Source organism: Schistocerca americana, chromosome 8 (assembly GCF_021461395.2).
Source record: "Schistocerca americana isolate TAMUIC-IGC-003095 chromosome 8, iqSchAmer2.1, whole genome shotgun sequence".
NCBI lineage: Eukaryota > Metazoa > Arthropoda > Insecta > Orthoptera > Acrididae > Schistocerca > Schistocerca americana.
Genome location: NC_060126.1, coordinates 324,604,915 through 324,749,093, shown reverse-complemented (window position 1 = coordinate 324,749,093; position 144,179 = coordinate 324,604,915). Strand labels below are relative to the sequence as shown.

Below are 144,179 nucleotides of genomic sequence, written 5' to 3'. Positions count from 1 at the left end.
TCGTGGCATACTATCCCCAAGTTCACTGTTGGTCCAGATTGTCCCACTTCTCAACGGCGATTCGGCTTAGATCCCTCAGAGTGGTTGGTGGCCCACGTCATCCATAAACAGCCGTTTTCAATCTATCCCAGGCATGTTCGATAGGAGTCATGTCTGGAGAACATGCTGGCCATTCTAGTCGAGCGATGTCGTTATCCTGAAGGAAGTCATTCACAAGACGTGCACGATGGAGGGACGAATTGTCGTCCATGAAGACGAATGGGTCGCCAATATGCTGCCAATATGGTTGCACTGTCGGTCGGAGGATGACATTCACGTATCGTTCAGCCGTTACGGCGCCTTCCACGATCACTAGAAGCGTACGTCGGCCCAGAAAATGCCACCCCAAAACAGCAGGGAACCTCCACCTTGCTGCAATCCCTGTACAGTGTGCCTAAGGCGTTCAGCCTGACCGGGTTGCCTCCAAACACGACTCCGACGATAGTGTGGTTGAAGGTATATGCGACACTGATCGGTGAAGAGAACGTGTTGCCAATCCTGAGCGGTCCATTCGTCATGTCGTTGGGTCCACCTGTACCGCGCTGCACGGCGTCGTGGTTGCAAAGATGGACCTCACCATGGACGTCGGGAGCGAAGTCGCACATCATGCAGCCTATTGCGCACACTTTTGAGTCGTAACACGGGGGTGGTGAATATTGTCCCGGGCTATGTTATGCCATACTTGCTCTACTTGTTAGTGTAGTGCTGTTAGAGTTGTTAACTAATGAGTTGAACGAGTCACTTCTTGTCCCATCATAACCTACACATGCTCAGCTGGAGACGGGTCCAGAGACTTTACTGGCCAGAGAGGTTTCTATAAGTCTTGCACAGCACGCTGAGTTTCACAGGCAGTGTGTGAGCGAGCATTATCCTGTTGGAATAACATCACCTCTCTGTCGCATGAACAGAAAAGAACAGGTCTAACAACAGTCTGCAAGTACCGAGAGAAGGTTAGCGTTATCTCCATAAACACTGAAGGTGTGTGAGGTCTGTAGCTTAACGCACCCCAGACCGTATGGCCTGTGGAAAGGCCAGTGTATGTTGGACGAATGCAATTTACAAGGCAGCAATCATCAGGCCTATGTTGTACAGGCAGATGACCAGTTGGGTGCAGCCAGAATCCGCTTTCGATACAAAAGCCCACGCTGCGCCATTATATCTTACAAGTGATCCTTTGACGGCACCAGTCTAGATGTGCGCTTTGATACTATGGCGTCAGTGGAACATCAGCAAGAGGTGTGTGTGCACATAGTCCCGCTACTACTAACACGTTTGCAGCAGTCTGTGTTGACACGTCTGGGTTCACAAGCTCTCTTATCTGTGTTGTGATACATGTACGATCTGCCACTGCTACCCTTACTATATGACGACCCTGGCAGGTGTCTGTGGGGTCTGGACACCCAGAACCTCGTCTACAGGAGTGAGAATGTTCACGTGACTGCCGGTACCAACATTGTTACAGAATGAACGCACAACATCAAGCATGTGTGGCAATTTTCCGAAAGGACCATCCCATCACTTGGAAGGTCACAGTCTGATTCCTTTCAAATTCGCGCAGTTTGCTGTACGAAGCATGAGCGCATCTCTGTAGCATGGGTGCCTGCTTGCTTCACACTTCTGCACCACACTTAGCCTTTTTGCTGTAAGCATTCCGTATTCAAGGATAGACGCAGATAGCGCACTGGTAGCTATGCCACTACGCTATCTGGTGGTGGACGAAGTTGAAACCATTATAAGTACATCTATAGTCCCCACGTGGCATATTCCGTCACTGAATAACATTCGATGTCCTCTTTCCAGGTTTATTAACATTTTTCTGGCAGTATGTATATGGACGTCCGACCAGAAGCTATAAATACATGGTGTCTGTTCTACAGGGTATTTGTTAATTCGTCACCTTGTATATAACTGTGCACAACATACAGTGACGATACCACCGTTGAAAAAGTATTCCGAGTGACCCCCATGGGCCTCGAGGCATAAAATGGCGGATGCACATTTTCAGATGTACCACCTTTGTAATTGAATTGTTAGTTCCAATGTCAGCAGATCCAAAATGGCCTGTGCATATACGGCTTGTTTGAAGTGACCCAGCTGGTAGATATCTAAAGAGTATGGCCTGGCAACTAGGCAGACCATGTGAGTGGACGTGTTCATCCAGTCCATTTGTCAGGATAGATGTCGTTGAGAGGCCCCTGTGCATAAATCCAGACGTGAGCTGTAGCACCATCATGTAGATGCTACTTCATTTTTCTTGCCACCTAAGTCTCATTGACCACCTTCATGAAGTGCAGATATGCCTTGCTGTAGGCGTTGTGGAAGTAAGTCTGCATATGCAAGGCATCTGTCTGTAATCCCCATGCACTTTCTGAGGCTGAACTGATACTGGTGATTTACAACCATGATACCAGAGTGATCTGCCACAGCCCACAAGTGGGTGCTATGAAGGGTGATGACACCAACCCTTGTAAAGGTAGCCTCATCTGTGAATAGGAGAGACGACAGATATCCCATTAATATGAAGGGCTGTTCGATGAACATTGTACTGCGCAATGTTCTCCACAGCTATGGGTCTTACCTCATGCTGGTGGGCCACATGTTGCTGAAACTTCGATTGTATACTACACTGTTCAATGCCTGTTTCTCCAAGGCCTGTTCACGTACTGGACACATATAGCTTTCATGGTTACTCATTCCTGTAGACCGGCCTGTCTCACACAAACGACGGATCACTGTTGAAAACAGTTTGTGGTGTGGTTGCTGTAGGTTTGAATACTTTCTGGAGTAGAGTGGCGCAGCCAGCTGCGCAGTGCCATTTGCCTGTCCATCGACAATGACCATGTCAGCCTGTTCCTGGGGCCACTGTCTCTCTGTACTGCAGTACACACACATGGCAAATTGTCAGAGATCTTTTATCTTCACCTTTGAGTGGGTATACCTCCTTTGGAATGTATTTCAAGCTACACGTTGGTTCATCTATTTTTCCTCGTTAACCTGTGAATTATACTCACTTTGCGAACTCTTGCACTGTATATGTTGTATAGTGATAATAGTAATTTCTTTCAGTTTTTTAATTGTAAAATTACTGATTCATGTATGTAAATTACCTGAACTGTAAGAAAATCATGTAAGTTTATTACTGACTTCCCTTGAACATTTTCTCATGTTTTGCCTCTTCTCTTGCAGTTGGTGAATGCCTCCTACACATATTATGCACTACTGGGTCAAATAAACAAGCGCTCTACAGACTGAAGAGCAGTAGGTTTTCATGTACAGTTTGCTATTGTTGTTCTGAGTCTTAAGGACCTTTTCTACAGATACAGAATTTTCAGAGAAAAATGCAGTGGCAAACTAATATGCTTATGTTACTATAATTAGTAAACGTGAACCATTGGTGTATGAAGTAACTTAAAAATAAGATATAAAGAAAGAACACAAAATAATTTGAACTAGTACAACATAACAAACGAGTTTTTTTCTGTATATGTAGTGTACACAACGTATTCTGAAACACTGAAGTAACTGTGACACTGCAGATGCATGCACTAAGTCTTATGTCGATGATAAGTATTGGTTATGATACTTTAACACTTCATTTTCAAATACATCTCTACTTACCAAACACGTTTCCTTAGGCTTCATCTGGAGAACTGAATGTCTTTAGAAATACACAAAAACATTTTATGAGGATAGTATACAGCAGAACTGAAAGTGGTGTTTTGCTACAGCTAGATAAAGCTAAATTTCATTTTCGTGAGATATGTTTCATATGTTTTACTCTTTTTAGCACTGGCTCTGTTATCATTACCTTACATTATTTTCAGATTGACACAATATCATGTGAGGTAGAAAATTTGAAACTTTTTTATATTGCCTACAATATCCTCAGTGTTACCCTTATATTTTATTGTTGAAAAAATTTAAACTTTTGAAAATGTAAGATGTTTATTTTGTAAAATGTAACATGGAATATTATTCATACAAAACCGATATTTAATATTTACAGATTACCATCACTTTGTTACAACAGAAGTTACTTGAATTATAAATTAAATGGTTTGCTAATAGAAAACTTTTTGTACATTCTCAAACAGTACAAACCTGTCTCTCTGTAGAAGATAAAGCACTTTATGGGAAATGGTAGTTCCTCAATTACACTTTAAATTTTTATTCATATTATTTTGTTTTCAAAAATATATGTATAAAAGAAAATGTAACCAGGGAACTGGTATTTCTAGAAAAACACTGTAAATCCATGTAAATAAAAAATAAAGGACAACCATGGAACTGGTTTTTCTAGAAAAATACTGTATTAACTATGGACTTACACCTAAAATTCTCTTCCTTTAAAGAAGGAGACTAATATGAATATGTGTCGTATTGGGATGGACTGAGATTAGAGCAGCAAGCTGAAAATAGTAGCAAATAAGCAGACATAATTAAAATATGGATAAAATATTACTGTGGAACTGATATTTCCAGAAAAATAGTTCTAAGATATTTGAAGACATTTAATAATTACCAGTCAAAAAAGTTACAAGTATCTGTATTTTTACCAGCCGTTGATCGCAACAGATTTTTAACATTTCAGTTTATAAACAGTTCTGATTTCTAATAATAAGTTAGAGTATTAAAAAAATTAAAATATCTGATAAAAGTGAACGACGAAAATTATGCAAGACACTTACAGTGGGGCCACCATATTCGTTCTTTACTTTCTGATTTGCTAATCCAGCACCAATTTTTTCATCCTTTTACATCATTACTAGTGGCAACTAATTATGAAATGAAGTAAAAAAATAAATAGCAGGTGGAACTTTTTGCTCTTGACAAGAACAAATGAGTCACAGGCATATTCTTACGTCCTGTAAATGCCTTTCACACTGTTGACTGTAAGATTCTACTTAATGAGCTATAATCATTAGGAATAAGAGTTGTAGCTATGGACTCATTTCATTCGCACCTATGCAATAGCAAAAAAATCGAACATAACACAGGCCTCAAATAAGTAAATTCTCATTGAAACACTTATCAAAACGAAACTACATTGATATGGACTGTAAAGATAACATCTTGAGACCAGTAATTCTTCGGATGAATCTCAGTGATTTCCTAATATGTAAGTAGAACAAATTCATGTGGAATAGATTCCCTTTGCTGGTGACAGAAATCTTAAAGTTATTGAGAAAACAAGAAATCTCATAGTGTACAGAGCAAATACAACCTTCCAGGAGATCTAAATTCATCAATATACAATAAAGTGACACTGAACACAAAGAAAACAAATGACATTAATTTCAGTTTGCGGAGAGAAAAATGGAATTGTAAAAAAATTGTAAATTTTACCTCTATAGACTTCATAACAAACAAAAATTTCTAACAGTGATTAGTGATTCTCATCTAAAGTAGTGTGAACACACAGAGGTACTTGGAAACAGTATGTCATAAGCATTTTACTATCACTAGATTCCTATCACCAGTGTGTAAAATCCATTGTGTTTCATTCACAATCTATTCATACACCTATGCATATAAAAAATAACATTGATAATTACAGCAAAAACAGCTCTGTTCATGAACAAAGTCCAAACTAAGCTGAAGTTACATTTACCACGAAAGAATAAACATAAAACTCGAAACAGTCGAAGTTAGCCAGCTTAATCGTTGCTCACATCATGTATGTTTCCTTGAAAGGTGCTTCTTTCGGTACTTTTGAACTAAGATCTCCCAGGATGTTGTCGTAGCGCTAATGTGATACAGTGTCCAACGCCGTCTCTAGTTCCTTGTAGAATATATGTTTCTTGATATCATCTCTTTCTTCGCGAGCGATCCTGACAATTTATGCGTACATTTAATTTGTGTTGGTGGATGTCTATTGTTACGAGTAATATTCTGGAGATGAGTAATTTAGACTCTACAGGGCTAAATCGTTTGCTTCTGAGGCTCCACGGAACACGAAATTTCTATAGACACGGTTTCTATCCACTTTCTCTCTTGAAAAAATGGTTCAAATGGCTCTGAGTACTATGGGACTTAACATCTGAGGTCATCAGTCACCTAGACTTTAAAACTACTTAAACCTAACTAACCTAAGAACATCAAACACATCCATGCCTGAGACAGGATTCATATTTTGCATCTCCTAAAGCGACTAGGTTCAGCAACTTTTCCGATCAGAATAATTGCCAACTTTGAGGATATAGAAATAAGTGAGCTAACATGCTTCACATTCTTTCACTCGCTGATGTCATTTGGAATAATATTTTGGGGTAACTCAATATTTAGGCAAAAAGTATTCACTGTTCGAAAGAAAGTGGTTAGAATAATGTGTGGGGTTCATAGTCGCACATCTTGTAGGCATCTTTTTAAAAGACTGGGAATTCTTACAACAGCCTCACAATACAGATACTCACTAATGAAATTTGTTCATAACAACATGGACCAGTTTAAAAACAACAGTGACATTCATGGTTATAAAACCACAAAAAAGGAAGACTTATACTATTCTTTGCTCAACCTATCTTTGGCACAGAAAGGGATAAAACGTGCTGCAATAAAAATTTTTGACAAATTACCATACGAAATAAGGTGTCTGACAGACAAAAGTAATAGCTTCAAAAATAAATTGAAATCGATACTCTTTAACAACTCCTTCTACACCATAGAAAAATTCTTGAATAGGAATAAATAAATATATAAATATAGTATACGAATTTTGTACCATTTAAGAGAATGGGGTAAATAATAGAAATATTAATCTTTAACTATATATATATATATATATATATATATATATATATATATATATATTAAAAAATTTTATTTCATATGAGCATTTCTTGTGTACTTGACACGTTCCACATCATAACGGTTACTGTACCGTGCGATTAATCAATGGAACACTAGTAACTAACTAACTAACTAACTAACTAACTAATCCTGTGACCGTAGCAGTCGCACGGTTCCGGACTGAAGCGCATAGAACCGCTCGGCCACAGCGGCCGGCTGTCTCTTGCAGATCCAGCAAGTCATTCCATGTTTGTGCAGATGTTCATACAACGCATTTTGCTGCCACAGGTGGATGTAGGCTCCTGATTTTCCAGTTGTATTTCATTTCGTACTTCATGTTCTCGCTTAAGTTGTTTTGTGGAGATCTTTCCTATAGAGGTCCTTGTGTGACATTTGTACTGATAAATGTTTCTCTAGGACAGGTTGGTAGCGCGTGGCGAACGCCCAGCCAGCGTAGAAAGACTGCCTTTCCTCTATACTTTGGGCTACTCCCAAACTGGCTAAGACAAAGGATCAGCATTGAGCATATGTGGTATTTACTGAGAGCGGCTCTGCTGTAAGCTACCTTGCCACGTTCCCTGATCTTAGTACTTCGTTCCGAGACTACTAATTCGGGTCACCCCTTACCTGTAGGTGACCCTGCATATGAAGGCCGTAAGCTATGCCCCACCTGCGACCTGTCTGGCCGCTGTGGCTGGTGCCTAACATTTTAATAATTTCACTTCCGGGTGCCAATAAAGTTTTACATTGATCTAGTACACTTTATAATTCACTTTATATGTGTACGTGTTATATCGTTTTATGTCATGTTATCCATATTTTAGGTCATTTAGGTGGAACATTTTCAAATGTTTCAGACGAAAAAATTCTAGCCTCGTAATTATAGGTCCATATTATCGGTGAGATGGCTTGTGGGACTACTTTAATCCTTAGAAATCAATGACGTTGACCAGTCTTAAGTGATTTTTTTTTTCTGCTGCTAATTTGAACTATCAACCAACAACGTTTAGTGCATCTACAAGATCGAAAATGACAAAGTTACTATTGCTGAAAAGTTATGTGTAACTGATTTTTTAAAATAATTTTATTAATTTACATGTTAGATCCACTGAACACAGTTTCGCCTGCTGTCTGAAATGAGTAAATATCAAAAAAGAGCCAAAATCGATTACCAGCAACAAATTCCAGTCGATGCAGCTACTCCCATCGGTTACGCCGCCAAGTTTCTTCTTTTAGTTTGCACGTTATTGTTCCTACACTTAAATGATGTACCAGGTAACAAAACAGAGCTCCTTTCACAAAAACTATTCTTTCACATCTACTTACCGGCCTTCAAGAAAAGATAAACAACGTTTTGTAGTCAAGTCGGAGGGCTCGATGAGATCAACCCCATTGCCTGTCCTAGCTTTCATCGGCTTACATAAATGGATACATAAACGTATTGTGCGTTGGCTGCATAAAATATAAAAAACAGTTGATTACGCTCTTTAAAATCAGTTGAAAACTTCTATAATAGTCTAATAAACAATTCACGGACTATTTATGAAAAGTGATAATAGTTAAAGCTTTCCTACAAAATGGAAAGTATCGCGTATGCTGTGACCTGTGTGTCACATAAAAGGTTATGTGGTAATGTTTCAGAAACATGTCTTTCCTTTCAAACCACTGAGCATTTGGCACAAAGGCCTTGCTGCAAGTGAAACAAGCACATCTACTGTGTATCAAGATCGAAGTTTCCGAAGACCAGTAGAACGACCTACCGAGTAGAACTAAATAGTCTGCCGACGCCGAGTTTGTAACCAACCATAGTGCATTCTTGGAAGCTATGGAGTGCTTGCCATACTACCATACCTCATTGTTGTCGTCCACATTATGAACATATCCAGAGTGAGGCAAAGGCTCGTCTCACACATTCCCCCTCCCAGTACCCCCTCCCCCCCCCCCCCCCTGCCCTAAAGCACTTGAAGACGCTGATGCCTAACACCTTGCATCACTTTTGTTTTACGTCTTAGTGGGTCTAAATCCAGAGATCTCCATAATGTGTGTTAAGCCCTAAAACGTTAGTCTACCACCAATTTTTCATATCTACGGCATCTTCATTCTTTTAAGCTGTCTTTTTACATGCTGACTTCTTCGGTTCTCCGTTCATTTATTATCCTTGCTTATTCGTTTATCCTTACTTCTTTCTTTATATAGCCACTTAATTTTTGTCATACTTTCGTAATAGAAATTTTAAAATGACTCCAATTTTTCCTTTTCTCAGTTGCCATTACGTCCACGATTGACTTTGGTGCAAACCTGTATTGGAGAAGCAAACTTTTCGAATTTTCATCCACAATTAATAGCAGGAAGTAATAAGTGTCAAAGTGCTTCACTATTCGAAGGAGTTTCATTAAAAGTCTTACATGTCTCCTTTATCTGTGTTGTCCTTCCTGTACTTTGTGGGATGATATGCTCACGTATCTATTTATGGCATGTTCTTGAGAGAAACGATAGTAATTACTGTGAAAATACCTATGTCCATAGCCGAGGTCGCTAACGCATGCCTGTGCGGTCCCCTTCGACTCAGAAGCAGTAGGTTCGAGTCTTGGAAGAAAAATTCATCGTCAGTTTGTGGCCACCGAAAGACTTTTCAACAATGTCCTGTGTTCAATTTCAAATTCCTTCGTTTTTTCTTATAAAACAAGAGCATATGAAACCTATCACAAAGAAGCTCAGGGAACCTCTATAGCAAATCCTGTAACTGAGAGGCCTGATGTGTGGAGAGATGCGCGAGATCGAATTCATCAGGCACAGCCTCAACAGCCAGGATGCCGGCATTAGAATGCATAGTACGTTTAGCACACTCACAGAAACCAAACTTCACCGCAGGAGCGAACTTAAAGAAGAAGGTGTGCCCGGAATAATCTAAGACTAACCCAGTTTTATTGATGAAATCACACTTCAAAATTAAATCCACCGGCTGCTTCTTGACCAAGGCTAATGAGAAGGGCCAGGAGAAATCCCCAACTGATATACTCCCTCGGACTCAACCATGCAGGGGCAACACCTGGCCACTAGCCCAACGACCAAACTTTCGTAAAATGACCAAATTCAAGAAACCATTCAAAGTTTTATAGTGAATCCAAAAGTGCAAAAATCGGTTCCCCACCTACTCGAGAACAAATATAAGGCCAGGGCGGTGATGAGGGAGCGACAACACGGGTACACCAAGGTTTAAAGGCTCGATCCTGAGATCGCTGAGCAGCATGGCGTCATTTATTGGCTCTGGGTGCATGAGGTTGAAGGCAAGAGCACACCAAATGAACTGTGCTACCACACCTGAAGCAACGCCGGGGTTCCCTATTAATGGCCTCAGCCAATGTAGGCAATTCGGAATTTCCCTTGACAACACCTGTGGCCTGGCCCTTAATGTCACGACATACATCGTTCACAAGCGGCAACGTAAATATCACTCACACAGCGACACGGAGCTCTTCCCAGGTTGAAGGATGATCACGCAAAACAAAGTGCGACTTATCCGCCGCCCGCATTCCCCTGAGAACAACAGACACCAACTCCCGTTCTGGGAAATTGATCAACAACGCCAAGCAGGTCGTCTGAACACTGTCGACATACTGATGTAACTCCTCTTTATCCTGCTCCATCTCCCAAATGAAATGACACTCAAGCTGTTTCCGAACTCAGGTGGTCAATCTCTGGTTAATGACAAGCTCCCTCAATTGCTGTAAAGAAAACCCTTCTGCCATGGCTTGGGATAGGATGTTCCGCAACTCACTTCTAGCTAACAGGTACAATAGTGACAAAACTACTTGATGCAGAATGCGAAAGGCAGCAGCATGTTGTTCAAGATGAACAACCAACTGAAATCTGGTTTCGAAGGATAAAGCAGAATAGGTTATGGTTGTGAAGGGGGCTGTAATCAGTTACTGTTAGTTGCACAAAACACACATACATTATTTTCCTAAGAACCACTTAATTACATATTGCCTTAAAGGATCAAATTAAAATAATACAACTGAAGGCCAAGATAAGGAAACTTGCAATACCTCCTGGGCTGAAGGCCCAAAACCACACCTAAAACAAGTTCGGGTGAAGGCCTGAACACAAGTTATGAAAATTACTTTAAAGAACACACGAGACAGAAGACTTTACAAAAAAAAAATTGACGTAAATACTCGGCTGAAGGCTACAAACGAGATATTGAACAACTCAGGGCCTGGATAGCAAGAATTTCAGATAGAAAAAATATTTTTTTTAAATTTGTTTTAAGCAAACCAATTTTCAAAATTTTAATTTAAGCCGGCTGAAGGCCTTATCTTAAAATTATTTCACGTAAAAGCTTGACTCAAGGCTACACATTGCACATTGGACAACTTAGGGCTTAAGATGTGGATAACAAGAATATAAGATAGAACAAACGTTCAAAATTTTGTTTTTAAACAAATCAGTCCTCAAATTTTAATTTTAATTGAATGAAGGCCTTATTTTAAAAATAAAAAAATGGATGGCTGAAGGCTTCACACAGTACGTCAGAATAAAAGGAAAATCACAATCTAAAACCAACAGAACTGTGGTACTCAGAAGTGTTCCAAGGGCTGGCCTGCGGAGGTAGCTCTAAGATAAGGTGAGGTGAGACAGGCAGCCAAGAGTAAGGTTAAATAATCAGATGGCAACCCTATCCAGGGACAGCTGAATGACCGACCAACAACCTAATCAGTTCGCTTTCGCCCGACCAACAGTACGACAATGGAAAATATCTGCCGAGTACGAAGATACCAGCTGCACTACGTATTCAAAATCGGCGTCAAAAAAGCAGTCAAGGCACAATAACCTGTCTTAAGAAAAAAATATGAACCAACAACTAAAAGGCTGTCGAACTATACGCTGTGATAGACAGCATCAACATGGCCAGGAAAAACACACTGCCGGAAAACTACGCTAACTATCAGGGCAGGTAACTGGGACGTTACTGGTCACAAGGCAGAAAATACCACTGGTGCTCTTCACTGATAAGTAACAATCAATTTAATAGTTAAAGACCACACAAGAAGACGGCTGCAAGATTTCACCAACTCCAACACACCTTACATGGCTGCTGGCCAGAACGGCCCAGGGAGCAACAACTGTCAATGAACGAAGAGATGTCAGAGCAGTTGAAGTTTCATAACAGGTTAACTAATCACTTAACTGCGGTGTCCAGGTTCGGTGGGCAACGAATTTTGTAGCTCTCGCAGCTAGCGCCTCACAATACGACCGTGCGTGCACGCCGCCTGCAGTCCCGGCCTGACCCCGCACCGCAGAGACTTCCTCGCTGCTCTGTCCCAACCGACCGAGTGACACACACCACCACACGGAAATATAGCAGTCACACAAAAGGTGGTACAGCAGTGGTAGTATCGATAAATTCTGCAGCTGCCACTGATGGAGGTAAATCAGCAACTAGTTAGGGTAGTAACTCAGGGAGATTTAAGATGCCACTCATTTGCAACAAAATGCCAAAGATCAAACGGCATGAATGCGAGATGGCCACGGCTCACTAGTATCATTTTCATGTCGAGATAACATGGAAAAAAGAGGTGATCCAGCATATGTAAAAGTTGGAGACTAAGTAAAATACACTCCTGAAAATTGAAATAAGAACACCGTGAATTCATTGTCCCAGGAAGGGGAAACTTTATTGACACATTCCTGGGGTCAGATACATCACATGATCACACTGACAGAACCACAGGCACATAGACACAGGCAACAGAGCATGCACAATGTCGGCACTAGTACAGTGTATATCCACCTTTCGCAGCAATGCAGGCTGCTATTCTCCCATGGAGACGATCGTAGAGATGCTGGATGTAGTCCTGTGGAACGGCTTGCCATGCCATTTCCACCTGGCGCCTCAGTTGGACCAGCGTTCGTGCTGGACGTGCAGACCGGGTGAGACGACGCTTCATCCAGTCCCAAACGTGCTCAATGGGGGACAGATCCGGAGATCTTGCTGGCCAGGGTAGTTGACTTACACCTTCTAGAGCACGTTGGGTGGCACGGGATACATGCGGACGTGCACTGTCCTGTTGGAACAGCAAGTTCCCTTGCCGGTCTAGGAATGGTAGAACGATGGGTTCGATGACGGTTTGGATGTACCGTGCACTATTCAGTGTCCCCTCGACGAGCACCAGTGGTGTACGGCCAGTGTAGGAGATCGCTCCCCACACCATGATGCCGGGTGTTGGCCCTGTGTGCCTCGGTCGTATGCAGTCCTGATTGTGGCGCTCACCTGCACGACGCTAAACACGCATACGACCATCATTGGCACCAAGGCAGAAGCGACTCTCATCGCTGAAGACGACACGTCTCCATTCGTCCCTCCATTCACGCCTGTCGCGACACCACTGGAGGCGGGCTGCACGATGTTGGGGCGTGAGCGGAAGACGGCCTAACGGTGTGCGGGACCGTAGCCCAGCTTCATGGAGACGGTTGCGAATGGTCCTCGCCGATACCCCAGGAGCAACTGTGTCCCTAATTTGCTGGGAAGTGGCGGTGCGGTCCCCTACAGCACTGCGTAGGATCCTACGGTCTTGGCGTGCATCCGTGCGTCGCTGCGGTCCGGTCCCAGGTCGACGGGCACGTGCACCTTACGCCGACCACTGGCGACAACATCGATGTACTGTGGAGACCTCACGCCCCACGTGTTGAGCAATTCGGCGGTACGTCCACCCGGCCTCCCGCATGCCCACTATATGCCCTCGCTCAAAGTCCGTCAACTGCACATACGGTTCACGTCCACGCTGTCGCGGCATGCTACCAGTGTTAAAGACTGCGATGGAGCTCCGTATGCCACGGCAAACTGGCTGACACTGACGGCGGCGGTGCACAAATGCTGCGCAGCTAGCGCCATTCGACGGCCAACACCGCGGTTCCTGGTGTGTCCGCTGTGCCGTGCGTGTGATCATTGCTTGTACAGCCCTCTCGCAGTGTCCGGAGCAAGTATGGTGGGTCTGACAAACCGGTGTCAATGTGTTCTTTTTTCCATTTCCAGGATTGTATAATGAAACAAATAGATTTTGTGTTGATGTGAACTTAGAAGCATGTGTTTCTGAGTTGTTATTGTAGATATCTTCTCTGATAATTGCAACATTCTACAGACACCCTCTAAGAAATTTTCAGCTATGTCTGAGAGACCTAGATGCATTATGGAGCTACCTGTCAGGGACGAAGCAAGGTTAATAGTTTGTGGAGATTTCGATGCGCATTTCTTAGAAGATACGAAGAGTAAAAATGAACTACAATAATTATTTTGATGTTTTAAACTAATACCAGAAGTCAGCTTCACAACTCATGTGCAGTAAAATAGTAGAACACAGATTGATAACATTTTTATAGACAGTGCTCAGGCTGCAACAATTACTGTACATCCAGTTGCTATCCAATAATGATGCCATGACACACAATTAATGGGTATACGCAGTATGGCACCTTAAAACTTTGAGGCAGGTTCACACAAGAAATAGTAACGCTTGTTAATGGGGACAGAATACAGCGTTTTAAGAGTAAGCTAAATGGGGTGATATAGGATGATGTATATATAGATACAGATGCTAATGTCAAATTTAATTTATTCCTTGGGTCAATATCTGTAAGCTGATTTCCTAAAAAATTATCCAGAAGATCAATTGAAGGGCTTATTTCATTAGTGGTACAAGTCCATTACATCCACTTTTCTGTGGATATAACTTGTGGAGGGGAAAAACTACAAGTGGTAGAGAACTTCAAGTACCTGGGAAGCGTGATTGAGAGTAAGGGGGGAAACGCAATGGAAATAAATGAAAGGTGCAGAAAAGCAGGGCAGTTCTACAAATGCATTAGGGGGCTTATTTGGAGCAAGGAGGTGCCACAGAAATCCAAGGGAATTATATACCGAACCTACTTTGTCCCCATATTGGAATACGGAAGTGAGACATGGGTAATGCACAAAAGCGACAAAAGTAGAATACAGGCTAGTGAAATGAAGTTCCAGAGGAGCAGGTTGGGTGTAACAAGACGAGACAGTTTGCGAAATGTGTATGTGAGGGAAAGACTAAAGGAGGAACCAGTACAGGACAGGATAGAAAAATCAAGACTGCAGTGGTATGGAAACATGAAGAGAATGGATGAGGGAAGAATTCCAAAGAGGATGTTTGATCTGCAACTGGAGGGGAAGAGGCCCAGAGGAAGACCAAGAGATAGATGGGTGAAGGGAGTGAAGGAATGTGTGACGAGAAGAGGAGAGAACTGGACGAAGGTGGAAGAGGGGGAATGGTGGAAAGACAGAACACGATGGAGAGGCTTGTGTTCCCGACAGACCCAGCCAGTGGCTGGAAACTGTCCAAGATGATGATGATGATTTCATTAGTGGTACAAGTCCATTACCTCCACTTTTCTGCCTATAATGCTTCTGAAATTAATGATCGAAACAAACAGAAAGAAAAGTTCATCTCTAGCAAGAATCCATATGCTTGAATATTTATGATATCTCAACTAGATTTTTCAGCGCTCATTTAACTTTAGGACTCTGTATCTCAAAATGAACAAAAATGAACTTGTATCAGTACTGAAGTAAGCCCTTCAATTACGAAACAAGTAATCTTTGGATAACTAAAGGAATTTAAATCTTACGTAAGAGGAGGAGGGAGATTCATTTTAAGGCCATAGTAAGTCCATATCTGACGTTACTTGCTTACTACAAAAAATACTGTAGTATTTTAAGGAAAATAATTAAAGTTCTCAGAAGTTTGCTTGTCCTGACAGTAAAAAATGACGCAAATACTGAGATTAAAACTATGCCGGACATTGTCAAATGGGAGAGTGCGCTAGATTCCATAACAATTCCACTAAATGATAATGTTGTGTCTGATAAATCACACATTGCAAGTACTTTTAACAATAACTTTTTGAACGTAGCCATGAAAACATCTGATAATATCATTCAGTTGGAGAAGCAAGAGAGTATATAAGAAATGTCATTACAGAAAAATTTGAGCAACCAGAAGTAGCACCATTATCTTTCACTAAAATTAACACAATTATTAAAAAAAAGTTCATATGGGGTTGATTGGTTGCTTGTTTTGAGGAGGGGACCAAACAGCGAGGTTATCAGTCGCTTCGGATTAGGGAAGGAAGTCGGCCGTGCTCTTTCAAAGGAACCATCCCGGTATTTGTCCGAAGCGATTTAGGAAAGTCACGGGAAACCTAAATCAGGTTGGCCGGATCCAGGCTTGATCCGTCGTCCTCACGTTTTCGAGTCTAGTGCACTAACCACTGCGCCACCACGCTCGGACATGTCGGGTTGACTGACTTTCAATCTGAGTTCTGAGAAGTTGTTAGAACTTAATAATGTCCTAAGTGATACGTGAAAATACATCGCTGCTACAGGGAATTTTTCCAGATAGGGTGGTTGGATGGATGGATGGAGATGTATGGACGGGCGTACGGCAGCAAGATATTCAGCCCCCGGGCGAAAACAGATTGAGACGAATGTCGGTAAAATACACGAATTAGGAAGATAAAACAGCATGTAAAACACAAGAAACAAAAGTTGGAAAATTATGTGCGTGCCAGCACAAAAGTATGGAGCGAAGTATTGCGTCAGTAGTAAGACAGTAACTGCACAGGAAGAAAGTGGTATAAGGAGCTAAAACAAAATAGCAGATCTATGTAGCTGGCTGGCCACAAGAAGAAAAGAATGAGGAGCCAGCGATTCCGCAACACAATAAAACCTCCAGCCTAAAAGCTTGGGCCAGAGTCCAGACACTTCACAAAACTTTAAAACCTTAGTTACACTCTCCCATTATCAGCTAAAATAGAGGGAAGATCCCCAACAGTATTTGCTTCTGCCCTTCCATCACGGAATAAAATGTACTATGTTAAAATACGACGGATAGAGACGTGCACGCCACAAGCATCACAAAAAGGGGTATCCTCACACCGTAGTAAAAGCTATGTATGAAAGGGCGGCAGTGCCCAGTTCCGAGACGCGTGAGGGTCACTTCATCCCTCCTGAGCAACTGGCAGGAGAACGCCATGACTGGGTTGTCGACTTCACCAACAGCAGCTTATTGACGGCCCACAACTGCATTCACTTCGTACGTAGTGGAGGAACGACAGCCTGCGAGAGAATAGGATACTGTGCCACATCCAGTCCTCTGCAGGCCTCCTTGGCAGCTCGATCAGCTTGTTCTTTTTCCCCATATCCCTACGTGACCAGGCACCCAGCACAATGACACCTGCTTACGTCGCCGTTGGAGCAAGTACAGTTGGTTATATATCAGCCGGACCAACTGCTCAGTGGGGTACAGGTACTGTAAAGGTTGTAAGGCAGAGAATAGGATACTGTGCCACATCCAGTCCTCTGCAGGCCTCCTTGGCAGCTCGATCAGCTTGTTCTTTTTCCCCATATCCCTACGTGACCAGGCACCCAGCACAATGACACCTGCTTACGTCGCCGTTGGAGCAAGTACAGTTGGTTATATATCAGCCGGACCAACTGCTCAGTGGGGTACAGGTACTGTAAAGGTTGTAAGGCACTAAGGGAATCGGAGCAGATGAGAAACCCTTTGTCCAGAACTCGGTGCACATGCTCCAGTGCCTTCAGCATTACGATTTCATTCACTCATTTCAGTCATTTAGGGTCATCCATTACGTATAGAACGCGCATCAGCAAGAGTTATACGTTAGCGACAGACAAACAAATCATAGAAATGTGACATATAAACTGCATTAACAATAAACCATGGCTTGCTCAATGCAAGTCGTGCTGCTGGCAGCTGCGTATTATCAAGTAAACAAGAAATAAAATTACTGCTTGATAAAGCTGCTTCTTGCTCAGTGATGATGAAAAACAGCTTTTAGTTCCTCTTGTCAACTTATTTTACTTACGTACATGGAATTCCTGAAAGAGAACCAGTTTGTAACACGGAATTATTTGTCAGGTACTGTTAAAACAAACACCGCTGCTTGACTTGCACCTAACAGACCATTCGAATACATTGACTGTAGAAATTCAGAAAATTTGAAGTAGGTCTTTACATGGCTAAAAAAGCATAAGATTATTTTTGCACCTTGTGACTGCGTATATCAAAATGTAGCTGACACTGATTTCTATTACAAGCACTTTAGGGAAAAAAATGTGTACCCTGTGTCCAAAGAAAGTGTCGAATAGTTGGTAGTACTGATCGAAACAAGAAATATAAGTCCAACAAATACGGGTCCGGAAATACATGCTGTGTGAGAGACGCCCAATAAACATGCATACTTTCTGCGATTAGTACGTATTTACATGAGGTGTTCAGCGTGGAGTCCATTAATGACGATGCACAGTTGTGCCCTCTGGCGTAAGGTATGACGCACTCTCGGTTATGAGAACACTTGATGAAGTCTACACCATGCCAGCCAACGATGTGTGGCTGGCATGGCAATACATTAAACAGTACATGGCAATAAATAAATCAGAAATCCAGATAACACGCCCCAGTTAAGTTTTGTGGTAGCACGTATTGCCCTATAAATCTATCGCCAAGTACGCCTGACCTTACATTGATTGAGAATCTATGTTGATGCCCTCTTTCCTGAACCACCTTTACATCTGCCCATTTACATCTGCCCATATATGCTGGGTATGGATATTCATAACACCATCTTTTGTGAACCCAGCCACATCGGTAAATTAAAATATTCGATCTGAATGTGGATCTGCGGTATACTTCTGAAACAACCATTGACAGAACCGCCGTCTTCCAGGATGATAATGTGGCTTAGGGCCTGAACATGCTCTAGATAATACGGGTACAGTAAAAGTGTTGATGAAGTACCCCTCAGGTACGGGAGGGTGACACGCCTTCTGTTGCTGCTAATAGTCGCACTCTGGTCCCTGGCGTTTCTTCCACCGAACGTAGCAAACGCTCCTCTATGTCAAGCGTCTGGACTGTGCGGGGTCCTCCACTGTTAGTCTTTCGAGATGCAGGGGTACCTGTGTCCCTCAGATGCTGGAAAAGACTGCCAAACAGCTTATCAGAGGACACTCTGCGCTGTGTATATTTTTCAGTGTAGAAGGCACGGAATCACAGGCAACGTCCATTTGCTAAAACACAGCAGAATACCTTATTCGTTATTTCACTTGTCGACCAGTGTGCTAGCATTGCTGACAAGTAGTGGAAGAGAGAAAATTAAAATGTACTACACCAACTGTACGTACAAGCAGCGCAATAACAGTAAATGCATAAACGAATCTGCGTTGGAAGAAGATAAAATACCGTGATACATACCCAGAGTTGACAGTACTGCACAATAAGGCATACAAACACAAAGAAATCTATCGTAGCCTACAACGCCACTCGAACGATACAACTGACTACAGACCACCGAATACGAGGTTTGCCCAGAAAGTAATGCACCTTTCCTTCAACAATTCTTTACTGAACATCATGAGAATTATACATACGAAAGAATGGTGTTTTACCTACACACCCTATTTTTCCACGTAATCTCCATCCAGTTCTATGCCCTGTCAATACCAATCCTCTTCCTGAGGGCGGAGCCAGTGCTTCATTGTGTGAATCGTCTCCTCATAGTCCTCAAATGTCTTCCACGAATGGTATCTTCTAAGGTTCTAAACAAGTGGAAGCTCGCTGCAACATGTCAGGTGACGTGCAGTCTTGGACGCCTTGCCACGGTTCACGCGGTTCTCCCCATCGGAGGTTCGAGTCCTCCATCTGGCACAGGTGTGGGTGTTGTCCTTAGCGTAAGTTGCTTTAAGTTAGATTAAGTGGTGTGTAAGCCTAGGGGCTGATGACCTCAACAGTTTGGTTCAATGATAACTTACCATTCATGTCAGATGCGACATACGTGGATCGCCTCCCCGACTGCTGCAAATCGTGGAGCTCCGCCAAACCGCCTTCTGATGACCTCGCTCAGACATGCCAAATAACGGCTTGTCGGGCTTAGGTCGAATTTGAAGAGTTTAGATTCACTCCGTGCAATTTTTACCTTATTTATTTTCAAAGGATGGGTCACTCTCCAGGAGTCATAAGAAGTTACCAGTTCGTTAGGAATGGCAGATTAATGTTGTTTGGTGCCCCCCAGGCAGCCACAGGAAGATTATGATCAGTGAAGTCTCTTTTGAATACTTGACATACACAACAGTAGAAAACTTAATGAAAAAGGTAACGAATATTTTGAAATTCAATGGAAAGTGCTGAAGTATAGAAAAGAGCTAAAAGAATACCAATTTGATGTACGTGTTCAGCTGAAACAAAACAATGTACTAAATGATAGCTTAGACTGTGGACTTCTTTCTTTATTATGTGATGGACGCCTCGGAAGAAGCCAATCAAGCAGTAATAGAAACAACCAAGATAATTAATAAAAAATTTCCCAAATACACTGAATCCCACCATCCGTCCAGTCAGAGAACAAGATATGGTAAATGAAAGCTGTAAAGTAGAATTTTTTCTGTACTGCTAAGAGGAGCCGAACTCACGAAGGACAAAAAAATGGAAATTTTTATGCTTAATAAAATTCTACGTTTCTTCATAATTCCAAAAATGTATACTCCGATGAGCCAAACGATCATGACTAAAGGCATGTTGGTCCACTTCTGGAACGCAGTTCAGCAGTGATTCAGCGTGCTGTGGATTCGACAAGTATTTGATGGGTTTCCAGTGATTTGGAGCACCAGATGCCTACGCACTTGCCACCATTTACAGGCAGTTGGTTTATGGGCGCAGAGCTGGCACCCAACAGTGTCCCAGTTGAATTTCATCGGATTCAAATAAGCCAAATTTGATGACCAAGACGTCAAGGTAAGTTCGCTATCACGCTCCTCAAACAACAGCAGCGCGATTCTGGCCTTTTGATACGGACAGTTATCCTACTGGAAGATGCCATCGCTGTTGAGAAAGACATCAAGCGTAAGGGATTACAGGTGGTCCCAATAATGTTCACGTAGTCGACAGCTGTCGAGTACTACCGCAGGTCCCATGGAAGCCCAGGTGAATGTTCCCCATAACATAAAACCGCTCCCACAGGCCTGCGCCTGTGGCGCGCTACGTGATTCGAGCAGTCGTTCGCCTGGATGATGATTTATCTGGACACAACGACCAACCTGGTTTAACAATAAACGGGATTCATCCGACCAAATGACACTATTCCACTGATCCGCTGTCCAATCTCGACGACCCCGTGCGCACTATAATCATAACTGATGATGTTGTTGAGTCAACATGAGGACACGTAGGGGTCCTCTACCACAGAACACCATATTCAAAACCGTGCACTGAACGGTGTGTTACAAAACACTTGTGCCTGCACTACCACTGTACTAGGGGCGTTTGAAAAGTCCATGCGAAGTCCGAGAGATGGCAGCACCGGCTCATATCGAGGTCATAATTAGTTAGTAGCATCTTTGGAAAGAAAGCACACCAAGCTTCAGAGACAATCCTCATCGACTATCTGGAAAAGGGTAAACTTATTGCAGGTGCATATTCTTCATAGTTACTGGCCCGTTTCAAAACCGACCTGCAAGAAAAACTCCGGCGATTGGACATCAAAAACGTCCTTTTCCATAACGACAATGCACCAGCACACATCTCAGCAGTTGTGGTCGCAAAATCAGTGGGAATAGGATTCCAACACGTTTCACAACCCCCGTATTCTCTAGACTTGGCTATCTCGGACTACTGTTTGTTCCCCAATTTGAAGAAATGGCTGGCGGTACAAAGATTTTATTCAAATGAGGAGATGATTGCAGCATCTAATAGCTATTTTGCAGACTTGGACATTTCATATTATTCGGAAGGGATCAACAAACTAGAGAACCGTTGGACGAAGTGTATAAGTTTAAAAAGAGACTATGTCGAAAAATAAAAAAGGCTTACCCCAAACACGTAAGTAGTCTTTATTTTTGCACGGACTTTTCAAACGCCCCTCGTACTCTGTCGTTAGGTCTGCCGCCTATCTTGCTTTAGAGAGCGTGCAGAGCTCCGATATTCATGTTCTGTCATGATGTATGGACGTCCAACTTCTTGTCGCCCACTCATGATTTCAGCGCTCTTCAACCACGACAACAACACGCGACCAGCTGACCAACTTCGACTTTTCCGAGATTCTCGCCCCGCAGACACTGGGCCACAACAACTGGGCTTCTGTCGAAGTCCCTTAGTCGGCGAATTTCCGTAGTTGCGCTACTTATCGTCTCTAGATTGATGCCCATTCCTCTCTGCTCCGCTCATACACTTCCCTTACCAAGTCACTTGCCCTCAGCGCCACTAGGCAGCACACAATCTCGCTGTGGTCAGTGGTCATAATGTTTTGGCTCATCAGTGTACTTTAACTATAGCACTTCATCATTTTTTTTTTATTTCTAAAGCTGACGCGGCACGTGGATGCCTAGCTGTCGCGCACTGTCGCACTAGGATGATACACGAAATCGTGTCTACAATGTCTCGTTACGTGCACACCACAGGCCAGAAACAGGTAAGGTGGAACAACAACCGATGTATGAGATATCTTTCAAATTTCAAACTACTGGAAAAATGTTTACACGGCAAAACGCGGAATCCGATTGAAAGCTTCAATAGCTGCAGTTGGGCACACTTGCTAAAAACGGTTTTTTTGTCATGTCAGCTTTTCAGATTAGTGTGATGGACGCAATATGTTTTAATGATGGAGTAACAAGCAAATTAAAAACCATGAGCAGACTAGGCATCACAACTGGGAACAACATGAACAGGGAGCTGCTACGAACGGACAGACAAAGCGTCGCTGAAGCTGGAAGAGCTGCTAAAAACAGAGCCCAGATTAACAAAGAAAAGAAACAAAACCAAAGATGAAAAGGACACTCAGAATCAACAAGATTACTTAGCTAGAATGTTTTCACATTCTATCATTGAGAAGAAAATGTCATGCAAATCTTTAGTTTCGATTTCCCGTAATCAATGCTCTTGCATACATCAATATCATTATCTCATCCCATTCGGGAGGACGACGGTTCAATCCCGTCTCCAGCCATCCTGATTTAGGTTCTCCGTGATTTCCCTAAATCGCATCAGGCAAATGCCGGGATGGTTCCTTTGAAAGGGCATGGCCGATTTCCCTCCCCATCCTTCCCTCACCCGAGCTTGCGCTGCGTCTCTAATGACCTCGTTGTCGACGGGACGTTAAACACTAATCTCCTCCCCCTCCATTATCTCATCGAATATTAAAGCGCTAAAAACAAAATTTTGCTTGAATAACAATATAGTTCTTCCCTACACAGTGAACCGCAGTATTCAACAATGTATTAAATGTTTTAAGTCGGAGTGTGTCGTATGTTCTTACATTGTTAGGTGAACAATGATATTTTTAAAAAATACACAAAACAACAAACTCATAAATATTTATGGTTTACTGTGTCTCCAAGTTAATAATTAATAACTAATTAATAATAATTAATAATTCAAAAAGTTAATAATTAATTGAACAAGTCTGTAGAAGAACAATGGAGCAAATCATAGCAATAAGTTTCATTACATCAAGACAAGTACAAATACCTAACTCTGATTTGAGAATTCTTGTAGTCCTTTATACATGATCATCCACAAGTGCAATTACACGTGTGTCGCAAGCCAAGGGCGACATACAAAATAATCAATCTTTTTCCGGATAGAGAAACACAAGTAACACTTCTGGTGTTAGAGACCACTACTCACTACTCACTACTCACTGAGTTGCGGTGAATGCTGATCTCTAACTGTGCTACAAAGAGATCGCTAATGAAGAGACTACGATGCGTCGGCTAACGAAGTGGCTAACGTTGAAGCTGCCATCAAAGTGGGCCGCCACGATTCGGGCGAGGCGCTTATGCCGTCTTCACCTAGGGGTCGCTGCGGTCGCTTTGTCGTCCTGGAGGGAGATCGGTCAGCGTGCGACTGGCTGACCTCTTCTCACAGCCTTCCCTTCTCTGTCGTTAACGACTGGCGTGCTGGCGCTGACTTTACGCCGGAACAATATCGTCATTTGCACAATGCGAGATAGAATGAGGCCTGGTGGCCTTCGCGTCATGTAATACAGTAAGGAAAGTGTATCACTAGAGCAGAGACGAATGGGCAAACATCACCACGACGATTAAAGTCCACTGAAAGCTACTGACACAAGAGATTTCGGCAAAAGGCAGTTTTTATGTCCAGGTGCCTGGGAACAAGCATGTCGGAAACGATCAAGTTAGTGTGCTATCGTTGAGAGCATATATGGAAATGTTCAAAGACTGGTGTAACTACGGGCAGACGGCAACATGTTGGACGTCCGCGCCCATCACAGAACCTGGAGGTTGTAGTCCTGACCGCTCTGTACAGAAGGCCAGCGTTCTGTCACAGATTTGACGGAAGAGTATAATACTGGTATTAGTATCTGTGTTTCCGAGCACGCACGTCGCTAAGATCACGTTGTTGAACATGAAGCTCCGCAACAGGCGATCCGTACATGCTACTGTGTTGACCCAACAGCATTGTTAGTTACTGCAGATAGCCGTGCGGTTCTAGGCGCTTCAGTCTGCAACTGCGTGACCGCTACGGTTGCAGGTTCGAATCCTGCCTCGGTCATGGATGTGTGTGATGTTCTTAGGTTAGTTAGGTTTACGTAGTTCTAAGCTCTAGGGGACTGATGACCTCAGATGTTGTCCCATAGTGCTCAGAGCCATTTGAAGCATTTTTTACTGCAGATAGCAAATGATCATCAAGGAAGGACCATTGAAGAAAGGAAACGTGCTGTCTAGAAAGAGGAATGTCATTTCTCGTTACACCAGGGCGATGGTCGTCATCCAGGAGAATGGTTTCTAAACCTGCGTGACCATTATTACTGTTCACCTGTCTCCCTTCCTCGTTGCCGTTTTCCACACTGCCGATGATATCTTCCTGTAGGATACCTCTCCGTATCACAAGGTCAGAATCGTGGTACAGTGGTTCGAACAAAATGATAGAGAAGTGACGTTGATGTCATTGTCTTCAAATTCTCCTAACCTGAAGTCGACAGAAAACATCCGGGAGTTACGTGACCTGTGCATAGTCATCTGGTGCCGTATATCTCCGAAAACTTACCAAAGACATATCGAATCTTTCCACAGAAGTAACACCTCTGTACTGCACTCCACACGTGGACCACCAAGCTATTAAAAATTAGTCATCAATTCTAAGACCGCTTTCACATGACATCGTCCTGATACGTTTACCGAATTTCTGGTTTTCTACATCTACATCTACATCGATACTCTGCAAATCACATTTAAGTGCCTGGCAAAGAGTTCATCGAACCGCCTTCAAAATTCTCTATTATTCCAGTCTCGTGTAGCGCGCATTCGGAGATGAAAGTTGGTGACTGGAATTTCGTGAGAAGATTCCGTCGCAACGAAAAACGTCTTTCTTTTAATGATGTCCAGCCCAAATCCTGTATAATTTCTGTGACACTCTCTCCCATATTTCGCGGTAATACAAAACGTGCTGCCTTTCTTTGAACTTTTTCGATGTAGTCCGTCAGTCCTATCTTGTAAGGATCCCACACCGCGCAGCAGTATTCTAAAAGAGGAAAGACAAGCGTAGGGTAAGCAGTCTCCTTAGCAGGTCTGTTACATTTTCTAAGAGTCCAGTAAAACGCAGTTTTGGTTAGCCTTCCCCACAACATTTTCCATCAGTTCCTTCCAATTTAACTTGTTCGTAATTGTAATGCCTACGTATTGAATTTACGGCTCTTAGATTAGACTGATTTATCGTGTTACCGAAGTTTAGCGAGTTCCTTTTAGCATTCATGTGGATGACTTCACACTTTCGTTATTTAGGGTCAACTGCCAATTTTCGCACGATTCAGATATCTTTTTCTAAATCGTTTTGCGGTTTGTTTTTATCTTCTGATGACTTTATTAGCCGATAAAATACAGTGGCATCTGCAAACAACCAAAGACAGCTGCTCAAATTGTCTCCCAAATCGTTTCTATAGATAAGCAACAGTAAAGGGCCTATAACGCTACCTTGGGGAACGCCAGAAATCGCTTCTGTTTTACTCGATGACTTCCAGTCAGTTAGTACGAACTGTAACCTCTCTGACAGGATATCACAAATCCATTCACATAACTGAAACGATATTCCATAAGCACGCAATTTCACTACGAGCCGCTTGTGTGGTACCGTGTCAACAGCCTTCTGGAAATCCAGAAATACGGAATCGATCTGAAATCCCTTGTTAAAAACACTCAACACTTCATGTGGACAAAGAGCTAGTTGTGTTTCACAGGAACGATATTTTCTGAATCCATGTTGACTGTATGTCCACAGACCGTTTTCTTCGAGGTAATTAAATGTTCGAACACAATATATGTTCCAAAATCCTGCTGCATATCGACGTTAACGATATGGGCCTGTAATTTAGTGGATTACACGTACTAACTTGCTTGAATGTTGGTGTGACGTGCAACTGTCCAGTCTTTGGGTACGGATCTTTCGTTGAGCGAACCGTTGTAAATGGTTGTTAAGTATAGAGCTACTGCTACAGCATACTCCGAAATGAACCTAATTGGTATACAGTCTAGACCAGAAGACGCTTTTATTAAGTGATTTGATTTGCTTCTTTACTCCGAGGATATTAACTTCTACGTTACGTTTTATATTCCGTGACAGGGATATAACATTTTATGAATGATCGGTCACAAGGAATAACTGCTGTAGATTAGGCCAATGTCATCGTACGTGGTGTTCATTATCGAAAATTCAAAGCGACAATACAGTGAACGGTGCAGGTCGCCAGTTGGACAAGTATTTTTGGGTAGCACTGAATGTTTAATTTATACTTAAATACGTGTTCACAAGTGTTAAGTCGATATCTGAGAAATGTGTAAAGTTTATTTTGATATCGAAATATCCAAATCTCGGGGCAGTACAACAGGAAGTATGTGAAAATTTAATTTTGGACGGAAACATGTGGGTCTTACGCTACTTGCCGCTACATCAAACAACTCGTATGAGAGAAAGCAGTCCGTTTTCAGTGAAGTCTACATATGCCATCTAGCGGCAAAATAAAATGACACAGTTTAAAATGTTCGCCCTGAATGCTGATAATTTTACCTTTAATCTTGCAGACAATCACTGATCACAACTGTTGTTATAATAACACAGCAAATGAACGCAAAAATTAACGGATCTGACTTTCTGATCAAACTGCTTGAAAATTCACAAGAAGGCGCTTTACTGAAATCTTCTACTGGTATTAAGCCATTAAACTGAGATGATATTATTTTCACGTACACACACTCTCTGACAACCACTGCACTTTACAGTGGACATGAACTTTGATGGTAATTAAATAGTTGGCCTGCTTGTAAGCACAGAACGCTCGTCTGCTATGCAACCTGTAGATATGAGGTATAATGATGTAAATATCAAACATCAAATTTCCTTTGCCGTACTTGCAATGTGCAGTCAAGATGGTATCTTACTAAGTTTCATAAAATGCTTCTCAATATACAACACAACCACAAAACAACTTTTCATAAATTTCTCACATCTAGGCAGATTACCAAAATATTTACTAATTACTTTCCTGGGTACAGCTGCCTTGAACTATAAGACAATTCCATGTACTTCATCATAAAATTTCTACAGCCATCTCGAACCATACACAGTATTTTAACAATAAGAAACAACACAGTTACAAATACATAAAAAATTGTATCGACTTAAAAGTTGGCATTTGTCATTCTTCCATTACTATAATGTCATCAATATGTTTCCTTAAAATATTTTATTACAAAATCTTTCTTTAAAAAAAGTGCAGTGCCCACTACACTGCAGGCCAGCTTCCATCCTTTTCAAACCAAGAACATTGCCAGACGGTCCAACAAACACTGACACTCCCACTCTCTTCAAATAAAGTAACCAAGCTGACCAACATCTCAGGTATTAAAAACAAAATGATTACATCAGCACTACAGAGGTATAGTACATTGTCTGGCTGCTTAGCTGAATGGTAACGTTCTTGCCTCCCATGCAAGCGGGCCCAAGTTCGATTACCGGCCGGGTTGGTGATTTTCTCCGCTATTGGACTGTGTATTGTGTTATCATCATCACCTGCACGTGAGTCGCCCAGTGTGGCGTCGACTTTTACACAATAGCACACCTTATCACAGGGTATATGTATACATGTTGTGTAAAAGTGTGTGATGTGGTACCTACCACTATCACAGTGGAAGCAGATGTATACTAACAACAAAAGCCGCCCATACTATCGCAGTAAGTGCAAAACTAAACTTTGGATCCTAATGGACAGGTAAACAATACTCATGGTGATACATTAAAGCGTGTTCGATCATGTTGTCACAGAGCCAGTGTAGGAAGCAGCCTCCTCACGCCGTATAAAATTCACATCAGTCTTTCCATTGTGTGCCAGCTTAGTCCGCTGTAACTGGCTCTGAAGTCATAAATGTTGCGCATTACTTTAAAAATCAAGTAAATAACCTGAAACGTTTCTAGCATGTCAGGACTAATACTAAATCAATATCTGTTGACTATCAGTTCAATAACTTTAACCATTTTCGAAATTTGGATGTTTTGCTGTAAAAATCATTGGTGCAGTAGAAAAGAGCTAGAAGCTTAAAAATTTATATTTAGATTCCTTTTGTATAATAATTTAGTAGAAACAGTATTCTGGATCTCACAAATTAAAATTTTAGTTGAAATTCATGATTTTATGGTTTTTGTCTTAAAAATTAAGGAAGCAAGATAGATTAAGTCGGCGAATTAATAAGGATAGGATGTTTAAATTTAAGTAGAAGTGAGATCCGCTATAATCATAAAGATGTTACAAGTTTCAACTGAATAACTATAAAACTATAGCGATAGCGTATCTCCAAAGGGGAAGTTCACAGCTTGTCTACTGCGTATAGTGTAATTAAATTAATTCTCTCGCCCAAAATAATTGACTTAGCCACGTCATACTTTTATTATGATTACTTACCTGTGGGCTGATTGCACATTTAAATTGAGAGCTTCATCGGCCATCAGCAAAGGAAGCAATGATTTATTCAATATCTTAAAGTGGTGCATTACTAGCCCAGCGGCTAGTCGGGAGAGCAGATTTGATCAGGCGTTCCCTTAGCCGTCCGCACCGTGGCTTTATATATAAGAATGCTGTGCGAGAGAGGAAGGCCCCAGTTCTCGCCAGATGCTGATTAGCGCAACACCTGTGCCAGGAGTCGCGTCGCATCGGTATCATTGCTATAAACAGCCTCGGATGCCGTAATAAGTTACTCGGGATATGCATAACCATGAAATCCTTTTCGAGTGAAGTGTTAATTCTGGGATGACTTTAATGATCTATCTTCAGCTTGCGTATGTCGTATTTTCATGTGCCGCCGCGGGACAGACATTCTACCATTATTTAGCGTGGCGTTTGATGAACATTATCATCAAATTATGGCGAGCATTCACTTAAACATTTAATTTGGAGAGTTATAGTTGCATCAGCGCATTAGACTCTGAACTGCCCTGGTAGTTGGATTGTGTGGATTCTTTTTGGTCTGTGACTTTCAGAATATAGTGAACATCTTAGAGAGAATTGTTTATAATTATGAATCCCAGACAGCCTCCTAATTCCTCAGAGCTATAAGCTGTAGCTATAAATGTATTTCTCAGATGAAGTGGGCACTAGGAATTCTAATTACAGGCTTCACGTTTTGCTAATCACTTTCTGGTTGCCAATATTGTAGTTAGAGAGCCAGTGTTGAGAACAGCAAACAACAGCATTAAATAAATAAATAATACGAACATTATAATAACAATATTATTCCACCCCCCCACCCCACATATGTTGCTAATCGGCTGGAAAAAATAAAGAACATTTTATGACAAATAATTCCACCCGCCGCCCCACATAAGGTGCATCGACCGGGAAACAAACTGAATAAAAGTGAAAGTGATTTTTAAATTTTCGGAATCGAGAGTGAAATGCGACATGCAACTGAGTAATAGAACAGTGATAGTGTTACGTGTGTATGTGGACGACGCAATTGGATTAACAACTCATCTGGATTGACGGAGCTGGCACTGAGTCTAGCGGCGCTGCCAGCATCGTGAGAAGCCAGTTTCGCCTCACCGCAGTCGTCCGCCGGAGCAACCAGAGCCACGCCTGCAGTTGCGGGCCACGCAACCACACAGCAGCCATAGAAGTGCCATCTGCAGTTCAACGTGCCGCGTCGCATTAGTAATCCTTGTACGCCAAGCCGGCAACGCCATACGTCGTGCAGAAGGAACTAAGTTAAGTGAAAAGCTGTTAAAAATTTTACTAACCTGCACTAAAAGACTGTCGGTGATGGAACCGCCAGAAGAAACTGATGTTAAACTTAAATCAGAACCTATGTCTGCTGAGGCAACTGTAAATCCAGACAACGGTTCAAGTGTAAATATGCATGAAAATAGTAAGGTTAAAGTGAAATATGAAGTATTGTCTCCTGACAGTAGTGTGAAAAGGGGCAATGATTCAATAATAGAGACCCCTGTAGTAAAGCAGAAATCAGAAATTGTTAATTTATTGGATGATAGTTTATCTGATGAGTTCAAAACGAAACAGTCATCGGAGGTGGTAGAGTTTAAACAGGAGAAGTTAGATATGACTGATCAATCAGAAGTTTCATTTAGTTTTGATGATTCTGGTGTTGGAGCTAGTTTTTCGTCACCTGAGTGTGATAAAAAGTCAGCTAGTGAGCAACCCAAAGATACTGGGGCTATTGATTTAAATGTAATATTACCAGCAATAGCTGCCAGTAATGCAAAAATGTCAGCCAGTAACGCTAGAATGACAGCTGAGTTAAAATCTGGAATAATTGAGGTAAATAACAGGATGGTGGCCAGCCAAACTAATTTTAATAAATGGTTTGAGGCAATGGACAATAAATTAGAAACCAATAAAGCTGAATTAAAGTCTGAAATAACTGAGGTCAAAAGCAGTAATGCTGAATTAAAATATGAGATTGTGGCCAGTCAAACTAATTTTAATAAACGATTGAAGGTAATGGACAATACCGTCAAGGCTGGTTGCAATAAGTTGAAGGAGGACCTGGACAGTTTGAATTATAAAATTGATTACAATCATGAGGATATTAAGAAAAAGGTTGCTCAACAATTTTCTGAAATGTATAAAACAGTGAAATCCGAAGTTGCTGAGGTTCGCAAAGACTTCCAAATGGAAGATGCGAAACTGGAGCATAAGTTAACAGAAAAGATCGAGGCGGAATCTGAACTGTGCTCAGATAGGTTTAAAGATGTTAATACAAAAGTAAACATATGTCAAGCAGAAGTAGATGCAATCAAAACTGATACTACTCGTATTGTGCAAAGAGTAGATAATGTTGAAATGAGAGTAGAAAATATTAGTACTAACATTAAGAGTAAAGTAGCTTCAGTAACTTCTGGTAATGGTAGTATGTAACAAGCTGTAGCTGCAAACGCCGTTTTTATCGGGTGTCGGCAGTTCTTGCTGTTCGATCCAGATAAAAATATCCACCCGCTAGATTTCTGGAACGATTTTGAAGATGTGATTCCACCAACTTGGTCTGAACGAGAGAAAATCTCATTTATTAGAAGCCATTTAGCAGGTGACGCCATGCGTTGGTCAGCTGATGTTATGTCGAAGTGTAAAATATTAGCGGAATTTAAAACAGCTTTAATTAATGAGTATTGGTCTAGCAATAAGCAAAATGAAGTGTTGAGAGAATTTTGGAGTGGAAAACGCTTCAATGCAGGCAAGGAATCTATTAAAGAGTTTGCTAGGTCATGGATCTCACGTTTGTCACATTTGGCCGAAAACCTAAAACCTGAAATGATAATACTGGGTCTTGAAGCCAAACTGCCATGGTATTTGCAAAATAGAATTATGTCAGCCCCTAGAGACAATCTGGATCGTTTCATTGAATATTTGGAACTTGTAGAGCGTGTGGCTGCCAATGAGGAGCAAGCATGTAATAACAGAAATGGTAATAACACTAGTAGTAATTTTAAGAACGAGCAGAATGGCAATGTAAATATCAGAACAGTAGGTGTTCGCCATCCTAAGAGCGGTAGAAATTGGAGAAATAATTATCAGAACCAACAATGGCATCCAAATAATAGTAATTTTGTTCCAAACAAAATTATGCAGGTAAACAACAATGCGTAAAGCAATGCTGTGCCAGTTAGCTATAATGAAAATAAAGGAAACAGTAGTAGGCCGAGCCAGGAAAACTAGTTCCCGTCTATGAGGACACTGGCGCTCACCAGGCGGTTATTTTTCCTGAGCCAGTAGTTACAGTAATTGGTAAGACAGATCAGAATACGCAGACTGAACATGTGGATGAGGGGTCGTTAGCATCTAAGGATATAGCAGAAATATTAGATCACTCACAGTATTTGATAGGTACCGTGTTACAGACGCTTTCTAAGTAGGAAGAGAAAGAGAAGGCGCAGCAATGTAACGGTAGGGAAGAGCTACAAAATACTGAATTTTCAGGTGAAGAAGCATAAGAAATTCATGCTTATATTTACGATGAGGATGATGTGCTCTTATCTGAAGTGCCTGTGCAGGATGTTGATACTGTACTAACAGATTTAGGACAGGAGGTAAGTGAGAATGTAGAGGATAGCCTGTTGGGGGTCGATGAACCCGGTAGCTGTGACCAGTTGTCACTGGAGAAGGAACCCGACGATAATAGTGAAAGTGGTTTAGCTGTAACTAGTGTTATGCCCGGTCTGGAGGCGCAGAATAGCTCAGACTATAGTAATTTGGGTCATGTTCAGCGAACTAAATGTAATGAAGTCGTGCCGTGTTTCGATTTAAAATTAATAGACCGACTGGAAAAGGCAACTGGAAATGTAATTCAGGAAACCCCCACACACTTTGACCTAAATGTAATGAAGACAGATGTCGATCACTTTAGTGGGAGACAAATCCAAAAGGAACTATTGGATGAATTTGAGGAACCACCTGTTCAAACTAGAATAAGCCACCCTATAATAATAGTGAATACGTTGGGTATGAATGTACGTCGTCTCTTAGACAGTGGAAGTGAGGTGAGTGCGATATCTCAGTCCTTCTTTGATGCATTACCTGGTAAAGACAAGCTTACAGTAATGGGGGTATCAGGACTAAGAATAATTGGTGCTAATGGCAAGGTGTCAAAAACGGTAAAACAAGAAGCTTTGCTGCCCTTTAACATTAGTGGTAATTTAATTGATCATCCATGCTTAATTGTAAATAATCTCAGTATTGAGATTTTAATTGGCATACATTTCTTGTCGAAATATCAGAGTGTTGTTGACTTTGAAAGAAGCCAGTTAAAATTGTTCTTGCCGATAACCGGAGTAATTATGGTACCTTTTATTGATAAACATGTAGTAACTAACGATGAAACTTGGGAGCTGCCTATACGAGTTCTGAAAAATAGGAGACGTTGGGACGAAGGTGTTAATCTTAGTAAATACCAAGGACCTTTCAGAATCATAGGAAAACCACATGCCAATGCATATAGGCTATAGTACCCTAAGAGTAAAAAGCTATTACGTCTCAGGAACGTGATCGACCTAAAGAAGTTCATAGGTAGTGAATGAATTCTGTAGGGAGGAGGTTGTTCTGTAACCTCTACACAGTATGGCAGCTGTGCAGTCCCAGCTGTGTGAGATCTTCTTTCCTTTTCAGGTCTCACTCATTCTTCATCTTTCCTATCCATCAAAATTTTGGCCCATACTCTCAAATACTAAAATCTTCCGGTATGACTATCAAGCCAATAATAAACTAATGAATTCTGTAGGGAGGAGGTTGTTCTGTAACCTCTACACAGTGTGGCAGCTGTGCAGTCCCAGCTGTGTGAGATCTTCTTTCCCATTTCAGATTTCACTCTCTCTTCATCTTTTCTATCCCCCTAAAATTTCGACTTCTTGTTTCCAACACATTAAATTTTCAGTTATGGTTATCAAGCCGATAATAAACTAATGAATTCTATAGGGAGGAGGTTGTTCTGTAACCTCTACACAGTGTGGCAGCTGTGTAGTCCCAGCTGTGTGAGATCTTCTTTCCTTTTCAGGTCTCACTCATTCTTCATCTTTCCTATCCACAAAGTTTCGACTCCTTCTTTGCAATACAAAAATTTTCCGTCATGGCTATCAAGCCATGAGTTCTGGAACCATTCTATCCACCGATTAGTGAAGAAAATACCTAATGTGACAAACCTAACAGTGACATAAACAATAGAGAAGTATGACGTAATTAAGATACAAATGTATTTGAGTAACAAGTATGTATAGAACCCTGGTAATATTGTAAGTACAAAGTGTTGTTTTATTGGAAATGGTCCACCAACAGTAATTTATAAAGATATACAAGTTCGTTTATAAGCAGGATCTGAAGTGGCAATGAGACCTAGTGTATGCATTAGAGATAACTAATTAATAGTAAAAGAGATTGCTTAGTGTCATGAAAAATATGCAGATAAGTTGTAAGAATGAACTCACCTTGTGTAGCAAGGAATGGCAGTCTAATAGAATTGAACAGTGTTTGTGGTTGAGACGTGAAGGACACGTCCTTGAAATATTTATAAGGTTGGAGCTGGCCGTTATTTCGTGTAGTGTGTGACAGAACACACCTACATGTATTGAGGTTATGAGTTGGAGGCGTGAATGCGACCATAGGTACCCTTATGTTAGATGAGACAGAACAGCTCATGGTGGCCTATAGGTTTAAGGAATTTAGCATTACGCTCGTCCATAATTACTTAATGCACTTTAGTGGTAGGTCTAGAGAGACTACCTGTGGTTTCAGCGTCCGATCAAGTGGAAATGGATTGCCACATGAGCAAATATACTCATACTATCTCTACGAATAAGGTAATCACAGATGAGTCAGCTAAGTAAATAAAATACAAATGTATCAAGAATGTACCGAGCATTCTTTCAATGTTTCAGCCCAGAAATAATAAATTGAAATTAAATAGGATTTATGATTGTATGCCTTGAGCATAAATTTTCCCTAGTACGTGACTAACGGTGTTTTGAGCCATTTGTTTATTGATTTTATGACAGTTAAGTATCCACGATAGTAAAATTGAAAAAGTTTTGTTAACTTTGTTCCAGTAACATATTGAAAGATAAAATGTATATATCTCCATTTCATTGTGACCCACCCTTAGATATTAAGTGAACAGAGTCTGAGGTACTCTTTTTGTTTGTTCTACAGGACAAACCAGATAATGACAGCCTGGTAGCTGCGTGAAAGCGTGGAGTGACTTGGACACAACTCACAGTGACCCCTCCCCTTTCCCCATGTAACTTAGAGTGAACGTGAAGGACGCACACCATAGCAACTTCTCCTCCTCTACCCTTGTGAATGGAAGTGTAGAACGCCAGCCAAAGCGGCTACAACCACGTGTGTAAAAATGAAATTGTCACGATTTGTGAAATTTTCTTTCAGGTTTAGAAAAGACTGCTAAGATATAATTATCTGTTTATGTATCATGAATAACTGTGTTATTTTCTTTGAATTTGTGTATGTAAAAATGTATTTAATGGATTTAAGATTTTCATAATTTCACATATTTTATGTGTGTATCTGTCTAAGGCAATATGTATGCCAAAGTGTTTCATTGATTTTGCTTAAATTTTTATTGATAATGTTGCTTAAGAGGATGTGAACATGCCAGCAATTTAAATAATTGAAGTAGGTAATAATTTTTCTTTTAATATTTCTATATGTTTACATTTCAATTTTAATTTTTCATAGGGAGTTAAGCTGTACTCTTGCTTCCCTTTTTGTAATTAATTTTTTTCCATTTTCCTTTATATCCAATAAAAAAAATGAAGTAGAGGGTGATGTAGGGAAGCAGCCTACTCACGCCGTATAAAATTCACATCAGTATTTCGATTGTGTGCCAGGCTAGTCCGCTGTAACTAGCTCTGACGTCATAAATGTTGCGCAATACTTTAAAAATCAAGTAAATAACCTGAAACGTTTCTAGCATGTCAGGACTAATACTAAATCAATATGTACTGAATATCAGTTCAATAAGTTTAACCATTTTCGAAATTTGGACGTTTTTCTGTAAAAATTATTGCCGCAATAGAAAAGAGAAAGAAACTTAAAAATTCATATTTAGATTCCTTTTGCATAATAATTTAGTAGAAACAGTATTCTGGATCTCACAAATTAAAATTTTAGTTGAAATTCATGATTTTATGGATTTTGTCTTAAAAATTAAGGAAGCAAGACGAATTAAGTCAGCGAATAAATAAGGCTAGGATGTTTAAATTTAAGTAGAAGCGAGATCCGCTATAATCATAAAGATGTTACAAGTTTCAACTGAATAACTATAAAACTATAGCGATGGCGAATCACCAAAGGGCAAGTTCAGAGCTCGTCTACTGCTTATAGTGTAATTAAATTAATTCTCTCTTCCAAAATAATTGACTTAGCCACCTCATACTTTTATTATGATTTCTTACCTGTGTGCTGATTGCACATTTAAATTGAGAGCTTCATCGGCCATCAGCAAAGGAAGCAATGATTTATTCAATATCTTAAAGTGGTGCATTACTAGCCCAGCGGCTAGTCGGGAGAGCGGATTTGATCAGGCGTTCCCTTAGCCGTCCGCACCGTGGCTTTATATATAAGAATGCTGCGCGAGAGAGGAAGGCCCCAGTTCTCTCCAGACGCTGATTAGCGCACCACCTGTGCCGGGAGTCGCGTCGCATCGGTATCATTGCTATAAACAGCCTCGGATGCCGTAATAAGTTACTGTAGATATGCGTTACTATGAAATCGTTTTCGAGTGAAGTGTTAATTCTGGGATGTAGAGATGGGCATACTGAAACACATAATTGTTTCGAAACAAATGAAAGAGTACAATGTAATGTTTCGATACGCTGTTTCGAAACAGTGAAACAGTTTGTGTTTTGTACTCTAATAAACCCACACATTTTATCATCTTGAATGTCTACTCTATAAGTATGTCCATATAAACACAAACGAGGTGCGAGAGCGCTAATCATATCGCAGATAGCATGAACCTATCACTTGGGCGTCTTGGCAGTTTCGTATTTCCTGCAGCAAATGCGCTACTTTCGTGTCGTGTGACTTTCATACTTTTCAATTGGCTGAGGACAACCATAGCTGAAGACAGAAGAATCACCACGAACGGAACTGGAGGTGGGAGCAAACTGCAGAAACAACGGATATGCTACTGCCATTCCCGTATTCTGTTAGTATGGGTAATATACCCATCCTGCTAATTTCCATTCACACAAAGGGAATCATTGTGTATAACAGGCACAGTGACTATAGACTCACAAATAACACCAAATAATTCGAATAAATAACAAAATATAACAGAAAAAAATTTTGTCTTTCAAGGTGTTTCGAACCGTTACTATAAATTCACCATGCTTTCCAGCCCTTCCCATTCACCATTACACTATCAGTGATACGTCAAATTTATGTATATGTCTAACAACTGTCACTCTACGCCTTTTTTTATTCAAAATGTTGTAGGCTTACTTGCGTTTCTTAATGTGATTACTGTACATGAACAGAGAAGCGTATGTTATAAAAAGTGTAATTTAACTGAATGATTTTCCCATGTTTATTATTTTGAATGTGAATAGTATGCGGTTTTTTTTTTTTTTTTTTTTTTTTTTTTTTTTTTTGTGTGTTTATAAAGCAGATGTTACACCATTTCGTAACAGGGCAGTCAGCTAGAAACGAAGCTTTATTTTCGGATATCTTAAGCTTCATGCTATTGCTTGTCAAAAAGATTTCGACACTCTTGAAAGTGTTTCATAAAGTGTTATGTTGTGTTTCAGTACCTGTGCCGAGCCCGAATCTCGTCCGACACAGAGCGGAATCAAACATCACTGTTTCCATGCAATTAGTCCGTTCCAAGCACAGGTGGACTAAAACAGCCTTATTTTGAATCAATGATAGAGTTTCTGTGTCTCGCTCGAGATCGAATCTGGTCCGGTTATCCGACACAGGGGCGGAATGAAACACCACTGTTTCGGAACAGTGAACCACAGCCGTTCCGAAACACTGAAACAGTTCCACGTATCGATACACTGTATCGAAACATAGAAACAGTGGCCAAGTCTACTTGAATGACTTTAATGATCTATCTTCAGTTTGTGTATGTCGTATTTTCACGTGCCGCCGCGGGACAGACATTCTACCATTATTTAGCGGGGCGTTTGATGAACATTATCATCAAATTATGGCGAGCATTCACTTAAACATTTAATTTGGAGAGTTATAGTTGCATCAGCGCATTAGACTCTGAACTGCCCTGGTAGTTGGATTGTGTGGATTCTTTTTGGTCTGTGACTTTCAGAATATAGTGAACATCTTAGAGAGAATGGTTTATAATTATGAATCCCAGACAGCCTCCTAATTCCTCAGAGCTATAAGCTGTAGCTATAAATGTATTTCTCAGATGAAGTGGGCACTAGGAATTCTAATTACAGGCTTCACGTTTTGCTAATCACTTTCTGGTTGCCAATATTGTAGTTAGAGAGCCAGTGTTGAGAACAGCAAACAACAGCATTAAATAAATAAATAATACGAACATTATAATAACAATATTATTCCCCACCCCCCCCCCACCCCACATATGTTGCTAATCGGCTGGGAAAAATAAGGAACATTTTATGACAAATAATTCCACCCGCCGCCCCACACCAGGACCAAGAATTACGCTTAAAATAGCTATGTAACTTCCGGAAAACCATCTGAAAATGAGCCTGAAAAGTTCGAAAACCGGTTCGTGGAGTAAATAAATGTTTCAAAAAAGTGACGGGTTGCAGTTTTATGTATTTACATTGAATAAACAATTTCTTTTTATTTTTGAGCTTTTCCTCATTACAGAGGCTTGTCTCCAACATGATAATTTACTAGGGAATTACTGTACAAAGAATAAACGTTCTTAAACTACATTTTCAAAATATTCCTCCAGGTGTTTCGATCTTGTGTGTCTTCTTCTGCGCCCTTTCTCTTCATTGTGTGCTGTAGATTTTGGAGCCAATTGGTCATAGGTCGTCCTCTTCTTCTTCTCCCCTACAGGTCCCACTCCAGTACCAATTTTGGTAATCTACCTTCCTCCATTCGTCATACATGCCCATTCCACTGTAATTTCTTCCTATCCATTACGTGATATATACTTTTCTTTATTTCCATTCTCCTTATTATTTCGGTGTTCCTTGTCTTCTCTTTCCCGGAGAGTCTTGCCGATCGTCTCCAGAAGCCCATTTCTAGATCTTGTAATTTTTTAATCTGCTTCAGGTTAATTGTCCAGGTCTCCGTTCCATATAGAGCCACACTCTCAAATATAGATTTTATATTCATTTTTTAGTTCTGCTCATTACATTCCTGCTCCATAAGACTGAGTTAAGCATCCCAATGACCTCCCGTCCGCTACTAATTCTTTTATTGATTTCTGACTCTGATTTTCCCTCGATTTCTAAAATGGATCCTAAATAACAGAAAGTGCTCATCTTTTTTATTTTCTTTCCTTCAATGTATAGCTCATCTGAATCACTAGTCAAGTATTCTATTTTTTGGTAATTGATCTTCAAACCCCAAGTTCTTTATGCTACTGCTACTTGATTGCACATACAGTTAGCATCCTCCCCATCTAGTGCTACGACTACTTTATCATCAGCAAACAATCTCTTATTTCTAATCCCATACTATTACATTCACGAAACCATGCTGTAACGGTAATATCTATATAGGTTTTAAATAAATATGGTGACATGGGACAGCCCTATAAAAGGCCTTTACTTGTTCTAAATTCCTGTGAATGTTTATTACCAACTTTCACTTGGCAAATGTTATATTTGTACATCTGTTGTCTTACGTTAATCAAGGAAAGGTTTATTTTTCCCATATTTAGTGCTCTCCAAAGTAATTTTCTTCGAACAGAATCATACGCTTTTCTAGATCTGTTAAAATTAATCCAATATTTTTTGGTTTTTCCCCTTGTTTCTCCTAAATCTGTCGTAATGTGAAAACATGGTCTACACATGATCTCCCAGCAGTGAAACCACATTGTTCTTCTTCAGTTCTAAAATGTTTTCCAGTTTCTTTTTAGTTACTTTTGCAAAAATTCTCTTTAACGTGTCTGTAAGACAAATTCCCCGATAGTTGGAACATGTTTTGCGATCCCATTCCTAACTTCGCTCTTTCGGTACTGAATCTCCATGTATCATTTTGTTCAAGAGCCATGTTATCAGTTTCATAATTTCGTCACCACCATATTTCAGACACTCCATATTGATATTGCCTGGTCCCGGTGATTTACCATTATTTCCTGTTCTCAACGCCTGAAGTACTTCACTTTCTAAAATCTGGATCTCATCACCTTCATGTCCATTTTCTTCCACTGTTCCTTCTCCTAGATATTCTTCTCTGTCCTATTTAATAATTTTTGGAAATACTCTTCCCATTCCTTTACTGTTATCAGTTTGAGATTGTATTAGATATTTATATCCTGTCGAAGCCCTTTTAATGCTGACCATGCTTCTACTGCTTTCCCAAATCCTAGTTTGCTATTAACGTTGGCACATGTTCTTTCCCATGCTGCTGGCCGGGGTGGCCGAGCGGTTTAGGCGCTACAGTCTGGAACCGCACGACCGCTACGGTCACAGGTTCGAATCCTGCCTCGGGCATAGATGTGTGATGTCCTTAGGTTAGTTAGGTTTAAGTAGTTCTGTGTTCTAGGGGACTGATGACCTTAGAAGTTAAGTCCCATAGTGCTCAGAGACATTTGAACCATTTTTGCCATGCTTCATTTATTAAAGCACTTACGGATTCTAAAAAATCCTTATAGATGAGCTTAATCTCGTGCCTGATTGTTGTTTGCTGCCGTGCCGGCACAAACAGGGGAGTTGATCGGAGGGATGCATCAACCAGCACACTCTGCCACCTGTTGCCTCAGAGGAGACTTCCAAGTGCTCTATCGCTGAGGGAGCGACCATTCTGGTGTTCTGCCCTGGGACATCGTGACGACAACGTAGCACTATCCTCGCAGATTCCGGGTTGCTGCAGATCTCGTGCTGACCCACATCCCCACGTCCACCGCGAGACTACAAGAGACTGGTGAGCATGCTGTGCAGCACTGTATCATTAGGTGGGAGTTTGCCATTTCATAAGGGCACACCGACGGCACAGTGCAGTTACTTTCCAGTTACGCAGATAGATGCTTTTCAACCGACCACCGCACAGTAAAATTCAGATTCTTCGGGTCTGTTCACGTCATTGAGGGAATGTATAGCTTCATTATCGATTCCTGGACGTCACACTTGTGCTGATTGACAGTCTATCGTCTTAGTTTTGTATTGTCAATTTGTTAGTTTTCTTGTGTACAAAGTCGAACTTCTGTCATAAATCACCAGTATATTTTAGTTTGAATTTAAAGCAGGTAGTGTTTCCTTCATCCAACTTTCATCATAAGTTTTTTAAATGCAGTTGTTCATTAAATTTGTAGCAGTTCCGCAACTTAGGTCATCACGTCAGGACCAAATTTAAGATGGACTATTCCCGTTGTATTAAGTGTATCAATATTGGGTCTTAAGCGGTGTGTTGGCACCTAAATAGTCTCTCGCTCCACTAACGACTTGTAAGATTACAATTGCGGGGTACTGCAAATAAATCAAAAGATGACGTGCAGCTCGGCAATTCAACAACAGTTTCTGGGTAATATAATTAGGCGGCATTTTTTCCAGTTGTGTCACGTGTCAACTGCAACTGTGTAGGTGAAATATACTACTGATATCTACTGGCAACCTTAGCGAACAAAATCAGTGGTTTAATACACCTAATACCTCTGAGAGGCATTTGCACGAATCGTGTGACACGAAAGAACTCAAAAAAAAAGAGACAGATACCGTCGGATGTTCATCTAATTCTCAATTCCGGATAAGATGCCATTAAAGTACAGAAAGTACATAGAGACTGATTACAAGATATTGATATCAAGAACATTTCAAATAAAAAGCTTGTCTTTGGTTAATTTTCTATCATGTATCGAGATTACTGCTCGATAACGTCGACTTTCTGTCACGATATTGTAGCAGGCAACAAAATAATCATCTCCACAATAGTTCTATGACTGATGTTCACTCCTGTGAATTTTCTGAACATTTGCTTCTTCTCGATGTACTTACAGTTTTGATCGATTCATCTTGCTGGGTTTCTCTTTATTTTTATTTCGTTGCTGTTGATTGCTCTTATCGGAGATTCATTGTGTTGTATTCTTCGTTTATTAAATGGCTTCACTATTGAAAAGCGGCGACACTCTATTGGATACAAAACATTCAATGTTGTTCAGTGGTGTTCGCTGCTGCTAAGAGATTCCTCACTGGGTTGCTTTATCCTAGAGGTGTGTTGCAGCTTGCGTCTACTAGCTGTTCCTGCATTTCATCTTGTAGACTTCCTCACTACTCTTTTGGACTTTTTGCCTGGGGACGTTTTCTGTATTTGTATCGAATACTGGTGCACTAGCACACGCAAACAGACCTCAAATGCATGACTGTTATCTATCATGCTGAGCGACTGCTGTGACGCGAATCCACCTGGCGATATGGAATATTTGCCACCTAATGAACTGCTTGCCTCCGTAATTACAGCTAAGCAGTGAAATTAATCCGACTTATTAGCTCTGGACATGGCACTAAGCGTACAACTTTGCTTTTGAGAGTTTCAGAAATGACAGGATTAATGCCTTATCAGTAGTAATGTAATCTTTCTAATACACAAGATTTTCCGCAACAAATTATTGTCATAGATTTCTTGACAGAACTACCTCTTTATTCACACAAAGTAATGAGTGCTGTCGACAGGGGACCTAAAACTGATTCCATATTTCTCGGCTTCCAGAAGGCTTTCGATACCGATCCAGACAAGTAACTTACAATCAAATTGTGTGCCTATGTAGTATCGTCTCAGATGTGAGTGTGACCTAGCGATTTTCGGCTAGAAAGGCCACAGTTGTTAGAGTCATCAAGAAAAACGGAAATGGTATCTGACATTCTTTAATGAAGTGTTATGGCCTCTCTGCTGTTTCTTCTACATATAAGTGGTTTAGCAGAGAATCTGAGCAAAAATTTTGGGTAGTTTGCAGAGGATGTCGTCATTTGCTGCATAGTGAAGTCATCAGATGACCAAAAGCGATTGCAAAACGATTTAGCCGAAATATATGTATGATGCGAAAAGTGGCCATTGACCCTAAATAATGAAATGTGTGAGGTCATACACATGAATACTAAAAGAAATCCGTTAAATTTCAGTTACACGATAAACCACACAGATCTAATTGCTGTCAGTTCAACTACACTCCTGGGAATTACAATTACGAACAAATTAAACTGGAACGATCACATAGATGACGTTGTGGGAAAAGTGAACCAGGGCCTAGGTTTCATTGGCTAAACACTTAGAAGATGTAGAAAATACTGTCTACACTACGGTTTTCTGTCCTCTACTAGAGTACTGTTGTGTGGTATGGGCTCCTCAACATATAGGACTGACGAAGGACATTAAATAGATTCAAAGAAAGTCAGCTCGTTTTGAATTATGGCAAAAGAGGGGAGAGAGCGTCATCGATATGAATGACGCTTTGTGGTTGCAATTATCAAAACAAATGCGTTCATTGTTGTGGCGACATCTTTTCTGGAAATTTGGACTTCCGATATTCTTCCCCCAAAACTATAATATTTGGTTACCGTCAACCTACTTAAGGAGAAATGCTCATCGTGATAAAACAAAAACCAACAGGGCTCGCATGGAAAATTTAGCGTTGGTTATTCCCGTGCGATGTTCGAGAACGGAACGGTATGGATATATTGCGAAAATGCTTCGGTGAACCCTCTGCCAGGTACTTAAGTTTGAATTGCAGATGAAGATTTGATAGAGATGAACAGAAGGATTCAGCTCTATGAACGCTTATGCTGCCTCCACAGAGGAGGAGGAGAACAGTCAGAAGAAGAAGGAGTCGGTGAACATGAAGAAGTTGACCCCATTACAGTGGAAGAGCTTCAGAAATCCGTAGGAGACACTAAGAACTGAAAAACAACCGGAACGAATAAATATAAAGGTAGAGCTATTATTCCCTGGAGGCTGTTATAAATATTTAGCTAATGCTAGCAGAAAATAGAAATACGTGAAGATACGTGCAACAACATGAAAGAGCGGACTTAAAACAATTTCGGAAATTTTCATTAGTGAAGAAGAAACAATACTTAGAAAATGAAGAACAGTCACAGACAACGTATTTACTTTGCGTCAAGTAATAAAGAAAATATGAAATGTAACGTACATACACACGTAGATTTTATAGTTTAGATTGAAGCATGTGACAATGTGTACACAAAGAAGATTTCGACTGTAATGGAATGCAATACGTATCTCAGCAGCTTAGTAAATTCCAAAAGAAACCTTTACAAAGAATTAAAGGTTGTAATAAATCCAGGTGGAGCAAGAACAGAATAAATTTTAATAAACGTGTATGACAAGGGTGCCCAAAAATTGATATTAATGTAAATTATTGATATTAATGTAAATTAGAAGCAACACATGCAAAAAGGTGTTAAAATATCAGATGACAACATGTTAAACGTTTTACTTCTTGCAGACGACCTCTCGAAAATTACAAGAAAAAAAAGACGACTTACAACGTGCACTGAACCAAATTGTAAGTAATAAGACGTTGAGATTTCGAAAACCAAAGCTAGAGAGATGAATTTCTGGGGCGAACATCTGGTCAGATCTAAAGTCGTTTTCTATAATTTGACTATAGAACAAGTGTCGAGAAAAAGAAGAAAAAGAACACAACGAGAGCAAAGCCCGGAACTTGCTATTTTAAGTGTTTCTTTAAATGAAATGTTCGAAAAACGTCCTAATCGTTAAGGATCACACATATTTCAGTAAGAGCTACTACTACTATTAGTGAGAGTGAGAATAAGCTATATCTGGGAGGAGGGGATCATGAAACGGCGCAGGGAAGAGGAGAGCCAGAACACCAGTAACAACTGTAACCCCTTCATTTACAGAACCGAAACCCCTTGCCGACTCTGAAGCTGGCTGCACGACTGAAAACACCAACAACAACACTGATGAGACGCAGAATGTGTGTGCAGACAATCCGATCTAATAAGTAACTGATTACCTGGAAGAAAATGTGAATGAACTTGTCAGATGAAACGGTACAGCTGAGCAAGAAATGCGCTCATGTGCGTTTACATCGAGAGACTACGACAGCGTTGTAGTAGTAGTATACTACCACTACCGCTACTAGAACTTCTGCTACTACTGTACATGAGATTATTCCTAATTAGTAGCGATTATCATAGCCAGCTTTGATTTTATCCATAATGTCAGAGCTGTTTATTGCCTGTTTGTTGCTCGTTATTTTATTCGTATTTGCTTCACTCAGTGGCGCCCTTTGCTGTTCAAAAACCATAAGATATGCTCAGTCTACATTGCTAACTGTTTCTATATGAAACTTTTGCATTAATACGTACTGAATCGCAATCGAGAAATTTTTTGGGAAACTAAGAGGCAAAGTAAATTATAACACTTTTAGAAATGAAAGCTTCTGAAAATGTGATACTAATTTGTATGATCAGTTTGAGAGAGAACGCACATTAGTACGAAGATCAGTACGTTTTATAATTTTCACCACAATTATTCTCTTATGGCGACTTAATCGCAGAGGACAATACCCGTAATTCATGTCTTTCTTGAACAATATCTCAAGATAGAGTAACTATTTATTTCGTCTACCTCTATGAGACAGAAGTCGGTGACCAAAATTATATGCAAATGGTAGACATTTAAATTAAACTCGCTGGTCTCTGGTGTACGAAGCATACTCAGCTAAACCAGAGATGTAATTTTTTACATTTTAAAGTCTCGTATTTTAAATAATATTTAATTGAGGCACAACATCACCAGATCACAAGATATTTCTGAAAAATCATTGACAGCCGTAACAGTTTTCTGTAACTTCTCTTACCACGTTGCTAAACGGTAAGATACGAACTCAGTAGGAGCGTTATGTGAATTACAACCCGGAAGAAAAATGTGAATATATATATATATACATATATATATATATATATATATTTCTACCTTGGAAAACTTTACAGTAACTACAGACTCGCTGATCGTATGCATGAAAACTTCGTTATGTGTAGTCATCAAAACATGAAAGACGTTACAGTTACATACAAGAAACCATAACAGGAGGGAATGCTATCACCCAAACAAGTAGCTGCGGATATTTTCTTTTTTCAAATTGTAAATATAACTAATTGTGTTACGGAAGGGAAAACATTAGGTTCCAAAATGCGTAGAATATGAAGATAATGAATTTTTGAACATTTCACACAGTGTCTACTCCAACATTCGTCTTACTATACTTTCCAACAGTCTTTTACAGTTTTTAGTTATTCTTGACCAAACCATCCTACAGCAGTAACAGATAACCGAGACAATACATTATTGACATGTTAAATAATACGTTGTATTTTACATGGTAAGAAAAATGTTTTTCACTGGGGTTCTTAAGTATTCAAATTCCTAAATTAGTCCAGAAAATAGCAGCCTAAAGAGCCTTGTTATTTGCTCTGACGAAGTCGTCTAAGGTGCACGGTTCAACCAACATTCTGTTCTTAGATAATTAACTACTTTCCAAGTCGTATAAGGGGGTTCTGAACCCCAGAAATTTCTCCTTCGGGTCGTCTCATGAGCCTACTGCTGACGAAAGAAACCACAGTTCTGCTCGGCACTCCTTAGGTGGAAACGGGGTTGCTTTGACTGATTGTAGAAGAGTCATTTTCAGTGGCTGAGAAAAATGTCTAAACCTAGGTTGTCTGCGATCTGTCTCCTGCTTTCACGTTACAAGCTCTGCAGCCGTTCTTCTCCTTACTTATGGCGGAGCTATGCCCTTAAGCTGACAGATCAGATTTACAGGGGTGGGGCATGACGTCCTTTGATGATAAATCCTGTCTCGTTCAGGGCTACATCTACCTGCGTTGCAAGAGTAGAGTTCCGCCAGACAAGGGGCCGCATATTTCGCAGCGGAAAACACACAGTACAAAAAAGACTTACGAACGACTGTGGGTTGCGCTCCCCAACTGCTGTTTGTCAGATTTCGTATTATGTTGTTACAAGAGCGTACTTACACGTTTCTACTCATACAGCGTTCGTTTTAGTAAACGGTGTGATCAAGCTTGACTCCCAGGTATTTCTCGAAAGAGCAATGTGAGAGGCTACATACTTTCCATTTCACAGTAACGCTTGAATAGTGAAGGGGTGAGGAGTGTTACATTGTTACTAAACCATTGTAATTTTTACTACTCCATATTTTATTCAGAAGAAGGAATAATTTATAGTTTTTGCACTAGCTAATTAAAATGGTATGTCACATACAAAATAAGTTCAAAACGTCCAGTTTTACGCCATACACTGACAATATTAGATTGGCGGTACTCGCTTATTGGAAGCAATTGCAATCGTAAGTTTTATGAGAGTTCAGCGATCTAGGTTTAAGTTCTCTCTTTCCATTTCTGCTGCTCAAATGGAAACTACAGACTTGTGTTAATTAGGTTTGGGCTTTAGGAGCTAACTATTCCAATAATGCTACTAAGTTCTCAAGCACTGTCGTCAGATTTTTTAGTCTTTTACGAAGCCAAGCATCATTTGACAATACTTTCAACTGAACCGAAAATTAACTTCACGAAACGTTCCACCCAGAATATAGGATACATGAACTACGAAATACAATGAACAGCAAAATTTAAGTTATTGCACGTGTAAGCGAATCACATGTTCAGTAACGCATCATTAACTTCATCACGTCCACTGATATCTACAAAATCTGCAGCTATACAACTACTCGCTAATTGATTTTGCGATTGACAATATTAATCAAGTTAGAAAAACTTCAGGATTCCCACTCAGTGTACGAAAGACGGAGGAAAAATCCGTATGTTACGATCACAGCCGTAAGTTATGTAGAAATAAAAGTGCAACGCAACTTTTTAATAGTTTCCTGTCATGAAGGCTGTTAGGAGGTCTGGAAAAAATTTGTTGACATTGGAAATAAATTACACAGGTAAAGCTGTCCTGCCATGAAGGCTGTTAGGAAGTCTGGAAAGAATTTGTTGACTTTGGAAATAAATTACATAGGTAAAGGTGTTTTTATTTTCGTTTCTAGCTGTTGCGAAACGAAGTGAATCAGGTGTCAACTTCAGCAACCTTGTAGTTTTGTTTCCATGGCTTTTAAAAATCGGCATTGGTACGCAGTACTCTTTTGAACGGTTTATCGCCAACGAACATTCATCCAAAGCTTGAGAAATTTTGATAATGAGGCTACTACTTAATTTTTAATCATTAATGGTTAACTGAATTAAAGCTTGTCTGTACTTCTATTTAAAATGTTCTTCGGCAAGGACGTGCCAAAACTGCAACTACTAATGAAATCAAGGAAGTCAAAATTGTGGTTTTGCCTTATAGACGATTAAAAGTGCATGAAATAGGTTTTTAATAACAATACAATTTACTTTATTCGCCAATTTGTTGCTGTTTTAGCAGGTCGGGGTTTAGTGACTAGATATTGAGCGTCAGCGCCAGAGCGGAGTAAAGATCATTACTGTGGGCGGTGGAGTGGGCTCTTTCCTTGTCTCAGTGGGCGAGGTGTAAGTGAAATATTGGTGGTTCCACTAAGAGTCATTTATTATCCCAGCGTGCAGATTCCGGTGACAGCTGCTGCGGCGACGGCTCGTGTTGCAGCTGCACGCCGACGGCGTATTCTTCCGTTCACTACCGTACCCGTGACCCACTGCGGCGGCGGCGTGGCCTTCTTCTTTTGAACTCGCGCGTTGTGCATTAACAAGCGGCTACGGCGTGACGCGGAGTGCTCGGTCCCGGAGTCGAACCAGCGACCGTCATGTTCGGCGCCTTCTGGCTGAGTTCATCAACCCCTAAATTCACAGTTAACCCATTTGGTGTAGCCCCAGTCCCTTCGTCCTCACGAGCCACCTGGGTAAGTACCAGTCGAACTTCTGTCTGGTAACAGCTGCGATGGCATCTTCTTCATTGATCTATTGGCGTGGTATCGACATCTCCTTCTGTCGAGTAGCATAGCGGCAAGTTTGCTGACTAACCATCAGTCCGTCCGTTCACGCGACGTTTCTTCTTGTCTTCTTTCTCCCATCGAAGGACCTTCCAATGGACCACCTCCGCCCGCATCTCGTGGTCGTGCGGTAGCGTTCTCGCTTCCCACGCCCGGGTTCCCGGGTTCGATTCCCGGCGGGGTCAGGGATTTTCTCTGCCTCGTGATGGCTGGGTGTTGTGTGCTGTCCTTAGGTTAGTTAGGTTTAAGTAGTTCTAAGTTCTAGGGGACTTATGACCACAGCAGTTGAGTCCCATAGTGCTCAGAGCCATTTGAACCATTTTTTTTTGGACCACCTCAAAAGACCACCTCACGCCAGTTGGTCGGAAGTATTTATTCGGTGTTTTAACCAATGTTGCTAAGTTTCTAGGGTGGCGACTGACTCTTCGGTCGTTCATCTATGCTTCTCACGTTGGACCGAGACGCGACCAATGTTGACACACGTGCCGGCTATCTATTGTTTAGTCTCTATGCTAGTGTGGTCGGGCATTGCCCTATCGTCTCCTCCAGATCGTCAGATACGTCACGCACGTATGCTGACAGTTCATGGAGCATTCAACACTGATTTGAGAACAGTGCTGGTTGTTGTTCTCCTTGGAAGCATTGCCCGTCTGTTCAGACGTTGATTTGCCGAAGTGCTGACTGCTGCTGTAAAAACTCGGCTGGTCATCGGCCTTCTCCAGTTGGGCAGAAACGTGACCAGTGTCACACACGAGCCGGCTTTTCTTGTCCGACTGCTGCCGCTTCCGAATATTAACTCTTAACGTGTTTTACTGCTTTGAGCAACCATAAATATTATTGACAATTATTATTATTTTTATTATTATTGTTGACTGTTATTATACACTCTACACTGTGGATAGAAACGAAAAAATAAGCAGGCAGTAGTAGGCGGTGATGTTACGGATAACAAACTGGATCCTTTTTTACGGTTTATTTGCAATGGATGAACAAAGAACTGGCAAAACGTATACTAGTTTTCTGGACCAATTTATGAAAAAATCATTAACTGAAAGAAAAAAAAGAATCATATTCCTCCAATCTAATGCACCTGCTCAAGAACGTCCACTGGGAAAGGCAAAGCTGGGGTATTTTAAGATGTTAACTATTTATTTATGCCTGTACCTAAAAAAATCGTGAGTGAAATATCTTTTGAATCTAGTGAGGATTTTATGGCAGCCGTAGACGGATATCTCTTAGATCTTCGTTAATCACACGTCAGGTACGGAATCTGCACGAAGGAAAATCGTTGGACAAATGCGTTCATCAAAGAGGGGATCATGAGAAAAATAATTTCTACTTCTACAAAAAATACATGTTATTTTTCTGATACGTAGCCAAATTTTTCACTTGCCCTCCTCTTACAAAACTGCGGGTTATAAAAAGGTGTCTAAATGTTTTATTTCTACTGTAATTTATAGCATCAGAAACTCTCTTTAAACAGCTGGTGTTAATCCCACTTGAAGCTACAATTACCAGACTTTTAAACTATGCTGTAGCCAACGATATGGTAAACCACTATGCATACGATCACTACGATTGCTAATCAAGAAAATTATAAACAACAAATTTGTCTTTATTTTGCATTCGACTTTGCATAAACTCAATTTGATATGAAATTTGTATTAAAGTCAACAAGGAGAACGTAGATGCAATGATAATCGATGTTCTTCACCTCGTCTACTTTGCAGCTTCTGCTCGCTACAAAGTAGTGAGTAATTATGTTTTTTTGGGTTGGCTTCACAGTCATGTACAACATTTTTGGACTAAAAATCCATCCTTAGTTATCTCTTTAATTCCATTCATTTCACCTGCGCTATTGATATTACGATGGTCATTTTCAAGTATAGAATTATATGACAATGCACACAAAAAATTCTAAAATTTTCTCGCGTACAAGTAGATTTTATATCGTAGTCACACATATTTTAAGCAATGGAATTCAACACAACTTAGGCATCATCTTCACAGTTTTCCGTAAATCAGTGTGCTACTGCGTACGGATTTATAATATAACACCAAATGAGAGAGGGACAATGGACAGTGAGTACTGCTGCCAAAGTATTAATGTTACGGCAGTAGTTGCCAATCCTTCATATAGCACACTGTTTTTTTTTTTAAGAAAATCTTAACGGTTTTATTTTATTTATGCAACTTTTTGTGGAGACATGCGTTTAATTAAGTAGCATCCTGACTTCCTTCTGGAAGCAAAAAACAGACGCAGGTAAATGTAGATATCCGAAAGAGGGGCATGCAATTTTCAAATACGTCGATTTATCGCTTTATAAATATAACAACTGATAAAGGAGAACTCCTATTACTTATTTCGACTGTCGGACTACGTTTGTTTACATTATGTAACTAAGGGGAGGGTAAAAGTCGAAGAAATTAAATAAGTCATATACTAAACGCTAGTGTGCTGCTGGATAATTTACATCTCATCTCTAACTCAGTAACTTGTGTCTCTCACCTGCTATGAATATATATACGCAGGCCTCTTTCAACTCGGTTGGATTAGGGCAGTGAGTGATCTGAAGTTTTCAACTGCATTTCGCACTCCGACTCGTCCGTCCCGCATCACTTACTCCAAGGCTGGCATCGAACTAAACAAGCGGAAGAGGCAGGAGTTGGGTTCTGTGCAGTTGGCTCGTAAAATTAATTCTGTGCACAGTGGACGGCGAGCGGGTATGGAAACGCCCTTCTCCTGGTCCTCCAGCGGAGGCGCGGTCCTCAGAGTGAACATGCGTCACCTGTCGCTCGTCGGAGTGTGGCCTTTGAGTACTTTCCGTCTTTACGAAGTCTACGTCATCATCGTTTTCGCTATGGGCGTCTGGAACTTCGTCGAAGGTTCGCTGTGTGTCTCCTACAGCTGGCGAGACCTCGAGGCCACAACACTGGTGGCGGCCAACATGTTCACCATGGGCTGCGGAAATGTCAAGATGCTGTTCTTCACTCGGGACCGACGGCGGTACAACTCTATGGCCCGGCGCGTCGACTCGCTGATATCGCTTCAGAGCGAGAGCTGCTCCAGCGATCCTGCGCTGGAGAAGATCGTCCAGACATCCCGCAGGCGGACTGCTCGCCTCACGCAGGGCATGCTGGTCTTCATGGCATCGCAAGGCCTGGTGTGGTTCCCCATGCCGCTTATCGGCCACCCAGGCGAGCGGCGCCTGCCGTTTGCGCAGCACCTCTGGGACAACAACACCGCCTACTACGAGCTGTCTTACACCGTCCAGTGCGTGGTAGGCTTGTGGATGGCCCAGATCAGTGTCGGCATGGACTGCCTGTTCGCGACGATCATGATACTGGTAGCGGCACAGCTGGAGGTCCTCGCTCTGAGGGTCGGGAAGCTGAGGGTAGACGAGAGTGGAAGAGGTGAAGGTCGCGAATCTTCCGTGGCTCACGACAAAATGTACAGAGACCTGTGTCGTTGTATCGAAAGCCATCAGGAAATACTCAGGTAGGTTACATTCAACTGAATTCGTTATGTATGTTACGTGGGGGATTTTATAGCCTATACTACTGTGCGTTGTGTCAAACTGCGTTACAAACTATAGTGGAAAATCGCGAAATAGAAACGAGACTTTGTTTAAATTCAACAACATTGTAAGTCACATTGCAAAGATAGGAAAAAAGAAAAATGTGCAGCTGTTTCTCTACATTCACACAAGACTATAAAATCATTCTGTAATCCCCGTCCCCGTTATAAAGCGAAATCATGACTATGATCGTGTGCGCCTAATACAAAAAATAAATTTTGACTAGGTAATCGTTACTGAAGAATGAGTACCGGTTATTGGGGAGACATGTAACAAGTTATCCCTACGAACAACTTATTCCACTTCCTCTACTCTCAGCTTATTTTGTTTTCATTAATATACATAAAACAATGCAGTCTCACATATAAAGTGCGAAACAACAGGAGACCCACGTAACTCAAATATCAGCAACAATCTCAAACGAAACATTTTACAAATAATCAACAAGGTCGCCAGCCCAATTGGGTAATCTCTGTTCAATAGCTAAAAGATAATGAGAACACCACTGATCCTGTATCAGTTTAACTGCACGTATGACTACCGAAGATTCGCACACACGTTTCCACCAGTATAACACGATACAAAGTTCAAATGGCTGTGAGCACTATGAGACTAAACTTCTGAGGTCATCAGTCCCCTAGAACTTAGAACTACTTAAACCTAACCAACCTAAGGACACACACATCCATGCCCGAGGCAGGATTCGAACCTGTGACCGTAGCGTTCGCGTGGTTTCAGACTGAAGCGCCTTAGAACCGCTCGGCCACTCCGGCCGGTCGATACAAAGTAATAATGGGAAATGTAAGCAGTTGTGATGGTTAATAAAATCCAAACGCAGTAATCTAGAATAATAATAAACTCTCCTAACTGAATGATGAATTTGGAGGCAACTTTTACTATCATAATAATTACGTAACCTCGCAGTAATGTTTGCCTACAAGAACGAAGTTTCTGGAATTTGCAAGCTAAGCACGTTGAAGTGCTGTAATTAACTTGGAAATCACTGACATGAATAACTAACCAATGACCTTCAACATATCTGATACACCGTAATACGAGTCAAGCCAACACAAAATACCACTCTGATAATTATCGTTAAGCAAAGAGGGGGATAATTTGAAGCTTGACTTACAATGTTGGTTTACTAGAAAAATGGTATTTAAGTTAGCTTTGATTTATCTTAACTTGGATTTCTAGAATGAACTTAACCTCTGATTATTACCATAGAACAGAGCAGTTAATTTACTGAGGCGTCTTTTATATTTAGTCTCTGACAAACGTTACCACATTTCCCTAAAATTCCGTTACAGCATTACCTTAGTACTATTACATCATATTACAGAAGTAATTTACTTAGGTTACCAAAACATATTCCATTTTCAACTTAAAAATAATAGTTTAAGTTTTACGTAAAGATAATCACATCATATTCACAATAAACGAAATTTGCAAAAACAAAACTCGTGCAGTTTTTTGCGTGATCTTATTTATTCACTAAGCCATATTCTATCAAAACACATAAAACTATTTCTCAAAGCATATATAATAACATCATCACAACTGAGTGTAAGTGTCCTTCAAATCAACTCGGTGAAACGTTATATAATGTGAATAAGCACCAGTTTCATTTACAAAAAGAATATCCGTAGTTTGTAATCGGTTTGTGATGCTAATCACAGCTTCATGTTCCTATTACATATACAAAACCTGTGTAGTATTGTCATGAATGTATAATAAAAACATTATTTACAAGGAATACTCAGATACTTTTACCGCGAAATCTGTAACGTCTGAGAGTATTATAATAATTAAAGTTTCTATAGCATAAAATTTTCTTAAATTATCTTCAAGAAATGAGTACGCACATATACTAACATAACTGGCAGGCTTCGAGGGCAGGTCTTAGAAAAGTGTCGACGCCTCAGCTAGACAACGTGTCATGTGACACCATGTATGGAACATCCCTTTTTAAGCGGCATCCAGCTCATGAAATACACTCCTGGAAATGGAAAAAAGAACACATTGACACCGGTGTGTCAGACCCACCATACTTGCTCCGGACACTGCGAGAGGGCTGTACAAGCAATGATCACACGTACGGCACAGCGGACACACCAGGAACCGCGGTGTTGGCCGTCGAATGGCGCTAGCTGCGCAGCATTTGTGCACCGCCGCCGTCAGTGTCAGCCAGTTTGCCGTGGCATACGGAGCACCATCGCAGTCTTTAACACTGGTAGCATGCCGCGACAGCGTGGACGTGAACCGTATGTGCAGTTGACGGACGTTGAGCGAGGGCGTATAGTGGGCATGCGGGAGGCCGGGTGGACATACCGCCGAATTGCTCAACACGTGGGGCGTGAGGTCTCCACAGTACATCGATGTTGTCGCCAGTGGTCGGCGGAAGGTGCACGTGCCCGTCGACCTGGGACCGGACCGCAGCGACGCACGGATGCACGCCAAGACCGTAGGATCCTACGCAGTGCCGTAGGGGACCGCACCGCCACTTCCCAGCAAATTAGGGACACTGTTGCTCCTGGGGTATCGGCGAGGACCATTCGCAACCGTCTCCATGAAGCTGGGCTATGGTCCCGCACACCGTTAGGCCGTCTTCCGCTCACGCCCCAACATCGTGCAGCCCGCCTCCAGTGGTGTCGCGACAGGCGTGAATGGAGGGACGAATGGAGACGTGTCGTCTTCAGCAATGAGAGTCGCTTCTGCCTTGGTGCCAATGATGGTCGTATGCGTGTTTGGCGCCGTGCAGGTGAGCGCCACAATCAGGACTGCATACGACCGAGGCACACAGGGCCAACACCCGGCATCATGGTGTGGGGAGCGATCTCCTACACTGGCCGTACACCACTGGTGATCGTCGAGGGGACACTGAATAGTGCACAGTACATCTAAACCGTCATCGAACCCATCGTTCTACCATTCCTAGACCGGCAAGGGAACTTGCTGTTCCAACAGGACAATGCACGTCCGCATGTATCCCGTGCCACCCAACGTTCTCTAGAAGGTGTAAGTCAACTACCCTGGCCAGCAAGATCTCCGGATCTGTCCCCCATTGAGCATGTTTGGGACTGGAAGAAGCGTCGTCTCACGCGGTCTGGACGTCCAGCACGAACGCCGGTCCAACTGAGGCGCCAGGTGGAAATGGCATGGCAAGCCGTTCCACAGGACTACATCCAGCATCTCTACGATCGTCTCCATGGGAGAATAGCAGCCTGCATTGCTGCGAAAGGTGGATATACACTGTACTAGTGCCGACATTGTGCATGCTCTGTTGCCTGTGTCTATGTGCCTGTGGTTCTGTCAGTGTGATCATGTGATGTATGTGACCCCAGGAGTGTGTCAATAAAGTTTCCCCTTCCTGGGACAATGAATTCACGGTGTTCTTATTTCAATTTCCAGGAGTGTACATCAATGTTGCTAGATGCTCGCGAACCGTTCGCAACTGCTTAGAGGATGCTAGTTTTAGATCCCACACGACTGTTAGTAAAGATTTTCGTCGTTAGAACCATACAATTTAAATCTAACTGGATTTCACAAACTGAAATACCCCTTGATAGGAAGAATGATTTTTACTACTTAACAGGAAATATGTGTCTCACAAAATCGGTAACAAAAAAAAGAAACTGAATGAATTTTGCCTCTATGGCAAAAAGGCAGGTACGTAATACATTAGTACAATGAACAACCTGAAAAATAATTCACTTAACATCCTCATAATAGAATTCCATAAAAGTGCGTGAGTTGTGTAAATAAAAAGTTAATGCTAGTGATAAGCTTAAAATTTACAAATACTTTTAGTTAATTAATCTATTAAATCCTTAATACATACGTTTCTGGAATATTCCAGGCATACATTTATATCGCAGTTCACACACTTATATGCAGTGCTAATGTTATTCTGGTAAGGACAAACTCTGCACTTATCACCTAAACTTTAACAGCCCTTTTTATATCCGGTATTCCCCATATTATGTTATCATGGTATACACGTTTAGTTTTAGTTGGTTATTTTGATTCCACATAAAATCCACTTTTCCTTTGTGAACAAAAGGAAGTGAAATATTGTTATTTTCTTGGTCATACGTGCAGGAAAAGTCAACACCTGAAACAGTCTTGTTCATCAGAGGGGAGACCTAAAGGGAGCTTTTTCAGAAGAAAATAGGGGATCACAATCGTAAAAGTCAAAAAACAAACATCTATATCTATTTCCTGTCCATCTACTTCTTCCTGTATCCCAGCATATTTGTGTTTACAGTTTGGATCTTACTTCAATACTACTATTCGTCTTCTTTTTCGTGACGTAGATGGAACCTACTCCATTTTTTACCACCTGAGTAATATATTTAAAAAATGCTAGGCCTTGTTAAGTAAATGAATGTCTAACAGAAACGAAAATTAGCTGCATCTAACTCCTCTCACTAGAAATAAAAATATTACTTTTGAAACTATTCTAGGAGGTTCCACGATTGCAGTCGGATCAAGAACTCAACATGATCCGGCTGCAATCCCACAAGCTCATAGAATATTCAGTAAGCACAAAATAAAAGTGCATGCATGTCTGTAAGGTATATACTTCCTTTTAAGGGATTCTTTGAATTTGCTATCTTGTTTGCAGCTTAAAGAGCTGCCGTATGTGTTAAAACAATAACTGTCGCCTTGGAAATTTTCAGGTTGATTATTATGTGTCGCACCGTTTTATTCAGGACTGTGAATTCACGATTTTGATTGCGAAAAGCCGATGGGATGCAGTTCCGCGATCGGCGGATGAAAGTGATTTTGAAACTATTTTAAAATTATTTACGAAACATTGATGACAGAATTTTGTGTGTAAGAAACGTCGTCATTGCTCGCTTACGAATTTCGTGTACTCGGCCTGTGATACAAAAGATAACAGTACTACCCGGAAAACCATATTCCAAGCAGGACAGATCCACGGATAATTCATGACTGGAGTAGCTACAATAACTCAGGGGCCAGCATCAACGACCTGTTATCGACATCACAACACAACAACGTGGTTTAAGCCTTCCACCCGGGTCAAAACCAGAGGACCACGACTTTTCTGGAGAATAGAAATCTATTCCGCAGGACATCAAAAGCAGATTCGCTATGGCAAAAAAGGCATTTCTGGCCAAGAGAAGTCTATTAATATCAAATACCGTCCTTAATTTGGGGAAGAAATTTCTGAGGATGTACGTCTGGTGTACAGCATTGTATGGTAGTGAAACATGGACTGTGGGAAAACCGGAACAGAAGAGAATCGAAGCATTTGGGATGTGGTGCTATAGACGAATGTTGAAAATTAGGTGGACTGATAAGGTAAGGAATGAGGAGGTTCTACGCAGAATCGGAGAGGAAAGGAATATGTGGAAAACACTGATAAGGAGAAGGGACAGGATGATAGGACATCTGCTAAGACATGAGGGAATGTTTTCCATGGTACTAGAGGGAGCTGTAGAGGGCAAAAACTGTAGAGGAAGACAGAGATTGGAATACGTCAAGCAAATAATTGAGGGCGTAGGTTGCAAGTGCTACTCTGAGATGAAGAGGTTAGCACAGGAAAGGAATTCGTGGCGGGCCGCATCAAACTAGTCAGTAGACTGACGACCAAAAAAAAAAAAAAAAAAAAAGGAATCAGTATGGGTTTCGAAAAAGACGATCGTGTGAAACCCAGATCGCGTCCACGAGACTCAGAGGGCCATAGACACGGGTTCCCAGATAGATGCCGTGTTTCTTGACTTCCGCAAGGCGTTTGATACAGTTCCTCACAGTCGTTTGATGATCCAAGTAAGAGCATATGGACTATCGGACCAATTGTGTGATTGGATTGAAGAGGTCCTAGATAACAGAACGCAGAATGTCATTCGCAATGGAGAGAAGTCTTCCGAAGTAAGAGTGATTTCAGGTGTGCCGCAGTGGAGTGTCGTAGGACCGTTGCTATCACAGTATACATAAATGACCTTGTGGATAACATCGGAAGTTCACTGAGGCTTTTTGCGGATGATGCTGTAGTATATCGAGAGGTTGTAACAATGGAAAATTGTACTGACATGCAGGAGGATCTGCAGCGAATTTACGCATGGTGCAGGGAATGCCAATTGAATCTCAATGTAGACAAGTGTAATGTGCTACGAATACATAGAAAGAAAGATCCCATATCATTTAGCGACAATATAGCAGGTCAGCAACTGGAAGCAGTTAATTCCATATATTATCTGGGAGTAGGCATTAGGCGTGATTTAAAATGGAATGATCATATAAAATTAATCGTCGGTAAAGCAGGTGCCACACTGAGACCATTTGAAGAATCCTAAGGAAATGTTGTCCGAAAACAAAGGAAGTAGGTTACAGTGCACTTGTTCGCCCACTGCGTGAATACTGCTCACCGGTGTGGGATCCGTACCAGACAGGGTTGATAGAAGAGATAGAAAAGATCCAACGGAGAGCAGCGCGCTTCGTTACAGGATCATTTAGTAATCGCGAAAGCGTTATGGAGATGATAGATAAACTCCAGTGGAAGACTCTGCAAGAGAGACGCTCAGTAGCTCAGTAAGGGCTTTTGTTGAAGTTTCGAGAACATACCTTCACCGAGGGGTCAAGCAGAATATTGTTCACTCCTACGTATATCTCGCGAAGAGACCATGAGGATAAAATCAGAGAGATTAGAGCCCACACAGAGGCATACCGACAATCTTTCTTTCCACGAACAATACGAGACTGGAATAGAAGGAAGAACCGATAGAGGTACTCAAGGTACCCTCCGTCACACACCGTCAGGTGGCTTTCGGAATATGGATGTAGATGTAGATAAACCTAACACAGATAAGATGCAACGCCAAGCGCTCTACCTTTATAAAGCTTCAAAGCTTCTCACGTAATTTCAACAGTAATTTTTTTCTCTTTTGTGACGAACTATTCAAAATAATCGCATTCTTAGAAAATAAAAGCAATTTTAGTGAAGTTTTCGAAATTGTTGATCCCACCATAGACACTAGTCAATTCTATTTGCTACCTTTCTTTTTCTCTTTTGTTTTATTGTAGGTATTATTGCATGTGTTTTACACTATGTGTTCAAAAGTAACCGGACACTTGGATGAAAATGACTTACAAGTTTGTGGCACCATCCATTGGTAATGCTGGAATTCAGTGTGCTGTTGGCTCACCCTTAGCCTTGATGACAGCTTCCACTCTTGCAGGCATACGTTCAGTCAGGTGCTCGAAGGTTTCTTGGGGAATGCCAGCCCATTCTTCACGGAGTGCTGCCCTGAGGAGTGGTATGGATGTCGGTCGGTGAGGTCTGGCACGAAGTCGGCGTTCCGAAACATCCCTAAGGTGTTCTAAAGGATTCAAGTCAGGACTCAGTGCAAGCCATTCCATTACAGGGATGTTATTGTCGTGTAACCACTCCGCCACAGGCCGTGCATTATGAACAGGTGCTCGATGGTGTCAAAAGAAAGATGCAATAGTCATCCCCGAATTTCTCTTCAACAGTGGGAAGCAAGTAGGTGCTTAAAACATCAATGTGGGCCTGTACTGTGACAGTGCCACGCAAAACAACAAGGGCTGCAAGCCTCCTCCATGAAAAACGCGACCACACCGTCAACATCACCGCCGCCAAATTTTATTGTTGGCACTACACACACTGGGAGATGACGTTCACTTGGCATTCGCCATACCCACACTGTGCCATCGGATCGTCACATTGTGTACCGTGATTCGTCACTCCACACAACGTTTTTCCACTGTTCAATCGTCCCATGTTTACGCCCCTTACAACAATCGAGGCATCGTTTGGCATTTACTGGCGTGATGTGTGGCTTATGAGCAACCGCTCGATCATTAAATCCAAGTTTTTTCACCTCCCGCCTAACTGTCATAGTACTTACAGTGGATCCTGATGCAGTTTGGAGTTTGTGTGTGATGGTCTGGGTAGATGTCTGCCTATTACACATTACGAGCCTCTTCAGCTGTCGGCGGTCTCTGTCAGTCAACAGTCGAGATCGGCCTGTACGCTTTGGTGTTGCACGTGTCACTTCACGTTTCCACTTCATTACCACATCGGAAACCGTGGACCTCGGGATGTTTAGGAGTTTGGAAATTTCGTGTACAGACGTATGACACAAGTGACACCCAATCACATGACCACGTTAGAAGTCCGTGAGTTCCGCGGAGCACCGTTTTCTGCTCTCTCACGATGTCTAATGACTGCTGAAATCGCTAATATGGTGTACCCGGCAGTAGGTCGCTGCACAATGCACCTAATATGAAAAACATATGCTTTTGGGGATGTACGGATACTTTTGATCGCCGCTAGTGGATTTGCAGTCTATTATATTGAGCGCTTCAGTCGTTGCTAACCGTGTGTCTACATAATATAAGGTCATCTAAAGTATTACGCCGGAGCCACGGTACCCCCTAAGGGCCGGCTACCCATATTACAGCACAGAGGATGAGGTTATCCATGTACAAGACGTACCAAAGCACCATGATAAACACCAGCTATTAACATACAAGATAACGGAAACAGACATTCAGAGCACTATTTCCTGCAGGGGGAGCTCGAGCCACGGCCTGCAGGAAGTATCACTACTCCAAAACCTGATATGCTGGAGACAGCTATTAGGAGCTAGAACCATACCTGTAGTTCAGTTCACTCTGGATGCCGACCTCGTGTACTTCTACCGCTAAAGATTACGTTTTCGTCTCTGAATTCGACTCTTACTAGTGTGTGTGTGTGTGTGTGTGTGTGTGTGTGTGTGTGTGTGTGTGTGTGTGCGTGTGTGTGTGTTACCACATACATTTGTGGAAAATTGGAAGTGAACTTTTGTTTGCCTCAATTAGAAGACTTTTACTTTCATCGTTATTTTTACCTTTTAGTTTGTTATTCAGTCATCAAACTTGTGAACTTATCTCAATAAAAGTTGTGTTTGAGAAAAATTGCATATTGTCAGTCACAACATAATGGTGTAACCATTCTTTCCCACAAGACATCCCGGCGGGTGTGGGCGAGCGGTTGTAGGCGCATCAGGCCGGAACCGAGCGACTGCTACGGTCACAGGTTCGAATCCTGCCTCGGGCGTGGATGTGTGTGATGTCCTTACGTTAGTTCGGTTTAAGTAGTTCTAAGTTCTAGGGCACTGATGATCTCAGATGTTAAGTCCCATAGTGCTCAGAGTCATTTGAATCATTTGAATTATAAGATATAAATTCGTGAGTTCGTGGTTGATCGCGTCACGTGACTCGCATGGTATGCCTCCATAGCAAACGACGAAGTATTCACAGGGTTCCAGTCACCTGCATAGCGACAATGTTCCTACTCAACATTCTATTAATTGTAAAGTATGGTTATAACGGAGTAATTTCGAACATCCACTGAAAAGTTAAATTAAGTACGACAGAAAACCGAATATTAGCTCCTGTTTTTGACAAACCCTTGAATCGGGATTTCCTTTCAAACAGCACTGCGCCGATATAAGCCGACCATATTTCCTCGACCATGCGCAGGAAGTGCCATGACAATACCTAGCAACATCTATAGGTACCTTTTTCGTAGCTACAGGTGACAAAAGAAATCGGCTTTCAATGTGTGTGTCGACAGATGAAATTTAACTTGGCGTTATCTGCTACCAGAAAAGAGTATGACGGACTTTGACATAAAAAGTCTGGCCAGTTCCTTTTTGTAACATATTTTTGGAATAATGTTTATTAGGTGAAGTTGTAATGAAAGTTAATTTAAAAATTGCGTTTCTATACTAGAATCAAAAGTTGTTTACATTGTGTAAATCGCTATTTTGATTAGATTAAGAGAGTCTCTGAGTTTAAGTGCTAAAGTTTTTCATCTGAAGGACGATGTCTGTTGACGATAAGAGCCTTGAAATTAACTGACTTACTAAATTGCTTCTCCTGTTACAGGTTCGTCAGGTACCTAAATAGTGTGATGAGCCCAATAGCTATGACGCAGTTTGTCTTCAGTGTTCTCGTCGGCTGCTTGGTGCTCTTCCAGGCAACATACGTAAGGTCTTCCATAATCTTCAGTATTATCTACAGCTACAGTAATGAACAGCTGACGTAGATATATTTAGTTGCGAGTAGCGCCCGGTTTCTCACTGATGACGGCTGCTGCACTTTCTATAAAAGTTTCTGGATCTTTCTTATTAACTGAATAAAAGTGGTATCTGATACAGACAAGGTTTTTTTATTATAAAAGCTGCTTGTCTACGTCATAAAGTAAACACAAGTTACACACTGTAATTTTTTCTTAGAAATTATGACAGTTTGAGTAAAATATACACACACATATCTCCTGCTTTTATTAACTGTCTCATGTTTGCATCTTACTGGTAAATATCGTCTTCAGTGATAGTGAGAAGCTTAGAAAAATCTCTTCCATTGAAATGAAATTACGAAACGAATCACAGTCTTGAAGTTTATGTGACGAACCCAAAACATATAATAGCAAGCTTAGTAAAAAATATAAAAGAATAACAATCACCGCCCAAGAAAGTTATATATTACATCAGAGTGATGGTAGTCAATGCAATATCGAGAATATATACATTATGCACGCACAAGCTGACATTAGACAGTATATTTTAATTATATTCTATTTAAAACCGAAAACGAGATGAACATTAAATAGATTGAACAAAGAATTTCCACCAGTATGTACGCGAATCTCAGATCTTTGTACAACATTATGTAGGATTCCTCTACTAGCAGTTTGCTGTTCAATCCATCGATGAGACCAGAGGCTTTTCCACGATTTTCTCCGCTCTGCTTTGACAAATGCTAACGGACTATTTTATGCGCGTCCTTCTTCGTAAATAATCTGAGTGATTAGCCAACTACCAACGGCTGCTGGAGAGCGCTGCGGTCCCAAACGATGGTGACAAGCACGTTCTGTGAGATGTATCAGGTCGTTACATAGCGTGCAGCAACCCCGACGGAGAGCATATCTGTCGTGCTTTGTAATGAAAAACACGTACCACGTGAGGATGAATGCAGAGTCACCCCGAACCACTACCACCCAACCGCTATCCACTATTCATGGAGATATACCACAGCAAGTTTACTGGATAAACCAGTTTCTACACTCACATCATTCTAAGTACTCGATATGACTTCTTAGGCGACGGTTGCGTTGGCGTTTAGTAGGATCAGTCCTATAAAGCTTGAGATGTACACTCCTACTTCATATTGATGCAGCCATCGTCTAAGAGGTAACAAGGGTTGGGCTGTAGAGAATGACGTAAATGTAGAAACTGTTTTGCCAGTGAGCAATATATGTGAGCATTGACTTATAACCTCGTTAGTAAATTTTAGTGTCCATACTGATTCTCTGTTCCAACAACAATTCAAATATGATCACTGAGAGAAGGGGAGAGAAACACCTATAACAACACATTACCCCAGCACTACAGCTGCACACTCTCCACATCCTCTCGCAACGAAACATTGATGACCTCCCCTTAGTCGATCATGAAATCTGTCGAGATATATATCCCCCCCACCCTACCAAATCTTGCTGGTCCCATGTTCATTCCATTTTCAGGTCTCCTGTCTTCACCACTCACCTCTATCCACATCCTAGTCTTTGCTTTGTGAAATCTCTCCATTAATACATTCCCAACTTCCTCCAACAAACATCCTCCGCAATAAAACCCAAACTGCACACCTCTGAAGTACCCACTGTAATAGTGCAGGTTCTAGATCTAACGGGGCATGATTTAAAGGGAAGCGATTTTGAAGTTACTGATATGCAGTGGATTTAATGGGGTGCGACTCAAACGGACGTGATCTGAAGAGATGCTTATAAGTCTTCCTCTTCCGGGAACCCCCACATTACACATTTTGGACAATCGCACGCCTCTTAGAAAATAGCAAATCAAAGTCTGCTGATTCTGCTGCCTCTTCTTTCTCTTTTGTGATTACGAATGAAGATCAGCCCAAAATTGTGAGAGTTCTGGGACAGATAAAGACATACGTCAAGCCCTGGGCCAATAGGAATCAACATACGCCTCTCTTCCCTCTTTCTTTCCATTATTATCGTTCCTTTTCAGGCCGAAGCAGTGAAGGGAAGCTGTGAAATAAAATTAATGTAATGCTTTACGAAAATATAATCTGTGACTAAATTAAAGTATTGCGGCTATGGCATTTACTTTATGGACTCCCACCTCCCACTGCTATTTGCCATAATTTCACTGAAGAACACGTTGCCAGTTGCCTTGTGTTTGCATATTGAGGGAACTGCCAACTCAGAACGCTGAACTGGTACACTATACGTGAGTCTCCCACCAGTTGACGGTGGAATGACACTGCTGTCGTGATACAGGGAGTACCTCCTGGCCACACTTGCACTCCGACCACGATAAAACGGCCGCAGGTAGACGATAGGTCTACATCTACATCTACATGACTACTCTGCAATTCAAATTTAAGTGCTTGGCAGAGGGTTCATCGAACCACAATCATACTACCCCTCTACCATTCCACTCCCGAACAGCGCGCGGGAAAAACGAACACCTGAACCTTTCTGTTCGAGTTCTGATTTCTCTTACTTTATTGTGATGATCCTTCCTACCTATGTAGGCTGGGCTTAACAAAATATTTTCGCATTCGGAAGAGAATGTTCGTGACTGAAATTTCGTAAATAGACCTCGCCGCGACGACAAACGTCTTTGCTGTATTGACTCCCATCCCAATTCGCGTATCATATCTGCCACACTCTCTCCCCTATTACGTGATAATACAAAACGAGCTGCCCTTTTTTGCACCCTTTCGATGTCCTCCGTCAATCCCACCTGGTAAGGATCCCACAACGCGCAACAATATTCTAACAGAGGCTGTCTCTTTAGTGGACTTGTTGCATCTTCTAAGTGTCCTGCCAATGAAATGCAACCTTTGGCTCGCCTTCCCCACAATATTATTTATGTGGTCTTTCCAACTGAAGTTGTTCGTAATTTTAACACCCAGGTACTTAGTGGAATTGACAGCCTTGAGAATTGTACTATTTATCGAGTAATCGAATTCCAACGGATTTCTTTTGGAACTCAATGTGGATCACCTAATACTTTTCGTTATTTAGCGTCAACTGCCACCTGCCACACCATACAGCAATCTTTTCTAAATCGCTTTGCAACTGATACTGGTCTTCGCATGACCTTACTAGACGGTAAAGTACAGCATCATCTGCGAACAACCTAAGAGAACTGCTCAGATTGTCACCCAGGTCATTTATATAGATCAGGAACAGCAGAGGTCCTAGGACGCTTCCCTGGGAACACCTGATATCACTTCAGTTTTACTCAATGATTTGTCGTCTATTACTACGAACTGCGACCTTCCTGACAGTAAATCACGAATCCAGTCGCATAACTGAGACAATACCCCATAGGCCCGCAACTTGATTAGAAGTCGCTTGTGAGGAACGGTGTCAAAAAGCTTTCCGGAAATACGGAATCAACTTGAGATTCCCTGTCGATAGCGGCCATTACTTCGTGCGAATAAAGAGCTAGCTGCGTTGCACAAGAACGATGTTTTCTGAAACGATGCTGATTACGTATCAATAGATCGTTCCATTCGAGGTGATTCATAATGTTTGAATACAGTATATGCTCCAAACCCCTACTGCAAACCGACGTCAATGATATAGGTCTGTAGTTCGATGGATTACTCCTACTACCCTTCATAAACACTGGTGCGACCTGCGCAAGTTTCCAACCTGTAGGTACAGATCTATCGGTGAGCGAGCAGTTGTATATGATTGCTAAAGTAGGGAGCTATTGTATCAGCGTAATCTGAAAGGAACCTAATCGGTATACAATCTAGACCTGAAGACTTGCCCGTATCATGCGATTTGAGTTGCTTCGCAATCCCTAAGGTATCTACTTCTAAGAAACTCATGCTAGCAGCTGTTCGTGTTTCAAATTCGGGAATATTCCATTCGTCTTCCCTGGTGAAGGAATTTCGGAAAACTGCGTTCAGTAACTCCGCTTTAGCGGCACAGTCGTCGATAACAGTACCATCGGCACTGCGCAGCGAAGGTATTGACTGCGTCTTGCCGCTTGTGTACTTTACATACGACCAGAATTTCTTCGGATTTTCTACCAAATTTCGAGACAATGTTTCGTTGTGGAACCTATTAAAGGCATTTCGCATTGCAGTGCTGAGACCAAAGACAATGCTCTGTTTGTGTTAAGAAGGCGGGAAACTCCCTGTGCCAGGAAGTATTTGGCTCCCCACTCTCCCCAGCATCCCATTACATTATCAGAACCTATTCATTCTTGCTCGAAATTCAATAGTCAGAGCAAACAGCAAAGTTATCCTGCTTAAAGAATGATGGTAAATAACGAGTACTGATGTTCTGTACTATGACTGCAAGCATTAACTATCGTGAAATGATACGAGTAAGCATCTGGATCGAACAAATACGAATGCATGGTGCAGATTCATTTGCAGTGATCTTACAGGAAGAGTACATCATCAACGAAAGAAGTGGGCCAATCAACAACGACAACAACAGCAGCAGCAGACTACATAGTTTACATTTAAGTAACTTCTACCCAGCCACGATAGTATTGCATTTTGTTTCCCATGGCCATTACTGAATACATGTTGTGGTGTTGCGGTAAATAAATACATTGGTGAATAAGGAAATCTCAACACATTGTGAATGAATTCAAGACATTTGTGCAAATACTGCCAAGTGCTTCAGAGTGGTGTCATGGAATATGATTATAAAAACTCCTGATAAACCAACGAAAGTGCCGTCACTCTCAGATGCAATGACATTGTAATCGCCTAGTTAAACAAGAGGCAGGTAGTGCACAGTGTATAATATTCCCTATGCCATGTTTCTGTGGAAGGCATAGTCATACACCCAGCGACTATTGCGGGATTTTATTAATGCAGAACGACAGTACTGCTATATACTGTATGTATATGCTTCATACTAAAATAATGGTTCAAATTGCTCTGAGCGCTATGGGACTTAACATCTTAGGTCATCAGTCCCCTAGAACTTAGAACTACTTAAACCTAACTAACCTAAGGACATCACACACATCCATGCCCGAGGCAGGATTCGAACCTGCGACCATAGCAGTCCCGTGGTTCCGGACTGTAGCGCCTAGAACCGCACGGCCACCGCGGCTGGCGCTTCATACTCGAAAGGAGCTAGTCCTCAGCCAGTTCCAATTCATAGCAATAGGGTATTTGTTGAATTACGCAAATTGCTAAACATTAAAACAATTGGATGGCTGCAGGTCCACACTGGCTGGCTGCTAGATAGCCTCATTGTCCCGATGTGAGGAATGCTCTATTGTCTTTAAAATGCAAAATCGCACCTTGGCAACTATATAGAGAAAGTGAGGTATAAACCTAGGTAATGCGGAGCAAATGTTAACATTAGAAGTTACCCACGTATGGAGGATCATACAAATGATCAATTGCAAAGCAGCACTGCTGACTTGCCACAATCAGAATCCAACAGTTATTGTGATTCAAGTGGTGGAAAATGGCCACTCCCTTGTGGCAAATTAAAAAAACTAAAAGCAGCCTCATTATGTCTTCCAGTGTCAGTTGCTGGATTGGGGTGAAGGAAATGATTCCAGTTACATGAACCTGTTGCAATACCATGGTGGAACACATATTAGAGATCACTTATGTACTGACCTTAACATATGTAATGAACAACACACAAATCTAATCCAGGCTGCTGTTAACACTGTAGAGGAGAATGTTCAACTGCGACTGTACTAGATGCTGGAGCTATTGAAAATGTAATGTCCACTGACCTTTTCAGCGGAATGAGTGAGATTAGAAAACTGCCGACCTTGCCAGTTCAAAATTGTAAGATTATTAGCGCAGTGAGTTGTAGGTTGAGCAATCTCAGTTTTTCAACTCAAGTGCCTATAATTCTGGGAAATGGAGTCATTACATGAATGTTCCTAATAGTAGAAAGTTTAAGTGTAAATTGATTTCTTGGTATTTAATTTCTAAGAGCGAGGATGCCAAATTAGATGGTTCTAATGGTAAATGCAATCTGTGTACTCATGCGAAGAATATTAGTGTAGTTTTATTAAAAACTAAAGTGAAACACCAGAAATAGGGGAACTAATGGTTGAATGGGATATTCAATGTTAAACAATTTTTGTAAACTAAAGGAACAAAAAAAAACACTTCTTAAAGTTATAAGAAATCACCTTGTAGTATGAACTAAGGCATCTTACATTAAAATCACTTACAACGGTTTGTTATTTACTTTTTATGTCTTTCAAAGAAATGCTTGCATATTTTCTGTTCTCTCCCATCCATGAGGCAGAATGGGATAAGGCAATTTTTTATGAAATTATTGCAAACACTAATGATCTGCCAATGATATGTTTCATAGTTGGACTAAAATGTCTGCTCTCCGTTAATCACTGGTATGCTGCCAGCTCATACTTTTTTTCTGCAGTGAACGCATTTTTCAAATTTTCCATCTGATTTATCATGTCTGTAGTTGCTATTGTTCTTAACATTAAGAATGTATCTCTTCAACATTGATTTGGGTGTGTTAAACTCTTTAGGTGCTTCTAAAGAGTACAACTTTGGAACATAAAACGGCTTAAAAGTGCGGTTAACATTGACTTAATACCTCATTACTGTCTATCACTTTTCCTAATGTAAGTACACAGCATCTGCAAAAGCAAGTAAAAAAAAAAAGAAAAAGAAAGAAGTAGTTTGAATTCTACTTCTGTCCTGTCTGGTTCTGACCTGAGAACGCTTTGTAGTTAGCAACTTTTGTAGAGCATGATAACTGATGCATACAGTAGTATTATATAATTAGGACAAAGCAAATGAGATGCACTTTAAGATTACATGTAATTTAAGAGCGTACAATTAATAATTAGTGGCTTATCTGTCATTGAAATTCAACAAAAGTTACAAAACTACTTTTGAAAATTTAAGGGACAGCCATTCACTTATAACACACAGTCCAGACCAAGTCAAAATTGATGTGTAGCTTCCTGTCTACTCAGAGACAGTTTACATAGCCCTATAATAGGTTGCAGCACTCTCTTGTTTAGAAAACAGCACAATCCCATTGTACCCTGCTATTCCATTCTGTCCCATGTTCCCCTGATGTTACAGTGCTAAGGTCAAAATTTTTAGAACAGAAGTGCTGCTTATAAACAGTCAGCAATCATATTCCATGGACATGAACTCTAGTGAAGATCATATTAGTGACAAAATATCACAGTCCAAATATCTTAACTCACAGCCGTGAAATGAAATACTTATTTTGTTACCAAAGCATGCAGCTTTACTTGTAAAAAAAAGACACTCATCATCCAAGGTTATAAATGCTATATTGAGGTAATTCCTCATAGAACCTATTGTCATACGTCCTACTCCATCCACTGGCCCAGGCTGTTACGGAAGAAATACATAAAATATTATCCTGGAAAATAACTGAGCCTTCATTAGCACCATGTTGTTGCATGTTATTAGCAATAACTAAATCTGGTGATGACATTCACCTTGAGCTTCATGACAGACACATTAATTAAGTTATTGTTACTTTATGTACTAGGCCTGAGAATTAGGATGAACAACAACAAAAATTCAAGACATAAGAGTTTTTTTCAGGCATTGAACTGAGTTCCTCCTATTGGCATGTTCTACTAACAGAGAAATCTCTCAAATATACTGCATATATGACTGCTGGTAGAAGATGGCAATTTCGTGTTCTGCCCTTTGGTTTAAATGTCGTTCCATTGTCATTATTACAGCAGTAGACGGTAGGAACAGTTTAGTTAGATAAAATGAGGGTTACAGAAATTTTTAGGAGCAGAGGCCACTGACAAAATGAATGCAATCAAAATGTTTCCTTCACCAAGTATAAAGAAACTTTAGGCATTCCTAGGATTAGCCTCGTTTTGCAGGCTTTTCATACCTAATACATCATTCAGTATTAATGGGATCCTGAATTTACTGAGCAAAAATATTAATATGTTTGTTTAAAAGATTGTCAAATAGTTTTTGATTCTTTAAAGAAGCCTTAATGGATTTTCAGCTATTGCACCATCCTGATATGTCTAAGGACTTCTGCATTTGAGCAGATGCTTCCTGCTGTGGCTTGGGAGCTTCTTCATTCCAAAATATGTATGTGGTGGCAAACCCTTAGGTTTTTGTCAGTAAATTTGCTAGCTGTATTCTGTTTGAGAATGAAAGAACATAGTGTGCCACTGAATTAGAGACTTAAGCTGTTGTATGCAGTTTTAAAAAATTCTGTTATTCTTTCTACGGTGATCATGTCAGAATTTTTTGTGATCATCAGGCTTTGTGTTTTCTTTTAAGCTACAAAGTCGTACATGGCTAGTGTGTAGGTCTCCATTTTTTCAAGGACATGACTTTGAAATAATCCATGTTAGTGGTCATAGTTATGAATGTGGTGACAGATGCCTTATTCCACTTTTCCCAAGGATTTCCGGAATTTTCAAAATTAGTCGAGCAAACATTAGGCTACTGGATCGTACATGAGAAAGATGACACTTACAGGTAACACTACACACACGTTTTCAGGAGTATGGATACTCTCTAGGATGCTGACCATAGGTGGAGAAAGTATTAAACAGGTACCACTACAGAATCCCACTGATAAACTGTCAGATCACTACAGAATCCATAATATTCTATGAATCCATAATATTCTATGGACATAATGCACAATCTAATTCTTGGTGTGCATGTGTAGTCCGACAGCTTTCCAAGCTAGTCTAATGTGGTGCACTCATTATGGATGGGGGCACTATGGTGCTGAAAATGTTTAAAGAAAATTAGTTTTTTTATTGCTGAATTCCAAACCCTCATAGATGAGTGCAAGACCTTTTTTGCCCTTCATGATCTACCCGAAACCAGCCTACTGAACAAATGCTGCCAAGCAGATCTAAGTTCAATAATGCCAACTAAAGCTCTAAACTACATGTCAGCTGACATCCCCCTTATCTCAAGCCCAGAGTGGGATAAACCACTTAGATGCACTTTTTTTACTGTAAATAGGCCGTTCCAATTTGAATTCTTTGTTCTTTTCTGTTAGCATGCCTTCAATATTTTAACTATGTTTGTTCTTTCTGTCGTCATACCATTTTGAACCAGTCTTTTTAGCTAACCTGTCTCTCATTCCTTCCATTTTCAACACTTTCGCCCGAAAAGCTTCTCTGCTGTTTATCTTCCAGCAGTATATTGTTTCTTTCTTAGTTGCACTTTGCTATAGCATCTTTAAATATATCAGGCTATATGCATCAAAAACTAGCACAGCACTATCTATTATTAAAAGGATAACGAATTGTTACATAACAAGGATTGGTAAGCTTGATGCATAACTATCAAACAATACTTCTAACTTTACTAGCCCACAGCGGCAAGCATTCCTACAAAAACAACGAATTAAGCAGATTTTAATTTCAACATTTCATCGAGAGGTAAACCCTGTAGCTAGGATGATCAGAGAATTTAATCTATTCATTCATACTTATGCTGACAATCAGAAAACACAATGGTCTGAATATCTTGGGCCTTTTGAACAAATAGCCAACAGCTTGCCACACACACTACCCATTACATTCCAGCTGAATTAATACTTAGACTATCAGAAAGGTATGAGTGGATAGATCCACTTCCCCAAATCCTGAGGAAGGAAGCTTCTTGGAAAAGACATGTGAAACAAATACTGATTATATTAACGGAAAACGCTCAACTAACAAAAGCATATTATTATATGAGGTTAAAACATGTTCAACAATTTCATGTGGAAGATAAATAGTTTTGAAAACACACCCAAAACAATCCCTTTGGGGAATAAAAACGGCAAATGGCTACTGATGCATTCAGGTCATTTTAAAATATAATATCTCACTATGTGGGCTACTTGTCTTCTTTGACTCAATCAGAATTAAAAGACTGTACCCTCACTAAGACCTAAAGAAATAAGTACAGTAGCTGTAGGTTCTATACACATACAAGTTTGTCCAGATATATAAAATCTCTGATATATACAGAAGTTAGATACTTAATGGCATTAAAAGGAAAACCTATTTACATCATCTATGTAAAAGTCAAAGGATATGAGTAAAACTAAAGTGGTTAATATGACCTGTACTCATGTAAACATTGTGTATAATGAATGTATATTTCATACTTTTTAAAATGTAATTCAGAGAATATACATAAGCAGAAACTGTCTTTTGCCTCAACTAAATCACTGATATCAAAATAGTTAAGCTGTGAGACAGTGTAAGTGAGTAACAGATAAGCCCTCTCTATGTCTGCTGTGATTTTTTCCACTGTGTAAAAACTCTAGCCATTGATCGATGAGGGGATGTGGAACAAAAAAATATAATGAACTACACCTGGAAAAAGCATCGTTTCCTTGCTAGAAATCGCTTATCCAATCATACATTGCTGCAGAGACTGTGGCCTAATATGCACTGCATCACGCAGCCACAGTTTCAATATGTGTTGACATTGTTTTCCATGTGCCCAGGTACACGCGTGTATGCGCCATAGCATGTTCTATCTGACACGTTCGCATTGCGAGGGCTGCATCCGAACACTGTCAAAGACAGCAGAATACGCCGCTCCACTGTCACCACATCTGGAATGCGCTCTATATACACAATATCTTTGAGATTGCCCCATAACCAGATATCTCACAAAATCCAGTGAGTGAGCAGGCTATGCCCCCTCATCTGATCCATCGACCAGGGAAGACAGGACTGTAAGTTAATGGCGAAGTGGGCTGGAGTATCGTCATCTAGCAGCCAAATAACCCTTTGAATCACCAATGGCACTTCTTACAGCAGGGGAGGCAAAGTCACTCACAAGAAACGCCGATAGATCCGGTCTGTTAGGCGATGTGGAAGGAAGACTGATTCCAAAATACAGTCGCCAATTATCCTGGTCTACACATTCCGGTTGCACCGATGCTGGTGATTCGCTGAATGCTGAAAGCAAGGTTACACTAATGAACACTGTCTTTACCAATTCGTCTTTTGATGAAAACAAGAGTCGAGTGAGTGGTCCTCAACAGACATGATATTAACAATACCGTGAAGTAATAATTCTGCTTATGGGCGCCTATGGAATTTCATTTAAAGTGATTGTGGAAAGAGTGGCGGCTAATGAGTATGCATCCTGGATATTCACAAATTTTTAGAGCCGGCCGCTGTAAGACAAGGTGTAATCAATTACAATAGCTGAATAACTAATATTTACTGCACCTCTCTAAAGTTTTTCGTAACAACTGAAGTGAATAATGTGCAGCTCAATGTTGAACGCGAGGTTACACTATTGAACACTGTCTTAACAGTTTCATCTTTTGATGAAACCAAGGGTCGGGCGAGTGGTAGTTAAGAGACATAATAATAATATCGTCTAGTAATATTTCTGCTTATGGACTCATATGCAATTTCATTTAAGGTGTTTGTTGAACCATTCTGCGGAAGCATTCTGTTGTTTTTGTGGTCTTCAGTCCAGAGACTGGTTTGACTTCAACGTACATCCTTCTGAATCTGCTTAGTATAGTCATCTCTTGGTCTCCCTCTACGATTTTTACCCTCCCCGCTGCCCTCTAACACTAAATTGGTAATCCCTTGATGCCTCAGAACATGTCCTATCAGCCGATCCCTTCTTCTACTCAAGTTGTACCACAAATTTCTCTCTCTTCCCAATTCTGTTCAATACCTCCGCATTAGCTATGTGGTCTACCCATCTAATCTTCAGCATTCTTCTGTAGCAGCACATTATGAAAGCTTCTATTCTCTTCTTGTCCAAACTATGTATCGTCCCTGTTTCACTGCCATACATGACTACACTCCATACAAATACTTTCAGAAACGACATCCTGACAAATCTATACTCGATCTTGAAAGTTTTTTCGGGTTTGCTGCCGGATCCTAAAATCAACTTGACTCGATATTTCGGCGATCCAACTGTTCGCCATCTTCAGGAAATGCTGCTTCTGCTGATGAGTCCCGCTGAGAACTGACGCAAGATTGCAATTCGACGTCCTATATAGGCCACCGTTCAGTACACGGTGCATGCGCCGCCCATCATGGTTTCTGACTTCCAAAACAGGGAGGTGGCGCCGCCCTTAGTGAAACACTGCTGGCAACGATATATCGCAATCAAGGCCGCATCGAAGAACGTTCAGTTTTGATGCGAGATAATACAGGATTCCACGTTTTGCTAAGAGGAAACCCATTGTCCCTGTTGATTAAATTATCAGCCAACCTAATTTCGATCGCCTCTTTATACACACTATTCCAAAACCCGGAAATGTTGGCAATTACAACAGTTTCCTCAAATTTCATTTTATGTCTCTCATTCAGGCAGTGTTCTGCTACGGCCGATTTTTCCGTCTGTTGTAGCCTCGTGTGACGGCGATGTTCCACACACCTGTCATTCACTGTGCGAATAGAACGGCCAACGTAAGCTTTCCCACATTGACACGGGATTTTGTACACCCCGGGTTTCTTAAGTCCCAAATCATCCTCCACAGAGCCGAGCAGAGCCCTAATCTTAGAGGGTGGACGGAACACACTCTTAATGTTAAAACTCCTTAAAATTCGTCCAATCTTAAACGATAAGCCTCCAGCATAAGGAAGAAAGGCCACAGATCTATGTTCCTCTTCGGACACCTCCGGAGACGGTCCAAATTCCATAGCCCGACGAATCTGTTTCTCGGTGTATCCATTTTCCTTAAAAACAGTCATCAAATGCCCAAGTTCTTGGGTTAAGCTGTCTGCGTCGGAAATGGCATATGCTCTCCGTACCAAAGTCCTAAGGCCGCCACCACGTTGGTGTGGTGGATGACAACTCTTAGGGTGCAGATACAAATCTGTGTGTGGGCGGCTTTCGGTGAACGCTGTGTCCCAAAGTTCCATCTGGTTTTTTATAAACCATAACGTCTAAAAATGGAATCATCCCATCATTTTCAACCTCCATAGTAAATTTGATACGGGGATGAAGGCAGTTGAAGTGGTCCAAAAACCTGTTAAGAGCATCACGTCCATGCGGCCATACGAAGAAGGTATCGTCCACGTATCTCCAGAAGCACGTTGGTTGCAAAGCTGAAGTCCTCAGTGCCATAGCCTCGAAGTCCTCCATAAATAAAATGGATTTACTTCTCAACGACCCGGCGTACAGAAGACTATCTAATGAACCCACAGAAAGAATCAAACGTAAGACACTTTCACCGCTGAAAAAGACTTCGTTATCAGATGATTTACGTAAGAAACTTCATCCTGGTGTTGCCGTTCCGCCTAGGTTGTATGGTTTGCCTAAGTTGCATAAGGAAGGGGTTCCTCTACGCCCTATTGTTAGTAATTTGGGTGCACCGACCTATAACCTGGCAAAGTATTTATCATCTGCTCTCAGTCCATTTGTTGACAAATGTGAACACCATATATCCAGTTCGGTGGATTTTATTCGACGATTGGGATCTTTGAAGTTGAGTCCTTCAGATCTGTTAGTGAGTTTCGATGTGGTATCCCTATTTACACGAGTTCCTCTGGAAGAGTCCCTTAGTTTGATCAGTGAAAAACTGGATGAAGAGCGGGTGAAGCTTTGTCGTCATGTGCTGACCTCCACGTATTTTTTATTTAACGGTAACATTTTTTGAACAGAATGACGGAGTGGCTATGGGTAGTCCTTTGTCACCCATAGTCGCCAATTTATTTATGGAGGACTTCGAGGCTATGGCACTGAGGACTTCAGCTTTGCAACCAACGTGCTTCTGGAGATACGTGGACGATACCTTCTTCGTATGGCCACATGGACGTGATGCTCTTAACAGGTTTTTGGACCACTTCAACTGTCTTCATCCCCGTATCAAATTTACTATGGAGTTTGAAAATGATGGGATGCTACCATTTTTAGACGTTATGGTTTATAAAGAACCAGATGGAACTTTGGGACACAGCGTTCACCGAAAGCCGCCCACACACAGATTTGTATCTGCACCCTAAGTGTTGTCATCCACCACACCAACGTGATGGCGGCCTTAGGACTTTGGTACGGAGAGCATATGCCATTTCCGACGCAGACAGCTTAACCCAAGAACTTGAGCATTTGATGACTGTTTTTAAGGAAAATGGATACACCGAGAAACAGATTCGTCGGGCTATGGAGTTTGGACCGTCTCCTGAGGTGTCCGAAGAGGAACATAGATCTGTGGCCTTTCTTCCTTATGCCGGAGGCTTATCGTTTAAGATTGGACGAATTTTAAGGAGTTTTAACATTAAGAGTGTGTTCCGTCCACCCTCTAAGATTAGGGCTCTGCTCGGCTCTGTGAAGGATGATTTGGGAATTAAGAAATCCGGGGTGTACAAAATCCCGTGTCAATGTGGGAAAGCTTACGTTGGCCGTTCTATTCGCACAGTGAATGACAGGTGTGTGGAACATCGCCGTCACACGAGGCTACAACAGCCGGAAAAATCGGCCGTAGCAGAACACTGCCTGAATGAGAGACATAAAATGAAATTTGAGGAAACTGTTGTAATTGCCAACATTTCCGGGTTTTGGAATAGTGTGTATAAAGAGGCGATCGAAATTAGGTTGGCTGATAATTTAATCAACAGGGACAATGGGTTTCCTCTTAGCAAAATGTGGAATCCTGTATTATCTCGCATCAAAACTGAACGTTCTTCGATGCGGCCTTGATTGCGATATATCGTTGCCAGCAGTGTTTCACTAAGGGCGGCGCCACCTCCCTGTTTTGGAAGTCAGAAACCGTGATGGGCGGCGCATGCACCGTGTACTGAACGGTGGCCTATATAGGACGTCGAATTGCAATCTTGCGTCAGTTCTCAGCGGGACTCATCAGCAGAAGCAGCATTTCCTGAAGATGGCGAACAGTTGGATCGCCGAAATATCGAGTCAAGTTGATTTTAGGATCCGGCAGCAAACCCTAAAAAACTTTCAAGACTTATTACGCCGGGAAAGCCTACGTAGTCATATACTCGATCTTAACAGACTCCTATTTTTCAGAAACGCTTAACTTGCAATTGCCAGTCTACATTTTCTATCCTCTCTGCTTCGATGATCATCAGCTATTTTGCTCCCCAAATAGCAAAACCCATCTACTACTTTAAGCGTCTCATTTGCTAATCTAATTCCCTCAGCATCACCTACATTCCCATTCGACTACATTCCATTATCCTCGTTTTGCTGTTGTTGATGTTCATCTCATATCCTCCTTTCAAGGCACTCTCCATTCAGTTCAACTGCTCTTCCAGATACTTCGTAGTCTCTGACAGAATAACAATGTCATCGGCGAACCTTAAAGTTTTTATTTCTTCTCAATGAATTTTAATTCCTACTCCGAATTTTTCTTTAGTTTCTGTATGTTCACAAATTCTTAGATTCAGATGAATTTGAAAGTGTGAAATGAATAGCATCTGCTGTACAACAGTTATGCTTTCAGAACGTACAACAGTTATGCTTATCAACAAGTTTATGCAACTACAGTCGCTGCGAATATAATACTAATAACAGTAATAATAATAGTAATAGTAATAATAACAATAATAATAATAATTCCCGTGGAGGCCCGGGAAAAGAATAGGCCTCCGGTATGTTCTGCCAGTCCTAAAAGGCGACGAAAAGAACAAACCACTAATAGGGCTAACCCCCCTTTTAGTGTGATTAGTTGGTTCAGGACAGAACTAAAGAGGCCTCGGACAAGCGCCATCATGCTCGGGGACGACGCTCGAACCCTATGCCCGCCCACAATGGTAACGACACTGCTAGCCAACTGGAAAATGATTCAAATCCAAATAGAGGTGTTTTGCAGGATATGCTTCCTGCAATCACCCTAGAAGGAAAACAAAGACAGAGGATAAGATGGTCAGATGAAGTTAATCGACACCTCATGTTCTGTTATTACCAAGCAACACACCTAGGAACCAACACAACTGGATACAGATCACAAGTATACACAACATTTATTACCAGATACCCAGAATTAAAATTTTTAACAGAACAACGACTAGCTGATCAGATCCATGTAATAATCAAAAATAACAGGATACCCCAGTCAGAATTAGAAAACATCAAACAACGAGTACAACAAATACTGGAACAAAATAATGTGCGATCAGAAGAATAAGAAAATACAGTAATGGACTCAAACATCCCAGAGCAAACAAACAAAGAACAACACGCATCAATTAAACAGTCAGAGGAAAACGAAATCTTAAGACAGCCACCAGAACAAGCACAAATAGAACACGAAGTGACACACATGTTAGATATAGAAGAAAAATTTCAGCTGACATATATAGAATACAAAGACACAAATACAGACATTAGATCATTCTTGCATAGACCGCCAAATAACCCACAAGTCGAAACAACAATAAAAACTATCAACACAATCATACACAACAAAATAAATGAAAACGCAACTATGGAAGAGTTACAACTACTGGTTTATATAGGATCACTCACTACACTAAATATACACACTAGGCAGAGATCAGAACCAACCAACACACAGAAGAAACCCACAAAACCAGCATGGCAACACAGGCTACAGGTCAGAATAGAAAAACTGAGAAAAGACATCGTACAGCTAACACAATTTATAAGAAATGAAATGTCAGAACAAAAAACGAAAAAGGTTAGGTAAAATCTCACAACAAGAAGTGATAGAGCAATTAGATGAAAAGAAGCAGAAATTACAAGCATTGGCCAAACGACTTAGAAGATACAAAAAAAGTGAAAATAGAAGGAAACAAAACCAAACATTCAACACAAACCAAAAGAAATTTTACCAGACAATGGATAACACACACATTAAAATAAACAATCCACCAAACATAACAGACATGGAACACTTCTGGAGCAAGATATGGTCAAACCCGGTACAACATAACAGGCATGCACGGTGGATACAAGCAGAAACAGACACATACAAGATGATACCACAAATGCCTGAAGTGATAATTTTGCAACATGAAGTCACCCAAGCAATTAATTCTACTCACAATTGGAAAGCCCCTGGAAAAGATAAAATAGCAAATTCCTGGCTAAAGGAATTCACCTCAACACATTCACATCTAACTAAATTATTTAATAGTTACATTGCAAACCCATACACATTCCCTGATACACTTACACATGGAATAACTTATCTGAAACCTAAAGATGAAGCAGACACAGCAAACCCAGCTAAATATCGCCCCATAACATGCCTACCAACAATATACAAAATATTAACTTCAGTCATTACACAGAAATTAATGACACATACAACACAGACCAAAATTATAAATGAAGAACAAAAAGGCTGTTGCAAAGGAGCACGAGGATGTAAAGAGCAACTGATAATAGATGCAGAGGTGACATATCAAGCTAAAACTAAACAAAGGTCGCTACACTATGCATACATTGATTACCAAAAAGCTTTTGATAGTGTATCCCACTCATTGTTACTACAAATATTGGAAATATACAAAGTAGATCCTAAATTGATACAGTTCCTAAACATAGTAATAAAAAATTGGAAACCCACACTTAATATCCAAACAAATTCAAATAATATCACATCACAGCCAATACAGATTAAGCGTGGAATATACCAAGGAGACTCATTAAGTCCTTTCTGGTTCTGCCTTGCTCTGAACCCACTATCCAACATGCTAGATAATACAAATTATGGATACAATATTACTGGAACATACCCACACAAAATCACACATCTGCTATACATGAATGATCTAAAACTACTGGCAGCAACAAATCAACAACTCAACCAATTACAAAAGATAACAGAAGTATTCAGCAATGATACAAATATGGCTTTTGGAACAGACAAATGTAAGAAAAATAGCATAGTCAAGGGAAAACACACTAAACAAGAAGATTACGTATTGGATAACGACAGCGACTGCATAGAAGCAATGGAAAAAACAGATGCCTATAAATATCTAGGATACAGGCAAAAAATAGGAATAGATAATACAAATATTAAAGAACAACTAAAAGAAAAATATAGACAAAGACTAACAAAAATACTGAAAACAGAATTGACAGCAAGAAACAAGACAAAAGCTATAAATACTTATGCTATACCAATATTGACCTACTCATTTGGAGTAGTGAAAAGGAGTAACACAGACCTAGAAGCACTCAATGCACTTACACGATAACAATGCCACAAATATAGAATACATCACATACATTCAGCAACTGAAAGATTCACATTAAGCAGAAAGGAAGGAGGAAGGGGATTTATCGATATAAGAAACCTACATTATGGACAGGTAGACAATTTAAGAAAATTCTTTGTATAACGAGCAGAAACTAGCAAAATACACAAAGCAATCACTCATATATATACATCAGCTACACCATTGCAATTTCATAACCACTTCTACAACCCTTTAGATCACATAACATCAACAGATACGAAGAAAGTAAATTGGAAAAAGAAAACACTACATGGCAAGCACCCGTATCATCTAACACAGCCACACATTGATCAAGACGCATCCAACGCATGGCTAAGAAAAGGCAATATATACAGTCAGATGGAAGGATTCATGATTGCAATACAGGATCAAGCAATAAACACCGGATATTACAGCAAGAATATTATTAAAGATCCCAATACCACAACAGATAAATGCAGACTTTGCAAACAACAAATAGAAACAGTAGATCACATCACAAGCGGATGTACAATACTAGCAATACAGAATACCCCAGAAGACATGACAATGTAGCAAAAATAATACATCAACAGCTTGCCTTACAACATAAACTTATAAAACAACATGTTCCCACATACAAGTATGCACCATAAAATGTACTGGAGAACGATGAATATAAATTATACTGGAACAGAACCATTATAACAGATAAAACAACACCACGTAACAAACCTGACATCATACTCACCAATAAAAAGAAGAAATTAACAGAACTAATCGAAATATCCATACCCAATACAACAAATATACAAAAGAAAACAGGAGAAAAAATTGAAAAATACATCCAACTGGCTGAGGAAGTCAAGGACATGTGGCATCAGGATAAAGTTGACATTATACCAATTATACTATCAACTACAGGAGTCATACCACACAATATCCACCAGTACATCAATGCAATATAGCTACATCCAAACTTATATATACAACTACAGAAATCTGTAATTATTGACACTTGTTCAATTACCCGAAAGTTCCTAAATGCAATGTAACATATACCGTACAGTTAAAAGGAAGTCACGCTTGATCAAGGTCCGCGTCACCTTCCATTTTTAACCAGACATAACGTCTGAGACAAGAATGAAATAATAATAATAATAATATGTGTAACTTATCTGACAAACGCAAGAATTGTTTTTGTACATAATTAAGGACAGTTTATGGCAATAACAAAATAATGTGTAAGCTTCCACAGCTCTTCATTTAGCATTTTAGTGTAAGTGAGAATTTTCGTGCTTTTCCATTTTCTCGGACAAATGTACAAGATGCCTAACAGATGTATTAGTCCACAAATTTACTTCCAGGCTGAAAATCAGATATTCTTACGCTGCACACACACACAACAACTTGTGCTAACTGTACAATTCCTTGTTAAACGTTCGCTTGTGATCACGCTTATTTGATTTCGTCACTGTCTCAATCAAAGGATCGGTTCTTAGAGGCCCTAGTCCAATTGAGGCTAACTTTTCCTGGTAATTTATTTTCCTATTCCCAGAATGATATTTTCACTCTACAGCGGAGACTAACAGATTAAAGCTGTGCGCCAGACTGAAACTCGAACTCGGGACCTTTGCCTTTTGCAGGCGAGTGTTCCAGCGACTGAGCTACCCAAGCACGAGTCATGACCCGTCCTCACAGCTTTACTGTTCTGTTAACATTTAAAATGTATCCAACACAGTTCATGTTTACTCTGCACATGAAAGCCAATTCCCTCACAGTGAACAACCAAGTCCAAACACAAAGTGCCGTCTGTGTAAACGATTAATCTCAAGCAGTGATGTCTGTCAAAAAGGTGACTTGTCTAGAATACAAATGAGGCGCTGAGATCCTTAAGTGCCTAAAGCACATCGCCGTCGATCCCACGTTTAAATAAATATCAGAAAATCCAGAAATATAGTTTTTTGTGAATTTTCATATATACAATGTAGCCTCTCAGCACAGATAAACCCGACTCACTATAAGATCAACAGATTTCCGAAGCATAAGTATTACAGTCTCACAGCCGACTTTGATGTGCTTTAGTCCGTTATGATTCTCAGTGCCTTAAATGAATTACTGTATTGTAAAATTCATAATTTAATATAACTCATTCAGAAACCCACAATGTAGGTTACTGTCAGTACAATTTTAAAATATACTGACGTCCAATCTAATTTTACTACAGGATATGGTGAGTAAATTATCATATCTGAGGAGTGTGCTGTCATCTAGGAGGATTTATGCCGAGCGAACGGGAATAAAAGTTGGCCACAGTGTGCTACCACTTGGGGCACTGGCCTAAGCTTCTAGTTGTGCGACAAGGGCTAGCTGCGCGCATCATGAAGCGTGCACGTTGTTTATCAAGTCCGTATGTAGATGGCTGTAAGGCAATTACATAAAGCGCAAAACCTCCTTAGCACGTGCGCAGCTGAAGGTGTGCTCGCGACCCTGTTCCCAAGTTTCACTGAGTCTACAGGAAAAGTAGCGGGGTAGATTTAGGTACTGTATCTTTTAGTTTGCAGCATCCACGTTACGTTTAACAGCATTGAAGGAAAAATAGTCAATAAAATCCGCAAGGAGTCGAAAGTTAGGGTGTTCACGTGCTCTTGTGCTCTTACACAGCAGCCGCCGCTGTGTGGAACTACGGCAGCTCCATCATATGAACAGTGAAGACTTAAGTCGCTTGTGTGGGTTGCTTCTATCTTTTCCAACACTGGTTGCCCTTCCGTCACACCGATCCAGGCAAATTTTACAACAAGGCACCCTTTGCTCGCCACTATAAAGTAGACAATATCACTGAATAATATAGCTTGAGTTGGAGAGATGGATACCCTACGACCTTTCAACGTTGTTGCACCTGATAATGTGGCTTTCGGGCTGTGAAACCGATTGTGTATCAATAAAACAAGAATTTACCAGTTGTCAAAGGAATTATTTTTAACATGATGCCTTTCAACAGCTGTGGCTGTCAAGAACGTAAAATACTTTGTGGCTAGAAACTGTTTTTAATTCCATTGGGCTTCCTGCACTGTTTGGCACGCTAACGTGTTGTGTTTGTGATGCTTCCATATATTTGTTCTTGCCTATCTGTTATGTTCAAACAGCTGAAGGGAATTTAGCCAGGTGATGGCTTCAACAGTAGCTGATATCTCTGTTTATAAGGTCATATGCTAATTTAATCCCAACTGCTTTCTTAACAATACCATCCTAATAACTGAGAGTGCACGCCAGAATCTCTGTGAACAATTATAGCTCTAACCAAGCTTTTATTAAAAGGTCACTTACGAAATTATCATTCACCAAAGTTCCTGTATGTCGCAGACAATACCGCTTGAGTAGAGGAGAATGTTCTACTTGGGGGATAGTGTGTCAGAGATGTTTTCTAGTGACCGATCTTAGAACCACATGAAAGAATACGCTCGACAAAACCACTATAAGCAATATCAGGCGTTTACTACTTTTTGTTGTGGGAGATGAGGTTGTGTTTTGTGCACCATTCGCAAATATTAAGAGCTCTATATATACATAAGTTCCGTATAATAAACGAGTATTAAAGCTGTTAAGAGGATATTGTTAATTGTTCAGTAACAGAGTTTTATAGTGAATAAAATTCTGTAAATTGTTCAAGCTAGATATATAATCTAATGACGAGTAAGCCATACGTCATCGATCGTACACCATCTTCTATTTTGAAAAGGAAGGTTTCCATAATGGAAAACGTGATCCTTGCAAACGAACTGAGTTTCTTTAGTGTCTGAACAGTTATCTCTGTCTCCAAAACGGAAATTTGTGTTAGATGCTAACAGCTTCTGTTTCAAAATATTTTTAATTTGTGATTGACTTTTATAATACTTCTCCTTAATTTGATTTTGCATACTGATTATTGGTGTGTAGTAGATTAATAATGTAACACACAGATTACTAAGTACAGTAAAGACATTTTTCTCGATTGCAACACTATTACGTTCGAGTAGAAAATTTGTTCCCTGGTATATGACCAAGTTATACCTTGAAAAACTTCTTAAACCTGTAAAATTTTACTTTTCTGGAGCAATTTTTTGTAATTTCCCAAAAGTGCTGCAGCACACGTAAGGTGGATGCTATCATATCAAATTAAATATGAACATGTATAAGAGTACTGTTACAGGGTTCCCTAGAAGCGAAGAGAAGCGTTTTAAGGTACAACACGTTCCCCTAATTTATGCATGTGGTTCAAAAAAATGGTACTCATAATGTCAATGACATATTCAGTACTATAGAAACTATGGGTCTATCCGGCAGCAGCCTTTTCCGTGACAACAGACAGGGTTGTCCTTGGTGCAGTCGTTTGGCACACAATTCAGTACATGTACCACAATTCAGATCACTTGCTATGCGGCTCTGTAACTACACATATTATATCTGTGAATGGTTTTATTCAACTAAGGGAGACATAAAAATCCATTTGAGATTCTGATTATACAAGGGACCTAGAAGTTGGCAAGATGGAAACTGACTATTCTGCTGCTGTGCAGGTAATGTTCATTCCAGGTAATTGCTGACCAAAACTAGGCATTTCCCGGACACTGAATTTGCCAATTTTCTAATACAAACGAAAACAAGAAATGAACTGAGATTGTAGTACAATATCGAAAAAATTTCATTTCCATGTATTCGTGAAAACATCTCTGAAATTATTAAACAGTCGTACAAAGATCCCGTTCAGTTTCTGTAGGCTGGGCGCAGCTACTTCTCGCATCTGCAACGGCATTTTGTAAACATCTCTATGTCAGAGCATCTTCGTGGCCCCACAAAACGCTATCAGTTTCGCCCACAGCCGTTTGTGCTTCGCAACGGAAGATGTCAAAAGCGGTGTCAGGTGTCAGTGATTTCCTTAAACTGGTTCGATTGTAGAAGTGTCTTAGTAGTGAAGACTTAGTGCTAAGAACGTCATGCATGAAGCAGCAGTTTTTCACGCATCTCGTTGTTTGTGGCATCATGTCTCCTAAACTATGACTGATAACTGGTTCTTAACACAACAGCAATTGTTGCCTGACAGTAGGGGATTTGTGTACAAAGCTTCGTTGAAATATGTCCAGTTGTTTAGGAGAAAAACTGGGACGCACACACATACATAACACCCATTTTTATAATATGTATAGATGACAACTCCTTTCAGACTGTTCTGCGCATACGAGCCATAAACACACGTCTCAATCCATGAACTCAAGGTTTCGAAACAATATGTTCGAATAGTGATAGTACGGGATACGTATTTTGTTATGGTGATAACAAACCTGATATTTTGACGGGGTGGTTTATTTTCTGAAGTTGCTGCGACAGTTTTACACAATTACCAGAGAAATAAGGCATAGGGTCGAGCTACACCATCACAAAATAAGCATGACGTAATGAAGCTACAGCTCCACTGTACTTGCACCACCGCCAACCACCGCCATTCACTTGTTGCATATCACAAAGGTATTTAAGCGATAATACCTTCTCCAGACTCTAGTTCACTTTCTTCTCCTTTTCACGAGCGACGTCGTTAAACTCGAAGAATGGTTCCATATGCGTGTAGTGGAGAATAAAAGTTATGATTGTTAACTACACAGTAAATTATTATTTCTTTGTGTAGAAACACTTAACAAAAATGGTTCAAATGGCTCTGAGCACTATGGGACTTAACAGCTGTGGTCATCAGTCCCCTAGAACTTAGAACTACTTAAACCTAACTAACCTAAGGACATCACACACATCCATGCCCGAGGCAGGATTCGAACCTGCGACCGTAACAGCCGCGCGGTTCCGGACTGCGCGCCTAGAACCGCGAGACCACCGCGGCCGGCCAAACACTTAACAGAATATTTCTTTTTTATATATTGAAACAGACACTACATATTAAGGGTATTCACCTTAAGTGGGACTCGCTGTATGATGAACATCTCTAATAGGGCTACAACAATTATAGTGCTAAGTCTTGGCACCCGGCTATTACAAATGATTGAAGCGATTTCATAAATTCACTGTAGCTCCATTCATTGACATATGCTCACGACACACTACAGATACGTAGAAAAACCCATAAAGTTTTGTTCGGCTGAAGCCGCACTTCAGGTTTCTGCCGCCAGAGCGCTCGAGAGCGCAGTGAGACAAAATGACGACAGGAGCCGAGAAAGCGTATGTCGTGCTTGAAATGCACTCACATCAGTCAGTCATAACAGTGCAACGACACTTCAGGACGAAGTTCAACAAAGATCCACCAACTGCTAACTCCATTCGGCGATGGTATGCGCAGTTTAAAGCTCCTGGATGCCTCTGTAAGGGGAAATCAACGGGTCGGCCTGCAGTGAGCGAAGAAACGGTTGAACGCGTGCGGGCAAGTTTCACGCGTAGCCCGCGGAAAATTGGCTCATGCCAGAACTGGAGACCGACAGCGCCGACTTCATCTTTCAACTGGAGGGTGCTCCACCGCACTTCCATCATGATGTTCGGCATTTCTTAAACAGGAGGTTGGAAAACCGATGGATCGGTCGTGGTGGAGATCATGATCAGCAATTCATGTCATGGCCTCCACGCTCTCCCGACTTAACCCCATGCGATTTCTTTCTGTGGGGTTATGTGAAAGATTCAGTGTTTAAACCTCCTCTACCAAGAAACGTGCCAGAACTGCGAGCTCGCATCAACGATGCTTTCGAATTCATTGATGGGAACATGCTGCGCCGAGTGTGGGAGGAACTTGATTATCGGCTTGATGTCTGCCGAATCACTAAAGGGGAACATATCGAACATTTGTGAATGCCTAAAAAAACTTTTTGAGTTTTTGTTTGTGTGTGCAAAGCATTGTGAAAATATCTCAAATAATAAAGTTATTGTAGAGCTGTGAAATCGCTTCAATCATTTGTAAATATATATATATATATATATATATATACGGTAATATGAAGGCAGTTTTTTTCCTGATGTGTGATTCCTGTGTTTTCTTTTCACAGAGCACTGACATCACTACAGTTATCAAATGCATCTCTTTTCTTCCCATTCCAGGAGGCCAGGTTTACCTTTATTGTTGGGCTGCTCACCTCATAATAGATCAGGTAAGAAATATATCGCACTAAATTTTTTCTTGTATTTTCTACTTTCGATTTGTTTTGTTATTGTCTTTGCCATACTTCCCATTTGCAATCTGTATAAATATTTCTTTATCCTGCGGTGGTTGCCTCCTCAATAAAATGGTAATGATTATAATATTCATATTATATGAATATTATATGAATATTATATGAATATGAATATTAATATTCATATTAATATTAATATCCATATTATATGAATATTACATGGAACCCTCACACTTAGAAACGTGAGTGAAATCGTTTTTCACTAAGGCAAGATCTGAATATTTGCTTTCCAGGTCTTCATATCGAAAGCGAATACGATATATGCACCGAATGATAGTGAATGGTTTGAAGGTAACATGTGTTGTTTGAACTATAATTGTAAATTCTGCATATGACGTAATGCAGAAACCTCAAAACCCAATTACTGGCACAAGAAATACACGTAAAAGAAAAGCATAGCGTGAGTGATTAAGCTGATTCAAGGCTATTAGGAGTGCTGTGGAACGAGAGGTACGGCAGCCAGCCAAAGAACAGGATAACATAGCTATTGACTTAAATGGAAGCCATGTAAATGATGGGCCACAGGTAGCAGTTGCTACCGGTAGCATTCCCAATATTTAATAAACATTTCTTAAATATAGCGGAAAATATAGCGAGAAACCGTTCAAGAGAGAAAGCACAGCACTACATTGAAAAAAACTCTTATAAAATTCAGTCACATAAATATATCACCAACTTCTTCCTGCGAAATTAAAGAAAATTATATTTTCCCTCAAAACTGAAAGTTCATATGGAATTCATAGTGTTTCCTACAGACTGTTAAAATTTAGTTCCAAATAAATAAGCCTTGTCCTCTCTGAAATATTTAGTGTATCACTAAGTCAAGACACTTTTTCCAGAGACATTTGAAAGATACATGTAAATAACTAGCGATCTGTTTCACTGCTACATCATTTCCCAAAATGTTTGAGAAGGTGATGTATCCTAGAATAATGTCTCACATTAGCTAGAATAATATCCTCAGAAAATCACAGTTTGGGTTTCACAAGGGTTGCTCTACTGAAAATGTGCCATTTGCGTGTTCACTTACCAGATTCTGCTAGCAGAAAATAAAAAAATAGTGCAGGGTTTGTATTTTCTGCGATCTGCCTAAGGCATTTTACTGTGTGAATCACAGTATTCTCCTATATAAATTGGAGTTTTGTGGGATTCATGGTATACAGCTAACCATAGATAACATAATATCTAACCAAAAGAAGGGAGGAAGTTGTTCTTCATAAATCAACCAATGTAGTCCGGGACTTATTTCTGACGGGAACAATCACGTACAAGATTCCCCCAGACTCAGTCTTAGGTCTGTTATTGTTCCTCATATACATAAACGATCTTCCATCTAACATACAAAATGCAGAAACAGCTTTCTGTGCAAATGACGCTAGTATTGTAATCAGTCGAAGTATACATACAGAAACAGAAGAAATGGTAACCAGGGTTCTTAACAGTATAACTGAGTGATTATCCGTGAATGGTCTCATGCTCAAATTTAAAAAGACACAATATACTCATTCTACACACCTAGGGGAATTAGAAGAATGATAAGTGTAACATATGCTGAGGATATAATAAATAGCATACAAAATTTAAAAATTTTAGGTGTACTTATTAATGAGGCTTTAATCCTATTAAAGAACGTTTTACAACTTTTAAAACTATTAAGTTTAGTCACATCTGCACTTAGAAGCATTGCAGATCTTGGAGAGAGACAAATTAGTAAGATAACATACTTTGCATATTCCGTGTTCCACATTTTCCACACTTCATTCAGTAATGTCATATGGAATAAGCTCTTTGAAAATAACCAACTTCTGTTCTAAAGAAACAATGACGTAATAATTAAAATCCCAGGACAAGAAAAGACATTCATTGCTCCACATTAAAGTCGTCGTTAGCACGAAAATAGATGCATAGTACTGTAACAAAGGTTTCTCATCGCTTACCCAGTGGTATAAAACCATAATTAGAAATTCATTACCAATGTGAGTGTAAACTGACACTTTTATGATTTATTGTACAAATGATCTATGGAACATGAAATTGACTAACTAATAAATAGTTCTGCCTAACGAAACTCTGCTCATGATCCCCTGCATTAATTATTTAGAAAATTTCTATATTTATAAATGTAGCAACTACTGTAAGACACGACCTCTACTTCCTGGTTTAGATATACTTGTTCAGACAAACTGCACTGATAGTCTCCAGATACAGTATTATTAACCGGCAATCTTTGTCATAGAGAGTTTTCCCCATATCAAGATGCAAAAGTCCTTTTCTTAGTTTGATAAACATTCAGTAACAGAGTAAAATGCACAAAAAATTGATGAGCATGCATATAAGTGCTCATCAACAATTACCTATCGTTTGACAGTAAAATTAGATGAAATCCTTTGATGATGGTATGATATCACAGAAAGATTATGTAGGTGCAGAGCGGTAAAGAAGAAATACGTATGCCTCAAAGTAGAACCACCAAACAAATCTATTGTTCTAGCAAGTGCAGATGCAAATGGAGCAATCCCTAATCAAAGGTAAATGTATGACTACTGAGAGTATTTCACCCAGAAGGGAATAACACTGCTTACCTCCAGAGCTGACTAAGTTCATCACTATGTGCCGTCTATTGTCCGAGGAACGTGAGTTATTAATGATTAAGTCTGCAGCTAGCTGGCAAGTATTTACTATTCACATTCCCTTTCTTCTATGAGCGTAGAGTTTGCAGCTGTAGGAATACTTTTCTCAGCAGAATGTATTGGGTATTTCAATAACCATCTATAAGGAAGAAAAGCAATCTCTGCAGTAGAGGTTACAGGATACACACTATCAGTGTTCCGATGTCAACAGGCAGATGCGGTTTCGACTGCAGCGTACTGCTGTTCTTGGGTGGATGCAGATCCTCGTTTCAAGCGAGCCATGAGGATCCTCATCAGCCGCGCCCAGAAACCACTCCTTCTAACTGCTGGATATATCTACCCGATCAACAGGGGAGCCTTTCTTTCGGTTAGTATGTAGAGGCACTATTGCTGCATTGCACATTTGTGTCTCTCATCAGCGCAATTTATTAGCGTAAGTTTCCCTTTATGTGGTGGAGATTATTGGATAAATGTTCTTAACTCTCATACAATTACCGGACTTTTAACTTAATGCCAATTTCAAGTTATCGATATCTCTGAAAACTACATGTAAACTCCAAATTACGTCTGGCTGCGTACATGAATGCATAAGCTGCAAATACATTTACGTAATTCCCTCCTTAGTGAATACCGATACTTGATAATAGTGTATCACCAATACCTGTATAGAATGACTGAGTAGGGAATGCACTGATCACAGTTAAACCAATTTCACATTATAGCTGCTACAATTCGTACTTAGCAAGGCTGTATATCCTTGACATAGTCAGTATGGGGACGAGGTACAATGCATGGTTACTAAAGAAAACACTGCAAGCCAATATCACGTAAGACATATTTTATTGGATGACTGCTAACGATGGAGCTATACTGCCACCATCAGATTCGCAAGAGAATGAACAGAAATTCTCCATAAAATATTTTTCAGTAATTATATCATATCTTGATAAATCGTCTTGTAACATAATCTATGGATTTGTAACATACATTATGGGTTAAAACATTACAACATATTGTTCACCAGTGTTGCAAGGCGTTTCACATTGTATACATACTTCCCATTTTCATGTATATCACTACAAATCGGCATGTCAAATGCAAAATTACTATACACAAACATAACAGTATCGCTCCAAATAGGAGTGTTCATGTTCACCACCAGCTGATGACTGACAGAGGAATGGTGTAAACGTTATGACTACATCGAACATTCATCAGGTGGCACTGTAGCATATGAGGGGATTGCCATCTTGTGAATAGCACAAAACATACATCTATAATTACATATATCTGTTAATACATTATTAAGGACCATTTTTATTTTCATTAATATACAATCTAAATAAGAAAATACCGAAATTTGATATACAATTAAAGTAATAACTTTGATAAATTAAGTAGGATAAAAATACTTTTGACATATAGTAGAGAACAAAGAAATTATTAGGCTCTCAATATTTTACATGTAAATAAGTGCTTAAAAAGAAAGTTATCTTCAAGGATGTATATCAGTGTTGTGGGGTAATCTGTGTCGTGCTTGTAATGTACATCTGAATGCCTATAGTTACATTTCGATTTTCTCATCATAATAGCTAGACAATACATGTTACTATATATTTTTCAAAAAGTCATGCCATGCACACAATATTATAAAAAGCTCAACATTAAGAAACAGTAACAAAACTTATATAATTTTAACAACAGAAATACAATGCTCATCTGCATCACATATGTCACCCATTGTTTAAGTTACTCGGTGTGAATGTGTGTTGAACGACAATCATCATAATCTGTCTCATAAAAATATAAAAATTAAAATGATTTTAACTTGTATTTGGAATTTATATAGGAAGTACCATAAATATAAGCAACATATCGAAACATGGAACAAATTTTAAGAACAATGTATCCTTATGAAAGAGTACACTGTCTTTTATTACAGAATTTCAAAGGCTCTGTAATACACTTAATATATCCAAATCAATAATCTATATTTTTTCAAAAATCGTAGGGTCCGTATAAGTGGTCCATGTCGTTCAACGACATAATGTAAATCAAGAGGTACATATGACCACTACCTTCATTTACATCTTATCTACAAAGTAAATCATCATTTACAAAGAAAAGTTTTAATGATGTATCAACACCACTTGTGTTTACCTGTCTAAAACAATTTTCTCGTCATGTTTGAATACACTATGTGATCAAAATATCCGGACACCCCCAAAAACACACGTTTTTCATATTAGGTGCATTGTGCTGCCACCTACTGTCAGGTACTCCATATCAGCGACCTCAGTAGTCATTAGACATCGTGGGTGAGCACAATGGGACGCTCCGCGGAACTCACGGACGTCGAACGTGGTCAATAGATTGGGTGTCACTTGTGTCATACGTCTGTATGCGAGTTTTCCACACTCCTAAACATACCTATGTCCACTATTTCCGATATGATTGTGAAGTACAAACGTGAAGAGACACGCACAGCACAAAAGCGTACAGGCCGACCTTGCTTGTTGACTGACAGAGACCGCCGACAGTTGAAGGCAGACATCTATGCTGACCATCACACAGGAATTCCAAACTGCGTCATGATCCACTCCAAGCACTATGACAGTTAGGCGGGAGGTTGAAAATCTTGGACCTCACTGTCGAGCGGCTGCTCATAACCCATACATCACGCCGGTAAATGCCAAACGACGCCTCGTTTGGTGTAAGGAGTGTAAACATTGGGCGATTGAACAGTGGAAAAACGTTGTGTGGAGTGACGAATCACGGTACACAACGTGGCAATCCGATGGCAGAGTGTGGGCATGGCGAATGTCCCGTGAACGTCATCTGCCAGTGTGTGTAGTGCCAACAGTAAAATTCGGAGGCGATGGTGTTATGGTATGGTCGTGTTTTTCATGGAGGGGGCTTGCACCCCTTGTTATTATGCATCGCACTATCACAGCACAGGCCTACATTGATGTTTTAAGCACCTTCTTGCTTTCTACTGTTGAAGAGCAATTCGGGGATGGTGACGGCATCTTTTGACACGATCGAGCAACTGTTTATAATGCACGGTCTGTGCGGAGTGGTTACACGACAATAACATCTCTGTAATGGACTGGCCTGCACAGAATCCTGACCTGAATCCTATTGAACACCTTTGGGATGTTTTGGAATGCCGACTTCGTACCAGGCCTCATCGACCTCGATACTCAGTACAGCACTCCGTGAAGAATGGGCTGCCATTCCCCAAGAAGCCTTCCAGCAGCTGACTGAACGTATGCCTGCCACAATGGAAGCTGTCATCAAGACTAAGGGAGGCCCAACACCATATTGAATTACAGCATTACCGATGGACTGCGCCACAAACTTGTAAGTCATGTTCAGCCAGGTGTCCAGATACTTTTGACCACATTGTATATTTCTTTGATTTGGATAGTATGTAAATGTAAATAAAATGATACTTGATAATATATCAACAGTTATATGCTATGTATCTATGTTTTGTAACGTATACAAGATGAAAATGCAGTCCACTGCCCATTGCGACCTAGTGGACGTACATAGTGGTCGTTGTGTATATACCCCTTCTCTGTCAGTCGCCGGCTGGTGGTAAACACGAACACTTGTGCAGTTATGTTTATGTCTGTGCGTAGTAATTTTACATTTGACATAGAGATTTGTAGTGATTTTCATCACAGTTTGAAGTGTATATGCAATATGAAACGACTTGCAACGCTGAGGGATAATATATTGTAATATTTTAAAGTATAAGGTATGTTACAATTCTATAGGTTGTGTTACACGACATTGTATCGAGTCATCATGACCGTAAAATATTTTACTATCAGTTTCTGTTCAACCTCTTGCAGATCCGATGATGACATCGTAGCCTTGCTGAAACTGGTAATCTAATAAAATGCTGTTTCAGCGATCATGGACTGTGAAATTCTCTTCAGTTACCATTATCTACTTTGTGTGAGATACATAGTCATTGGGCTGATAATCCAGAAAAAAAAACGAAAATTTATGTAACTTCATAATTCTGTACAAACTGTGGACCTCTTGTTAAAGTATTTATGAAAAACTTAACTTATTTGTTGGCTATTCCACCAGAAAATTATTCATAGTTTTACTTTCAGGATTCTAGTAACCACGTTCTTTTGTGTATGATTTACTACGTCCAGAAACGTGGACAAACTGAAAATGTTTCGGACTGCTAGGGAATGACCACAATTTTATTCCAATACTACACTTTTATTTTTTTACAGAATCCCTTTCAACAATAAGGGATTTTGCCAGTCGTTTTACCAGAATGTGCGATTCATCCTCATCGTGCTTTTGTAAAATATCTACAAAATATTACAACCATCGTAACATATTCGATGCAAAAGTTAACCAGTCACACATTTGGATAGACATGGAAGTCAGTGGTTGAATCGCAAATCTGATGAATACGTTGATAAAGCACTACATCGTTCTTAAATTCCCTCAGTTCTCTATAGTAAAAATATCCATTGTGAAGAGGTGTCTCCTCTTGATGGAAGACATATTTCTTCCATTTTATTCAAAAGCCTTTCTCTGGCTTTCTTCATCCAGTTGGTCCAAAAAATGAGCGTTTATCAATCACAAGCTGATAAGTATACTTTTAAGCAACATGTATGTTATGAATGGGAGGCGATTTTTTATATAATTCAAAAGTGCTCTGTGTGATTAAGCCCTGTTCGTGAACTTAGATTAACCCGGGAAGGCACGGATTTGCTGCGACGTTCTTGCAGTCTGTTCTTAAACAAACTACAGCGAGAGCAAGCCAGAGAGTAAGTAATTCGCACGCACACGTTCTGTCCTTGCATTGTAGTAAATAATGTACCTGCAATGCACACACTCTTGTAGAGAATTACCAGTTTCTACATATTACTTGCAAAATATTCACTGTTATTCATGAGGCGCCACTCCAAGGGTAACTGTTTTCTTTCTGGTTCGGAGTGATGAATCCGTGTTTCATCGCCTTTGACGATGTTCGATAAAAAGTTGTCGCAAACAGCCTCGTAAGGCCGTGTCCTACGTGAACGACAGAAGCGAGCGATAGTGCGCGCTTCAGGCGACAAAACACAACCGCAGGTGTAGTTACGGTAGTGTCCTACGTGGGCGACATCTGTTTCGCTGCCTGTCTCCCACTGCAGGCGACGTTTGAATTCAAAGGTGTTTGAATCTTGTCGCTGCAGCACGCGCGACAGAGAGCGACAGCCACGCGTCTTCTCGGCAAAGCAGTGGAGCGGACGCGACGGCAGCTATGAATTACTTAACATCCGACTTTAAGGAAACTATTAGGTGAAAAAATTGATTCTTCCGTAAGCTATAGCTTGGTATCTTTAAACGATAAAGGTCTGAATTTATTTTCGTTATTCGTCATAGTTACTGTGCTGCACGAAATTGAGTACATGACTGCACGAAATATTTAAGAATTTGCAGATGTAAAATCCCCTTTCCGTACAGTTCAGTTAAGGTCATACATTATTGCATATGAAATGTAACCACTATATCTAAATTATATTTAATGCTGACACCGGAATGATATCTCTTTTCATTCATGAGATATTGGTTGTTATAGCCGCGGACGGGTCGCTCGCGGCGCGTCCGAACTCTTCCTGCGCTTCGGGAATCAAGTGGTCGTAAAAATCGTCGTATCTCATAAAAGGTTCAAGATTTCGAAACGATGAATTTTGGAAATGACAACACGCAGAAATGACTATTTAATCATATGATTAACACTCGATACGTTTTTTTAAACGCCTGAGCAGAGCGAAAACAAGATTCTCTGTAACTTACACCATGAGGTTTTTTTGTCAAATTTTCATAGCCAAACAGAGGGAGAGAAACAGGTAATCGGGGTATCATAGTGACTAGCATGAGGTCTAGTGTCATGAAAATACTTAACTGCTTGAAAGTAATCTGGATAGTTCACGAAAACTTAATTAATAAAATGAGGAAAAATATATCACGAGAAGCTGCTGCCAAGCTATGTAAATGATGTGTCAAAAATTTCATCTGTTCAAGACCTAAGTATTTTGCATATAAAAAGATACCTTTTTGCGGTATTTAAATGTCAAAAACGCTTCCTTCGAATCAAGTACGTTAGGTAGGCAAACGAGGAGTCAGTAATATCATGCTTTCTGAATAAAAATTGAAGTTAAAAATGAAAGAAATCAGTCAAATATTTTATGAAATGATTTGCGTAAAAGAAATAAGTAGATCAGAGAAACGTTCTATGTGCCTTTGAATGGTGCTCGAAATCATGAACAGGAAATGAGGTGCACCAAACGTTTCCCTAATTTTTTTTTCATACACTCCTGGAAATGGAAAAAAGAACACATTGACACCGGTATGTCAGACCCACCATACTTGCTCCGGACACTGCGAGAGGGCTGTACAAGCAATGATCACACGCACGGCACAGCGGACACACCAGGAACCGCGGTGTTGTCCGTCGAATGGCGCTAGCTGCGCAGCATTTGTGCACCGCCGCCGTCAGTGTCAGCCAGTTTGCCGTGGCATACGGAGCTCCATCGCAGTCTTTAACACTGGTAGCATGCCGCGACAGCGTGGACGTGAACCGTATGTACAGTTGACGGACTTTGAGCGAGGGCGTATAGTGGGCATGCGGGAGGCCGGATGGACGTACCGCCGAATTGCTCAACACGTGGGGCGTGAGGTCTCCACAGTACATCGATGTTGTCGCCAGTGGTCGGCGTAAGGTGCACGTGCCCGTCGACCTGGGACCGGACCGCAGCGACGCACAGATGCACGCCAAGACCGTAGGATCCTACGCAGTGCCGTAGGGGACCGCACCGCCACTTCCCAGCAAATTAGGGACACTGTTGCTCCTGGGGTATCGGCGAGGACCATTCGCAACCGTCTCCATGAAGCTGGGCTACGGTCCCGCACACCGTTAGGCCGTCTTCCGCTCACGCCCCAACATCGTGCAGCCCGCCTCCAGTGGTGTCGCGACAGGCGTGAATGGAGGGACGAATGGAGACGTGTCGTCTTCAGCGATGAGAGTCGCTTCTGCCTTGGTGCCAATGATGGTCGTATACGTGTTTGGCGCCGTGCAGGTGAGCACCACAATCAGGACTGCATACGACCGAGGCACACAGGGCCAACATCCGGCATCATGGTGTGGGGAGCGATCTCCTACACTGGCCGTACACCACTGGTGATCGTCGAGGAGACACTGAATAGTGCACGGTACATCCAAAGCGTCATCGAACCCATCGTTCTACCATTCCTAGACCGGCAAGGGAACTTGCTGTTCCAACAGGACAATGCACGTCCGCATGTATCCCGTGCCACCCAACGTGCTCTAGAAGGTGTAAGTCAACTACCCTGGCCAGCAAGATCTCCGGATCTGTCCCCCATTGAGCTTGTTTGGGACTGGATGAAGCGTCGTCTCACGCGGTCTGCACGTCCAGCACGAACGCTGGTCCAATTGAGGCGCCAGGTGGAAATGGCATGGCAAGCCGTTCCACAGGACTACATCCAGTATCTCTACGATCGCCTCCATGGGAGAATAGCAGCCTGCATTGCTGCGAAAGGTGGATATACACTGTACTAGTGCCGACATTGTGCATGCTCTGTTGCCTGTGTCTATGTGCCTGTTGTTCTGTCAGTGTGATCATGTGATGTATCTGACCCCAGGAATGTGTCAATAAAGTTTCCCCTTCCTGGGACAATGAATTCACGGTGTTCTTATTTCAATTTCCTGGAGTGTACTTTCAGACAAATCATTAAACAAAAAGTTTGACTTTCTTTACAAAAATTTTGTAAGCTTTACTTTTACAGGCTATTTACAGTAATGGAAACGCTTGGCCTTAACATTGACTGCTGATGAATTACGCTCGCAACATCAAATATCTGTAAAATTTCACGGTTCATTGTAATTTATTAGGAATTAATTGTTTGTGATATACTGGAATAGGTGTGAAGATTAAGTTCTTTGGCAAGACTTTAAAAATATACTTAGCGATGCAGTGTAAACAGTGTACATATAACTTAGGACATAGAATTGTAACTGAATCAGTAAAAATATAACAACGGCCCAGATTCGATCACAGTACTTTTTCCACATTCATGATCACGAAATGTATACACAACCTCTACGCCACAACTAACTTTTGTCTGGTGGTATCGATCTGTGTACTAATGTTTGTATTTATCGTAGTTAGTCATGTAATAGTCATTCCTCAGCATTTATTGGTTGTTAAAAGTTCTTGATCGTGTAAAAAGCATTTGTATAATTTATTGATGAGATAGTCGAATGCTCGTCTGCTCATTCACATGTATTCGAAGAATTTGTTTGGTGATCTTCGTAGTTGATGATATTTATGAAATTCTCCATAGAGATTCCTCCCTTGTAAATCTCATGCACACCATTCCATTTCGCTTTTTTTGTTAAGTAAACCTAATTCTGTAGCCGTACCCTCCACCTACAGCATTCCAAAGGTAAGAGACGCCGTTTTTCCGAATCTGCGGCAAATTAATATTTGGGTCAACATCTGTAATACTCTATTCCCTCTTTCTCAAACCCCACCCTATGGGGAGAGAGGGAGAGTTTTACTTCCAGCGAATCAAAATTTACGAAATAAATAAGTATTTTTAATTTATCCATAACCATTTTCCACGCAAGTATGAGAACATTAATTTTCTTGAATTACAGCGCCGACTACCAAGAACCAAGGGCAATGTTTAAGACAAAATGTACGTAGTTTTTTATGTAGAATCTGATTCTGCAATAAAAGATGAGGATTCCCATTTGAAATTTTAAAGTTGCCTCCCGCCCCACCCCCACCATCAGATGTCCCCCTCGAAAATAATCAACTTTTAACTCTACACATTTTTTCGTGTGAAGCCTAGTTTTCGAGTTATTCTGGTTTGTGAACTTAAATTTACACCCGCTATATACAGGGTCGTCAGAAAATGTCTGAAACGCTTGTTGTGATGTTGTAGGGCAGATTGTACTGAGACATAAATGTTAAGAAAAAAATGCGATACGTTGCGCCGTTTCCGAATTATTTAGCATTGAAGTTAGCCAATAAGGTCGTTGCGTGCGTGAATTCAAGTTTCTGCTAACCAAACAAAGCACTCGTTAGGCAACACCGCCCCTGGCAGGCCGCTTGAATGTGAGTGCGCGACGCCCCGATTGGCTAACTTCAATGCTAAATAACTCGGAAACGGCGCAACGTATCGCATTTTTTTCTTAACATTTGTGTCTCAGTACAATCTGCCCTACAACATCACGACCAGCGCTTCAGACATTTTCTGACCGACCTGTATATACAGGGTGGTCCATTGATAGTGACCGGGCCAAATATCTCACGAAATAAGCATCAAAGGAAAAAAAAACTACAAAGAACGAAACTCGTCTAGAATTGCTATGGCTGGCCCGCACATGGCACTGCCATAGGTCAAACGGATGTCAACTGCGTTTTTTCAAATAGGAACCCCCATTTCCTGTTAGATATGGAATGCTACATCAACATCGATTGCAGCCATACCATATTTCTATGGACCAGTAATTACATGGCGACGACTTTAAACGTCGTGTAGAGTTCAGCGACTGGGCACCAGAAAAATTACGGGACGATGACAGATTTTTTGCACGCGTTTCCTTTATCGACGAAGCGTCATTCACCAACAGCGGTATCGTAAACCGGCATAATATGCACTATTGGACAACGGATAATCCACGATGGATGCAACAAATGGAACATCAGCGACCTTCGCGGGTTAATGTATGATGCGGTATTATGGGAGGAAGGATAATTGGCCCCCATTTTATCGTTGGCAATCTAAATGGTGCAATGTATGCTGATTTCCTGCGTATTGTTCTACCGATGTTACTACAAGATGTTTCACTGCGTGACAGAATGGCGATGTACTTCCAACATGATTGATGTCCGGCACATAGCTCTCGTGCGGTTGAAGCGGTATTGAATAGTATATTTCGTGACAGGTGGATTGGTCGTCGAAGCACCATGGTCCGCACGTCCACCGGGTCAGACGTCCCCGACAACGCCAGACATCATGCGTCAGCGCATTGTCAATGCATGTGTGAACATTACGGAAGGCGAACTACTCGCTGTTGAGAAGAATGTCGTTACACGTATTGCCAATTGCATTGAGGTTGACGTACATCATTTTGACCATTTATTGCATTAATGTGGTATTTACAGGTGATCATGCTGCAACAGCATGCGTTCTCATAAACGATAAGTTCACAAAGGTACATGTATCACATTGGAACACCCAAAATAAAATGTTCAAACGTACCTACGTTTTGTATTTTAATTTAAAAAACCTACCTGTTACCAACTGTTCGTCTAAATTTGTGAGCCATACGTTTGGGACTATTACAGCGCCATCTATCACAAAGCGAAAAAAAGTGGTCCAACTAAAACATTCATATTTCTTTATGTGCTACACGAATATGTAATAAAAAATGGGGGTTCCTATTTGAAGAAACGCAGTTGATATTTGTTTGACCTATGGCAGCACCATCTAGCGGGCCAGCCATAGCGCCATCTGGTTTCTCCCTTCAAGATAGACAAGTTTCGAATTCGTGAGGCATTTGGCCCAGTCACTATCAATGGACCATCATATATATATATAAGGTGAGTCACCTAACATTACCGCTGGATATATTTCGTAAACCACATCAAAGACTGACGAATCGATTCCACAGACCGAACATGAGGAGAGGGGCTATTGTAATTGGTTAATACAAACCATAAAAAAATGCACGGAAGTCTGTTTTTTAACACAAACCTACGTTTTTTTTAAAATGGAACCCCTTTAGTTTTGTTAGCACATCTGAACATATAAACAAATACGTAATCAGTTCCGTTTGTTGCATTGTAAAATGTTAATTACATCCGGAGATATTGTAACCTAAAGATGACGCTTGAATACCACTCCTCCGTTGTTCGATCGTGTGTGTCAAAGAGCACCGAATTACGTAGGGATCCAAAGGGAACGGTGATGGACCTTAGGTACAGAAGAGACCGGCTCTGCCTCTGAGCACTATGGGACGTAACATCTATGGTCATCAGTCCCCTAGAACTTAGAACTACTTAAACCTATCTAACCTAAGGACATCACACAACACCCAGCCATCACGAGGCAGAGAAAATCCCTGACCCCGCCGGGAATCGAACCCGGGAACCCGGGCGCGGGAAGCAAGAACGCTACCGCACGACCACGAGCTGCGGGCAGAAGAGATTGGAACAGCACATTACGTCCACATGCTAACACCTTTTTATTGGTCTTTTTCACTGACGCACATGTACATTAGCACACACGTGGTTTCCGTTTTCAATTACGGAGTGGAATAGAGTGTGTCCCGACATGTCAGGCCAATAGATGTTCAATGTGGTGGCCATCATTTGCTGCACACAATTGCAATCTCTGGCGTAATGAATGTCGTATACGCCGAAGTACATCTGGTGTAATGTCGCCGCAGGCTGCCACAATACGTTGTTTCATATCCTCTGGGGTTGTAGACACATCACTGTACACATTCTACTTTAATGTACCCCACAGAAAGAAGTCCAGAGGTGCAAGATCAGGAGAACGGGCTGGCAAATTTATGCGTCCTCCACGTCCTATGAAACGCCCGTCGAACATCCTGTCAAGGGTCAGCCTAGTGTTAATTGCGGAATGTGCAGGTGCACCATCATGCTTATACCACATACGTCGACGCGTTTCCAGTGGGACATTTTCGAGCAACGTTGGCAGATCATTCTGTAGAAACCCGATATTTATTGCAGCTGTTTGGGCCCTTGCAATGAAGTGAGGACCAATGAGGTGGTCGCCAATGATTCCGCACCATACATTTACAGTCCACGGTCGCTGTCGCTCTACCTGTCTGAGCCAGCGAGGATTGTCCACGGACCAGTACTGCATGTTCCGTAGATTCACTGCCTCATAGTTTGTGAAACCCGCTTCATCGGTAAAAAGGTAGAACTGCAACGCATTCTCTGTTAATGCCCATTGACAGAATTGCACTCGATGATTGAAGTCATCACCATGTAATTGCTGATGGAGCGACACATGAAACGAGTGAAAGCGGTGACGATGCAGTATGCGCATCACACTACTTTGACTCAGTCCACCGGCTCTCTCAGTGCCCCGTGTACTCATGTGTGGGTTCATGGCAACGACAGCTAACACACCAACTGCACCCGCTTCTCCTGTGACGGGCCTGTTAAGGACCCATTTGCGTGCTACGACCATACCTGTTGCATACAGTTGGCGGTAGATGTTTTGCAATGTGCGGCACGTTGGATGCTCTCTGTCCGGGTACCGTTCTGCATACACCCTGCAGGCTTCAGCTGCATTTCGTCGACACTCGCCATAGATGAGTATGATCTCCGCCTTTTCAGAGTTCGAATACACCATGGTCACAGTTCCTACTACACTACACTATCACAGACATCTAGTAACACGGTGTACTACAGTTGGTCTGCGAGCGGAGACGAATGCAGAATAACAATAGCAGCAAGCGCTACATGCGGACACTGCGACAGCTAGACCAAACCACAACAGTGCACTACAGCCACACTCGTTAACACGGTCGTCATCGTAAACATGTCCCTGCAGATGCTGCTCGCCGACCGTGGCCCGTGTTTGTTACAACACGCAACTGAACGTCGGAGGTTTCAAGCGTCAACTTTAGGTTACAATATCTCCGGATGTAATTAACATTTTACAATGCAACAAACGGCACTGATTACGTATTTGTTTGTATGTTCAGTTGTGCTAACAAAACTAACGTGGTTCCATTTAAAAAAACGTTGGTTTGTGCTAAAAAACGTACTTCCGTGCATTTTTGTATAGTTTGTATTAAACAATTACACTAGCCCCTCTCCTCACGTTCGGTCTGTGGAATCGGTTCGTCAGTATTTGATGTGGTTTATGAGATATATCCAGCGGTAACGTTAGGTGACTCACCATATATATATATATATATATATATATATGTGTGTGTGTGTGTGTGTGTGTGTGTGTGTGTGTGTGTGTGTGTGTGTGTGTGTGTGTGCAAAAATTATTTTCAGTTCTCTGATTTCGAAAAAAATCAAAGATTTACGTCGTTTCAACTAGAATAAATATTTGTTATTGTTATGAATTTCCTTTGAAAATGTTCTTATTCTTCGCCTCATCCCTTGCAGCTGGTGAATGCTTCCTACTCGTACTACGCATTGCTGGGTCAGATGAACAACCGGTCGGCAAGCTGAAGTCCAGTGGGTATTGATATTCATATCTGCTATTCGTAGTGTTGATACGATTTTTAGGAGGGCACTTTGCAAAAGTACCAAATTTAGAAAACAATACAGCGACAAAATAGTTTTCTTACGTTATTAAAATTAAAAAATGTTCCCAAAATTAGAAATGCTGTAGCACTGCAGATGCGTACACTTAGCTTTATTTATATCAATTATAAACGCAATTTATGACTCATTAACACTTGTTTATTCCGTTTATTTTGAAATATTTCTGTATATACCAGCCACATTTCCTTATGCTTAAGGTGGAGAACGAAATGTGTTTAGAAATAAATACAAATATTTTGTGAGGATCCTATAAATCTGATAAAGTTCTGCGGGAAGATGGAGTTCTTTCTTCTGTTACATTTTTCATGTTTCTTACTCTTTTAGCAGTGGCTCTGTCATCATTACCTGACGCGAAGTTCAAATTGAGACAATATCATATGGAGTGATATTTCAAATTGTGTAACGCATTAACAACTTCATTAACTTCATATTTTTGTATCAAATGTTACATTCTCAATGTTACGTTATTGTGCTGCTGAAACTATATAAACAACTGAAAATATAGGACATTTTGTGAATTGCAACACACTATTTTTTTGGAATAAAAATATAACAGGTTTACAATTTGCCATTATGTTATTACAAGACAAGTTATTTGAATTTTAAATTCAACAGTGTGCTTCCCAAAGAATTTTGTAGATAACAATGTATCCTGTCAATAGAAGATAAAGAAATATTCTGAAGCATCAGTTTCATTGTTCATTTTTATTTATATTTGATTCTTTGCAAAGAAATATAAATAAGACATAAAGTGTGACTGTGGAACTGCTACTTTTAGAAAAAAAGTTTAGTAACCATGGACCCACACATAAAATTCTCCTTCTAAGTAGTGGGCAAGACCATGAAAGAGTGTCATACAGGGAGTGCCTGAGAATGGGACTGCAAACCAGATCTAATAGCAAATAAAACAGTACAAATAAAATAGAAATAGAGTGTTGCTGTGAAATAATATTTCCAGAAAAATATGATATTTTAGATATGTGATAGTTTTCACAAAAGAAAACAAAGTCCGTTTTAACCATGCAATACTGTCAGATATTGTGTAGGCGGCTGTGTTCTTTACAAGAACGTGATAACACTGATCACAGAATTGATAATAATAATAATGAGCGTACGGCGTTTGTGGCCGGGAGGCACCTCGCGGGGCGGTTCGGCCGCCGCTCCACAAGTTCTTTAACGCCACTACGGCGACTTGTGAATGAATGAGGATGAAATGGTGATGAAACACACACAACACCCAGTCATCTCGAGGCAGAGAAAATCCCTGACCGAGTCGGGAAGCAAACCCGAGACCCCGTGCACGCGAAGAGACAACGCTACCGCAAGACCACCATCCGCGGACACAGAATTGATGAAAACTGCTATAACGAGCCAACTGGCGGTACTCAAGATCGAACTCACGACGACAAGGGATCGTACTCTACCATCGTCGCTATGCCACTGAGGTATGGCTTCCTGCCACGCAAAATTGCTTGAGCGAACCAATCGACCACTACAGCATGAATTTGGTACAGTTTTAATTTTACAGTCGATGACTGTGGATCGCTATTAGTTTTCAGAAGATTCTAGTCGTAGCAGAGCGCCTGGCAAATACTCGAAGTCTAGCTCGTACCGTAGTTGCACTCTTAAAAGACAAATTGAAGACTGATCAACTGTCAGATAATTTCTACTGCAGCAATCATAAACATTGACGAGGCGGCTGGCTCAAATGTCGAATAATAATAAACAGCACCTTTGCTATACACAACTTCGTAATCTTACAGTGACACTATTACACCACAAATAGACACGCTAAAACATTCCAATGACGCCGGCAAACAATATCAAGCAGCAATTACGAGACAGGCAGATTTCAATAACAACTCCCGGTATCGTACTATCGAACAAAACAAAACACCAAACCACATTAAATACAATAACTGGTTATATTACGTCAAGCTAAACGTCACCTCAAGCTTGCAGTTGTTCTCACACACAACAAAATTCTCACAACGCAGCACACTATCTCTGGAAAAGTCTCCTAATCTTTTAATTACTTACAATATTTTTATACAATATTCCGTCGTGGGGTCTAGTGCAGCAGGGGATACAACCCGTCGGCTTTGAACAATGACGTCATTCCTTAGTCATAGATCTTAATGTCTTCACTTCGAGGCATAGATAATAAAGCAGTTCTGTGTTCTAATAAGCTTTTGCTGTTGTGTTTCAATTTCATTTTTTTACTGATTGCTTATTAAAGTAGGATCAGTTTATTCTATCTCGTGAGATTTTTTTTTTTTTAAAGCCAAAAAACACTTATCAGCTACTGAAGGGAGCTACAACACTGGAAGAATCGCTTCTCGGCTTTTGACAAGATATTGCTTAATAAAGTAGGATCAGTTTATTCTATCTCGTGAGATTTTTTTTTAAATCCAAAAAAACACTATTGCTTAATGAAGTAGGATCAGTTTATTCTATCTCGTGAAATTTTTTTTTTAAAAAGCCAAAAAACACTTATTAGCTACTGAAGGGAGCTACAACACTAAGAAGAATCGCTTCTCGGTTTTTGACAAAATATTGCTTAATAAAGTAGGATCAGTTTATTCTATCTCGTAAGATTTTTTTTAAAAGAGTCACAAAACACTTATTACGTACTGAAGGGAGCTAGAACATAAAGAACAATCGCTTCTCGGCTTTTGACAAGATATTGCTTAATAAAGTAGGATCAGTTTATTCTATCTCGTGAGATTTTTTTTAAAAAAAGTCAAAAAACGCTTATGCTTTTGACAAAATCAATGTTTATCTCTCTCGCATTCCTTTGTTTCTCAGCATTCTCCTCAGCTCTTTCATCTCTGTAATACATGCTCTCTGGCGACTTGTGACGTCATTGTTCAAAGCCGACGGGTTGTATCCCCTGCTGCACTAGTCCCCCGTCGTGTTACGACCAATTCACTTTAAGTTACTCTCACCGATATCTATAAGGATTAAGATAATTGCTCCTACCAATAAATGTCTTTCTGTTTCGTCTAGCGTTGCTATGGAAATAATACGACGTAACATATTCCACAGAATTACCAATCTTTGTTATTAGCATAATCGGTGACTTGTCCGTGATAACTTTCGACAATTTCAATTCTAATTGAAGTTACTTAGGACACTCTTTCCAACAGCGAAATCGTTTTAACTGCTTAGAATATCCACCCTCTGTATATTTAGCGTGGATCAACTCAATTAATGAACTTTTTGATAAGGCAAAACCTACAAATAACATCGTAAAATTGTGTCATGCAAAGCGTTACTAATATCTCTGAAACTAAACCTTTGCTTTTCTCACAAAATATAGCTATACACAACAGCTACTAATTGACCACACCTAAAGGTTTCTTTTAACCCAAGAAAACTGGTATTTATTGGCGCTAGGTATCTCAATACAATTTAATTCACGTAAGTGAGCGAGTGCCAGCAAAAACTAACACACCCCACAAAAACGGAAATTCAGTCATCAAAATAAATATACAAAAATCCTAGGCGCGGCAGCCTCTTTAACCCTAACTTTAAGTAACAATTTAACACAATTCTAAGCCTCTTCAGGCGTTAGCAAAACGCGACCCGCTAAGTTACCTAAATCGAAATAGGCTACTCGTCACCTTGACTAACAAAGTTTTCGTTTAGTTGCGTGTTGCTTGTAAATGGTTCCTTTTATCCTCGTTGCTTATCAACTCAACTACTTATGCGATCTATCATATTACAGTGAAACAGTTCGAATCTGTACGAGCCAGTTCTAGGTCCGCTGTATGATCGTGGTATTTAAACAACAACAACAAAAATGTGTTCGAGGTTTTCCCTTCTCGACACACACCAGTCAACACCACACCACTCCATCAAAACAGCTAATAACCCAATTACCTCTGGGCGAGCCGCTAGCACTAATGGTACACCACGGACAGAATATCGGTTCCAACTCACTCTGTATCTATCACAACAAACTATTCCTCACTGCCGAACTGTTCACAGGACGACGAGAAATCGATCTCCCTAGCACATAAAATCGCCAAAAGCAGTGTCTCGTCCCAGATTATTTATAAAATCAGACAGAGGCTAAATACATTCCGTAGGAAAGGGAGGAAACTACCTTCACACCCACGTATATGGACAGGGGCTTAAAAGACAAAGCATCCATGCTGCCTCCGTGAACTGCACCTAAATAGCTTACTGGTTTTACCAGCAAAACTTCTTTCCCCCTCCCAAGCCTTAAATAACACCTGCGGTGCCTCAGTTCACCACGCAGTGGGTCAGTGTCCCATCCGACCGAGACGTACCCCGATATATCACTCTGGAGCTAACTACCTTCTTACGTCATACAATAGGAACCATTTATACAAACAGACACGCAGCGCCAATCCAACTTTTGACAGTTAATTAATTATTCGTTGATGCTGTCGGTTCTGTACGACAGCGGCCGGCTGCTGCTCGTCGCTCGGGCAGCGTCTCTGGACCCAGCGATGGCGAGTTGTTGCATCGCTGAAGTCGCGCGCGCTCATCACCTGTTTCTTTTCGTCGACGCTCTCGGATCACCTATAACATGTTTTGTCACCCTTGATTTATAGTAATCACCAGGTGTTAGTAGCCATTTATCGGGTCGGATGGTCATCAGTTGTAAAGGCGAACGTAACCCGTGCGTTTTGACGTAGCACACTGCCTGACCGCTGATTCCCAATGAGCACATATATTTAGCCTTGCAAAATTACTGCTGTCTCGACCGTGCTCAGGATCAGATCCTATCTCGTCTAGCAGCGGTTTCTGATTGCTAAAGGAAATAGTTCAAGGAGGCAACAGGGCAATTCTGCAGACTAGACGTCTGACAAATCTTATAAAAGTAACATATATTGTTCTAGACTCATGGAAATTCGAGAGAGTAGCTAACAAGTTAATTACTACTTGCCCGCATACAGCTGATCAACCTACCCTGAAAAGTATGACTCCAGGCTAAGACAAAAGGAACAACTAGTTACGACATAAACGAGCCTTTTGATAACTCGTCCAGCCCCTGATCAGAGAGAGATAGAGTACACTGGGAGATTCGTCAAATGATTAATAGCTGCGAGCACAGAATAGATTGAAGCAGAGTCAGTACAAAGTACTATTACCAATGCATGGCAATCTTCGTCGCGTCTGCCGATTTAGATGCAGACCCTTGCATTTCTATGAATTAGGAATCGAAATAATCGCAGTTGTATTGCAGTGAATGCGAAAAACCTGTAATCGGAACTGTGTGATCCATGACTGCTACTAAGAACAGTAAGCCTGCACATGGATAGAGAAATGGCGTTAACACCTCAAGATCACAAACCGACCCCACCCAAGGACTGCAAACGACTGAGGACGAGATTGCCACCCTCAGTAAGCACCCACTAGCTAGAGTGAAAGTTACGATTTATTTTGACCACTAAAGCCTGCTCTGAGGGCTCAGAGGTTGTACTTACTGGAGTGGTGACGTTCTGAGAAAGAGTTGGACGGAATGTCCCAGAGCAGTGAGGAAGCCGAGGCAAACAATTAAAAAAAACCAAACTTTGTGGATATTCGTCATTTTGTCAATTATTAGGAATAATGAAATTAAGGCTCGGAAATTTCCTCCGCCCCACAAGACAACATCATCTGATTGCACATAGTATAGTGATCTCTAAATGAAGAGGAAAATACGATTTATACTATTTAATTAATGATTAATTTCATCAACTTTCAGCATATTATGCGGAGCGAATCGTTAAATAGATTAAACGATTCGTAAATTTGCGTACAGTCTGAACTTTATCGTCGGAAGTGCAAATTGTATTTCATTGGGACACTTTGTCTGTAAGGCTGGACAGGTTGACAGTAGTTCCTACTACGATTCTTGTGATAGGCTAGAAAAAAAAGATTACTCTACATCATAAAGAAATCAGAACAGAAAAAAGGTAGCTGTTCATCATTTAGGACAGTGATTTTGTGAAATTGAGTTGCTCTATATTAATTGTTGTCTGTTTTATGAGAAAATTAGCTAGTAAGTTCGAGAACTCAAATGATATTAATATGAGTCTATGAAACAGCAAATACACAGTTTCAAAAGCATTATGTTGAATTTTGCTTGTCTCTTCAATCCATACACTTTGCTTGCTTTGCATTTACAAATCTTTCAATTCTTACAAAAGAAATTTTTATAACCTCACTCTCAACTATCTTTACTTTTTTCGATTATGCTTTTTCCCACAATATTCAGTAACTTCCTTAAGAATCTCTGGTAATGAGCAATGGAAATGCAGTATCGTCTGAAACTGAACTTTTAAAAAGCTCTATTAAAGTATACGTGGGTGATGCCTATTATCTATTTGTTGAGTTTATTATATATTTGTAAGTAGTGTTTAATTTGCTTTCGTTACTGTTCTCTTTTGTTAATGTACAGTAACAGCTGCTAGTGAGATTGTTAACAAATTGTGGTAGTAATACCAGTCATTGACATACAACGTTTTGAAATTTCATTTCATCACCAACTCTTATCACTATGGTTTTGTGTTAAGGAAATTAAAATACATGATAAACCTGATTGACAAACATTCTGTAATACCCATATAGTGAGTCAGGATATTCGTTCTTTACTTTCTGGTGCTGTTATTCTTGGCACAAAGTCTTTGATGCTTTAATACATTCCGTTAAGGCAGACTGACCAGAATATGATCATTACAGGTCTAAATTGATTGTAAAACGATTTTTAGCCGAAGTTAGTATAAAAATGAAATATTAGAATCAGTTAGAGGTAGTAGAATATCGAAAGGTGGTACATGATGCTCTTGAGGAGAACGAGTGTGTAAGAGGCACATTACCAGATCTTTCAAAGGCTGCTGATACTTTGACCATCATATTTTGCTAAATAAGGTGGAATCATTAGGAATAACAGATACAGCTAATGACTGGATTAGATCATACATAATAGATGTGGTTCAAAGACCAAACCTCAAATAAGGCTAAACTTTTAGTGAAACACTTTATCAGAACCAGAATATATTAACACAAGTGTTCCCCAGTGTAGCTGTTTGTAATGTAACATCGAAAAATCAGAAAGAAATTTATAGAACACTTAAATTTCTTTTCTGAAATCAAAAGAGGGCACAGACAAAGACCGACTACTCAGCTGCTTAATATTCAATGGTACCATATAAACAAGGAAGAGCCAGCCAAGACAAAAATCTTCCATGCGGTGAGCAGGATCTATGAGACAGGCGAAATACCCTCAGACTTCAAGAAGACTATAATAGTTCCCATTCCAAAGAAAGCAGGTGCTAACAGTTGTGAAAATTACCTAACAATCAATTTAGTAAGTCAAGATTGAGAAATGCCAACACGAATTCTTTATTAAAGAATGGAAAAACGGGTAGAAGCTGACCTCGGAGATCAGTTTGGATTCTGGAGGAATGTAAACATATGAAAGGTAATACCGACCATACGACCTCTCATAGAAGACAGGTTAAGGAAAGGCAAACCTACGTTTACAGCATTTGTAGACTTAGAGAAAGCTTTTGACAATATTGACTGAAATACTCTCTGTTGTGACTGACAGTTCGCAATTTTTCACAAACTTTTATTGATGTAAGTTCACAAGGTTGATGACTCAACAGCAAACGATGCCAGTAAAAGTCTCCTGATTGAGGCAACCAAAAGTTCACTTCTAAATTTCAACAAAGGTTCGTGGTAATACATACACACTAGTAAAAGTCCAATTCTGAGACGAAGACATAATCTTCAGTGATCGAAGTACACGAGGTCGGCATCCGAAAAGAACTGAACTTCGGGGCTGGTTCTAGCCCCTAAATAACTGTCTATAGCTAATCAGGTTTTGGCGTAGTAATACTTCCTGGAGGCCGTGGCTCGAGCTGGTGACCTACTGCAGAGACTTAGATGTGGACAGTTCATGAACAAAGCTTATGCCATATGCGACATGTGTGAGGATAGGTTAGAGAGGCATACTGGCGAGATGCTCTCTGCTCAAGTGTTGTATGGTTGTGGGTGATGACCCTAAGGTCATGATTTACAATTTGTGAAGTTTACTGACTTGGAGAATATCAGATTAGACATTTATGGCTTCCCTAACTAGCATGGTTAGGTGTGAGAAGCTCTGCGTGGCAAATAGCATTAGTTACATCTTCCCAACATAGATTATCTGCAAAGGCGCCCATGTGGGGTGGCAAGGCCTATGGGCATCGAATACTTTCAATATTTTGGGAGAAAAATGGCGACTTGCTAGTACCCATTAAAAAGGTCCAGTCCTGATCCTGTTAAACTCATGGGTAATACCAACTTTTGAATCTTTTTCTTGAAAGCGAAACACTTGACTGCACTACATCTTTTCTTTTCCGTGGGAGCTAGGGAAGATGGAGATGGGGTGCCACCCCCTCCCCTGGGTATGGGCGCTCTTGTTTATCTGTGTTACAGTATTTATGAAACATAAATTCTTACGTGAGTGAAGTTTCATGTGTGGCCTTTGTACCACTGGTAACCACACACTAACACTTGTGCAAGCTCTATGGGTTCTGATAGTTTGTTTGTTTTGAATATATTTCAATGTAATGATGAATGCACAGCCTCTTAATTTGAAGTCACTGTGTCTCCACAGCATAGTTCAGTTCTACCAGAATTAGTTTGTATTGGTTGCTGTAATTAAAATCCCAGAGCCTACTTTCGTGTGTAGATGGATGTTGGACTTGGATGGAAACTGTCAGAATGCGTTGTAATAAAACTCATCCGAGTTTCTCAAGTGATTTATTATTTCCAGCTACAGTGTCCCTATTCCTCTTGGTCTGCATCACTGGGTCCCACAATGCTGAGGACACCACTTTGCTGTCTGCAAAATAGCTTGGCGCAGAATAGCTGCCTCAGCGACCCATGTAGCACACTGCTATGTGTCAGCCCTGTATGGCCGCAGAGTTGTGACGACATCAGGATCCGCCGGCAGCTAACTCAGTGGCCTCCATTCCCACTTGCCTCAGCGCCGTTCGCCAGGAAGTGGAAGGGTGGCCAGCTGCGTACTTCTTCTCTGTCGTGATTAGGATCGCAGCAACAACAAGCGCCTGTGATCCAACAGCCAAATGTACAGACCTCGCATTGGGATGCCTCCTGCCCATGGTAGCGAGCCATGGCATGGCCCGCAGCTGGCTGGCTGCGGACCCCGCATTGGCCTCAGAGGGTCGAACCAGTGACCTGCCGTGGACTGGAACGCTGGCGCCCCATTTGCTGCTACGTGTTGCTGCTGGTGTGACACGCTCCGCAGTCCAGGAAAGCTGTCACACTTGAATGCCTTGTTAGTGAACCGGCGCCTATTTATACACGGCTGTGCACCTCTGTTTTGGTAATGCGTCGACTCCAAGTCATGTACTCATAACACCTGGGTTGGCCCAGTGGGCCCCTTCTGCTTGTCAGTTGTGCCATGCGAATCGCTGCATTTACTCTTTTCAGCAGGTCTATGGCGCTGTGGCATCCATTCCACTTCGCAACCACTGGTAGCATAACTTCCTGTCAACAGGCCTGCGCCTGGCTGTAACTTGTGTGCACCGAAGCTAACCTTTTCCCATCATAAACGGTGGTGCCACTACACGTAAAAGATTCATTAGGAATCACATGTTGGAGTGCATGATATCCATGCCTATATTTTATTCAAAATAATATTCACAACAGCATTGTATGTGGAATGTGACTGAAATTTGATCGTATTCTCGAGACACGTATAAAAGAGACTTCATTGTTAATAAAATAATGAATAATTATTGTAAATGACATATTTAATATTTTGTAAAAAATTATATCTTTGACAATACCTATGTAAAAAGATAATGAAAATATCAATCTTTTGTTATCTATGATTTTTGTAGAAAAACCCTTATTGTTCGAACTGTTCTACTTATAAGATGTGATTGATGTCTCATAACACCAAGGTCAATAAAAAGCTGTAACTGATATTTGAAAACACAGATTATGAGTTATTGAAATGAATCTTCTTTGTTTGGAGTTTTATTTCTTTGTAATTCTCGTCTTATATAAATCTTAAGTTTTCGACTCAGCTACCAAAGAGGGCAGCCATTAGCGCTATTGATCTACAGCTCATTTTTTTGGTAAATAGTAAATATTAATGTGTCACGAAAAATTGAAAAATATTTTCGAATATTAATGCATAGAGTGAAGGTGTGAAAAGAATTAATATATATTATTTATCACGAGTAAAATACAGCCTGAAGCATAAGGTGAGAAAAGATTTAATATGTATTATTTATTACGATTAAAAACAGCCTGAAGCAGAATCGATAAGTGATTGTCTTATCTTATCTGCCATCTTACTGAAATATTGCAGCAGCACTTTTAAACTGATTTTCCATACAGGCTTAAATGTTGTTGGCTATAATTGCAATAATAATTTTGTAGTAGTGGCTGAGGACCCAATTTGAGCTAATAAATTCCAGTTATATTGTGAACGTATCGAACATCTATGAATGCAAACAGCATCATCCGTGATATAAATTCTTATTTGCTGATGTATGAAGCCTGGTAATTTCCTAACAAGTTTTAGGAAATATTTCGACAAGAAAATACACTAGTGTTGTGTACATGTGGTATTGTCTGACAAAACTATTCATTTTCCCTAAAAGAAAAGTGTTGCTACCTCGAGGTAACACTAACGTTAAATTTGATTAACGATCTGCAACTAGCTAAGAATCTTTTAAACAACAACACTGAACTTACTAAAAAATCATTAATCTTATTTAATTCAGATTACTTATCATACATTTAGATTGTTTGTTGCTTATAAATGATTACTTTTGTAAATGATCTTTGTGACATTTACAGTACGTGACTGGCAACATTGCTACATGTTACCAGGTGGAGATTTCGTTAACAAAACAACATTCATTAGCCAGGTAAGCAGTGATTAAGTAAAACCTTATGTTACATTAATAATAAGTAACTAATTGTAATCATGCTGAAATTGTACAACACAACATGCACAGTAGCGCCACATCCCACACAAGCGCTGCGAACGTATAAGTGCACGAAAGGTAAGGCAGGTGAGTTTCACAGGTTGGAGCAGTGCTGCTAGCCAGTAAGGACTCAGTAATGATGGGTAGGTCTGTTCTAACGCAGTGCCATCAGTCGTGTAAACTGGTGTCTACTGTATCTGTGAGTTCAGTCCAAAAGTACGTTGTAATTAGGTTTTGTCGTTTTGTATACTCTCAGAATCAGCCGACGTTATCTTTTGTTTACTGCACCCAAAGAACTGTTCCATTCTGTCCGTGAGAGGATAGCGGAAAGGTCATATCTCTATAGGGTTATATCACTGGGTAAGTGACAAATATTTTGGTTCCAGCATTATACACCCCTTTTTGTGCTGAGAACTACCTTAACATGGCGCAGTGAATGTACTTTCATTCTTGTAGTATTGTAGCTATATACATCATTGTTCCTAACGAACTGTAGTCGATTATTTACAACAAACTTCATGAGTAAATACATATAATGTGAAGCAGCAGTCAGAACGTCCAACTCCTTAGGGAGATGTCTGCAGGATGATCATTGGTGAGAACTACATATTTCTTACAGCACGTTTTTGTCCAATGAAGACCTTCTTTCTCAAAGATAAGTTAACCAAGAACATTATTCCACATGACATTATTGAATGAAAGTATGCAAAATATATCATGTTACAGATTTGTTTCCCCCAAGATGTTCAGTGATTCTAGATGTAAATGTGGCTCAACCAACTTGTTATAGAATTTCCAAAATATGCTTTCTCCATTTTAAATTCTCATCGGTACTAACACTAAAGAAATTTCAAGTTGGCTCATCATGTTCTGTACCTATAGGTACAGAAATGAATAAATTGCGTCTTTTTAAAACCGAACGTGACACCATTCGCAGAAAACCAGTCATTCATACTTTAAGGGACCATTGTTTACCACTTCTTCAACTGCTGTGTGTATGCTTGGGTTGATTGCAGTACTTATGTTATTTGCAGAAAGAACTGATACTGCTCGTTGTATGTTAGATAGCAGATAGTTTATATATCGGAGGAACAAGCCTAACAAGATTATAGAAGTTAATTCTGACGAAAAAAATCAACAATACTTCATTCCTAACCCGTGTACCATTAATTTAATGCTGGGCACTAATGGGTTAATATCCTGCAACAAACTAGCGTTCAAAAACGGCATTTGACGTAGAGGTTTACATGAAACAGAGGTATATGCTGTCTGTGTTGTATTTAAACTCTAAGTACATATAAGAACGACTACAGAAACCACCCTCATTAAAATGCCCTCATATCTATTAATGTTGCCTCATGAAAGTATTATTGTAACGCAACTGGACTTCTTACTTAATAAACACCTTTGCCGAAGGAAAATTATCGTGATAGGCTCTCCAATACTGTATAATTTATAAGTGCATGACCACATGGCTTGATGAAGAGAATAACACCCAGTGTGATAATGGGAAGAAGCGTGAATAAATGTAGAAAAATTATGTGTCAATTTTTGATAATTTCAGTGCAAAGACAAAAAACTTAAATTTGGTTGAAAGAACATAGTTGAAATTATATGAAGGTTGTCGCATCTGTTCCAAGACGTAACTAAGACTACACTCACAGAGAACTCAAGAAACCTAACAGACATACTGAATGAAAAATTGATTTATCTGGGAAACAATCTGGTCCAAGTACAAGCCATATCAAATAGCACTGAACAAATGGCTCACTATGGACGTGAATACTTTGTATCCGTATGGCACATCAAGCAGTATATTACAATACGTTACCTACATTGCACCCATCAGTCAGTCTCTCACTCTCTCTCTCTCTCTTTCTCTCTCTCTCTCTCTCTCTCTCTCTCTCTCCCTCTCTCCCTGCCCCCCCCCCCTCTCCCTCTTTCTCTTTCTGTACGCTCATCAGACAATCTCTCCACCTTATACCCGACACACCACAGAACAGTGTAGAACAGAATTTTTGTTCCCCACTGAAACATAGACATGCTGCCCCATACACGTCACACTGATTTACTATTGGATGATCCATACCGCTCATAAAGGAATGTCATTAAGACTACATGCAACAACTGAGGAGGGACTGCCTTTAGCACAGGTGCCGACTAAAAGGCTAAGATTATCATGCCAAATTGCTTGCGATTTAGCAGACGTGGGAAATGTGAGAAATATTTAGTTTGACAAATATTACGGGTAACTTTCGTCAGACTCTCTTTAATCAGAGGGGAGACTTGGAACGTTTTCTGTAGAGTAAACAGAAGAACACATACCAAGCTGATCGTATAAATAAACACCATTCTCATTCACAAACATAAGAAAACTTGTGTTATTTGTAGTCTGGCAATGAATCAATACGTTAGTCTGACAAAATCTTATAGAAACAAGAACAGGTTCACAATGATGTGATTACTAGCTGACATCAATTTAAGATTACAAAATGTATCGTATCTAAGTAGCTACTTAAATGGGTTTATATTTGCTTTAGTTCACAAAATGAAAATATTCAGGTGGGAAAGTCTCCTTACGAATAATTAATCCTAGAAATGTGATTTCCCTATGGTAAAGAGTGAGTGCGTATTCACACAATTAATCAAAATTACACGCCTAAGTACAGAATTTCATAATTGTTTATTTTGTAAGACCTGACTGTGGTCTAAATGACATTTTTTACACATAGATTAGCTAGACGTTAGTCAAATTAATGGTGTGAGCAAAATGTGACCCAGATGTCGGTTAAATCTTTGTAAGTTTATGCAGCGTAGTTATTCTAATGTTACCTAAGTGGACAAATATAGAAAGTTACTTGAATATGTCCTCACTATGGACTCAATGATGGTGCAACTGGAAACAAACATCCTCATACTGGGTGAACATTAATAAAACCGACAAACTGCAGAAAGGATTCCTGACTAGAAGTGGAGGAAAATAGGTCCTATGAACATGTGTCCAGAAATGCATCGTTGCCACAGTAGATGGCGATAACAAGTGACAGTCCCTCTGACGGTATGCGATGTGTTCCCTGTGCATTGCAGGCTGTATGATTGGCGCAGCGTACTGTACGTACTGTAACTAGCAGAATGGTCCAGTATTCATGTCGGCAACAAATCAAGATCGTGGTTGTGTGCGATCAAGCAAATGGAAATTGTCGAGAGGCAGCACGGCTAAGTACCCTCACACTCATCAACCATATCACACAACACTCAAGCCCTTTTTGGCCGTTTTTGTGATCACAGGTCTTTTTGGATTAGCGAGCATGCAGGGAGGCGACAGACTGTGCATACACCGGATTTGGAGGACCGGGTTCTACAGGATATTGGGAGGAACTCCAGTGCAAGTTTCAGGCAAGTGGCTCGCCAGCGTAATGCAAGCCAAATTACGATTATGTGGATGCTACGTGGCATCCGCTTCTACCCCTATCACCTGCAACCCTGAGAGGTCACTTTGAACATCTCTTTGATGTGGGTTTGATGCACCTCTGTAGTGTGTTCCAAGACGATTTGTTGCCTTGCGTACACACCGCCCATGTTTGGACACATGTTCATAGGGTCCCTACAGTTTGTCAGTTGTATTAACGTTCACGCTAAATGCTACACTATATGCTTAAAATGGAAAACTAAATATAGCTATGATTGTTTTCTAGCTTCAGTGATTGTAATGAACACAAAGAGCTCGTTGCTTATATAAATGCTTAAAAAAACTAAAGGAGTACTTGAGTATGGCCTCACTATAGGGGCAGTGAAAGTGGTACAGACACTAACATCCTGAAATATTACACCACAAAAACTAAGTATTTGGGTGTAATATAGACTTAATAAAATGACCCTTATAAAATGATTCTGTATATCATAGCAAATTGTTACTCACAAAGAATAATAAAATTAAACCATAGATGTGGCGGTCCTACAGGCTCGTGAGATTGACAAATCTGTACCCAATGGAGAAATTTTGCTTAGATTTATTCATGTTACATGGAAATGTTAAAGGTCTCAGACTGTATTGTAGATTTGTGAAATAATCTTTATTGCACAGCCACTATTTACTAATATTCAATTATAATAAGACCTGTAAGCAATTATTGATTTCGAAGATACGTTTCTTAATTTACAGAGATGCTTTGCGAAGGTTGAGGATAGTAGACATAGTGTCACACATCAGTGTGTGGACAGGGTAATTAATCTTACCGATATTTTAAGGACAAAAGAAGAAACTTTATTGCTAAACAAACAGCTTAAATTTAATATAGCACCTAAATTAGACTCCAACCTAATAAAAATTACCATCACAGAAATCAGAAGTGCATATGATGTGACTAAGCTTAATAAGTGCAACAGCTAGAACAGCAGTGGAAGTTAACAGAGCTTTATATGAAGAGAAACAATGAAGTCATAAGAACACCAAAGGCACAGTTAGCTATTTAAATCATAAGCTGGAAAAGCTACAATCACAGAGACACATAGGGGTAACCTTATCATTATTCTAAATGATGTCTGTATATAAAATACGATGAAAGTTTTAAATGATAATGGTATCAGAGGGGTCGAAAACAACTGTCATTGAACTTTAGGAAGATATTAAAGAAAAAGTTTTCAAGAGTAATTTCTTGTTTAGTGGCGATGGTGACAAGAAGAAACTGTACATGATGAATTCAGCTATTTCTGAACCAAGGACACAAATAAAATTGCACAAAGATAATTTTCGAACTAGGCATTACTTAATAATATCTCATCGCCTACTTATAAAATTAACAGGGAATGCAATAAAACGATCGCTACGTTTTATATTGTTGGAAGACCATTCAATGTGAAATACACTTCTCAGTTCATGGACTTGGTCAAAGATATAGAGATTCCAGCAGGTACAACATTTGTCTCATTTGATGCTGAAAACCTATATGTAAATATACTTGTCAGGGAAACCTTGAACTTCACAAAGAAAAATTTCCTGGCACATAAAAGGTTTGCTATGATAAGTACTTTGAGCTCCTGAAAATTTTAGAATTATATCTGTCCTTTAACTATTTTAAATGTTACGATAAAATATTTTATCAAAACGATGGGTTAGCTGGGGGAATAAGTTAAGAAGGGATCTTGCCCCATATTCTTACTAACAAACTGGAGATCAGTTTTTTTAAAAATCAGATTCGCATTTTTGACTAAGCTGTCTACTATATGAGGTATGTTGACGACTTCACATTGCTCTATAAAAGTAACCTGGACGATGTCTGCAGTATAGCCGAAAAGACAAGTGCAATACACCCAAAATTTAAATTTATGATAGAGCTCGGAAAGGTGGTACCACAATATTTTTGGGTGTAACTGTCAAAAGAAAAGATGGGAAGCATTTATTTGAAGTACTCAGAAAGCCGACGAACACAGATACAATTGCAAATGTCAGACTAATGACTGCAAACGGGATGTTAGTGATAAAAAGTGAATAGTAACAACATGTGATTGTCCACACCGTGAGTGAATCGTAAATCTTTACTAGAAGAAACGTAAATCCTTGTTCGTTGCAGAAAAGAAACACAGTGCCCCTTTAATGAACGAACTATTTTCAGACTGAACTGGTAAATTGATATTACTCGTGTAGCAGTGTGGTGAGGAGTAGACTGAGCCACGTAGGCTGCTTGCCTGTCGTCCACCGTGTGTGCATAAGCCATGAGCCGCAGCAGGCATGGCCACGTTTGCAGCATCAACGCTGGAAACAAACACAACAGCTGCGAGATGGCCATAGTACCAAAGCCTACAGGTCTTTCTGTGTTAATACATTAATGTCTTGTTACGTGTTTTAATGTAAGTCATTAGGTGTTGTATCCTCAAATTACGAAAATAAAATGTAGTTTAAATGCATCCTTACATACCTGACAGTAAAAATATGAAAACCCCTTTTTGTGCATTGTTATAACTTTATACTAAAGTGTTTTATCAGCACAACCTCCCTTTTCAATTTTTACAGAATAATTTTTGTTAAATGTTTGTATGTTTAATATATGATGTAAATTTGAATTTTTAATGTGACAAGTCCTATTCATAACTATTACAAATTAGTTTTATGTAACGGCTGTATGCTCGATTTGTAGACGTTATTTTGCTTCTCAGGGTCACAATTACAATGCTTTTCTTTTCTTTTATGAAATGACTGCATGCTTTATTTGTAGTTGATAGTTACATATACTATTGTTTTTTCGGCCGTTTAACGGTCACGAAATAAGGTAGACGTAGTAAAATTGAATATATAACTGACTAAATATGGGGTATCAAGTTTCTTAATTGTGGTAGGTCTTCATCTTGCTTCATACAGTCTATTACTGTAACTTTTGTAGAAATATTACCTGTCATTTGTTCTGTTTATCTGACAGATTCTGATGATGGTTTTGGCTGAAACACGTTAAGGGGGGGACGTTCACGAGAAGCACATGCTATTTAAAAGATGCAATAAATCCACACTCCTGAAGATACAGCAATGAAATTTTGCACCATACCTACATGAAATTAACACATTTACTGTTAAGCTCCTTGGATTGAAATTTTGCACCATACCTCACATGAAATTAACACGTTTACTGTTAAGCTCCTTGGATTGTATTTATTTAACTTTTCTCTGACAATTAAAAACTTTTAGTTTCAAAAAGTAATGCATGTACCCTTTACTCAGATTTGTAGAAAATTGTCTCTGTTCAATCTTTTTCAATACAGTGAACTTCTCTCGTGAGGTTTTCTGACTATATCGAACAGGAGAATTTCTTAATTATACTTCAGTAATTATTATATAATATTCAACCAATTTTGCAAGTACTTAGCCCTATATCTCAGCTTACACTCGGAATTTCAAAATTTGTTCTTGGGAAAACATTTACTGTGTTTAAAGAAATAAATGTACAAAATTTCATAACTCTATCATTAATAGATTCTGAGAAAAGATATATAAACTTTAAAGAAAACATAATTTTAAGGAAATGCAGATTGGAGTTCAGCATAACGTTTTTTTCTGATGTCACCTGTTCAGAAGACCTCAAATTTATACTCAGGATCCTCTTTCCATTGAAGGATTCTCTTCTGCTTTCTTCCCTTTACGAGGTCCTCAACTGACTTTTCAGCTGAAGAGAGGCACTGGAGGTCCACTTTTCACAAGATATCTTGAGTTAAATTTCCTGTCTTACAGATCATCCTCTCTGATACTATCATCGTCCCTAAGTTCCCATTGCTAAGTTCAAGAATTGCAACATAAATTGTAATTCTGACATCTGTAACGGATGGGAATGTGGCTTTAGAACACAATTTCCAAACAATGGAGTTTAGAGACTTATTTGCATCTGAGTTTTGCATTGAACACACATTTTTAGAATTTTAGTGCGAGCTAGAAACCTGTGATTTGGTTTGGCAACATGCAGAGTACAATCTGGAAGCTTCTGCCTATGAACATGAGAACTGTTATGTCTCTAAGCCTGTAGATATTTACACCAGCTAATGTGACACAGATAATGAATGGGATATTCATCTGTTGACATCATGTGGAAATCTATGGCCTATACTGCACTTTTAAAGTCACTTACGGTGGACTGGTTCTGTACGATAACGTTGCCATAAACACCGAAATTGTGTCTATTCTTTGCACGTCTGTTTTACCCACTCAGGGCCTTTCGGTCTTCCAACAGAATAGTCACAGATGATCTATTAAGTCAATGAGTATACGTCACAACCTCCTAGATGTATCTTGTGCAAGCTTGCTTCAAAGTAATGCACGTAATTGTTGTTCTCTGGCCAAGTATTGACGTGTTGCTACAAAAATTGGGCGTGACTGGAACATCGCATCACACATTTAATTACTCCAGAGATACTTTGGATCCGATTTCATCACTGAAACCTTTTGAACATATTATCCATGAGTTCTACAGATGTATAAAAAATTTAAAAATGACCTTCTTGGACAGTTTCATGAACGCCCACCCCTCAAGGTGCATTAAGAAATATGTGCAATATTGATCGAGACTGACACTTACATCCATAAATTTAGACAACATTGACGTCGAGCGCAGCCAGCTGATGCTATACTGTAGTTAAAAGAACAGTCGAACACGCAACAACATTTGTTTTTTATGACTGGTTTCGGCTTACATTAAGGTCATCGTGAGTTTTTTTGGGAACTGCAAGGCTAAGAACAGCGAAGTTCCCAACAGAACTTCTACATATGGCGTTAAAATAAAATAGAGACACTGTTACGTTTACGCCTATAGCTGCTACTAGCGTATCCTCGATTTTTCACGTGATACTACAATCGTACACTGTGAGCCACGGGTTATATGGTGTGCAGTTCCCACATCGACTATGAATTATGTCAGCAAGTACAAATGCTAAACGCTTCACAAGAACTGAAATGTCGTTGCTAGATGAAATTTGCAAAGCAAGTTCTTGCAGATCAATTACGAGTTCATAAGAAGTTAAATCATTATATACCATCAAACAAATAATCATTTATGTTGAAATAAACAAACTTACAGAACAAGCGAAGATGAGGCATTGTTATCTAGTGACACTGGTGTGAATGACGAACACATTGTTATTATTAATGTTTTGCCCATATACGAATAAAGTAGGGTGTAGGAATTATGTTCACATAAAGATATCACGTAAACACATAATAGCTGGTAAAGTTGCATTGAAAGATGCAACCATTATAATATTTACACGTCGTTGTGTATTTATTGAACAGCGCCCTCAGATAAGAATTGAAAACGACGGCGTTGTCATGACCGCCATGAAATCGTAGCAGTGTATACTGAAAGGGACGCCTTTGTCATAGTAACATAACGGCTGACATGGCAGCTAAGAAACCAAAGAGCTACACATGGGGATGCCGACTGTGATCGAGGAAACGATCCAGGTCGATATCATTGAAGATGTTCGTGCAGACGACTCATAAACGCTGGAAAAACTGAAAAACATAGCTACCTTACGACGGCGCGTGCCTCATAATTGGCGAATAATCACGCAAAATTTTAATGACAGACAAGATACTGAAATGGAAGCGACCATATTACGAACGCTGTAGAAAGTTGCTTGCTATCCTCCAGCGGCATCACTGAAACAAAATATGGTGACACATCAGCCACTAGAGCAGCTGCTGTTGTCAAGGTGCCATGGTGACACAGCTATGAACACATAAAGCCATCCTGGATTTACATTTATCTCTATTTATCAACCATTTTATCATGAACAATGATATAATATTTGTTCTATATTAATACAAAAAAAATTAAATAGTAGTGTCTGCATACAACTCATGCAGATGATGAAGCAAATAAACAAAAGCAAATCATACAGATAAAAATAAAATCATACAGATAATCCAATACATAAACCAAAGATTTCTAAGTTTACATTATATCCAGTGACATATGGCTATGATCATGTTCTTATCAACACTGTAAAAGTCTTCCTTTATAAGTATTCCCTTAAGCTCATTTTTAAAAATGTGTAGCTTTGGTATCTTTTTAACTCTCAAGGAGATGCCACTAAAAAGAATTTTGGAATGCTCTATTACCCTTTTTTGATACAGGGCTTCCTTATGTAGTTCTCCATGGAAGTCTGTTCTGTGTCTGCTTTCATAGTCATGATAGTCACTGTTCAAAGAACTGGGCATTGGACTTAAAAAAAACATATACTCCCACAGATATAAATCCATTTATAATTGTTATTGCTCGTTTCTGAATAGTAAAGGACTGTTTTTGGTAGACTTGAAACACCCCAGAATATAACACCATAACTCAGTAGACTATTCATGAATGCATAATAGACACTCATCACTGCTTCTTCACTGCATGAATGTTTGAGCATTCTTAATATGTAACAGCATTTACTTAGTTTTTTATTGAGCGATTCTATATGTTTATACCATTCAAAAAACTCATCTAACTAAATTCCTAAAAATTTAGTATTTTAAGCTAGTAGTATTTCCTGCTTGCCTATCTTCACTAATATGTTTGGGATTCCTTCATTCGTAGTATGCCTGTAATTCATCCATTACATTTTCTTCTCACTAACAAATATACTGTTTTCTCTAAAGCATTTAACTATTTCTTCATTCTATTTCTTTTTTGTGTAATTCAGTCACATTCTGAGCTTTGACAGAGAGATTAGTATTGTCAGGAAACAGTACAGCATCAGCTTGTGTTAGGTAACTTGGTAATTCATTTATTAATACCAAGAACTACACGGGGCCTCACACTGATCCTAGGAGTACTCTGTGAGTAACTTTCTCATATCCAAAAAAGAAGGATTTACCATCATGAACTATTTCCACTTTCTGGTGTCTATCAGATAAGTATGGTTTAAATCACATATGAGCAGTGCCACAGACTCCATACCAGTATAGTTTTTCAAGCAAAATTTTATTATCAGTAACATCAAATGCCTTAGATAAGTCTAAAAACAATCCACTCTTGATTTCATTATGATTAATCACTTATAGAACAAATTTTATGAAATCAAATACAATAGTTTCGGTTGATCTATTTTTTCTAAAACAATTTTGTTCATTTTCAAATATTCCACATTTGTGCAAAAAGGCAGTCTTTTGTACACTATCCTTTCAAAAATTTTTGAGGAACAAGACAACTTTCCTAAGGGACTGTAGTTTTCTACATCATAAGGATCACTTTTTATATAATGGTTTTGTTTTTGACAGCTTAAGTTTTCTAAGGGAAGTACCAGTGCTGAAAAAAACATTAATTTTATCAACATGCTGTGGAACCATATATTTGCTGTGTTGAATTACTTTGTCAGGAATGGCATGTGTATTGTAGGAATTTTTTTTTTTTTTAGTTTTCTGTTGCATTCTCCACCTCTGGCGCTGTTACAGGATACAAAAACATAATTTTAGGATTTACAGAGATGTTATGATTACCCTTTGTGTGACTTTGAATTTTTGTAAAATTTTATAAAAGACTTGTATAGTGGCTATTGAATATAGTGGAAACTTTTAAAGGATCATATATAGCATTGCCTTCGTTTTTAAGAACAATGTTCATGATTCTTGCTTTGATTCTGCCTGAGTTTGTATTTACCACATTCCAAACTGAATTCATTTTTTTACTACCCTTGTTTCAGTTGATGTGTGAATCGTTGCTTAGTTTTTTTCCTGCTGTAATGACTTTCCTGCAAACTTTCCTGTAACAGTTTACATACTGTTTCAGAGATGTAATTTGCCTAGCTGATTTAATTAACTTTCTAAGTTGGTCTGAAAATTTTCTTACCCCTGCATTATCCGAGTGCTATTTCTGGATTTTACGTTAATTTTCTTTAGAGGGAATGTAGTTTCATTGTTATGTTTGTAAGAAGCTATAAAAGACTCAAACTTCATACCTGCATTGTCATATTTATGCAACCCTAGTATCAATTTTTTAACAATGGGTTAAAAATCCTAATGCAGTCCTCTTTTATACTTCTTCTGTAGAACTATTTCTCACTTTTCCTGGAATTTGTGCTGAGTACATTATTTACATTAAATTTTATTACTTCACGATCTGAGAATATAGTGTGAATCACTTCCACACTATAAGGAAATGTTGGTAAGTCAGAAATATTTGATCAAGTGTCTTTCCAAGTCTTGTGTATTCACAGACAACGGGTGATAATTATGTGAATGAGGCAATTTCGATATATTTTGGTAAGTTATGTTAAAGTTAACATTCAAATCAATAATAATACTTTCTTCAAAATTTATTAATCCATTAAAGAGTCTTTCTAAACTGTCTAAGAATGCCATAAAATTGTCTGATGGGGATTAGTATACACACACAATGATTATTTTGAGTTCTTTGAATTTGCAAACAGAATATTCAAACACTTCCTCAATGTTATTTATCTTCCTGAACTTAATTTCTTCTCCTTGCTTAACATATATGCATGTTCCTCCACCTACAGAAGTAACTCTATAGGAGCTAGTAATGATTTCAAATCCTGTTATTCTAGGAGTAAATGCTTGGTTTCAATTAACCAATGTTCATTCACACATGAAACTGAAATATCCTTTAGGTGATCAAGCAAAAGTTCTTCTAATTCAGCAATTTTACTAGATATACTCCAGACATTCTGATAAAAATTTTCTAATGATTTATTGTCTTGGGAGACTGTCACACTTCTCCCCTGCACACAGCAAGAGTTTCTACTGCTAGCCTTTATGGTCACCAAACCATACTTTGCCCAGCACTGTTACCAGATCTTTGCCCAATTGAGAATATTTGGAGCATTTTGGGCACGCCCTTCCAACTGCCTTGGGGTTTGACTATCTAACTTGCCAATTAGGCAGAATTTTCTGTGATATCCTCTGGAGATATCCAACTACTCTATCAATGTCGAGCTGTATAACTGATGTATGAGTGCCAGATGCAAACCAGGGCATTACTAACTTGATCAATTTGGGAAGCTCTCTCTGTCTCTTCAGTACATCATCAATTTTCTCTGAATTTTTAATCATTTGTTTGTTTGTACATGTACGTCATATTTATGGATTTTCATACCATTCAGATAAATCCTCCATAAGTGTGTATCATATTTGACTCAACTTGTTCTGCCTCACACCAGTCTGCAGATTAGAATACATGTCAGAACTCATGATAGTACTTACAGTTCCTAGATAATGTGTACATAACTACTAATGTTTGACCTCCCAAACACTCACACACAAACTCAATTTGATGACTATCAGACCAGGTTAGATAATGGAAAATATAAAATTTCTCTAACAGTGTATGAGGAAGAATAGTATCTGATGTAATTCTCAAAACTTGACACACTAGAACACATAAAAAATTATTGCAGTCAACACCAGGCATCACATCATTATCTACAGCCTCATGACTGGACTGACCATGACTGTGATGAGTTCTTGTCCTTTCATAATCAGACATAGGACATGGCTCATCTTCATTAATAGAATTCACTTGGTCACCAGGAATGTGACACATTTTGAGACAACATTATAAATCCAAATATCTATATAAATCTAATTTGTATACTAATACAGTATTTGAGTATAACTTACTGCACCAAAACTAGCATATCCTCTCCAGATGTCAGAAATTGTATCGGTTTTATTTTGGTTTATTTGTTGTTTTTCTATTTACTGCTTTTGTTGGCTTTAAAATCACTTGTGTCTGTTTAAACAGATGAAAGTTTAATAACATTTAATTTTAATAATATCTTTCAAGAGAAGGAATATAGATATACAAGTATATCGATAAGTAGTGAGTTTTTATATAACACAGAAGGACAGCTGTGTAAGGTTAGTTGTAAACCAGTGCACTGGCAGGGACAGCAAATGTGTAACCACAGACGCAGACAGTTTTCCAATGTATTGTGGGCCATCAAAAAATGGAAAAATTGTTTTTAAACTCTGTGCAACCTGGATTAATGGTGCAAGAGTACAATAGCGTAAAGGCTACAACACAGGAATAGTGCAGATGGTGAAATGGCTCTAAGCACTATGGGACTTAACATGTGAGGTCATCAGTCCCCTAGACCTGTAACTACGTAAACCTAGCTAACCTAAGGACATCACACACATCCATCCCTGAGGCAGGATTCGAACCTGCGACCGTAGCAACCACGTGGTTCTGGACTGAAGCACCTAGAACCGCTCGGCCACAGCGGCTGGCAATAGTGCAGAGATGTGTCTGTTAATGTAACAATTTATTAAGTGCAAAATGGGCTGCGATATTATAACTGCAGTGTGCTGATATGCCTCTTTTCGTGAACTGATGTGTCGTACGGCAATGAGAAAGTAGTGATTGAGAAACAGCTTCCTTAAGTGATATAATTTCAGTATGGATCCCTTATAACAGTTCAACATGTCTCTTATGGTTAACTAAACTATAATAGACAAACATGGAAATAGTGACTATAGAAGTCAGGTATACTCAGTCGACTGATTTCAGTATTGAACACATTCTCTAACCAGTGTTCTACGTTTCCTACATTATACAGACAGTCCTTACCAGTGGTTACAAGTACTTATTAAATACAGTGACGTTGGCAAACATTATTTAAGTCAGAACAAATTACATTCGTTCTGCCATGTCGACCACCTACGATTCCACCAACGAGAAGACGAAACTGATCTTTCACTGCATATTCATACTGATTATCAGTTTCTAGAAGCATTATTTAATCAGGATTACAATCAGTGGAATATGTTTGTGTGTTGGCAACACAGGAAATCAAATTGCAGTTTGTCAAAGCTAAGTTTCTTTCTCTCAATACGGTAATTGTAAGGGAACTCTCCTCTCACTGTTATGGGTTTTGAAATAATTTGTACAATAAAAAATAAACTTTCTTGTTATTTATTCCATATTCAGTTTCTCATTGTTGATACCCAACCACATTAGTTTCTGGCAGAATCACTTAAACTATTCTTTTAGAATTTCAAATGTTGCAATAAAATTGAATACTTCATGTAAGTATTTTCACTATAAAATATCAATGCAAGTACTATTTTTTACGTTGAATTGATTTAGCACTTGCAAGTATTATACATTCTTGCCACTCTGCAGTAGTAATAAATATTCTATGTTATTTATTTTATTTTGCGTTGTTAGATGTAAATTTACATTTGTATGGTTAATACAGTTCACTGTTTCATGAACGTGTTTAGGAATATTCTCTGTTGGTTATACAATGTTTCTCTTGAACCATTTGAGAAATTTGTTCTCTGTTAAGTTGGCACCATTAAGCAAGTTAACTTTGAGCAGTCATAGTAAAGAAGGTGGACGTTTATTGTTAGAGCATTTAGACGTAACGAACTTCTCAAATTGGATAATTTCCTGATGAATATGTTTACGTATAAAAACTTCATCATACTACAGGATTCCAGAATAACTGACTGTTTTTTTAACTTGTGTTGGTTACTATTAAGAAAAATAATCTACTGTAAGTGCGGCTACTATTTGGTAAATTCTAAACACCATTAAGTATAGGTAAATGGGTAGATAGTTATTTCCAGGATTACATGTAACAGACTTTTTACTCATTTAATTTTTGAAAAAGCAAGTATCTTCGCAATTCCTTTGTTCACCAGATTTCACTTTTATGTGTAAGATCAATTAAAATTTTGTTAGATTTTTACACATCAACATAGGAACGTGTATATTAAGACAACTGAACTTTGAGTGTCACCAGTAGATTTGACCAGCTATCAGAGTACAGTGAATAGGAGGCTTTCATAGGTGTAGGAAACATCCAGCAGATCTCAACAGGTACGGAACAAAATTCAGTTGTAAATACCAATAGAAAATTTATCCTGTTACATAGTGCGAGCTAACATCCCAAAGATGTTCAGGCTCACATGCAGTTCCCCTTCATCGAAATGTCTAGGCTGCATTGGCTCAAACTCGTCTAGGAGTTGAACTGCACGTGTCGCACTTGGTTAAATTCTCTGTCTAAGGGCAAGTATGCGAAATACAAAGTTAATATACCATAAAATAACAGAAATAATAATATCGGGAACTAAATTAACGACCCATAAATGATGTAGGCCACACAGTTGGGATTTGGTTAGAATAATGTTTATTCAGAAAGCAAACTACGTAGTAATAGCGGAAGTGGTTGTATTGAGAGTTGCTGCTACACTCAATGGCATATCCATTTGACACAGTTCGATCATTTACAATCTCATCGCGAAACACGAGTCCGATACTCCACCTCGTCATTTACACGAAAAGTAGCAATTAACACCAGGCGCGCGGCTGCTCACCGCTCAGAGCCTAAGTCTCGGGATACCACAAAACGCGAAATTTTCTAGGTCGTTTCACTTCCTAGTTGCCTAAAGACCGACTGTCGGCTTTCGCATCTCTATGCGAAAGTACCCTTTGGGTCTCCAGCCGAACTGTCTGCTTTCGCATCTGCATCAGCACTCCTCTACCCGCCTCCGGTCGCACTTCCCGCGCGCCGAACATACTCGCTCAACTGGCTAGTGCAGTCCCCTTCCCTGAAGACGGCCATTGATTGGCTACAGCTTATTCTACATTATTTTATATTTTAACATATTTAAATAATCAAAGCTTCACCACTTTCACGTTGTAAATAAGTAACAATAATATCCATTATATAATAAACGTTAAATTCTTTTGCATAAAACCAATACAATTTCCTTCTTAGCTTTGAATATCACTGCCAGTAGCAATGCACCAATGTGCTTCCTGATAAATAAATGAAGAACAAAAATAAATATTATGCACTAAATACTGCAACAAATATTCTGTTACGTAATGATTCAATAAGGTGTCACGCTGTTATCGTTCAGTGTTTTGTGTGGAGAAAATGATTATCTGATTCATAATTGAAAACACTGATAATTTAAATTTACTAAATCTTTTAAACAAATAAAGTTACACAGTTGATATTTACAACATTTCTCATTTTAACGATGCTCTTCTATATGAAATATCGATCGTTAAAATCGACCAAAGCGTTCAGATTTTAGCATTCAGGTCTTCGTTAGAAAACTTGTGAATTTCACTATAACAGTAAATCCTAAACTATTATCGATAAGAGCGATGTTGAAAGTTTATTGGGATTACCATGAAAATTTATGAAGGACGGCAGATTAGAATTACTGTGGCTTCATCCCCTCAATTGCTACAGAATTTAATAGTTTTCATAAATTTTTCCCTTTATGGCCAATCTTAGGTCCGCTATACTTAACACTGATACGTCTCCTTGGCCACAAACAGCTTCTATGGGGTTTCCCTATGACGTATGTTCTCGTCTGTCTCACTCGCGCACTATAGCGCTTACGCCTCATTCAGCACAATAAACAGTTTCCCCATCTCGTGGCGAATCTGCGCTCTTTGTAGCATACGGTTCTGAACGACATGATTCGTTTCACAATTCCTGAAGACTGACTCTTTCGGCCATATACTTAAATGAGAGCGAAATTCTTATTAACTCACAACAGTTCTTGTGAGAGAGGCACAGGCTGACAGTTCCAGGAAATATTGGGGAGCGAATACACCAGGTCACCAGCGTTATGAAGCCTAGTGTATGATTGGCCCAGATGACTGATAATCCAGTGGAGTTGCGTAGGAATTTTACAAAAGTGGATGAGCTAGTGATTACAGGTGGAAATGAGAATAATCCTGATAGCTAGTTTCATGTTTCGAGGATCATTTTGCATGACAGGCTTTAATTTTGTGGTACGAGTCATTTTAAATTCATATCGCAACTTAATTTGTAAATTTCTGAAAACCGAGTGAGATGGTGCAGTGGTTAGCACACTGGACTCGCATTCGGGAGGACGACAGTTCAAACCTGTGTCCTGCTATCCACATTTAGGTTTTCCGTGATTTCCCTAAATGCGTCAGGAAAATGCCAGAATGGTTTTTTTGAAAGGAAACAACCGATTTCCTTCCCCTAATCTGATGACCTCGTTGTTTGATCCCCTCCCCCAAATCAAGCAAACAACATTTTGAACAATTCTAATCTTTTAATACAAAAAGAAAAAGACATGGAAATGTGAGTCAGTAATTCCTGCTCATCACCTGTTACACAGTACAGTAACAGAAATTCTTCTATGGCATAGAAGGAGTTTTCAAGGAGAAACTTTCTTATTTTGTCTTCAAATTTTATTTTGCTGTCTGGGAGACGCTTTATATCATTGGGTAAGTGATGAAAAATTGTTTTTGCAGTATCGTGGACCACTTTTTGCGCTAATGTCAACCTTAATGTGGAGGAGTGAAAGTCATAGTTCCTAATGAACTGTAGTAGATTATCTGGAATAAAAATGCATGAGGAACTGCAGAACTGAATATGTTGAGTCATTTTAAAATTGAGGGTGTGACCATTCGCAGTAAACCAGTGAATGATACTTCTAAGAACTTTTTTTTACCATTCCTTCTGTTTCTGTATATATGATTGGACTGATTAATATGCTACCGTTATCTGCAAAAGGACTAATTTTGCTTGTTATATGTCAGATGAAGGATTGTTTTCTCATATGAGGAACAACGGTGGATCTTAGATTGAGCCTTGGAGATCCCTATAAATGATTTCTCCCCAGTCAGAATTATGTCCCCAGATACTAAGTAGAGCTTTCTGCAATCTTTTGCTTACATATGGCATTATCCATTGGTTGCCTTAGTCATCAATCCCATAAAACTTCAGTTTATCTAGGAGAGGACTGTGATTCACATAGTCAAATGCATTAAACAGATAGCAGAAAATACCAACCGGTGCTACGTTATTAATTAGTGCTTGTAAAACCTGGTGAGTAAACACATTTTTAGATGCTTGTATTCTCTTTGGCCTGCTTCATTTGCTGACTTTTTTATATTTTCTCGTTTTGTCAGTTAAATTCAATATATCTTGTCTCACCCAACGATTTTTACTAGGCATTATCTTTTTACATATTTTATCCTCTGCTGCCTTCACTCATCTCTCAAAGCTACCCGTTCTTCCTCTACTATATTCCTTTCCCCTGTTCTAGTCAATCGCTTCCTGATGCTTCATCTGAAACTCTCAACAAGCTTTAGTTCCTTCAGTTTATCCAGTTCCCATCAATTTACTACATTTTGCAATTTCTTCACTTGTAATCTACAGTGCGTAAGCAATAAAATTGTGTTCTGAGCCCACATCAGCCGCTGGAAATGTCTTGCAGTTTAAAAACTGGTTCCGAAATCTCTGCCTTACCATTGTATAATCTGTCTGAAACCTTCTGTTGTCTCAAGGTCTCTTCCACTTACACAGCCTTCTTTCATGAATTTTAAACCAAGTGTTAGCAATGATTAAATTATGCTCCGTGCAAAATTCTAGCATGCGGCTTCTTCTTTCATTCCTTTCCCCTAGCTTATATTCATTTAATATTCCTCCTTCTCTCACTTTTCCTACTATCGAATTTCAGTCCCTCATCACTATTAAGCTTTTGTCTCCCGTAAGTATCTGAATAATTCGTTTCGTCTCATCATCATACATTTCTTCAGTCCCTTCATCATCTACGGAGCTAGTTGGCACATGAACTTGTGCTACTGTGGTGTGTATTGGCTTCGTGTCTGTCTTGACTACAATAATGCATTCACTATGCTGTTCATAGTAGCTTATTCCTATTTTCGTATTCTCTGTCAGCTCGGGTACCCTGCTTCACCCAGGGAATTGGCATGAGACTGTGTTGTAGCTGAAATAAAAGGATAAACTTGAAAGTATAATAAAAACATTATTGAAAACGTATTGTGATTATTTATAACGTTTGTTAAAGTATTACAGTACTTGTTATCCGGCGTATATATGAGCAAATTTTTCGAATTTCCTACTAGAGAGCAAGCTACGTGTAGTTGACTGTGAGAGAAGCAGGAGTCATTGAGGTTGATGTCGCAATATTTTGAAGTTTGTCCTTGTGCATTGTTAATTGTAAATCTGTAGGCTAATTTGATTACAATTTTCAGCCTTTTAAATTGAAATGGCTGTTCAATAGAGATCAGTGGTATTCTGGGGATAAATAATGTGTCTTCTTTGGACTTTCCAGTCATAAGTTCGGCGTCGATGATGTTATTCGATAGCTGCTTGACGACCGTCCTTGTTCCATAACACAGTTTTGATGAGATTTCTGAGTAGTATGATCGGAAATCCAGTTTTAAGTGAAAGGCAGTGTAATGGCATTCCTAGTATTTGCGAAGAGTTTAGAAATTCTGTAGGGAAGTTCACACTTCCTTCAACGTTTACCATCGTATCGATCGATCTGTATATTCTCTCTTCACCGGGAATTTTCTTTTGAATATTTAAGTTGATATCGTTGACAATACTATTTTTAGTTACCTAAATTGCCCTTTCAAACAGCCAGTCCGGATTGATACAGTTGTGAACAATGTTTGGGTAAGTTTGGTCGATGAGTGCTTTTTCAGCAGTGGCTATGTTGCAAACATCTCTGTTGAGTTCAATGAGGCCGGTCGTTTGGTCACTGGGATATGTGCCTTGCCTATTCTTAAAAGCTGTTGAGCAAAGGGTGCTGTTGTTTCATCTTTCGATAGTTTAACTTTCATATTTTTTGTTAGCCACAGTATTTGTATGTGTGTCCAGAGACGTGATTTTTCAAATATTCATCGATCTCGTCTGCTGGTATTGACTTGGGGATAACTGGAAGTTTTTGCCGAAAATCTGCTAATAGTATGAGTAGAGCTCCTCCCATCAATTCAGAGTTTCCTCTCAAGTCTTGCAATGTTCTGTTTATGGCTTCGAGTCATTTTTTTACGTGCCACGGTGCATTCGTTGCAGGAGATAATTTTAGCTTGCTTTAAAAGTTCATCCCGTACAGATGTTCTTGAGATTTTACATACCAGGAAGTATTCTTCAGCTGTAGGCCGGAATCGGCAGTTCGTCTTCCTTCCATAAGTATGTGTGCAATGCAACACGATGCGAATGAAAGTACGATGTGTTGTTTAGCACGTATTTCCGCCAGCATTAGATTTATTAGAAACTTTTTGCCGGTGCCGCCTGGTGCGTCCATGTAAATGATACTGTCAGTCGTGTTGTCGATCCTATACTTGATAACATTGTAAACTTCATTTTGATTGTCATTGAGTAGTGGTTTGTTGTGAGCGACGTACTGAAGTACTTCGCTGACGCTGCAGCTTCTTTCGTTTGCAGTCGAGTTTTAGCAGGCTGATAGCATCTTTTCATGGTGCTTGCATCTCAAACTGTACTAAGGTCTGGCTGTTTATTGCTAAACATTTATCTTCTAGGCGACTGAGTGTTTCATAGAACACATCGTCGTTGAACACGAAGGTCAGTTCAGGATGAACTTGTTGGACTCGGTACAGTATATCCTCATTCATACTCTCGCTGAATGAGTCCCATAGCTGTTTTTGATTCGATAGGTTACATGTTGTGCGAATTATGGCGAATAAGTTTCTCATTTGTCGGCTAAGGCTGTTAGTGAGGCTTCTTCTAGTGTTAATTCCCAGTGGTTCTCGTTTTCCAGTAGTCTTAAGCATCGGCATGCTTCTCTGTACGTCTGCCATAGGTAACAGTCTCGAGATCTGTGGAACTAGTTGATGTCCGTATTTCGTTTAGTAACGTCCAGAGATAGAAACATGCGTCGTTGTTCGGATGTACGGTATACATTTTGCCAAGTGCGCCTGTTTTCATGATTCCTGGATGATTTTCAACTGGAATTCCTTGGTCTCGTCGTTGGAAGATTTTTCTTGATGTGTTCCACGTAAAATAGGTAAGGACGTCTACATACATCTACATCTACATCTACATTTATACTCCGCAAGCCACCCAACGGTCTGTGGTGGAGGGCACTTCACGTGCCACTACCATTACATCCCTTTCCTGTTCCACTCGCGTATGGTTCGCGGGAAGATCGACTGCCGGAAAGCCTCCGTGCGCGCTCGAATCTCTCTAATTTCACATTCGTGATCTCCTAGGGAGGTATAAGTAGGGGGAAGCAATATATTCGATACCTCATCCAGAAACGCACTCTCTCGAAACCTGGACAGCAAGGTACACCGCGATGCACAGCCACGTGAGTTTGCTGAACATCTCCTTAACGCTATCACGCTTACCAAAAAACCCCGTGACGAAACGCGTCGCTCTTCTTTGGATCTTCTCTATCTCCTCTGTCAACCCGACCTGGTACGGATCCCACACTGGTGTGTAATACTCAAGTAAAGGCCGAATGAGTGTTCTAAGGACTCTCCCAATGAATCTCAACCTGGCACCTGCCTTACCAACAATTAATTTTATATGATCATTCCACTTCAAATCGTTCCATACGCATACTCCCAGATACTGCTACCAGTGTTTGTTCCACTATCATATAATCATACAATAAAGGATCGTTCTTTCTATGTATTCGCAACACATTACATTTGTCTATGTTAAGGGTCAGTTGCCACTCCCTGCGCCAAGTGCCTATCCACTGCAGATCTTCCTGCATTTCGCTGCAATCTTCTAATGCTGCAACTTCTCTGTATACTACAGCATCATCCGCGAAAAGCCGCATGGAACTTCCGACACTATCTACTAGGTCATTTATATATATTGTGAAAAGCAATGGTCCCATAACACTCCCTGTGGTACGCCAGAGGTTACTTTAACGTCTGTAGACGTCTCTCCATTGATAACAACATGCTGTGTTCAGTTTGCAAAAAACTCTTCAATCCAGCCACACAGCTGGTCTGATATTCCGTAGGCTCTTACTTTATTTATCAGGCGACAGTGCGGAACTGTATCGAACGCCTTCCGGGAGTCAAGGAAAATGGCATCTACCTGGGAGCCCATATCTAATATTTTCTGGGTCTCATGAACAAATAAAGCGAGTTGGGTCTCACACGATCGCTGTTTCCGGAATCCATGTTGATTCCTACAGAATAGATTCTGCGTTTCCAGAAATGACATGATACGCGAGCAAAAAACATGATCTAAAATTCTACAACAGATCGATGTCAGAGATATAGGCCAATAGTTTTGCGCATCTGCTCGACGACCCTTCTTGAAAACTGGGACTACCTGTGCTCTTTTCCAATCATTTGGAACCTTCCGTTCCTCTAGAGACTTGCGGTACACGGCTGTTAGAAGGAGGGCAAGTTCTTTCGCGTACTCTGTGTAGAATCGAATTGGTATCCCGTCAGGTCCAGTGGACTATCCTCTGTTGAGTGATGTTGCTTTTCTATTCCTTGGACACTTATTTCGATGTCAGCCATTTTTTCGTTCGTGCGATGATTTAGAGAAGGAACTGCAGTGCGGTCTTCCTCTGTGAAACAGCTTTGGAAAAAAGGTGTTTAGTATTTCAGCTTTACGCGTGTCATCCTCTGTTTCAATGCCATCATCATCCCAGAGTGTCTAGATATGCTGCTTCGAGCCACTTACTGATTAACGTAAGACCAGAACTTCCTAGGATTTTCTGTCAAGTCGGTACATAGAATTTTATTTTCGAATTCACTGAGCGCTTCACGCATAGCCCTCCTTACGCTAACTTTGACATCGTTTATCTTCTGTTTGTCTTAGAGCTTCTGGCTGCGTTTAAACTTGCAGTGAAGCTCTCTTTGCTTTCGGAGTTGTTTCCTAACTTTGTTGTTGAACCACGGTGGGTTTTTCCCGTCCCTCAGAGTTTTACTCGGCACGTACATGTCTAAAACGCATTTTACGATTGCCTTGAACTTTTTCCATAATCACTCAACATGGTCATTGTCGGAAAAGAAATTTCCGTTTTGATCTGTTAGGTAGTCTGAAATCTGCCTCCTATTACTCTTGCTAAACAGATAAACCTTCCTCCCTTTTTTATATTCCTATTTACTTCCAAATTCAGGGATGCTGCAACGGCCTTATGATCACAGATTCCCTGTTCTGCGCCTACAGAATCGAAAAGTTCGGGTCTGTTTGTTAACAGTAGGTCCAAGATATTATCTCCACGAGTCGGATCTCTGTTTAATTGCTCGAGGTAATTTCGGATACTGCACTCAGTATAATGTCACTCGATGCTCTGTCCCTACCACCCGTCCTAAACATCTGAGTGTCCCAGTCTATATCTGGTAAACTGAAATCTCCACCTGAGACTATAACATGCTGAGGAAATTTATGTGAAATGTGTTCCAGATTTTCTCTCAGTTGTTCTGCCACTAATGCTCCTGAGGAAATTTATGTGAAATGTATTCCAGATTTTCTCTCAGTTGTTCTGCCACTAATGCTCCTGAGTCGGGAGGTCGGTAAAAGGAGCCAATTATTAAGCTAGCTCGGTTGTTGAGTGTAACCTCCACCCATAATAATTCACAGGAACTATCCACTTCTATTTCACTTCAGGATAAACTACTACTAATAGCGACAAACACGCCACCACCGGTTGCATGCAATCTATCCTTTCTAAATACCGTCTGTGCCTTTGTAAAAATTTCGGCCGAATTTATCTCTGGCTTCAGTCAGCTTTCCGTACCTATAACGATTTCAGCTTCGGTGCTTTCTATCAGCGCTTGAAGTTCCGGTACTTTACCAACGTAGCTTCGACAGTTTACATTTACAATACCGATTGCTGCTTGGTTCCCGCATGTCCTGACTTTGCCCCGCACCCTTTGAGGCTGTTGCCGTTTCTGTAATTGCCCAAGCCGCGCGGGGTTAGCCGAGCTGACTAAGGCGCTGCAGTCATGGACTGTGAAGCTGGTCCTGGCGGAGGTTCGAGTGAGTCCTCCCTCGGGCATGGGTGTGTGTGTTTGTCCTTAGGATACGTTAGGTTAAGTAGTGTGTAAGCTTAGGGACTGATGACCTTAGCAGCTAAGTCCTATAAGATTTCACACACATCTGAACATTTTTTTTTTGTACTTGCCCGTGGCGATCTAACCTAAAAAAACGCCCAGTCCACGCCACACAGCCCCTGCTACCCGTGTAGCCGACTGCTGGGTGTAGTGGACTCCTGACCTATCCAGCGGAACCCGAAACCCCAACACCCTACGGTGCAAGTCGAAGAATCTGCAGCCCACATGGCCGCAGAACCGTCTCAGCCTCTGATTCAGACCCTCCACTCGACTAGGTTAGATGGCCTCGGGCAAGTACAGAAAGGGCAACAGCCCCAAAGGGTGCGGGGCGAAGTCAGGACACGCGGGGACCAAGCAGCAAACGGTATTGCAATTGTAAACTTTCGAAGCTGCGTTGGTAAAGTACCAGAACTTCAAGCGCTGATAGAAAGTAAAGGTCATGTAGATGATGCTGCAAATGGTGAGCTCTGCTTTTATCCCACTAGCGAGACTGGCAGTCTTCACCAAATCAGATAGCCGCCAGAAGCCAGGGAGGATTTCCTCCGATCCATAGCGACACACTTCGTTGGTGCCGACATGAGCCCCCTGCCACACCTCGACTTCCCACTCTATCACAAGTGAGGGGTCAACCTCAATGTGGGCAGTATAGGTGCACCCTGTACCCTTCATGGCATGCGGAAGGACCCTTTCCACATCTGGAATGACTCCTCCCGGTATGCACACGTAGTGCACATTGGTTTCCTTCCCCTGCCTTGCAGCCATATCCCTAAGGGGCCCCATTACGCGCCTGACGTTGGAGCTCCCAACTACCAGTAAGCCCACCCTTTGCGACCGCCCGGATCTTGCAGACTGAGGGGCAACCTCTGGAACAGGACAAGCAGCTATATCCGGCCTAAGATCAGTATCAGCCGGAGACAGATCCTGAAACTGGTTCGTCAGACAAACTGGAGAGGCCTTCCGTTCAGCCCTCCGGGATGTCTTTCGCCCCCTGCCACACCTCGACTTCCCACTCTATCACAAGTGAGGGGTCAACCTCAATGTGGGCAGTATCCCGGGCAGCCACAGCCATAGTCCGAACGGGGGATACTTGGGACGAGCTGGCCGTCCCCGACAAACCCCCGTCTGGACGCCCACAGTGATGCCCATTGGCAAGAGCCTCAAGCTGTGTGACCGAAGGCAACACTGCCTGAAGTTGGGAGCGAAGGTATGCCAACTCAGCCTGCATCCGAACACAGCAGTCGCAGTCTCTATCCATGCTAAATACTGTTGTGCAAAGAACGTCTGAACTAATCTACAGAGAGCACAAACAATTAGACACAAAATTTAAACGGTTATTAAAATACAAGACTGCCTAGTAAATGCAGTAATGCTGCTACTTGCGCACTGTTGACACACTGCTCAGCGGCAGAAGGAGACTACGCGATTTTACACTATTCAGGTACTAAAACGCGATGCTACAACTCTCAAATACTATAATACGCCCGAAATTTATGAATTAAACAATGCAAGTACCTAAAAACACGCAAAGAAATTAAGAAACTATGTAACAAATAAGTGAACTAAGAGTATACGACTTGCTGCTGGCAGCTGCTTATTCAATGGCGGCAGGGAGCATATAGTAATGTTTTCGCGAATGGATCCGTTTGGCACACTTGGTAAAAAGTTGATGATGTTCTCTTCTGAGATGGATCGCTTCAGTTTTTTTGGCGGTGTCTTTTGTGAAGTCAACTCTCTGTCTATTCTCCAAACGTACTGCTAGATGTTGCACAGTTGGTTCTTGTTCGTGTACTGGAAAACCGAAAATCCGCTAGCATGCTTCGTTGTTATTGATGTATCTTCCCATTTGGTACATGAGGATCTCGTCGTTTCTGTCTTTCACTTCCTTTGTTCATATACAGACATATTTGATAGCTTTCACTGATTTGCAGTATTCTCCGTTTATGTGTGCTTGGAACATTTTGCAAAGCTGTGTGTTACATGACACTGCCCATTGATCATCTACGAGTATTTCCAGTTATTCACTGCCTCGTATTCGTATTTTTGCTACGCAATTAACAAATGTAGCACTCTCATGTGGAAATCAGAGTATGTTTCTTTAAATGGTTTATTCGTTATTTCTCTTCCTCACATCCTTACAAATGTTTCTACGAAGTTTCGTACGTTTATTCGTTTATCATGGGGATCCTCTCAAGAAGAATTATTTTGAACAAATTTATAAATGTATCAGAATCAATTTTTCTTTCTCTTGAATTTACTGATTTTCTGACATGTACGTGTCTCACACCGACAATAACGTATCTCTTCATGTCGTCGACGAACTGACTTCGCTTTTCAAATAATCAGTAAATCACGATTTGGTGAATGAAGTAGATCAAGCTTATCACCATATTCTCCTATTTGGTATATTATCAAGTTAAATTCCTTCAAGACGTGTATTTCCATTTCAGAAGCCTTCTTTCACAGTACTGGAACGGGAAACCCTCTTTTTAGAGACCTCCCTCCTCGTTTAAACTTAAGACTTGCAAAAAAATTTTCATTTGTTGGATAATATACTAAATCCACTCAACTTTCAGTGAGGCTCTAGTCGAGTAGGGTTTGAAATTTGTTTCTTTTTCTCCGAATATGTCCTAGTAAAAAGACTCAACAGACTTTCGTGCAACGCAAAACCTCCAGAACCAACAATCAACACACAAATATGTATTTTCCCCAATAACAGTATTATTTCAGAATCGTGCTTGTATAATAGGAATGTCTGTAGTGTACAGCAGCAATTAGCCACAATTTATTTTTGGTACATCTTTTTAAAAAAGAGAAACATTGCCAGTTTCGAATATACGCTTTCATCATCAGACGTATTGTATGCATTTACAAAATCGTATGGTGCAATGGTTCACAGAATAGTTGGCGAAATATTAGGTGTCGGAACGCCGCTCCTCATCACACAATCGCCTTCCCGCCTTCCCCCCCCCCCCCCCCCCCCCGCTCCCCACCCCCCTCCCACCCACCCATGAAAATGAAAAGTTTAAGGTTTTGAAAGCCTGTGATAAAACTTGAGAAATCAGTTTTTACAAAATACTGTCCTGAAATTCAGGTTTCCGAAAAATAATTTCTTATAATCAAAACAATAAAACCACAATAGTTAAGATAAATACCAATAGGTACCGTACGTTCTACTGCAGTGTTGCCTTGTTCCCTAATTCTGCTCGATACATACCGGCATCAGATGGTAGTCTCCGTGACTGTGACATCTTGTGTTCGACTGCTGCCAGTCAGAATGTTCAAACAGACGTACTGCAGCTGCACGGTGAACGTGTGAACCGTATTAATTAATAAAGCATTTAGCAAGTAATGACGATGAATATATTCCTGGTTCAAAAAGTGTCACGTACAATTTTGACATCCCGAAGAGCAACGAAAAGCAAAACGAGATGTGACATGAGACACGGAGTTAAGTATTCAGTAAATACACTCCTGGAAATTGAAATAAGAACACCGTGAATTCATTGTCCCAGGAAGGGGAAACTTCATTGACACATTCCTGGGGTCAGATACATCACATGATCACACTGACAGAACCACAGGCACATAGACACAGGCAACAGAGCATGCACAATGTCGGCACTAGTACAGTGTATATCCACCTTTCGCAGCAATGCAGGCTGCTATTCTCCCATGGAGACGATCGTAGAGATGCTGGATGTAGTCCTGTGGAACGGCTTGCCATGCCATTTCCACCTGGCGCCTCAGTTGGACCAGCGTTCGTGCTGGACGTGCAGACCGCGTGAGACGACGCTTCATGCAGTCCCAAACATGCTCAATGGGGGACAGATCCGGAGATCTTGCTGGCCAGGGTAGTTGACTTACACCTTCTAGAGCACGTTGGGTGGCACGGGATACATGCGGACGTGCATTGTCCTGTTGGAACAGCAAGTTCCCTTGCCGGTCTAGGAATGGTAGAACGATGGGTTCGATGACGGTTTGGATGTACCGTGCACTGTTCAGTGTCCCCTCGACGATCACCAGTGGTGTACGGCCAGTGTAGGAGATCGCTCCCCACACCATGATGCCGGGTGTTGGCCCTGTGTGCCTCGGTCGTATGCAGTCCTGATTGTGGCGCTCACCTGCACGGCGCCAAACACGCATACGACCATCATTGGCACCAAGGCAGAAGCGACTCTCATCGCTGAAGACGACACGTCTCCATTCGTCCCTCCATTCACGCCTGTCGCGACACCACTGGAGGCGGGCTGCATGATGTTGGGGCGTGAGCGGAAGACGGCCTAACGGTGTGCGGGACCGTAGCCCAGCTTCATGGAGACGGTTGCGAATGGTCCTCGCCGATACCCCAGGAGCAACAGTGTCCCTAATTTGCTGGGAAGTGGCGGTGCGGTCCCCTACGGCACTGCGTAGGATTACTACGGTCTTGGCGTGCATCCGTGCGTCGCTGCGGTCCGGTCCCAGGTCGACGGGCACGTGCACCTTCCGCCGACCACTGGCGACAACATCGATGTACTGTGGAGACCTCACGCCCCACGTGTTGAGCAATTCGGCGGTACGTCCACCCGGCCTCCCGCATGCCCACTATACGCCCTCGCTCAAAGTCCGTCAACTGCACATACGGTTCACGTCCACGCTGTCGCGGCATGCTACCAGTGTTAAAGACTGCGATGGAGCTCCGTATGCCACGGCAAACTGGCTGACACTGACGGCGGCGGTGCACAAATGCTGCGCAGCTAGCGCCATTCGACGGCCAACACCGCGGTTGCTGGTGTGTCCGCTGTGCCGTGCGTGTGATCATTGCTTGTACAGCCCTCTCGCAGTGTCCGGAGCAAGTATGGTGGGTCTGACACACCGGTGTCAATGTGTTCTCTTTTCCATTTCCAGGAGTGTATTTTAAATGTCTTTTGTCT

The 144,179-nt window shown here is 40.4% G+C and overlaps 1 protein-coding gene across 1 annotated transcript; it reads left to right on the top strand.

Moving 5' to 3' along the window:
* The first annotated feature begins 51,686 nt into the window (after nt 1–51,686).
* Nucleotides 51,687–103,971, top strand: LOC124546009 (odorant receptor Or2-like). The gene is made up of 5 exons (XM_047124980.1): nt 51,687–52,514; nt 62,518–62,617; nt 87,815–87,916; nt 90,842–90,997; nt 103,845–103,971. Exons 1-5 carry the CDS (start codon nt 51,742–51,744, stop codon nt 103,908–103,910), a joined length of 1,197 nt encoding a protein of 398 aa, XP_046980936.1. The 5' UTR covers nt 51,687–51,741; the 3' UTR covers nt 103,911–103,971.
* The last annotated feature ends 40,208 nt before the right edge of the window (nt 103,972–144,179 follow it).

Bases quoted from the DNA above. Each gene is read 5' to 3' on its own strand.
- LOC124546009 (XM_047124980.1), top strand. From the start codon at position 51,742: ATGGAAACGCCCTTCTCCTGGTCCTCCAGCGGAGGCGCGGTCCTCAGA. The intron at 62,618-87,814 runs GTAAGGTCTTCC...TTCTTTTCACAG, and splicing joins TGCTCTTCCAGGCAACATAC to AGCACTGACATCACTACAGT. The intron at 90,998-103,844 runs GTTAGTATGTAG...CATCCCTTGCAG, and splicing joins ACAGGGGAGCCTTTCTTTCG to CTGGTGAATGCTTCCTACTC.